Source organism: Gopherus flavomarginatus, chromosome 14 (genome assembly GCF_025201925.1).
Source record: "Gopherus flavomarginatus isolate rGopFla2 chromosome 14, rGopFla2.mat.asm, whole genome shotgun sequence".
Lineage (NCBI taxonomy): Eukaryota > Metazoa > Chordata > Testudines > Testudinidae > Gopherus > Gopherus flavomarginatus.
Window position 1 is genome coordinate 37,267,264 of NC_066630.1, and position 142,010 is coordinate 37,409,273.

Sequence of the window (142,010 nt, forward strand, 5' to 3'; positions counted from 1 at the left end):
TGACTTAAAATCCCGACTCCCTCCCTATCTACACTGAAGCACTGCAGCCGGAGGGGCTCAGGCCCAGATGAGGAGGAAGGGAAAACCACGGGGATGGGGCAGGAGATGTGAGGAGGAGCTGGATGAGGCTGGAGGCAGTGAGGCAGCATCCCCTCCCCCATGGCGGGATGAGTGACCCCAGTGATTCTAGACGAACCCCAGAAATTTTGCCGGTTGCTCTTTGCTTTGGAAGCATCCGAGAGTTCACACCCGTGTCCAAAACCACCTTTGAGGCCTGCTCTGTCCCCAGGCCCCTACTCCTGCAGCAGCAACTTGCCTGCTCAGCTTCAGCCAGCTGCTCTGGCAGATCCCCCCCAGCCACTCGGCTCCCTTCTAGTAGGGGGTGACCTGGTGGCCCAGTGACCCAGGGAAGAGGCCTTTGTGCATTCAAGGAAAGGGGAGGGCTGAACTCTGGCTCCAGCAGGGGGGTAGGGAAAGGTTCACAGTGGTTCAGGGGGCGGATTCATATTTAAACCAAGCTGGTTCAGCCCTAGCTAATTGCTACTGTTGTTAACAGAGGTGGTCTGAGAAATACACAGCGCCGCAGGCAGGCACGGTGCCCACCTGCTCGGTCAAGCCAGACTTTCCTGCTCCACAGGATGGGGCGCAGAGATGAATTTGCCTGGACCCTTGGCTTTCTTCCTGTGGGATTTCACGTTCTAGGCCCCGGCTGCTGCTGCAGTGAGTGGGCTTGCTCTTCTCACCAGCCCTGGCAGGAAGGGCAGCTCCTCACTCCTCTACCCTCAGCCTCTCCCAGCAGGAGGCGCTGTAGGGAGCAGGGGCTGAGTGCTGACGGGCTGTGGGGAACTCACGGCTATGCCACTCCCACCAGGTCCTGTGGGGTGATGTACAATGCAGCCAAAGAGTCTGTTCCTCCTCGGCTTGTTCATCCTGCATCCTGCTCATTGACCTGCAGCAAGACCCAGCCTCCAGTGTGCCCAGACTCCTGACTAATCCAGGGAGCCCTCCCCAGAGTAGCACAAACACCAGCGCCGTCTGAAGCTGTGAGGGTGGAGGCCGGCTCTATCCTCACTCAGCCAAGGACCATGCTGCTGGAATACTCTGGGGGGCAGATGCACCCGCTGAGCATTCCCAGCCTAGAGGGAAGGAAGACTAGGGAGGGGGCAGAGTTAAGGTTGATGTTGGAATCTGAGTTGTATATTCCTGCTAAGAGTAGGGCTGCCCAGAACAGGGGGCAAGTGCAGCAATTTGCCCCAGGTCCCGGGCCCCACGGGGCCCCCACGAGAGTTTTTCGTGGCTCCTGGAGTGGGATCCTTCACCTGCTCCGGGGGCCCTGGAAAACTCTCATGGGGCCCAGGCCCCCGGAGCTTCTTCCGCTCCTGGTCTTCGGTGGCAATTCAGTGTCGGGGGGTCCTTCCACCCCAAGACCTGCTGCCGAAGTGCCCCAAAGACCCATGACAGGGGTTCCTTCCGCCCCAGGACCTGCCGCCGAAGTGCAGGGTCTTCAGCGGCATTTCGGTGGCAGGGACCCCCTGCCACCAAAGACCCCAGGGCCCCTGAATCCTCTGGGTGGCCCTGGCTAAGAAGCTTCAGAGATGTTAGTAGGTTACGAAGAAGACAGGAACCCATTGCTCCCCGTGGCCACTGAAGGTAGGCCAGCAGGTCATTGGTCTAACCGGCAGCACAGGAGCTTTAGGCTAGGGATTAGAAAAGCTTTCCATCGGCTAGTTAATAGGATTCCCAGAGAGGTGGTGGAGGATTGCCCATCACTGGAGGTTTCTAAGAACGGGCTGGACAATCCTCGGTCAGGGATGGCCTAGGGAGGCATTGCTGGTTTGCCTGGGTATGGGGGGCTGGACAAGGTGACCTTTCCAGTCCCTTCCAGCCCTCGCCTGCACCAATACTCTGAGATTGTGACAGGGAGGGAACCACTGTTTCAAAGGGCGATGGAGTCTCAGCCTGAACTCTGCCACCGCTTCCGTGAGGAGCAATTTGGGTTTCTCAGACCCACTCCCACCCTTTCCCCGGCTCTGCTCTCCCATCTCCAGGTGACAAGCGGGATTCCTGAGCGCTGAGCTGGCCCTCTGCAAACAGGGGCTGCAGGAAGACCCAGGCGCTGTAATTACCCGTTTGCACAGACACTATCTTGTTTTAGGTGCCAATGAGTCTGGAGCGAACTACCCTCGCATTCTGACTGTGTCTGCTGTGTGTCTGAGAAGGGCCCGGCTGAGGAGGGGAGTCGCCTGAATGCAGGATGGTGGTGCAGGGGCTTTGAAGATTATGGGCTAGATTAATCCTGGAGGGACTGCAGCTAGATCCAGTGGGCTTAGCATGTCCTGGAGCGGAGGGAGAAAACCTGGGGCAACCCGCAAAAGGCAGCGAGGCTTGTCTTCTCACCAGCTTCAACTTCCTCTTTGGAATCCAGCGGGGGTAGAATTTCTAGGAGAGCCCCCGAACTGGAGCTGCTGCCCCCCTCCCGGAGCAGCCCCTGCTGGGAGACGTTGGGAGTTGCCCCGCACCAGGCGCTCCTGCAGCGTTCCCTCCGGGGATTCCTGGAAGCAGCTGACTCTGGAGGAAGTGAACTCCTTGCCGTTACCTCACACTGTTATGGGGGCAATAAACCCCAGGCTCCCTATAAAATTGTTATCACAGGCCATTATAGTTTAGGGTTTTTTTTACTAGTGTTTTAGGCCCCTAGCCAAGGCCCTTTTCAGCTGTCCTGTCGGCTCTGCCTGAGCCTCACGGGAACAGTGAGAGCAGTGGTTCATTCATGGGCTGATCCAAAGGGAAAACAACATGGTTCTGCCAGCGCCTGTTTATAGTGATGTCCCCCACCACATGCCACAGGTGTGTGTGTGGGGGGATAACTCAGCCCTCCAGTCATATCCCTCTAGCATCCCACCATCACCTGTGTTAAGAGACACAGGTAGCAAGCCAAGAAGTCTTCTGCCCCACCCAGCCTCTCACTTCAGGGCCAGGCTCTTCAGCAAATAGCATCCAACAATGCCACCACCTTGCTCCCGCTCCTAGGAGTCTGAGATGCCAGTCTCTCTTCCCATCCCCCTACTCTCTTCCCATTCCCATCAGGACACCGACCCACAGGGCCACGTCCCTCAATTCCTCACCCCTCCCTAGGCGCCACCAGAGGAGTGAAACCTGGCTCCTGCAGCTTCATCTCTCTTCCCCTTATGGCTGGGTTGGTCTTCAGCCTGACCATGCTACTTTCCTCGCCCGCCTTATGGAAACCATCCCAGCTCGGCCTGCTCCTGAACTGAGTCTGACATGCCCTCCAAGTGCAATAGGCTCTCAGGCACCCATTAACCCCTTATGAGCCTGTGGCGGGTTCACACTTCCCATCTAGGCAGGCTCCCCCACTGGGCATCCCAGCAGATAACTCCTCTAGTCACACACTTGCAGTGCTGTAATGAGGGCAAGGCGAGTGAGGCACCTGCCTCGGGCACGGAAGGTGAGGGGTGCAGAAAGTCTCTCATTCGGCAGCAATTCAGCAGCAAGTTCTTCCCTCCGAGAGAGACTGAGGGACCCACCATCGAATTGCTGCCGGTTGTCAGCAAGGGAGAGGGGCGGCACGTCCGGCTCTTTGGCGGAAATTCGGTGGCAGGTCCCCCTTGGAGGGAGGGACCTGCCGCTGAATCACCGCTGAAGAATGGGGGCAATTCAGCGGCAGGTCCTTCCGTCTGAGAGGAACCCGTTGCTGAAGAGCCGGACGTGCTGCCCCTGTCCCTAGCCTCAGGCGCAAAAATCCCTAGTTATGGTTCTGCACACTTGAGTTTATCATAAATTCAATTCATTACAACCCCCTCCGGCCCCCGCCAGCTGTCAGACGCTGTCTGTAAACCTTCCCTGTCGAAGAAGCCACCTGCTTCCTGATCTCCTGTCTCCATCAGCCTCCGTTTCCACACTGCGGCCGGCACAGCAACAGAGTGCCAGGCCAGCCCCAGCAGACGGGCGCAGTACAGAATAGCGCAGAGCGTTAACATCACAGGGGCTAGGTGTGGGGGGAAAGGACTGCACCATACCAACCACGGGGATTGCCTGGGCCCAAAGCTCTATATTTATAATATAAAACATATACAAATACATACATATATATAAAATCCATATATAAAATAGAAGGGTTTGCTCTGGTGTACTTGGCTCCTGCTGTCAGTGCTCCAGGGGCTGGGCTCATCCGGGTTAGCTCCGCCTGCTTTCTGCCTTGGATGCCCTCTGGCGTATTGTTGCAATGTCCGCTCACGCTGTGAGGTGCATGTGTTCAAACGGGAGTGAGGGAGAGTGGCTGCTGGTGGACAGGGCACATGGGGAGGAGGCAGGGCCTAGAGCCCCAGGTGCAGGCCTTCGAGGTCCATGATCCTGGGCAAGTCACTGCTCTGCTCGGTGCCTCAGTCTCCCCATCAGTAAAAGAGAGGTCATTAGTTTGGAGGCTCAGTTCATTCGTGTGTGATGCTGATATGCAAACGGTTCCCAGGCTAAGATGGAACCGAGGCGGGGGTGGGTGGCCTCAGAGATGGGACCTGTCAAGTGAAAGCCATGTGCCAGGAAAGAGCTGGGGAGGGAGGGACTGGGCAGGAGGCTGGAACTGCAGAGGGCATTCAGGGCAGGGATGGCGAGGTGGAGCTGCAGGGGTAGAGACTGCACTGCGTACCATCCAATGCACAGACTCAGTCACTGCAGTGGCCTCCACAACACCTCAGCTGCTGGCATCATTTCTACAGTATCGACACCAATGCCATTGCTCTGCCCAGGGCAGCTAATTCATGCTCTGCAGCCTGACCCCTCCCTACTCCTCTTGTCATCATCTGGTTACAGCCCCCTGGGGATTTCTCTTCAACCCACTCTTTGGTGCTTTATCTCCCTGTGTCTACGAATCCACTGGGGTAGAACCGATCCTGCCCCCTGGGATGGACACTTGGCCACGGGGTTTCTCTCCAGGACCCTCCTCATGACTGGCGGTGACACAGGCCAGCAGGGCCAGAGGCTGTATCCCCACACGTCCTCTTCTGGCTCTTGGCTTGTCTGGCTGCCCTCGGTGAGGCCTGTGAAAGGGACCAGGCTCCTGCAGGTATTCTCCTCCCCAAGCGTCCAGCCTGCCACTTCCTTCTCTCTCCTCCAGCCACGGTCTCATTGGCCCTGTGCACTGGGCACTAAGGAACCTGGATCTGTAGATCTTCATCTTCATCCAGATCACTGGTCCCATCGTCGGGGTCGTCGGGGCCAAATCGGGAGCTCCGGATCTTCCCAAAGAGCGGTGTGTTCTGCTGCCTGCGCAGCCTGGGCCGAGAAAAAACAGAGCAAAGGCAAACGTATTGGAGAGGGGAACAGAGACTCCGCGAGTGCCCTGCCATGCTGTGTCTGTCTAGCCCCAGATGTACATACCTCTCTAGACATCTGTCACCACATGTTCCCCTTGCCCTCTGTCATGCTCCCCTCTCTGGTCAGTTAGGCTCTTGTAAGACATACATCAACATGGCATTGGGGTACCCCCCCGCAACCTTTCTATCTTCCCCTCTCCATACCCCTCACGCCTGCCAGGGCCCGAGGGCGACACAGAGCTCTGGGGCTGTGTACAGAACCGACAGCACATCGAGATCTAAACGCCACGGGCTTTGCCCTGCCGCTCTGGGGTGGGGACTGCTGTCTGCAATTGGTCTTTGCTTTGCTGTTTCTCCCACGCTGGGATGAAAGCCAGGCACCACATGGGTGGTGTGGGGCAGACATGGGGCTGATAGGAGTGGCACTGGGCAGGCAGGTCCCTTTGGTCTCACCCTCATTACAGACCCGAACTCCCCCAATCCCACAAAGACCTGCCAGAGTTGCCCTTCTACAGACTCGCTCTCGGCCCCACCTTTCCTGGGCAGATTCCCCAGGCAGCCCAGGCCCCAGCAATCTGGCAACTGAGTGAAACCTAGCAAGAAGCAGTGGCACTGGAGGTCAGTGCCCGTCCGGAATGGATGCCAAGGCACAGGCCCTGGGGGAAGACCTGGCACTGGATTTCAGTGCCTGCAGTTTGATCCTGCAACTTCAGCCCCGAGGTCCCGGATTTGCAGATAGCTGTTACAAGCAGCTGGAACCTGGCCATTCCCAGGGAGGGCTGGGCCTGGGAGAACAGAGAGCTGTCTTCTCTCTCTGCTAAGTGGGTGTTACCTGCTGATAAAGCCAAATCCGAACAGCCTTTCCCTCAATGGCTCCAAGCAACACTTAATGGACTTTTGATTAAAGCAACCAAGTTCACTTAAAGCCTTTTTCAGATCCCGGGTACTTAACAGCAGCACATTATTGTCTGGAGCCATTTATCACAGGGGAGTGAGCAGCAGACTCAACTCAAAGCTGTCATGACCTCCGCCTGCCTCCCCCAGATTAACATCACCCAGCCTGGGCAGCACAGCAGTCTGGGTGTCGCTAAGAGCGGAACGGAGCCCGCATTGACACTGCTGGGAAGGCATCTCCCAGTGCTTCCCTGATCAACTGGGATGTCTCCTTACAGCTCCTGAGTTGGATCCCTTCACCCCAGCCCCTGCCAGTCCCAGGGGAAACTCATATCCAGCCCCCGATTCCACAAGCCCAGGGCCCATCTCTAGGGCACAATTCCAGATGGGAGGAAGGGTCTCCGGCTCCTTGGGGGTGGGCTTGCATTTGGTTCTGACATTGGTTCGGCAGCGCTGCACCCAGAGCAGTCGCAGTTTGGCTATTTTCTGAGATTTTTGTTTCTCTTTAAAACAAACAACCCCCACCTCTACCCCCCCGTGCATCAACTCCTCAGCAGCCTCCAGCATCTCCTGATTCTAGGGCCAGTTCTCTGCAGGCTCCAGCCCCAGCAGAGAGCGCAACTCAGGGCTGATGGAAGCTAGACTAGCTGGCTACTGCCCCAACCTGGCTGGGGATTACAGCCGTCTCCTCCTGGCCTGGGGAATCCCTGTCTGGGTGGGGAGATCTAGGGGCTTTACACCCCTTCTAGCTGCCTGAGCAGAGCAGATCACAGCAGGGACTCAGGCCCATTACCATGAAAAACAGAGACTTTTTGGAGGAGAATCTCTTGGATTTCTCCACCCCCAGGCCAGGCATCAGGGCGAGCCCTGGAACGCTGCTCCAGGCCAGGCAGTGAGGCCAGGTGATCCCTGCTGTGCCTCCACAGATGCCCTCTCAGCCTAGGGAGCCAGTGACTGAGCCCCATCCCAAACTGGATCTCCCAGGTCTCTACCTACCTCGACCCACCCACAGGAAGTTTCCAATGTCCCCCGGGCAGCAGTACGTGGGCCCCTAAGAGGTTTCTAATCCCTTCCTGGGTGGCAATAAAATATCCCTGGCTGGGCAGCGCCAATGGGGCAGGTCTTCCTGCAGAGTTAGCCCAGGGAGTCAGCCCCTGGGCTAGGCTAGCCCGAGAGTGAGCAGCCACACTGCAGAACCCTGCCTGAGTTACTGGGTCCTCATGGGTGCTGCACCTACCCATGTGGGGCACATCCCAGAGGTCTGTGTGCTGCGGTGCGCTGAGCCGCTCTGTGAGCCTTTCCCAGTGAATTGGGGGAGAACTTCTCTCTCCTTCAGGACCCCCGGGGGGAAGGCACTAGAGGTCTATCGGCACGCGAAAGCTTTGCCCTGTGTCCTCCCTGCAAAGCAGGTGAGTTACCAGCCCAAGGGACAGTTGTACCCAGGCTCTGGCCTCTATCCCCAGCTGGGCCAGTGAACCTGGGTTGAAAGCACCATCAAACCTGGGTGAGAGGGTTTTGTGTGCGGATGGGAAGGGGGCAGGGCATTGCTGGGTAAGAGTCTGGGTTAACTCTGGTGAAGAGACAACCCCTCATCACCGCCATGATGGCACAGGGGGGTCAAAGACCAGGAGGGGAGGAGCTGAAGGTTCCCCACAAGGCAGCCCAAGGAAGCTAGAGGTTTGAACTGCATGGCACTTTTTTGACAAGAACCTTCTTTTCCCTAATAAAAATAGGTTTTAACCCAAACTGGCTATTTTTTGGCAGGGAAATAAATCAGCTCTTCTTGGGAGAGAGGCTTCAGAGAAGCACGTGAGGGCGATGGTGCCTTCTGAACCATCTCAATGCACCTGTAGGGGAGAGAGGGGCACACCCAGGACTGAGGGAGTGCGGGGGTTGGGGGGGGTAATGCCGAGGTCTGTTACTGGAGAACCCAGTCTCATTGTCTGGCCTCCCACAGTATGGCCTAGTAGACAGAGCTTTGGATGGGGACGCTGGAAATCTGCATTATATCCTAGTTCTGCCAGCAGGATTATATTACCGCTGTGTCTGTTTCCCCATCTGTAAAATGGGGATAATGCTACTGCCCTCCTTTGTAAAGTGCCTTGAGATCTACTGATGAAAAAGCACTGGGTAAGATCTAGGGCCCATCACCACAGCCTGATAGCAGAACAGCGTGTGGGAAGCCCACGACTGTGCTCACTGGTGACTCTCCAGGAGAAAGGAGCAAGGGGGCCTGTACTCAGGACTGCTCCTCATACATGGTTTCAGTGCCCACTGAGGTCAAGGGGAGGCTGCCCAGAGGCATCAGGGGGCTTCAGATGGGGCCCGTGTTCTCCTTGTCAATGGGAAGCTTTTAGTATTTGTAGCTGCTCACTTTCCGGAGCATTCAACTTCATCAGCTAAATTTATGAGACAAATTCCAAACCCAAGCCCCGAGAATGTGATGGAAGCAGTTCTCCCATCATCCTCTGGGTAAAAAGCACGACTTTGCTGCATTTTACTGGAAAGCATGAATTATTTAAAGAGGGGGCGGGAGAGGCGGGAGGAGATGAAGTCTCCATTATTCCTGTATGATTTAATGGACATGTCCCAGTAAAATAAAATCAGATTAAAAAAAAGCCCAGCTGCCTCTCCCAGGCACTTTGGATGGTGCAGAATCGATTTGTCGTGCGTCCATTTCAGCATTTTATTGCTGGAGAAACGTACCAAAAAAAAAAAAAAACATTTAAGAGCAATAAAACCACAACATCTTTAAGAGGACAAAGCATTTCTCCGGCCCTGTCCTCCCCCCCTCCCCTGGTGTCATATCATGCCCAGCGCTCTCCCTCGAGCGCCCCTGCTCATACGGAGCTTGGTTTGTTTTCTGCTGCGTGCTCCTGTGTCTTAGTGTGGAATCCTCTTCCAGCAGCAGAGTCTGGGGCGACTCCAAGGATCTTTGCATGGAAGGAGGGTGAAGGGGCCGAAACATTGGGAGCTGGTTGCCTGGCTGGGCAAGGATGGGGTGGGTCCTGTTAGATGGACCCTTTCAAGCCAACTGAGTAAGGGTTGCTCTCTAGACTGGAACATCCTCCTGTGCTGAGAGCTAAAAGCATGATCTAGTGAAGGTTCTTCCAGCCTTGGCAGATTATAATCAGGTTAAAATAATAATTGTGAGCACTTCCATTGCTTAGTGCAGCCACAGACCCCACACGGATTTGCACAGCAGGGTCAGTATAATTATCCTCATTCTTCCGGGGGGGGGAGGGGGAGATGAACAGAGAGTCATGCCTCGAAGCAGAACTGAGCCAATGCCACGATTTTCCACTGGGACTCACAATTTTGGGGGCCTGTCCCGCTAGAAAGGAGCCTGGTTTCCAGAGGGCAGGTGCTCAGCTCCTTTAATGTGTCTCACGTTGGGCCCCAATAAGTGAGGCACCCAAAAGCACTAGCACTTCCCCCAGGTCTGCCTCCACTGGCTGCACACGGCTCTGGAGCCAGAAAGCTCCACTCCGCCCAGGCGCTGGGCAGGGCTCTCTACTACCTCCGCAGCCCTCTGGCCTCGGAGGGGTTTGATATCTGAACCCAGCTCTGAACACCACAAAATCTTCCCCGTGGGCCAGGCCCAAACCCCAGAGCTGAACAAGCCAAAGCTAGGGCCACGCTGGATCCATAGTTCTGATTTGGGCCAGTGTAAGGACAGGAGCCGTTTGTGAAACACTCCTCCAGGCCTGATTCTCAGTTCACGGCTCTCGTTGCATAAAGGGGCCTTAGAGGGGGTGCAAATAATAGTTTATGCCCCTTTGAAGGCCCCTTTAAGGTGCAAGAAAGGTGAGAAACAGGCCCATCACGTCCACTGAATTACCATCCTCCTGAGCGATTCCCATGGGCCTGTGTCTTGCTCCTGTTACCTAAGCACAGTCCTTTCCATGCAGAAAACAAGTGCAGTTTAATGGATCATGCACCTGGCGGAGCTCATACCACAAGCTGGCCAACACACCTGCTGTGGTGTCCTATTTTCCTGCTCCCCCTAAGAGCAAGCCAGCATAGCCCTGCCCTCAGCTCTAAGCCTGGGCCAAGAACCAGGCTTGTCTGAGTATCGGTGCTCATCCTTGCCATGTTCCATCCAGGTGTCAAACCGAGGAAGTACTCCAGGAACATAAGGACTCGCTGGACCCCTGGAAGTGATCCCAGGCAGGTTATGGCAATGGGGAAGATTGCTCATCAGGGACCAGGGAGCAGCCTCGCTCATTACATTTCTTCCTCGGGCACGGTGCATCTATCCCAGGAATGCCAGATCAATGGAGGAAGTACCCATGTGCTTTATATCATAATCACTTGCATTTCCATCTGGCCAAACCTTCTGGTGGCTGGCACCTTCCAAATGCCAGTGATTGATTAGATACTATGTCCTCTCAAAACATGTAGCCTAAAATCCAAGACCTGCCCTTGCAACGCTGCCTCTTCTGGGTGCAAATATGCAGCTGTTGAAAAGTGCACAACCTACCCAACGGCTCAGGGCAGGAACTGAGGAGCAAACAGACCCATGGATGCAGTAGGGGAAATTTAGGCTAAATCTAACTCCCACAGGTTGACTTTGGCCAGGACACTGGGGCTAGCAGCTCAGGAATCTCTCTTGACTACTCATTAGCAAGGCCTCATTTTGACATGTCCGTAAGACAGCATCTCCAGCAGCAGAGTAACCCCATGCTGGGGTGCAGCTGGGTTCAGAGGGAAGAGCGCCCCCTGCTGACGCCCCAGTGCTACTTCCCATCACCCCAGGGTGCTCCTTGGAAGTCTCCCAGCTCATTCCGACCCTGCTGAACTCAGGGGTGCTGATGGGATCACAACCCAGGTGGATACAGTTGTACATCACACGGGTAGTTCTCGGGGTTTAGGCAAGAGACTCCTTTTTCTCCTTGGCTCGTGCTATTCACTGGAGCTTGCTCCCAAGAGCACAATGGAGAGTCTGCTCAGGGTGACCCAGGCAGCTGCTCTTGTGAAGCCAGAAAACCTGCCTGATGGAGGGGAGAAGCGGCTTCTGCTTCAGAAAAGCCTTGCGAGAGGGTGGCCGTCCGCAGCGCCTCCTCCAGCGACGAACAGAGGCACCCTTTCCCCTCGGGAAGGTACCAAACTCCAGGCATTGGTAGCTGAGGGGTGATCAGTGCCTTTCAGAGAGAAGGGAATCCGGGGCCTAGGAACCAAACCCAGACTGAATACAACTGGAGCCTCACCTCCACTCAGGGGTCAGGCCTGGGGCAGCTATACTACACAGGTGTAGACAAGGCCTGTTCTCATCTTGCCTAGACTAGGTGGTGTTGGTTAACACTCCCCTGGGCTGCTAACTGCATTCAGCCCACGGGCGGTGGCAGCAGAGAGAGGGTGCTGGGGTCTGCATTCCATGACCCAGCCTGTGGGGTTAGACTCAACTTGCTGCAGCATCAGGAGGGGCTTGGCAGAGGAGCAGCAGCCAGAGACTAGTGGAAGTGTCACACTCACCTTGCTGGCCCCAACTTCAGGTCAAATGCTGCTCCTCGTGGTGCCAGACACATGCAGCCCCTGGGGCAGTGGGGAGCCACCGGGGGATGAGCATCCCCGCAACCTGCTCAGTACAGCTGCAGGGCTCATGCCTTTTCATCCCACCAATTTGTTGCACGTGGCTTCACCTCTGCAGCTGCAGGAATATCCTGAAGCAAGTGAGCAAGGACCGTCCCTGTGCTCCTCCCCATCCCCAGCTATAACCTAGCATCTACCATATAACCTCTCTGCACTGTGACAAGGTGTCAGCTGGCCTGTGTGAACTGTGGCCAAACCATCTAAGGGAACCTTGATCTAACCTGGAGGCAGATCCTCTGCTGATGGAAACTGTCCTTCAGTGGAGCTAGGACAAGTGACAGCAGTTGGGGGATCTTCCCGCCAGCCTGTAACAGGGATTAGAACACGTCTGAGCCCCTGCTGTGTTTAACCCGGTGCTTGAAGGGGGAACTGCGGAGCAAAAACAAACCCAAGGCTGGCCTGGCTTCTTTGTGCAGCACAATCAGCCTCAACCTTCTTCCCCACCAAGCTTCTCCTTGCTTGTTTCTACAAGAGAAAAACCAGGTCCTCACGTCTCAATCTTCGCTGAGGGCTTGCAGCAAATCTTGGGAGCAGCTGGATAATGACGGCACAGCGGGCTTTGACCTGAGCTGCAGCCCTCTCCCTGCCTCCTAGACCTTGAAAGGAGCAGCACCCCTTAGACACTCAGATGTGGGTAGGGAGAGCTGAGGCTCAGCCACATGTGACATCATGATTGGGGTCCTCCAGAGATTCGGGCCAAGGTCCCCCAGCAGAGGGAGAGCAGGGAGGGTCCTGTTCCCAGTATAAAAATTGGAAGTAAAATGGTTTGCAAAACCCTGGGACATTCTCTGCAGAGGACAGTGCAGCGTGGTCTGACACTGCCAGGGCAGCAGGAGGAAGCCGGAAGGTGTGTAGGTACTGCTGCTCTTGGCTTTCCAAGCTCCACGATTGAGGGAGGCTTCCCCTGGTTTTTAGCTTCCAGGCCTCTCTTGAATGAAAGTGACAGAGAGAGGGGGCGAGCGCTGCCCTTGTGGATCCGTCACTACATATGCTCACCTTACTGCAGCACTGGGCCCGGATTCCCATCATGACCCTCCCATCAGGAGCTGATAGGCAGCCCCTGAGGGGACACTAAATGGATTAGCCCACTTTGGAAAGTCCTCTTGCTGCACAGCAGCAATTTATCACTGGCAGAAGAATTCTCTCCTGCTTCACTTGATAAATAATTCACAGCAGATTCTGCCTCCATCTACATACCCTGCCCTTCTTTGGTACAATCCTCCTCCTTGTCCCCCTGACATTTCCAGCAGAAGGGCTCAGACAAGCAGGAGTCCAGGGCGATGTGAACAGCTCCCTCAGGAGTTTGTCCAGAGTCCCAATTAACCCTCCCTTAGCAGCACTTGGTTATAGAATCTGTGCTGTGCCCATCTGTGGTCTACGCCATCCTAAGCGACTACGGGGAACGTGAGGCAGGTAGGGGGAATGAACGCTCCGGCCAAGCACCATGGAAAACAGAGGCAGAAGCCCTGACTTGGCAGCTGTTCTCCTGAGCCTCCATCCCTCCTGCATAACAGTTTAGCTGGGCAAGCCTGAGCGCTTCCCAGTTTGGGATTTCTGACAATGCAAGTATCAGTCATCCTGCTATTAGGGGTTTTGTAATATATACGCAAATATAACCTCCCCTCCCCCTGAAAAAAAAAAGCATGAAAAATCGAGACACTCTTGCTATCCTGTACCTTGCTATCCTCGGTGCAAGGTACAGGATCACACCCAGTGACTGTGGTGTGAAAGAAAACTCAAACCAAATCTGTCTCTCAATGGCATCCCTTAGTAAAGGGCAGCGGCAGTATACTACTGTCTAGCTGAAATAAGAAGAGCCGCACTGGGTCAAACCAAAGGTCCATCCAGCCCAGTATCCTGTCTACCAACAGTGGCCAATGCCAGGTGCCCCAGAGGGAGTGAACCTAACAGGCAATGATCAAGTGATCTCTCTCCTGCCATCCATCTTCACTCTCTGACGAACAGAGGCTAGGGACACCATTCCTTACTCATCCTGGCTAATAGCCATTAATGGACTTAACCTCCATAAATTTACCCAGCTCTCTCTTAAACCCTGTTATAGTCCTGGCCTTCACAACCTCCTCAGGCAAGGAGTTCCACAGGTTGACTGTGCGCTGTGTGAAGAACTTCCTTTTATTTGTTTTAAACCTGCTGCCCATTAATTTCATTTGGTGGCCCCTAGTTCTTATATTATGGGAACACGTAAATAACTTTTCCTTATTCACTGTCTCCACACCACTTGTGATTTTCTATACCTCTATCATATCCCCCCTTCGTCTCCTCTTTTCCAAGCTGAAGAGTCCTAGCCTCTTTAAATCTCTCCTCATATGGGACCCGTTCCCAACCCCTAATCATTTTAGTTGCCCTTCCCTGAACCTTTTCTAGTGCCAGTATAGCTTTTTGGAGATGAGGAGACCACATCTGTATGCAGTATTCAAGATGTGGGCGTACCATGGATTTATACAAGGGCAATAAGATATCCTCCATCTTATTCTCTATCCCTTTTTTAATGATTGCATATATAATCCTGTTCTTTTTTGACCGCCTCTGCACATCGCGTGGACACCTTCAGAGAACGATCCACGATGACTCCAAGATCTCTTTCCTGATTAGTTGTAGCTACAGTAGGCCCCATCATATTGTATGTATAGTTGGAGTTATTTTTTCCAATGTGCATTACTTTACATTAAATTTCATTTGCCATTTTGTTGCCCAATCACTTAGTTTTGTGAGATCTTTTTGAAGTTCTTCACAGTCTGCTTTGGTCTTAACTATCTTGAGCAGTTTAGTACCATCTACAAACTTTGCCACCTCACTGTTTTCCCCTTTCTCCAGATCATTTACGAATAAGTTGAATAGGATTGGTTCTAGGACTGACCCTTAGGGAACACCACTAGTTATCCCTCATCATTCTGAAAATTTACCATTTATTCCTATCCTTTGTTCCCTGTCTTTTGACCAGTTCTCAATCCATGAACAGATCTTCCCTCTTATCCCATATCAACTTACTTTACGTAAGAGCCTCTGGTGAGGGACCTTGTCAAAAGCTTTCTGGAAATCTAAGTACACTATGTCCACTGGATCCCCCTTTTCCACATGTTTGTTGACCCCTTCAAAGAACTCTAATACATTAGTAAAACACGATTTCCCTTTACAGAAACCATATTGACTTTTGCCTAACAATTTATGTTCTTCTATGTGTCTGATAATTTTATTATTTACTATTGTTTCAACTAATTTGCCCAGTACTGACGTTAGACTTATTGATCTGTAAATGTCGGGATCACCTCTAGAGCTCTTTTTAAATATTGGCTTTACATTACCTCACCTTCCAGTCATTGGGTACAGAAGCTGATTTAAAGGACAGGTTACAAACCATAGTTAGTAGTTCTGCAATTTCACATTTGAGTTTTCAGAACTCTTGGGTGAATGCCATCTGGTCCTGGTGACTTGATACTATTACATGTATCAATTAATTTCAAAATCTCCTCTAGTGACACTTCAATCTGTGACAGTTCCTCAGATTTGTCACCTACAAAGGACAGCTCAGGTTTGGGAATCTCCCTAACATCCTCAGCCGTGAAGACTGAAGCAAAGAATTCATTTAGTTTCTCTGCAATGATTTTATTGTCTTTAAGCGCTCCTTTTGTAACTCGATCGTCCAGGAGCCCCACTGGTTGTTTAATAAGCTTCCTGCTTCTGATGTACTTAAAAAAAAATTTGTTATTACCTGCAATGTGGCACCGATTTAACGAGAGGCGTGATTTTAGTTAAACTGGTGCAAAAGGCTATGTGGACACTCTTATTTCGGTTTAGTTTAAATCGATTAGGAATAGGGTTATTCTGAACCGAAATAAGCCCCTTAAACTGAAATAACAGTGTCCACAGAAAGGTTTAACTAACCTCGGCACATTTGTATGCAAACACAGTCCTCACTAAATTGGCGCAAGTCCTTGTGTAGCCCTCCCTGAATCTGCCATTTAGAGTAATGGCTGGTAATCCCAGCTCCTGCTCCCTCACCATAGCCCAGAACTCTGGCCTTTCCTCCCTTCCCGCACATCCTCTTGTCTTGTTCCTTCCTTTCTGCTACTTCCATTCATCCACCCACGTCATACCTTTGTGACACTGGCAAACCAGGTGCCAGCTCATGGTAAGGCCACTCAACTGAACACTGACAAATACAGAGCAGGAACCAGTCTGGCTCCCCCGTGGGTTAGTATTGTTAACATAGGTATTAAGGGAATTCTGAAGTGTTTGCTCTGTAACTGTAAGTCACCAGAGGAGAGAAGCATTAGCAGGTGTGAAATACTAGTTTCCAACAGGAGATGTCTTCTGCCTAACAAAGGAGGCCTATCAACATCAGACCAACTATTGTGGAACATTAGAGGACAAAATAGACTTTGTTGATTTCAACTTCCACCGCCACCTCCCCACACACACCCCATGAAGAGATGTGCAAATGAATTGCTCCCCACAGCTGAATTTGCAGAAGCAGAGCGGGGGGCGGGGGGGCGGGAATAAAAAGCCTGAACAAGGAGGAACTGTGTATCTTTCATGCTGCTTGGACTCTGAGCGCAAGGGGTTACTAAGAATAAGCAAAAGCTTCCCTGTGCTTGGCCTGGGTTAGCCCTAAAGGACATATAGAGCTTGCTTATTATAGAAGCTTCTGTTCCTTTTGGAAACTTAATATTGGAACGTGCGTGAGTGTTTACTTGCATTAACCTTGGAAATAACTCATTTCCTTTTCCTAGTTAATAAAACTTTAGATGCAGCAAAGAGTCCTGTGGTACTTTATAGACTAACAGATGTATTGGAACATGAGCTTTCGTGGGTGAATACCCACTTCATCAGATGCATTCGTCTGATGCAAATCTTTAGATGGTTTATTATAGGATTGGCTAGAAGGGTTGTCTTTGGTGTGAGATCTAAGGTGCAGTCAGCCTGGGGTAAGTGACTAGCCCTTTGGGATGGGGATCAACTTGAATATTACCGTGATTTTTGGTGTAAGTGACCACCCATCACAAAGGCAAGCTCAGCTGGGCAGCAAGACAGACCGCAGTGCCCACAGGGACTGTCTGTGACTCCATGTTACGGCTGTTACAGTGCTTGAGGAGTTTACACTTGAGAATTGGTTGGTGTACAAAACTCAGCCAATTTGGGGTTTGTGCCCTGCTTCCTAACAGTCTGCCCTGAGGTTAGTAACCGTGCTCTTGAGACACTGCAGGTCAGTTTGGCAGCCTCACCTGCCAGTCTTTCCACCCCAGCTTCCAACCTCATCTTGCCCATCTTTATTTCTGTCCTTCCTGCCCTCCCATGTTCCAATATCTGTCCCTCCTCAGGTCTTGCCAACAGGAACTCCATCCTCCCCAGCCCTGCTTCTCCTCACCTGGACTGCAGGTGCTCCAGTTGCACTTGGAGGTTCTCGCTTTGCTCCGTCTGCTCATCCAGGGACCTCTGCAGTTTCCGTGCCTGGTTATGGGCTTCATCAAGCTGCAAGGCAAACAAACACAGCTGTCTTCGCCAAGGGCAGCAGCTAGTGACAGCCGTGTGCAGTATCCATCGTCCCCAGGCACTGCCACCCACATGGCTCGTAGGACAGCCCACTGATCGGAGACGAGAGGATCAGGTGTAGGGCATAACTGAACACGATGGAGGCAGCTCTGAATTTCCTGGATTCTGTGGGTTGGTGTCTCAACGTAGTCTGAGCGTATATTTCTTTTCTGCCATTCTCTTGTTACTGTCATGGCAGCGCTGACATAAGATTGGCCATGAGCACAGACCACCTCAAGGTGGCTGGTTCAAATCTGACCCAAACTCAAAGCCATTACTCTTTGATGGTGGCCGGTGACACGCTCATGTAACAAATTCCCTAATGGAAGATACAGCTGTCCATAGGGACCCTGGGCAGCATGGGGCCCAGCAGCCCGGAGCCCCTGGACTTCCAAGAGCTAAGCCGATCAAAGCAAGCATCTCTATCATACGGAGGAGATTTAAACTTCAAGACTCCTCATAAGAAACAGAAAGGCAGGTGGATATTTTTTGCTGTTTTTAAAATTAAACAGGCAGCTAGTATTGTTTTTTAAATTATTACAAAGGACAAGGTTAAGCTTTGCTGTAACGTGCGTTGTTTGCCTGGACTGCTCAAGACCTGAATGCTTGTGTAGGACGAACTCTGAGTTGGCTTCTTAAATCCCTTCCTGCTGTTTCATATCTGATACTTCTTGATGAAACATAGGAGCCTTGTCGTGTAACAGGCTTATTCAAAGTGACAAGCTACAAGAAAGTGAGATCTCGGAAGAGGGTTGCGGTTCTCATAATGTGATAAAAATACTGTAATGATAAATAATAAATAAATAGTGTGTAACAAGCATGTCATAAAAACAAATTTTATATTTCCAAGATCACTGCTTTGATAATTTATACTCAGGTAAAGGAGAAAATCCCTGGAAACATTCATTTTTAGGAGGGGGTTTGCGAGACTTGATATTTTAGTGACAGGGGTTCACAGGTTGTTAAAGTTTGGGAACCACTGGCCTACACCATGTCAGCAGAAAAACCAAGCTACCCTCTCACTCCTAGAAGTGGCCACTCTAGGCCAGCACTGAGGTGCATTGGCCGTTCAGCCACAGAACAGGTGCAGTATGGCCAGTGACATGAGATACTTGCCCCACAATGTGCCACACCTGGCCTGGAGGGGACTGCTCTGGGGGCGAGCAGGGAATTAATTCTTTACGCCTATCCAGCTCTTGCTAGTAAGAGAGGCGGGTAGTGACATGGACACCGATTTATTCACTAAGAACTGGGCTGAGCCCCATTCATACTCGTTCCACACAAGGCCGTCCTCTATCAGACAGTAACTTGCAGTCACTGCTGACCTAGGCAGGAGATAGGCTACCAACGTAAAGAGCCTTTCCCACCTCTGGTGCCAGCCTATATCCTGAGACACTCAGTCCATCACGTTAATACTTAATCACCATTTCTGGTTCCATCTTAGCACCTTTGAAAGGTTGCCAGAGCATGACTAAGTGCTTGGCCTGCTCTTTCAGCAGGCCAGGAAGTTCTCTGCAGTGTGCTTAGATGCCCCTGATCTTACTTGCTGTGACAGTGCTAATAGGAATGGATTCCTCTCACTGGGAAAAGGGAATGTTGACAGTTTGAGAGGTTCTTATTGTTAGAGACATATAGAAGCCCATGTGGGAGGCAGTGTTGCCTAGTGGATAAAGCACTGGACTGAGATTTAGGAGACCTGGGACTCTATTCACAGGTCTGCCTCTGGCCTGCTGGGTGATGTTGGGCAAGTCTCCGTGCCTCGATTTCCCCATCTGTAAAATAGGGATAATGCTCCTGACCTCCCTTGTAAAGCACTTCGAGAGCGACTCGTGAAATGCACTCAATAACAACTAAGTGTTATTCTATCTACCTGTGGTTTCATAGAACCCTCTTGCTGCAGCAGCTGAGCATCTCCCAGACATTATGAATTTTATCCTCCCAGCCCCTCTGTGCTGTGACTGACTATCAATATCCCCATCACAGGTCAGGGGATGCAAGAAATTAAGTGCCGTGCTCAAGGTGCCCCAGGAACTCAGATCTCCCCGAGGGAAGCAGTGATTCTGCATCTCCAGACTGGCTGCCTTTCTGGAAGAGACACTTTAGCTACGTGCCAGTTGCTGAGCTCCACACAGGGGTAGTGAAGTGAAATTGAATTGCCTGTGATATACAGGTCAGACTAGATGGTTGTATAGTCCTTCCTTAACCTCTCTGAAACGATGATTCTCCTGAGTCCCAGCTCAGTGACTTTGTGCTGCGAGAGGATGGCTTTGGATGTTTAACTGCAGGTGTTGCCATGACTAAGTCCCCATGTGCCAGCAATGCCTCGCCATATTACCTGGGCTGCCACTCCATTTCCCTCTGCTCCGAGCAAGGAGCTGCCTGCAGCATCTGCTGGTCAGTGGTGACATTTCAGCAGCTGCACTCCCGGGTGCTGAAAACCCTCCTCCTGTCCCCGAGGCCATGGAGTGATAGGCCAGGGTATGTGGCCCAGACTTGCCTCATCCTCCGCCTGGGCCAATTCCTTCTTCAGCTCCTCCACCCGCAGACGCAGCTTCTTCACCTCTGCCTCATGCTGCTCCACCCGGCGGTTGGCGTGCGCCAGCTCGGCCGTCTTCTCCTGGTACTGCTTTTTCAGCTTGCTGTGGATGTGCTTCAGGTCGGCCAGCTCCTGGAGGGCAGTGGGAAGGTTTAGGGTACAGGTAGTGCCAGGGTCTGCAGGCTGGGGCACAGGACACTCAGGATGGGCGAAGCCAGCCATTGTATTAATAATCTGCACTCCTCTGGCCTCTTTATCCAAGGATCTGAAAGCACTGAACAAATACTAGTGCATGAAGGCTCCTATCAGCCCTAGTAGAGAGCTAAGTATCGTCTCCCCTCTTTTACAGATGGGGAAGTGAGGCAGAGAGAGGGGAAGTGACTTACTCAGGTCACACAGCACGGAATAGAACCCAGGAGTCCTGCCTCTCAGTCCCCTACCTGCCTCTCCTCCATACTTTCTCTGAAAAACTTATTACCCCAGGTAGGCGGTAAGAACAGATTTCGGGGGAGGGGGGAAGGGTCGCAAGCACTAGGGAGAGAGGTTATTAGAGAGACACAGAGCATCATTAATAGAAGAGCTTTCTTTATGGCTAGAGGAGAGGGGCACCCCAAAACTCTGTCTGGAAGAGGCCCAAGCCCAAAGTTCTCTAGTAATGGGTACAGATAGGAATGAAGTATCAGAGGGGTAGCCATGTTAGTCTGGATCTGTAAAAGCAGCAAAGAATCCTGTGGCACCTTATAGACTAACAGACGTTTTGGAGCATGAGCTTTCGTGGATGAATACCCACTTCGTCAGATGCATATCTGCTTTTACAGATAGGAATGAGTGAGCAGAGCTCCCAGAGGTGCTACTGTGGGTGATTGAGCTACTGCTGCTTTATACTGAGGGGTTAGACTGAACCTTCACCCACATCTCAAACCAACTCAAACACTGATTTTTGAGATTCCTAAGTTCAAGAGACTTCCCCTCCCCCAAGCTCTCGTGTCTCTGCATTTCCCAATTGCTCTCCAAATACCAGCATAGCACAACCTCCAGGAGTTCCAGCCCAGCTGATATCCAGTCCCTTATCTCCACCAGAAAGGTTTAGGAGAATGGCCGTTCCAGGGGAATTGCTAGTGGGGTGTCACAGCTACACCTGGACAAAGCCACCTTTGTCCTTTTCCCCATCTGCCCACCCACACGGCTGGAAACATGATGGATTTTCCAGGTGAGGAAGCACCTGATGACGGCTGAACCTCAAACAGGGGATTTTGCTTCAGACATGCAGCCCGAAAGGTGCATCCAGAGCTTATCTGAGTCACTGCTTATAAACCTCTCTGGCTGGAAACCTCAGGACTGGATTGTCTCGTATTTCAGCAGCTCCTCTCCAGAGGCAGCCAGGACCAGGTCATGGAGAAACACGTGGGCCTTGACCACTAATGGGGAAAAGGTTAACTGAGCTGTCTCACACCTCACAGCAGCAGCAAAAGCTGGGGTGGGTTTTATTTAATTGGATCTATTTCTTCCATCCCTAAAACCATGTGAGTTTTACGTCCAAGGTAGCAGCCTCCTTTCCTCCCTCCCCCTGCAATGACACTGGGTGCCCGAGCCCAAGACACAAAGCAACCCCCAGAAACCCTCCATGATCACTGTGTCTAACCTAGCCTGACTCTGGGCATTATTCATGTGATGACTGGAGGTATCACGGCTTCTCTCCCTGGATGAAGGTGGCTGGCTTCCTCTGATCCCCTTTCCAGCTCTCCCCATTGTCCTCTCGGTGAGATCCCAAAGGAGCAGAGGAGAAGCCCACAAACACGGTTTAGCCTCTTGAGCTTGAATCCTGGCCTGAGGTCTCTCAGGAGGACACTGAGGTGGGGTGGAGCATGGAGATGAGTTTTAATGGCTAGGAGCCTAGAGCCAACTGGGGTGTTACTAGGAGCGTTCCTGGCTCCAGATGCTCTCTAATATCAAAGGGCCCAATTCATCCTTGATCAATGGAGTTTCCTGAGGCAGGAATTCCCCCCCTCCCCAGGCTGTGACAGCAAAGGCTGACCATGGGTGCTTGCTTTGCCCCCGCTGTTACTGACGTTCTGCCCAACAGCCTCACCTTGTTCTTCTCAAAGAGCTCGGCCTGGATGGTTTTGAGGTCAGTGTCCAGCGCGCTGGCTGTCTGCCGGCGCTTCCGGGCCAGTACCTCCTCCAGGTCCTCAATCTGAGCCCGCAGCTTCTTGTTCTCTCTCTCCAGGTTCAGCTTCTCCGTCTCCAGGCGCTCGCGCTTCCCCCACTCCGCAGCGTTCTCCGCTTGCAGCCGCTCCATCTGGGTGATGGGGAGGGGACACACACCATGTCAGACCAGGCAGTCATCATGTGTTAGTTACCAACGACCATCCTGGGGAGCCCTTAGCTATCCCATCTGAGAGTGAGGCCCCCCGACGAGTCATCAGCAAGGTTAGATCCAGGGCCTGCAACTCACTCCTTAGCTGAAGTGGAAGAGGCCTGACTCCCTTGGCTGGTGGCAGTAGTAGATTCTTTCCTCTGTGGGCCAGTCAGTACAGGGAGATATGCCCACACCTCTTAGCCAGTGGTTAAAGTAACATCCTGCATGGAGTAGCACAACTCCAGCCAGAGCTGGCCTTGGGGAAGCTCCCCAGGGGCTCACCGCTGAACTGGGTGTGTGGGCGAGAGTGAGTAGACCCAGCCGGCTGTTGGTCCACTGGGTACTGGTGTCAGTACCTACAGGATGGATGTGACTCAAGACATCTCAGTTTGGACACGAACACAGATGAAGCTCCTTGTCTCCACCCTGCTGCACTGCAGCATACGAGGCAGTCCCACAGCAAAGTCCCCTTTCTCCCAGTGCTGAACTCCTCCATGCAGTTCTGCCAGGGGTCCTCATTCCTGACTTGCCGTACCCTCAATCGCTGTGGGTCCAAGCCTCCCCACCCAGCTCTCTCACAGCCCTCTCTGCTAGTCCTACGCAGCTCTGCTGATGGATCCAGTCCTGACCTGCAGCGCCCCCTGCTGTTCCAGCCTTGGGCCTGCACATTACCCTGCCAGCGCCCCAGAGTCCTGGCTACACCAACCCTCATGGCTCTGCCAATGCAGCTCAGTCTTGACCTGCTGCACCCCCTGCTGGCCCAGTGCTCTGCCTCTTTCAGAAAGATACGGCCAACTAATCTATTCAATGGTGGCTTTGTGATATGCAGACTAGGGTGGGGATCAGCCCTCTCCTCCTTCCACTAGCCCCTTTTGTTCCCTAAATTCAGCCAAGCTTCGCTCCTCACTGCCCTGTGTCTCCCTCCCTCAGCTCTGTGCCTTTCTCCCTGCTCCTCAAATGCCTGGAATCCTTTCTGCCATACGCCAAGCACCCTCTGTCTCTTCCAAGAAACCATCAAAGCATTCGAGCTCCATTGGAGAGATCCTGCTCCAAGCAGCTTGCCCTTGTCTTGTCCTGTTGGTGTTCATTGGTGTCTTTACATCACGCAGCCGTTGGGGCGGGGGCCTAGGCCTGAACTGGCACTGAGCTGCTACTGCCCAATGCATATAGGAGGCTCTAAAAACGATTGGTAGGAAGAGACCCAGAGCAGGAAGAAAGGATGCCCTAGTGGCTGGGCACTCAATGGGCACTCAGGTGATCCAAGTTCAAGACCCTGCTCTGCCATTCTTGTGTCTCTTAGTCGTTCTGTACAATGGGGTAACAGCCTTGCCCTATATTAAATGCTGTGGGGTGCTCAGACAATGGAGGGCTGTATAAGTATTCGGGTATTTGACCAGTCCCAAAATAATTGGTCCATTGAGCAGCCAAACAACGTAAAAAATGGTCAAGTATTTTAGAGCACTGATTTATTAGAACAGAAACAACAGTAATGAAAAAGAGTAAGGCTTTATGGCCTCCATCAGGCTTCAACTTAGATCACTACTGATGCCTAATTACAAAATATAAAAGTTACTGAACCGAGTTACTTTAACTCAGAAAAATGCAAAACAATGATACAAAAAGTGTTAAAGAATGAAAGCACGGCACCACCTTTCTGGGGCACTCTTCCTTCGGGGCACTCTTGCTGCAGGGCCTAACAATATTTGACTGTGGTCAAATACCAGGCAATCAGCTGACCACTCGACTGACATTACTTGACTGGCTTGCCAAGCCTACCCTGTACAATAGATAATCATCCCCCTATCATCAGGATTTGTGTGGGGCTTCCCAGAAGCTCATGCTTTAGTCAATCGCAGGCTGAGATGCCGCTTTGGCATTAAGGCTCATATTCTTCATAGTAATATTATGATGATATGATTATAGCATAATGATGTGTTTTATGCAAGATAAGGCATGTGAGAGGTCATTGGAAAGGTTATGATTTGCTGAATATGGTTATCCAGTTTGTAGGCATGTATCATTTTGGTATCTGAAGTTCAGAATATTGTCTATGCATCTATTACAAATGTGTTTGCATTCTCCCTAGTGGCTATTCCCCGGTGGAATCGGTCTGGATGGCTCACTGGGAAGGGCCATTAGGGAGAACAATAGGTCTTAGAAGATGCTAATCTCCCACCACAGAGCCTTCCTGAGGACACAACAAACAGGTTCTGACTCATGGCTGCTATTGCCCTACAGAGACATGTGACCAGGTCACCTGGTACTGGACTCCATCATAGAATTTCCATTGAAAGGCATGGGAACTAAAGGGGAAACAAAGGATTCTCGCCATTTGCAAAAGCTACTTTAGGGGAGTGACATCATCATGGTTCTCCTTCACTGACACCTCCCCCTCCCCACCACCATCCAAGATGACTGCTGGAAAAACCTGAGAAACAAGGACTGAACTGCAGGAGAAGGGCTGAACCCAGGTTACAGGGATTTTTAATCTGTGAAAGGAATACCTGGGGTTTTAAGCTGCAAGCAAGTGGAGCTCACCCTCAAGAATCTCTGCAAACTGCCTAAACCAACAGTTAGGGTAAGAATTTGCTAGTTATATTCAATTTCTTAGTATATTAAGCTTAGATTGTGTCTTTGTTTTATTTGCTAGGTAATCTGCTTTGATCTGTTTGCTATCCCTTACAATCACTTAACCCTGATCTTTTGTAGTTAATAAACTTGTTTTTATTTTGTCTAAAACCAGTGTGTAGAAATCATAACTTGGGGCAGAAAGCTGCGTATATCCCTCTTCACACTAAAGGAGGGGGCGAATTTCATGAGCTTGCACTGTCCAGTTCTCTGTGCAGTGCAAGATGGTATAATTTTGGGTTTACCCTTCAAAGGGGGGGGCGTGCACCTGAATAACTGGGCAGTTCTTTAACTGAGCCTTCCCATGCAGAGCTGATCTCACCATGTGTGGTTAACGCTGCAGCTGGTGCGCCCTACCTGTATGTATGCTGGTAAAGTGCAGTCTGAAGCCTGGAAAGGGCTTGGCAGGTTTGCCACAGCAGTACAGTTTAGAGCAGGGTTTCTCAAACAGGGGTTGCCGCTTGTGTAGGGAAAGCCCCTGGCAGGCCAGTCTGTTTACCTGCCCCGTCCGCAGGTCTGGCCGATCGTGGCTCCCAGTGGCCGCAGTTTGCTGCTCCGGGCCAATAGGAGCTGCTGGAAGCAGCGCGGGCCGAGGGACGTACTGGCCGCCTCTTCCAGCAGCCCCCATTGGCCCGGAGCAGCGATCCGCGGCCACTAGGAGCCGTGATTGGCCAGACCTGCGGACGAGGCAGGTAAACGAACCAGCCCAGCCCACCAGGGGCTTTCCCTACACAAGTAGTGATGCCTGTTTGAGAAACCCTGGTTTATAGGGAGCCCAGACTGGTGGGTCAGGAGGGCTCAGTGGTACCCCAGTTCCAGGTGGCACCCTGGGGGGGGAACCCATCACAGCTACGGGATGTGGCTGCCTGTGACAGAATGCTGGGAATCAGCAACTGAACCAGCACTCTGGCCACTGTTAATCAATGAGGACCTCAGGAGGGAAAAATTAAGGAGAAGGGTTCCTGATTACCAGATCAAATTGAGGCTAGGTCACTAGTGAGCTATTAGCTAGAACTTTTTAAAACTTCCCTTTGTTTGTGTGTTGTCTCTCTCTGGGAAAAAGGGGAACAGAGGGCAGCAGGAATGCTGTGTAAGGCTTGAACCAGATATAAAAATTCATCTTCCTCACTGAGAAGAAATTATTGGACACGGCATGTTTAAATAGACACAATTAGATTTTTTTTTTATTTTGGCTTGTGGATCTCCTCTGTGCTAACCCCAGATGCTTCTGTTTGCTTGTAACCTTTAAGCTGAACTCCAAGAAAGCTAGTTTGGGTGTTTAATTTTTTGTAATTGTTTCTTTTAAGATCTAGCAAAAAGCCTAAGTTCCAGATGTATTTTTTTTCCCTTTTTTTAAAATAAAATTTATCTTTAAGAACAGGATTGGATTTTTGGTGTCCTAAGAGTTTTGTGCATATTCTTTAATTAGCTGGTGGCAACAGCTCATTTCCTTTGTTTTCTTTCTCAGCTCTTCCCCAGAGGGGTGGTGAAAGGGCTTCAGGGTACCCTACAGGGAGGAATTCCCAAGTGCTCCTTCCTGGGCCCAAGGGTTGGGTTTTTTTGCATTTGGGTGATGGCAGCATTTACCAAGCCAAGGTCAGAGAGAAGCTGTATCCTTGGGAGTGTAATACAAGTGGCCAGTATTAATTTTTAGAATCCTTGCAGGCCCCCACCGTCTGCACTCCATGTGCCAGAGTGGGGATTCAGCCTTGACAGAGACCCTGTAAATAAACTGTATGGTGGTATCTGCACGAGGAAAGATCTCAGAGCGCTCAGTGCAGAGCCAAGAAGACGAGAGCCATGGGTACCCAGTCACAATGCCCAGTTTTCATTCATCTTCCTGCAAACTGGGCTTCCAGGCATCTTCCGGAGGCTTTGAAAATCTCAGCCATATCCGGGAGATGCTGCAAGCCTTCCGCACACCTCGCTCACTCTCACCTCCGTGCGCAGCTCTGCCAGCTTCTTGTCCATGCTTGAGCGAGCCCCCAGTTCGTCCTCCAGGTCCTCTGAAATCCGCCCTAGTTCATCCTGGTGGAGCTCCTTGAGGATGTTCAGCTGTGGGGAGACAGATGCAGAGTGGTCACCAGAGAACCAAACTGGCACCAAGACCTGGGCTCAAACAGAGAGGGAAACAGGAAGCAGCTTGGGACTGATTTAGACCCAGAAGGGGGCCAGAGGTTAGTTGTACCCAAGGGCACTCAAACTCACTTCTCAGCTGGACCCACCTGAGATGTCACAACCTGTGCTGGCAACCCTCCCTCTCCCACAGACCTGCTATGGCCTTGTGCAAATAGCACATGCTGGGCCACTGGCACCCCAGAGTGGGCTCAGAGTTACTGCACATGGCATAAGGAACATCCTCTGCACTAACACCGCCTGTCCCTTGCAGCTCAGATACTATGGGCATGGCCGGCTACATACCTAGCCAGATTGATGGTGAGAATTCACAAGAGTAGAGCATCTGTGCAGCACCAGGAGGTTTCCCTGGAGCAGGGGTTCCCCCTAGTGGACATTAAGTACTAATGGTCTCAGGGCATGCAGGATGGAATGAAGGGTGTGATGGAAGCAGCCCCCCCTCCACCTCCCCATCCCGCAGTCCGGGCTGAGTTTTCGGCCCCCTCAACTGGGCAGGCTTACGTGAGCACAAGTGAGATCGCTACACACGAGCGCCCTTCAGGGCGTGAGGGGCCCCTGCTCCTCTCCAGGGCCACAGAGACGAGCTCGCCCACCTGCTTCAGCACTTCCTGTTTGTTTTTGTTCAGCTCCTCGTACTTGATCTTCCACTGGCTGAGCTCGCCCTCCAGCTTCTCGATGCTCTTGCTGAGCGACAGCTTGTCCCTGGAAGAGACAACGGGGAGCAGGCTCTAGCAGGGTTGAGGCAAGGAAGGGCTCCAGTCCATTCCAAGAGGGGAGGGACGCATCTTTTGGAGGACACCTTAAAACCACAGCTCTGGCCTCCCGCAGCCACGAAAGGCTGCAGTCACCACCATGGAGTGAGTCCACTGCTGCTCTGTGACTGGGGGTTGGGGCAGAGACTATTTTCTCCCACGGGCCCTAGAGTGCTCCCAGCTACATGGGCTGAGTGCTGGAGAAATCCTTTGGCCCTTAAAGCATTCAGGTAAAATCCTCAGCTGGCCTAAAATCAGCCAAACACCACTGACCTGAGTTCTGAAACCGAGCTGGGGCGTCAGAATGGCAGGGGAGCGGGGCAGGGCCTCATCACTTTTAAAAATGGGAGGGCCATTAGGACGAGCAACCGGGAAGGGGAGAGAGGAGTGAGTGGGGGGGCGGGGTCTTGGAGGGAAGATGTGGTGCAGGAGCAGGGCATTTGGGGAGAGAGACGGCACGGGGCGAAGCCTTGAGGGGAAGCGAAGGGGTGGCATGGGGGCAGGGCCGTGGTTCTGGCGCTGGTGATCCCCCGACACTTTTAGGGAGCTTCCACCGCTCCAGATACGGAGTGCACTGCATTTTTCCCCCAGACGCCTGCTTCGCTGCTGGGTTTGGTTTGCACAAACCTGCCCTTTCGGTTGATCCATGTGGATTCACACCCGTTGAGTTTTGGGTGCAAAGGGCTTCCCCAATTCAAAGCGAGACTCTGGAAAGCACAAGCATCCCCTGATCTCAGGTTGAGACCATGAACTGGGAGACCAGGCCACGTGAGGATGGTTTGAAGCTGGATTCAGATCCTCTAGAGAGGTTTGCAAACCAAAGGGAACCTGAGGCAGGTTTCAAGTCCAGCTCTTAGCTGCCAAGACTAAATATGAGCCCCCTGGTCTTCCCTGGGCGTCATGTGAGCGGCAGGAGTGATGCAACAGGAAGCACTCACTCCCGCTCCTTGAGCAACACTTTCTGGGACTCATCCAGCCTCAGCTTCAGTGCAGTCACTTTGGTGGCATCTTCCTCGAGGACGCTCATGTCCTCCCAGAGCAGCCGGTTCCTCTCCGGGCGAGTGAAGGACGTCCGGACGCTGACTGAGCTCCGCTGATCCCAGCACTCGGGCCCTTCTTGTTTGCTCTTGAGGATGTTTTCCATCAGCTCAAACTCCTGGAACGACACGGAGAGACAAGGAGGATTGTCAACAGCATGACCACGCTCCGGAGCCATTGGGCTTTTCAAACATCCAGGACAGATCCTGCGACAGACGCAGCCATCCAGTCACATCCTTCCCATCTCCCCAACAGCCTGTCTCCTCGGGCACCACCTTAGCCCTGCTCCTACCAGTCTGGCCCTGGCAAGCCCCTTTTCTGAAAGAATTGGCCCACCAAGGTCCTTGCTCAACTCAGTCAATGCCTCTTGCAGCATAGGAAACCCAAGGTCAAAGGAATACGGGCACCAGGCTGCAGGGGGAGGTGTGGGCTGTGCTAATACCAGGGGTATTAACAGTGCTTTGGGACTGGATCCTCAGCAGGTGGAAATGGGGGCAGCTCCACTGAAATCAGTTCAGCAATATCTGTTTACACCAGCTGAGGATCTGGCTCCATATCTTCAAAACACCAGTTAACGCATGAATCCTCCCAACCACCCTGGCCAGGTAAGTCCCCTCCCTGGCTCGCAGCTGGGGCACGGAGGTGTCACCTTTGGGACTTACCCAAGGCCAATGAGGGAGTTAAGTGCCCAAGAAGGGGTCAGCACTCAGGAGTTCCAGCTCCAGCTCCTACACTCTGGCAACTGGGCCACACCATGGGTGGGTGAGGATACGCTTTCATCCTTGCCTGCTATACATAGTGGCCTATAACCCTCCTCCCCCTCTCCCCCCCAATCTTTTGGGCTGACATTTTGTCATGCTTCCCCAGTCCCTTTCTTCTTAGAAAGGTTAAAAAAATAGCTTTTTAAATATCTGACTATGAAACATGAGATTTCTTCAGCAATCAAGAGACATCTCAGAAGCATTTTTTGTGCTCAGGTAACCCGCAGGGGTTGGAGTGAACGCTTCAGCCGTGGCATGTGTGTAGCCTTTAGCTAATGAACAAAGACCTGGTCTATGCACAAAGCTGCCCCGATATACCGAAAAGGGGTGATTTTGTATGTTGTTAAAATGGGGCAGCTGAGTGGACATGCCACTGTCAGCTTGAACCTTCTGGCTTCTATTGGTTGTGACAGATGTGGAGCTGCTCTGTAATAGGTTACGAACATTGTACACGGTGTTGCCAATCTCAAAGGAGCAAAAACCAGGAGTCAGATCCCCCCGAATCATGAGATTGGCCCCACAAATCATTAGACTTAAATATCATCAAACCATGTGTTTTCAGTCTGTCTTTTGACTGTCTAATTCTCCTCTATTCTGCTGGGTACGTGTGTCAGGTAATATCAGGCTGAAAAGGCAACGCACACCTCTCCCTGCCTGCTCACTTACCCTCTCCTCACCCGAGCTAGGGGAACTGCCATTCATTTCCTAGTACTGTCTTTACTCCCCTGTGGTTTATCCCCTTCCCCAGACCCAGCAGCACCACCTCCCTGTCTCTCCCTCTCCCCTCCTCCCACTGCCCCCCAGGCTTCTCCTCTGTCCAGATCCCAAGTCAAGCAGAAGATAGGGACATGTTGTGACTGGGACCCAGGCCCTGGACCCAGCAGCAGCTTTTTCCCCCCATGCCCTCCCGCAACTGCCTCCTGCTGCCCCAGGACCCATTCTCTGCTTTAGGGTCACGCATGAAGACAGGGCAGGTCTGCGTCCTCAGCACCAGGCTCTCTGAGGCTGAGCCCTGACAATCGGAGGAGCTTTTTGTGCCTTCACAACAGCTCCCCCTGCAGGCACCAAACACCTGTGAGTCTCAACACTTGCAATACTGGAACACTGCCTCCTCCTGGCTGCTCGAAGAGACACCCCTTCCCCACTGCTCCCCCAGCCTGGGGGAGTGGCTATCTTATCTCCTCCATCTCCCACTCCAGTCCTCCACCCCCCTACCTCCCTTCTGCCCCCCACATCCCTCTCAGCCTTCGTCCTTGTCCTCCCACATCCTCCTGCCTCCCTGTGCCCCGAGCCTCCTTCTTGGCCCTACATTGCCCTGCCCCCAGCCTCAGAAGGGACTGTTCTTCTTCGAGTGATTGCTCATATCCATTCCAGGTAGGTGTGCACGTTCGTCGGAAACTTTTTACCCTAGCAACTCCAGTGGGCCGGCAGGTCGCCCCCTAGAGTGGCGCCACCATGGCGCCTGATATATACCCCTGCCGGCCCACCCGCTCCTCAGTTCCTTCTTACCGCCGTGTCGGTCGTTGGAACTGTGGAGCGCGGCATAGCTGTCCTCCACGTCCCTAGCTCTCCTTGTTGTACTGTTTATAGATGTAGTTAGTAGTTAAGTGTAGTTAGTTAAGTAGTAATCTAGTAAATAGTGTAAATAATACTTGTAAATATTTGTTAGCCGGTTTGGGCCGTAGCTCTTCCCGGCACCGGGCCCATGCCTGGTTCGCCAGGCTTCAAGCAATGTGCGGCCTGTAAGAAGCCGATGCCAACCAGCGACCCCCACGACGCGTGCCTAAAGTGCCTGGGGGAATCGCACATCTCGGACAAGTGCCACATTTGTAAGGCTTTTAAGCCTAGAACAAAGAAGGAGAGAGAGACCAGAGACTTAGGACTCTCTTCATGGAAGCGGCACTCGACCCGGCAGCTTCGCAGACCGTCACCTCGACACCGGCACCGGACCGCACCGGCACCGGGAAGACTCCCCGGCACCGACCTTCCCCGGCACCGGGTCCAGAAGCAAGGCCCTCGAAGTCTGCAACTCCATCCAGGCAGACTCGAGTGGAGCGCCCGGCACCTGCATCTGCCGCGGCGCTACCGACAGGGATCCCGTCGACTCCGGGCCCGGAGGGTCCGTCGAGTCCGGTCCCGCCGAGCTCCCCCATAAGATCTGGGGTTGAGCTATTGGTCCCATCGACGCCGGAGACCTTCGCCTCGGCACGGGACCTAATTGCCCTGACTGAGCCAACTCAGCCTCCACCCCCGGTACCTCCGGTGCGGGTGGTGTCCAGAGGCAAACCGATGATGAGAGCGCCGTCTCGGGACTCGCGCTCGCTGTCGAGGTCCCGGCACCGTGGTCGCTCCAGATCCAGCCGCCGCTTGCAGTCCCGGCACCGCTCAACTCGGCGGTACCGGTCGCACTTGCGGCACCGATCGGCCTCCAGACAGTCCCGGTCTGGTTCCAGCCACCGATACCGGCACCGGGACTCTAGGAGCCGTTCCCGCCGATCGGCTCCCCGGTCGACCTCCCGGCACCGCGTCGGCGGCCGGTCCCGGTCCCGATCCCGGCACCGAGTCAGCGGCCGGTCCCGGTCCCGATCCCGGCACCGAGTCAGCGGCCGGTCCCGGTCCCGATCCCGGCACCGAGTCCAAGACAGACCCCGGTCCCGATTCCGGCACCGGTATGACTCCTGGTACCGGTCCCCGGCACCGAGAACATCTTCAGCGCCAGGACGCGGAGATTCTTACCAGCCGCGGTCGGCCCCTCCATGGCCTTCCAGACAGCCGTCGGTGTCGTCGCAGGCGGACAGTGTGTATGCGCTGGGCACAGACAGGCAGGCAGGCGGCCCTTTTCCAAGACCCTCCGCAACAGGACCAGGGACCGCAGCAGTGGGGGTTCTGGACACCCTGGGCGTATCACCAAGCCCAGGGCCCCCAACAGCTTCCTCCTAGGCCTGCGACGACGGAGCACAGGGCGCCGGAGGCGTCGTTGTCTCGCCCCACCCCCTCCCCGGACGGGGAGGACGGGTCAAAACAACAAGACCCTGAGCTCCCCCCCGGAGTCAGAGGCGAGGGCTCAGGCAGACCCCTCGCTGGACACACTCTTGCCAGGGGTCTCCTCATCGTCTTCTCCCAATGAGACGGTGGCAGGCACCTCTTCCAATAGCCGTCCTCCGCTAGATCTCAGGGCACATCAGGACCTCCTCAGGCGCGTAGCGCAGAACTTGAGCCTGCAAGCTGAGGAGGTCTCCGAGATCGACGATCCCGTCGTCAGCATCCTCTCCTCTGATGCTCCCACTAGGGTCGCCCTGCCCTTTATTCGGACGATCCAGGCCAACACCAATATGATCTGGCAATCGCCGGCCTCCATCCCCCCTACTGCACGGGGCGTCGAAAGGAAGTACATGGCCCCCTCCAAGGGCTATGAGTACCTCCATGTTCACCCGACACCGTGCTCCCTCGTAGTGCAGTCGGTGAACGAGAGGGAGTGTCATGGACAAGAAGCCCCAGTTCCCAAATCCAAGGAGGCCAGGCGTATGGACCTCCTCGGCCGCAAGGTCTATCCGGCGGGGGCCCTTCAGCTCAGGGTTTCCAACCAGCAAGCCCCTCTTAGCCGCTACGCCTTTAACTCTTGGGTGGCAGCGGATAAGTTTAAAGAGCTGTTGCCACAGGAGGTGCGTCAAGAATTTGCGGCAATTCTTGACGAGGGCAAGAAGGTCGCAAGAACCTCGTTGCAGGCCTCCTTGGACGCTGCGGACTCGGCTGCCCATACCTTCGCCTCGGGGGTGACGATGCGCCGCATCTCCTGGCTTCAGGTTTCTGGCCTTCCACCGGAGCTCCAATACACCATCCAGGACCTCCCGTTCGAAGGCCAGGGCCTGTTCTTGGAGAAAACAGACCCCAGACTAAAAAGTCTGAAGGACAATCGGGTCATTATGCGCTCCCTTGGGATGCACACGCCCGCGACGCAACGCAGACCCTTCCAGCCGCAACAACAGCAGCAGCACCGGCCGTACCCCCAGTTCCGCCAGCGGCAGGACCTCAATAGGCGCCGCGGCAGAAATGGCAGGCACAGGCAGTCGGGGAATCAAGGGGGGCAGAACCAAAGCTCCTCTAAAGCCCCACCTGGACTCAAAACTTCGTTTTGAAGGTGCGCCCGAGGGAGTAGTACCAGTGTCCCCCATGGATCCTTCCCCCCCGTTTTCCAACCGCCTTTCGTTTTTCCTCCAGGCGTGGACCCAAACAACATCCGACCGCTGGGTCTTACGCACGGTGCAGACGGGATACCGTCTGCAGTTTATATCTTTTCCTCCCTCCCACCCCCCACCCTCGTCCCTCTTCAGGGACCCCTCTCACGAGCAATTCCTCCGCCAGGAGGTGCAGACGCTCCTCGATATAGGAGCTATAGAGGCGGTTCCGGAGAACGAGAAGGGCAAGGGGTTTTATTCCCGCTACTTTCTGATCCCCAAGGCCAAGGGAGGCCTCAGGCCTATCCTCGACCTGCGAGAGCTCAACAAATATCTAGTGAAGTTGAAGTTCCGCATGGTATCCCTGGGGACCATTATCCCATCCCTGGATCCTGGAGACTGGTATGCCACCCTCGACATGCAGGACGCTTATTTTCATATTGCCATATGGCCACACCACAGACGTTTCCTGCGGTTCGTGGTCGACCGCCATCACTACCAATTCGCGGTCCTCCCGTTTGGCCTCTCTACGGCCCCGAGGGTATTTACCAAATGCATGGCTGTCGTTGTGGCACATCTTCGACGCAGTCGCATTCACGTGTTCCCTTACCTCGACGATTGGCTAATTTGGGGCATGCCAGAGCTGCAGGTCCGCAGCCAAGTCCTCAGGATCACTGGCCTGTTTGCTACCTTGGGCCTCATGATCAACGTGGACAAGTCCACTCTGCTTCCCTTGCAGAGGGTGGAGTTCATTGGGGCCGTCCTGGACTCCACCTTGGCCAGGGCCCTTCTACCGTTGCCCAGGTTCCAGTCGCTGTCGACGATCATTCAGCGCTTGCTGGCAGCCCCCTTGACCTCGATAAGGACATGCCTATCCCTGTTAGGCCACATGGCGGCCTGCACGTTTGTGACAGGGTATGCACGGCTCCGCATGAGGCCCCTCCAATTTTGGCTCATCGCACAATACCGGCCGGCCAGACAGTCACTAGACACGCTTGTTACAATCCCCCAGGGGATGTTGGATTCCCTCGGTTGGTGGCTAGACCAGTCCGTCGTGTGTGCGGGGCTCCCATTCCACCTACCCCAGCTCTCGGTGTCCCTAATGACGGACGCCTCAGATCTCGGCTGGGGGGCCCACCTGGGAACCATGAGAACACAGAGCCTGTGGTCCCCGCAGGAGGTGGAGCTACACATCAACATGCGGGAGCTGAGAGCGGTCCGCCTTGCTTGTCAAACGTTCTGTCACCAGCTTCGAGATCGTTGTGTCGCGGTATTTACCGACAACACGACCATGTACTATATCAACAAGCAGGGCGGCACCAGATCCTCTCCCCTATGTCACGAGGCGATGCGACTCTGGGACTTTTGTATAGCCCACTCCATTCACCTCACGGCTTCCTTCCTCCCCGGAGTACGGAAGATGCTGGCGGACCGCCTGAGCAGATCCTTCCTCGCGCACGAGTGGTCCCTCCGCCCGGACGTCGCCCTCTCGATCTTCCAGAGGTGGGGTTGTCCCCGCGTGGACCTCTTCGCGTCCAGGGGGAACAGGAAATGCCAGGTGTTCTGCTCCTTTCAGGGCCGGGAACCCGGGTCTATAGCGGACGCCTTCCTTATTCCGTGGACGACCCACTTGTTCTACGCGTTCCTCCCGTTCCCGCTGATCCACAAGGTCCTTCTGAAGGTGCGCAGGGACAGGGCCCGCGTGATCATGGTAGCCCCAGCGTGGCCCAGGCAACATTGGTACCCCATGTTGCTGGACCTGGCCATAGCCAACCCAGTTCCCCTGCCCCTTCACCAGGACCTGATCACCCAGGACCACGGTACTCTCTGTCACCCGGACCTCCAGTCGCTGCACCTAGCAGCGTGGCTCCTGCGTGGCTGACCAGATCCGAGTTACGCTGCTCCACCCCGGTACGTGAGGTACTCTTGGGCAGCAGGAAGCCTTCCACCAGAGCGACGTACTCGGCCAAGTGGAAGCATTTCTCCTGTTGGTGCACGGAGAGGGATCTCCTCCCGATGGAAGTTTCGGTAGCCAATATTTTGGACTATATTTGGTCCCTCAAACAACAGGGCCTGGCGATATCGTCCCTTCGGGTCCACCTGGCAGCTATCTCCACCTTTCACCTGGGTGGGGATGGCCGCTCTGTTTTCTCTCACCCGACGGTGACTAGATTCCTTAAGGGGCTGGAACGTCTATACCCTAACGTCCGACCCCCTGCCCCTACCTGGGATCTTAACCTGGTTTTGACTCGGCTCATGGGGCCCCCCTTTGAGCCGTTAGCAACTTGCTCCCTGCTCTTAGCAACTTGCTCCCTGCTCTATCTTTCTTGGAAGACTGCCTTTTTAGTAGCTATTACCTCAGCTAGACGGGTGTCGGAACTCCGGGCTCTCATGGTAGATCCCCCGTATACGGTCTTCCATAAAGATAAGGTGCAGCTGAGACCACAACCTGCCTTTCGCCCCAAGGTGGTCTCAGCCTTTCACGTCAACCAGGAGATCTTCCTCCCAGTTTTTTTCCCGAAGCCTCATTCTTCGTGCAGGGAGCAACAGCTCCACTCGCTTGATGTCCGTCGGGCTCTCGCGTTTTATGTGGAGAGGACCAAACCATTCCGCAAATCCCCCCAGCTTTTCGTGGCAGTAGCGGACCACATTAAGGGGCTTCCCATCTCCTCGCAGAGGTTATCCTCATGGGTAACGTCTTGTATCAGGACCTGCTATGACTTGGCCCACGTTCCTACGGGCCGTGTGACTGCGCACTCTACCAGGGCGCAGGCGTCGTCGCTGGCTTTCCTCGCCCGTGTGCCCATCCAGGAAATCTGTCGGGCAGTGACCTGGTCATCGGTCCACACCTTTGCTTCCCACTACGCCCTGGTCCAGCAGTCCAGAGAGGACACGGCCTTGGGATCTGCAGTGCTCCATGCCGCTACTTCTCACTCCGACCCCACCGCCTAGGTATGGCTTGGGATTCACCTAACTGGAATGGATATGAGCAATCACTCGAAGAAGAAAAGACGGTTACTCACCTTTGTAACTGTTGTTCTTCGAGATGTGTTGCTCACATCCATTCCACACCCGCCCTCCTTCCCCACTGTCGGAGTAGCCGGCAAGAAGGAACTGAGGAGCGGGCAGGCAGGCAGGGGTATATATCAGGCGCCATGGCGGCGCCACTCTAGGGGGCGACCTGCCGGCCCACTGGAGTTGCTAGGGTAAAAAGTTTCCAACGAACGTGCACGCACGGCGCGCACACCTAACTGGAATGGATGTGAGCAACACATCTCGAAGAACAACAGTTACAAAGGTGAGTAACCGTCTTTTTATGATCATCTAGTCTGAGCTCTTTTACCAGCTTCTCCTTGCAAGCTGCCCCTATTGAATCTCACCTCAACCCATCTTAATAATGGCACCGGAAGGGGCCCAGGCTGCAGGCACCATCCACTGCTTTCAGGTGGCATGACAGACACCCAAAGCAGCTCTGGCAGCCACGCCGCTGGCTTCCAGCCCTGCACGCTCAATGGAGCGCCACTGTTCTTTGAGCTCACAGCCCCAGCGCCTGGGAAACCTGACTGGACAGTACCCAAACACGGGCGTTTATTTAATAAAGCCATCCCTGCCTAAGCCCGTCTGTAGCCCTTTTTGTCAGTAGAGCTCAGAGCGCTTTACAAAGGAGGTCAGGTTCATTATCCCCGTTTTACAGATGGGAAAACTGGGGCACAGGAAGGGGAAATGACTTGCCCAAAGTGGCCAAGCAGAGAGTAGAATCTTGATCTCCTGACTCTCAGCCCAGTGCTCTAGCCACTAGGCCAGTGGTTTTTAAAAAAATTTTCTGGTGACCCAGTTGAAGAAAATTGTTGATGTCCATGACCCAACAGAGAGAGTTGGGATGTGGGGGGGGAAGAGGGCTGCAGGAGGGGACTCTGGGCTGGGGGTGCAGGCTGAGGTGGGGAGGGGGATGAGGAGTTTGGAGTGCAGGAGGGGGCTCTGGGTATGGGGGGCTCAGGGCTGTGGGTGCAGACTCTGGGGGGGCTGGTGATGAGGAGTCTGGGGTGCAGGAAGTTGCTCTGGGTATGAGGGGGGGGCTCAGGGCTGCAGCAGGGGATTGGGGCACAGGCTTACCTCTGGCAGCTCCTGGTCAGCAGTGCAGCCAAGGTTCAGAGGCAGGCTTCCTGCCTGTCCTGGCACCACGGCCTGGGTTGTGCCCTGGAAGTGGCCAGCAGCAGGTCTGGCTCCTAGGCGAAGGCCCACAAGCAGCTATGCACAGCTCTCACTTGCAGGGACTGCCCCCTGCCACCATTGGCCAGGAAAAGACGGTTACTCACCTTTGTAACTGTTGTTCTTCGAGATGTGTTGCTCACATCCATTCCAGTTAGGTGTGCGCGCCGCGCGTGCACGTTCGTCGGAAACTTTTTTACCCTAGCAACTCCAGTGGGCCGGCAGGTCGCCCCCTGGAGTGGCGCCGCCATGGCGCCCAATATATATCCCTGCCGGCCCACCCGCTCCTCGGTTCCTTCTTGCCGGCGACTCCGACAGTGGGGAAGGAGGGCGGGTGTGGAATGGATGTGAGCAACACATCTCGAAGAACAACAGTTACAAAGGTGAGTAACCGTCTTTTCTTCTTCGAGTGATTGCTCACATCCATTCCAGTTAGGTGAATCCCAAGCCATACCTAGGCGGTGGGGTCGGAGCGAGAAGTCGCGGCATGGAGCACAGCAGATCCGAAGGCCGCATCCTCTCTAGACTGCTGGACCAGGGCGTAGTGGGAAGCAAAGGTGTGGACCGATGACCAGGTCGCTGCCCGACAGATTTCCTGGATGGGCACACGGGCAAGGAAAGCCAGCGACGACGCCTGCGCCCTGGTAGAATGCGCAGTCACACGGCCCGTAGGGACGTGGGCCAAGTCATAGCAGGTCCTGATACAGGACGTTACCCATGAGGATAACCTCTGGGAGGAGATAGGAAGCCCTTTCATGCGGTCCGCTACCGCCACGAAAAGCTGGGGGGATTTGCGGAAGGGCTTAGTCCTCTCCACGTAAAACGCGAGAGCCCTACGGACATCAAGCGAGTGGAGCTGCTGCTCCCTGCCTGAGGAGTGAGGTTTCGGGAAAAAAACCGGGAGGAATATCTCTTGGTTGACGTGGAAGGCTGAGACCACCTTGGGGAGAAAAGCAGGGTGTGGTCTCAGCTGCACCTTGTCCTTGTGGAAGACCGTATATGGGGGGTCTACCACAAGAGCCCGGAGTTCCGACACCCGTCTAGCTGAGGTGATAGCTACTAGAAAGGCCGTCTTCCAAGAGAGGTAAAGCAGGGAGCAAGTAGCTAACGGCTCAAAGGGAGGCCCCATGAGCCGGGACAACACCAGGTTAAGATCCCAGGTTGGAGCAGGGGGACGGACGTTAGGGTATAAACGTTCCAGCCCCTTAAGGAATCTAGACACCGTCGGGTGGGAAAAAACAGAGCGACCATCCGCACCCGGGTGAAAGGTGGAGATAGCTGCTAGGTGGACTCGTAACGACGATATGGCCAGACCTTGCCCTTTGAGGGACCAAATGTAGTCTAAGATGTCGGCTACTGAAACTTCCATAGGGCGGAGATTTCTCTCCACGCACCAATAGGAGAAGCGCTTCCATTTGGCCAAATATGTCGCTCTTGTGGACGGCTTCCTGCTACCCAAGAGCACCTCCCTCACCGGCGTGGAACAGCGCAGCTCAGAGCCAGTCAGCCACGCAGGAGCCACGCCGCTAGGTGCAGCGACTGCAGGTCCGGGTGACAGAGGGTCCCGTGCTCCTGGGTAATCAGGTCCGGATGAAGGGGCAGGGGAACTGGGTCGGCTATGGTCAGGTCCAGCAGCATGGGGTACCAGTGCTGTCTGGGCCATGCCGGGGCTACCATGATCACGTGAGCCCTGTCCCTGCGCACCTTCAGAAGGACCCTGTGGACCAACGGGAATGGGGGAAACGCATAGTACAGGTGGGTCGACCACTGGATGAGGAAGGCATCCGCTATCGACCCGGGCTCCCTGCCCTGAAAGGAGCAGAACGCTTGGCACTTCCTGTTCCCCTTGGACGCGAAGAGGTCCACCCGGGGATAACCCCACCTCCGGAAGATGGAGAGGGCGACGTCTGGGCGAAGGGACCACTCGTGTGACAGGAAGGATCTGCTCAATCGATCCGCCAGCGTGTTCCGTACTCCGGGGAGGAAGGAAGCCATGAGGTGAATGGAGTGGGCTACACAAAAGTCCCAGAGTCGTATCGCCTCGTGGCACAGGGAGGAGGATCTGGTGCCGCCCTGCTTGTTGATATAATACATGGTCGTCGTGTTGTCGGTGAACACCGCGACACAACGACCCTGGAGCTGATGACAGAACGTTTGACAAGCAAGACGGACCGCTCTCAACTCCCGCATGTTGATGTGTAGCCCCACCTCCTCCTGGGACCACAGGCCCTGCGTCCTCAGGGTCCCTGCGTGGGCCCCCCAGCCGAGATCTGAGGCATCTGTTGTTAGGGACACCGAGGGCTGAGATGGGTGGAAGGGAAGACCCGCACACAACACTGACTGGTCCAGCCACCAGCCGAGAGAATCTAAGACCCTCTGGGGGATCGTGATTAACATATCTAGTGGCTGTCTTGTCGGTCTGTAATGACTGATGAGCCACAACTGGAGTGGCCTCATGCGGAGCCGAGCGTAATTGGTCACGAAAGTACAGGCCGCCATGTGGCCTAACAGGGTTAGACACGTCCTCACTGACGTCAAGGGGGCTGTCTGTAGTCGTTGCACGATTGCCGACAAGGCCTGGAACCGCTGCAATGGCAGCAAGGCCCTGCCCACAGTGGCGTCCAGGACGGCCCCGATGAATTCCACCCTTTGTGTGGGGGACAGGGTGGACTTGTCTGTGTTCACCAAGAGGCCCAGAGTGGCGAACATGTCGGTGATCACACGGACATGGCTGCAGACTTGTTGTTCCGACGTGCCCCGAATCAACCAATCGTCCAGATACGGGAACACGTGGATACGACTGCGCCGAAGCTGCGCCACAACAACTGCCATGCATTTCGTAAACACTCTCGGGGCCGTGGACAAGCCAAATGGGAGGACTGCAAATTGGTAATGCAGAGACCCCACAACGAAGCGAAGGAAACGTCTGTGGGGTGGCCAGATAGCAATGTGAAAATACGCGTCCTGCATGTCGAGGGCGGCGTACCAGTCTCCCGGATCCAGGGATGGGATAATGGTCCCCAAGGAAACCATGCGGAACTTCAACTTCACCAGGTACTTGTTGAGCTCTCGCAGGTCGAGGATAGGCCTGAGGCCTCCCTTGGCCTTGGGGATCAGAAAGTAGCGGGAATAAAACCCCTTGCCTTTCTCGTTCTCCGGCACCGCCTCTATAGCTCCTTTGCCGAGGAGCGTCTGCACCTCCTGCCGAAGGAATTGCTCGTGAGAGGGGTCCCTGAAGAGGGACGAGGAAGGGGGGCGGGGAGGAGGAAATGAAACAAACTGCAGGCGGTATCCCGACTGCACCGTGCGTAAGACCCAGCGGTCTGATGTTATTAGGGACCACGCTGGGAGGAAAAACGAAAGGCGGTTGGAAAACGGGGGGAAAGGATCCATTGGGGAAACTGTTACTGCGCCCTCGGGCGCACCTTCAAAATGAAGGCTTGGGTCCAGGCGGGGGCTTAGAGGAGCCTTGGTTTTGCCCCCCTTGGTTCCCCGAGTGCCTGCGCCTTCCGTTCCTGCCGCGGCGCCTGTTAAGGTCCTGCCGCTGGCGGAACTGGGAATACGGCCTGCGCTGTTGTTGTTGTTGCTGCGGCCGGAAGGGTCTGCGTTGCGTCACTGGTGTGTGCATCCCAAGTGACCGCATGATGACTCGGTTGTCTTTCAGACTCTTGAGTCTGGGGTCTGTCTTGTCCGAGAATAATCCTTGGCCTTCGAAAGGAAGGTCCTGTATAGTGTGCTGGAGCTCCGGCGGAAGGCCGGAAACCTGCAGCCAGGAGAGGCGACGCATTGTTACACCCGACGCAAGGGTACGGGCAGCCGAATCCGCAGCGTCCAAAGAGGCTTGCAAGGACGTGCGTGCGACCTTCTTGCCTTCCTCTAAGATGGCCGTAAACTCCTGACGAGCATCTTGTGGCAGCAGCTCCTTGAATTTATCTGCTGCCACCCAGGAGTTGAAGGCGTATCTGCTTAACAGGGCCTGCTGGTTGGAGACCCTGAGCTGCAGCGCCCCAGCCGAGTACACCTTACGGCCGAGGAGATCCATCCGCCTGGCCTCCCTGGATTTGGGGGCTGGAGCCTCCTGGCCGTGACGCTCTTTATCGTTGACGGATTGGACCACCAGGGAACACGGAGTCGGGTGTACGTGGAGGTACTCGTATCCCTTAGAAGGAGCCATGTACTTCCTCTCGACGCCCTTCGCAGTGGGAGGAATGGAGGCCGGAGACTGCCAGATGGTGTTGGCGTTGGCCTGGATGGTTCGTATGAACGGCAGGGCGACCCTGGTGGGAGCGTCTGCCGAGAGGATGGTCACAATAGGGTCCTCTACCTCCGAGACCTCCTCGGCTTGCAGACTCAGATTTTGGGCTACTCGCCTGAGGAGGTCCTGGTGCGCCCTGAGGTCCAGCGGGGGGGGGCTGTTGGAGGAGGTCCCAGCCACCGCTTCATCAGGGGAGGAGGATGAGGAGACCCCCGGCAAGAGAGTGTCTAATGGGGGGTCTCCCTCGGCCCTCGCCTCTGCCTCAGGAGCCAAAGCGGAGTCTTGATGCTTGGACCCTTCCTCCCCATCCGGGGAGGGAGGGGGGCGAGACAACGAGGCTTCAGGTGCCCTGCGCTCCGCAGTCGCCGGCCTAGCAGGGAGCTGTTGGGGGCCCTGGGCCTGATGATATGCCCAGGGTGTCCAGAAACCCCATTGCTGCGGGCCTTGGTCCTGCTGTGGAGGCTCACTGAACAGCGCCGCCTGCCGGTCGGTGCCCAGCGCGTACCCACTGTCCGTTAATGAAGACACGGACGGCTGTCTAGAGGGCCATGGCGGGGCGGACCCTGGATGGTAAGGGTCCGCGCGGGCCGGCACGGGCGATCGTCTCGGTGCCGGGGACCGGTGCCGGGAGTCGTATCGGTGCCGGGACCGGGTTCTGTCACGGTGCCGGGATCTGGACCGGTACCGGGCGCCGCTTCGGTGCCGGGATCGGGACCTGCCACCGGTTCGGTGCCGGGAGGTCGACCGGGACCGGGACCTGCCACCAGCTCGGCGCCGGGAGGTCGACCGGTGCGGCGAATGTCTGGATCGGCTCCTGGAATCGCGGTGCCGGTAACGGCGGCTGGAGTCTGACCGCGATCGTCTCGATGTCGACCGGCGCCGCGAGTGCGACCGGTACCGCTGAGGGGAGCGGTGCCGGGACTGCGAGCGGCGGCGGGATCTGGAGCGACCGTGACGTCGGGACCTGGATCGAGAACGTGAGTCCCGAGACGGTGCCGACATCATAGGCTTGCCTCTGGACACGACCCGCACCGGAGGTACCGGGGGTGGTAGCTGAGTGGGCTCGGTCATGGCTATGAGGTCCCGTGCCGAGGCGAAGGTCTCTGGTGTGGATGGCACCACTATCTCGACCCCAGATGTCATGGGGGAGCTTGGCGGCACCGGACTCGACGGACCCGCCGGGCCCGGAGTCGACGGTGCCGGCGGCGCCGCGGCCGATGTTGAGGCCGGGCGCTCCACTCGGGTCTGCCTGGCCGGAGTAATGGACTTCGACGGCCTAGGCTCTGTCCCCGGTGCCGGAGAAGGTCGGTGCCGGGGAGTCTTCTCGGTGCCGGTGCGATCCAGTGCCGGCGCCGACATCCCGGCCTGCGAAGCCGCCGGGTCAAGTGCCGCCTCCATAAGGAGAGTCCGGAGCCTTTGATCCCTCTCCTTCTTAGTCCTTGGCTTAAAAGCCTTGCAGATGCGGCACTTGTCGGATCTGTGCGATTCCCCCAGGCACTTCAGGCACGCGTCGTGGGGATCGCTGGTAGGCATGGGCTTCTTGCAGGCCGCACACTGCTTGAAGCCCGGCGAACCAGGCATGAGCCCGGTGCCGGGTGCCGGGAAGGGCTAAGCCCCCGGCGAAGAACTATTTACAAACTACTTATCACTTAACTACCACTATCTACACTTAACAATCTAATTAACAACTACAATAGAGATAACGATAGAGAACAAGGAGAGCTAGGGACGTGGAGGACAGCTATGCCGCGCTCCACAGTTCCAACGACCGACACGGCGGTAAGAAGGAACTGAGGAGCGGGTGGGCCGGCAGGGATATATATTGGGCGCCATGGCGGCGCCACTCCAGGGGGCGACCTGCCGGCCCACTGGAGTTGCTAGGGTAAAAAAGTTTCCGACGAACGTGCACGCGCGGCGCGCACACCTAACTGGAATGGATGTGAGCAATCACTCGAAGAAGAACCAGCCAAACGGAGTGCAGAGCCAGTGCTCGGAGCGGGAGCAGCGCACGGAGCCCTGTGGCCCCCCTGTCTAGGAGCTGGACCTGCTGCTGGCCACTTCTGACAGTGTGCTGCACCCCGGAACAGGTAGGGACTAGCCTGCCTTAGCTGGGCAGCACTGCCAATGGAACTTTTAATGGCCCAGTCATGGAGCTGACCAGACCTGCCATAACCCAGTCCCTTACATGACAGTACTGGGTCGCGACCCACAGTTTGAAAAACACTGCACTGGGCCACATTGCCTAAAATCCATTTTTGTGGATTCTGCACTGTTTGACTGTACAGAGTCCAATCAACATATTGGCATCACACTGTTTGAACATAAGGAAATTAAATGCAAAAACCTTCATTAACCGCATGTCATGCTTGAGATTTTCCATACCCAGGTGTAGGGCGATTCTAAGTTACGGTCGCCACAACCTCTGCAACTGTCACATTACTCAGATCTAGAAAGGCATTCAAATGAACACCTCACCCCATATAGAACCAGATGGGGAAACACCACGGCAAGTTTCAACGATACAGTTCCCACAGCAACTGTATCGTTGAATGTTCTGATTTTTGAGCCTGTACAATTATCAGCTCAATGATCCATTCAAACAGGCCTTTGCTTCTAATTCACAGCACCATGCAAGTGCATTTCTTTTGATGCAGACCAGCTGGCCCTTTGAAGAGGGACAATCTCTATTAATTTTCTTGAGCAAAATATCTATTATTTTTCATTCTGCTCCTGCAGGAAACAATCCCCATTGAGTGCATTTCAGTGGAGCGGTAACAATTTTGTTTTTCCCCCCAGATAGCACTATGAATAGCTTGAATATGAATATGTTGGCCCAACGATGGAAGAGATGAACAACCAGAATCTGTTTTGCAGAGGCACAAAACTCCAGTCCCCTGGCTGCCTTTCCAGATCTCAGACACGGTGTCCGTTTGCGTCAGCCTCCAGCTGGGAGAGGCCTCCCTTATGGCCTACGGGTTATGAGGATGAAGGGGAATAGTCTGGATCAGGTGTCACCCCCCTCCCCCCCCACAGGCTCAGGATACAGCCCCTGCCCTGGCAGGAGGAGAACCCAGAGTGGAGTTCTTGCTCATTTGGGAAGGGTCTCTGGGCACAGCGTTGCCTCTGGGAGAACTTCATTTCTACCCCCACCTGGAATGGGCTTTACATTTCAGGGCTGAGACATCAGTGCCAGGTGTGACGGAAAATGCTCGGTACACCTGCCTTGGTGCAGAAGAAGCTGGAGCAGGCTCTGGGTACAAACACTAGGAGACTAGCCAAAACAGATTTCCTCACTGTACGTGAGTGGACTCAGGATAATCCCCAGCCAGTGAAGATCCTGAATTTGGTCTCTCTGGCCATATGGGTCGAGAGGACAATCTCAGCTGGGTCTTCTTAGTATAGATTTGGGGCACAGGCATCAAACCACTGGCTCGTCTAGCAGGGACAGGGGTGTTCTCTAATGACCACAATGCAAATACATTTGCTCCTCGACTGGAAATGTTACAGCTTGTAAAATCGCTGCTGGTCCCACCCCAGAGCCCCTCAGCTGGCCAGGGAGGAGAGGGTCCTAGCATTGGGCTGAGCAAGGGGAAAGACAGAGGGGAAACGGGACAGAACCACTAGGGCGCGTCTGAGTCTAGCCTGCTTTGAAAAAACCCATGCCCTGTTCTGAGAACGAATGTCACTCCCAAGGCCTGTGGAAGCTGTTCTGGAGGGGTTAGGAGCCAAGGAGAAGGGGCTGGTTAACTGATTGGCAATGCTGTTCCACACCCCATCGCTGGCAAGGCAAAGCTTGTACACAGCTCTGTCCACAGACCTCAGGGAGCTTTATCCACAGGCTGATCATATGGACCGTCCTAGTCACAGATGGGGAAACCAAGGCATGGAGTGGGAACTGGATTGTCCAAGATCACCCAGCTGGCCAGGGGCTGAGCCTGGAACAGAGCCCTGGTTCCCAGTCCAGTGCTTTGTCCACTGGATCATGCCGTCTACCTGCAGGTGCATCCATTTCCACACAAAGGTGAAGTGCATGAGTTGGGGGTGATGGAAACCTGTCCTCTTCTCCCCCCCTCACCTTATTTTTACTCAGCTTATCCGAGCCCACATCCCGCACGGGTTCCTGCTCCTGGAAGCCCTCTTTCTCCTTCTCCAAGGCCACCCTGTTGTCCAGTTCCTTCTCCTGCTCCTCCTCGCCCTCCCCTTTCAGCCGCGCCACCTCCTTGCCAAGCTGCTCGTTCTCGTTCAGCACCTCCTGCCGCTCCCGCTTGAGGCTGGTCAGCTCCTTGGTCAGGGTCTCCAGCTTCTGCCGCAGCTGGCGCACCTCCTCTCGGGCCTTGTTGCGCTCCGCCCGGACCTTGCTCCACTTCTCCCGCCAGTTGGCGGTGCAGTCCGACCACCAGCGCATGGTCTTCTCCATCTGGGCCGCTCGGGCCCGGGCCTCCTCCAGCTCCCGCAGCCGGAGCTCCTCCCGGCTCTCCCAGTCCCCGTCCAGACACACGGCTCCCAGGGGAAGCTGGGACGGCCCCGGCGAGGGCGTGCCACTCTTCGGGGTGGGGGACATGGAGTCCGGCAGGCTCATCGTCTCGGGCTGAGGGCTGCCGAGGATGTTGAGGAGGCTGGTCCTGGAGAGCTGGGGCGAGTCTGCCAGGCGAGAGCTGGTGCTTTGACTCATGGCGGCCTAGAGGCAAATCTACTTCTCAGATTTTAGGTTACAGCAAGTTCTCTCTCATCTACCCCCACTGGGCAAGCGGTGGGGAATGCTGGACCCAGACATACAACAGGGAGCAGTTACAGCGTTAGATCAAGGGGAGCCCTATCTATCCCAGGTCAGAAACAGGCCAGGCATGATGGGCTGAGCAGCCAGACCCACTCCAAAAGGTGCCTCAGGCAAAGAAGGGCAGACATGATCCAGCCTCTGCTGCCTAGCCCCTGAGAGGCACAGCAGATGGCATCCCAGTGGAAGGGAAACGGCCTGCTACCTCCTCGCTGGGAGACAGGTGGTGGCGGAGGACCGTCATGCTCTTGCTTTTGTGCGTGGGAGACACTTTTCTTGCTGGGCTAGTTTTTCAGGCGACGAGATGATCCTGGAGCCCTGAAAGGAGGAGGAAAAAGATGAGATGTACGAACAGCTGCTTGTTCCTCAACCCAACCCAGGACTCTGCACTTCTCATCTCACACCTCAAGCTCCGGTAGCAACACCATAGTGCACAGCTTTGGACTGACTGAAGTGGGGCCTGTCAAGGGGAAGGGCAGGAGGCCACCGAGCACCAAACTGGGCATCATGGGAGAGAGGATAACTGGGAAGGGACATACTGGTGCTCTCCTGCTTCTGTAGTTGACACCTGGAAATGCTGCAGCTATTGACAGCAACTAGTCACTGGTTTGTTCACTAAGGCCCCAGGCCAAAAGTAACCAGTGATTTTGGTGGCCTCAGGTTTTTGGAGGCCCAACTTGAGACATCTTGAAGGGGGCTGATTTCCAGACAGCGGGTGCTCAGCGCTTTCTGAAATCATGCCCCTTTCAGGCATCTCAAACCGGGCATCCCTGATTGCTGGTCATGGTTGAAAATCTTGGTCACATTTTCAAGTGGTCACTAAATTTGGATACGCAAAACGAGATAGCTCGGGCGTCACTGCTAGGAAGTGCTGAGCAACCGCAACTCTGGTGGAAGCCAGTGGGAGTTGTGGGGACTCCGCTCCTCTGAAAACCAGCCCCCAGGTGTCTCCAGCTGGACTCCAAAGAGCAGCCCCCCAAATTGGGAGCCCCCTTGTGAGTGTGTTAATCTAAACTTTCCTGGGGTTCTAATATTATGGGATGGAATTTGGTTGCATCTCACTCTTTTCACCCCAAAGGTCTCTGGCAGCAATTTCCATAGGGATGATATCATGGTCTAGGTAAACTGTTGCCTCAGCACTGGGGCTGGACTAGCTGACCCCCGGAAGGCTCTTTGCCCGATGCTTCTATACAGGACAATGTGACAGTATTAACATTTGCTCTCTCAGGAATTTCCAGGGTACAAGCTAAAACATGCCAGCCCTGCCCACTCTGCCTGGAATCTAGAAATCCAACTACAACCTTTCTACCTCTTCCACTACCAAGGGAAAAGATTCTCCGGTCAGAACTGAGCCTGCAATTCTACTGATGTGCAAACCCACTCTCCCAGGCTAAGAAGAGTAAAAATGTGTTATGCCAATAGAGTAGACACAAAGAGCTGATCAGTCAGATTTCAATGCAGGAAGGGACCATTTTGATGATCTATCCTAGTCTGATCTCCTGCATTGCGCAGGCCAGAGAATTACTCCCAGGGATTCCGACAATGGAGGGAATTATTCTTCTCCAGCAACTTGTGGTTAAGCTAGAACATGTCTTGTTGAGAAGTACCCCATCTTGATTTAAAGACTCAAGTGATGGAGCATCTACCCCATCCCTTGGCGAGCTCTCCCAGCGGTTAATTACATTGCATCTTATTTCCAATTCAAATAATTGTCCCTGTTCCAGCCGCTGGATCTTGTTTTTCCTTTATCTGGTCCCTAATATCACAGATTGTTATAGACCACCATCAAGTCACATCTTGGCCTTCTTTTTGTTAAGCTGCTGCCTAAAGAGTTGTCTTTTCTGCACAGTCCCCTTTTCTGACCCTAGCTGGAATCTCAGTCTGCACCCATCTGCTGCAGCTTGGGGTTTCTTGGAAACGCCTTCACAGAGCATCCAGCGGCACATGTGCTCAAGTGCAGTCGTACTGCATTCCCCTGTGCAGCCAAGACTAGGGAGCTCAGGCCGGGAGCTGAATCAAGCTCCAGGGGGCGCAGAGAAAGTGGTGCTTGGGGGAAGGATTCTCAGCACACACACAGGAAGCAGCCCAGCAAGTGGGGCGAGCAAATGCAGAGGGATATAAATGGAGCAAGTGAGAGAAGCACACACATACGGGAGGAATTGGCAACGCCAAGGTGCCATTTGCGGCTAGCGAGCCTGCCAAGAGCCTGTCATTAGAGGCAGCCTCGCAGAATCTCTGCTGGCAGGGGTGAGACAGGGACAGAGAGCGGGCTCTGTAAGGCAAGGTGGGCTGCAGCTGGTTGGCTGGGATGTGTCTCTGGAGGGTTGGGTAGCCTAGCCCATCTGGAGGTGAAAGCCTCAGCTAACATTCTGGAAAGCTGATTGCTACAGGGGGCCAGGGCCATCCTTAGGCGGACGCAGCATGCATGGTGCATATGTGGCAGCACCAGCCCCCGCACGGGCTGCACCCACTGCAAGGGCCAGGGCTGTCCTTCGGGGGGTGCGGGGCCCCGGACAACTCCCTCCACCCCACCTCTTACCCTCCCCCCCACTCTGCCCCCATTCCACCTCCTCCCCCAGCAACCCCGCACTTACTGGCAGCAGCGGGAAGTGGAGCAGCCCAGCCCCAGCCAGCTCTACTCCGCCAGCTCCCAGCCGCGGCACTCCGCGTCCCGCTACCGAGTGAGCGCGAGGAGGTTGGGGAAAGGACGCGCCCCCTGCACTTGCCGGCATCGGAGCGATCCCAGCCCATTCCCCTTCCCTTGCCCTAGCCGTGTCACTGGGGTGGGGGGGGTTAGGGAAAGGTTCTCCTCCCCCCCCCCCACCCGCCCACACACACTCACCGGCAGCGGGAAGTGGAGCAACACAGCTGGGAGCTGGCGGAGTAGAGTGGGCTTGGGTCAGGCTGCTCCACTTCCTGCCGCTGCCAGTGAGTGGGGGGATCCCTTCCCCCAAGCGACACAGCCGGGGTGAGGGAAACGGAGCAGGCTGCATCCGGCCCCACTAATCTCCCAGGCCACTCTGGGTCTGTGCAGTCCCCAAAAGTGCCCCCTCCTCACAGCTCCTGCCTCCCAGATGAGGAGTGGAGGAAGGCGGGGAACTGCATAGGGCACCCAAATGGCTAGGGATGACCCTGCAGGGGGCTCTCGACACACACACCAAAAGCAAAGGGTCCTAAATGCGGCTGGGCTCCAGGACCAGTGCGTGCAAGCACGTGTGACGGGGAAAGGGGACAGGCTAAACACAGAGAATTGAGGGGCCTTTGGAAATGGGAGTCAGGGAAGGAGGCTGGATTCATGGCCAGTTTGGAAGCGTCACTCCAGCCAAATGCCAGGATCTGCCCTGCCCTGGAGTGGAAGGAAGTGGTTCAACTTGCACAAGTGAAGTGGGCAGGGGAAGGTGCTTTGATCATGAACTCTTGCCTTCCCTCCCTCTTCCCCCCTCCAAGCTGATCACAGCCATAGGCCAGCATTGCTCTGTTTCACTGCAACCAGGCCACTGATGAAAGCAACCTTTTTCCATGGGGGTAGGGTGACCAGATGTCCCGATTTTATAGGGACAGTCCTGGTATTTGGGGCTTTGTCTTATATAGGCACCTATTACCCCCCGTCCCTGCCTCAATTTTTTTACACTTGCTGTCTGATCACCATTGTAACATGCCCCAGAGAGGTAGTGCTGTCGCCTTAGGTACGGGAGCTTTAGCGCCAACTTTCCCATACCAGGATTGGGGCTTGCTCCCAGCACGGACGCTGCAATGCAGTAGTTGCGGGGTGGGCCTGCAGCTGTTCAACGAGATGTTATATCAAGGTTCCTGCTCCCCATCTCCGGTGGCTGACCAGGTCCAAGTTGAAAAGCTTATGGCTTCAAAGGGCCCAGAGGCCATAAAACATCCCATCCCAGCACTATTCAGTGCCGATGCAGGAATCGTGATCACACGTTTGTCCCACCACAGAGTTGTGCAGTGGTGTCTCCTTAGGGGTCGTCCTGCTGTGATGAGGAGTCAGGTGGCTTCTCCACAGGCAGACCCCAGTGTGCTGAGCAACGGCTCCCATGCAGTGCATCTTCACATGCCTGAGGGGCCATTTCTGCACTGCAAACCTAGCGGTAAGTGATGGGGATAGTGGTGGCGTTGTGAGCCTGCTACAAAGAGAAACAAGGATACAAATTCCCCACTACAACAGTCAACAGGCCTCACCCCTGCTTGGCCTGGTCATCCCCAGCCCTACCAGGACTGCTCCACCCATGTCACCCACTGAAGAGCTGGTGACAGCCTGGTGACCCAGCAGCCTGCTCCAGAGAACTGGGGTCTCTCCTCATGGCTCCACCACCAAGATTCCTCATGGGAGACACAGTCACTGCGCAAACCTGCCCTTCTTCACACTGCTCCTCACGCCTAGTTCTCCACCCTGTGCAACTCCTCAGCAAACCCCAAGCCATGTGGGATGGTCACCCGTCCCACTGAGCCCTTGACCAAGCCCTGAGGATGCCACCCAGCAGCCATATTTGCTGCCTTTTCTGTGTCCCCCCCCCACAAATGTGCCCGCCAAAAGCACAGGATGGGACCCCAAAGAAGTCACTAGTCAGTAATGCCTAGTGCTGCCCCCATCAGTGTCTTTAGGCCGGAGAGCTCCATCTCCATAGCACCCCAGCCCTGGCCCACCCTTTATAAGGAGCAGAGTCCTCAGAGCCCCCAGGGCCACATGCTCTCTGCCCTTCCCTTAACCACCACCACTGTCCCCTGAGTTCCCAGTTCAGCACAACCATCCCCCTGGCTGAGGAGAGCCAGGAGCAAGCATCTATGCCAGCCAGGGGATGGGGTGGGATCCAGGCTCCCCCACCCAGGCATTGAGAGAGACGTAGTATTTATGTAGCTCTCTCAAACCCCCAGGGAAGCCTCTCTTATTCTCCAGCTCCACCGTCCCCAGCCGCCAGTTACAAATGCCATCGAGGAAATCCAACAGCAACCTCACACCCCCTAGGGGCAGCTGAAGGGAGCAGAGGAAGCTCCTTGCCCTCCCTGGACAGCACTTTCTGACCCAGAGACCCCCCATGCCACCAGGACCGGGCTCTTCCAGACCGGAAGCAGGGGAGGAGGGCTTCGTAGAGAATCCCATCCTAGTGTCAGCACCCTCGCTGACCTCAGTGTGCTGGAGTAATGAACAGCCTCTCAAGGATGGAGACCTAAGCCTCAGAGCACTCTCCAGGTCAGAGCCAACACCTGGTGCCACCCAGAAGCCAAGAGGCAGAGCAGGTCACAGAGCACTGGTCTACGTGCTGGCGGCAGGACAGTGCTTACCACGTGGGCAGCGGCACTCTGCGCTAGCTTTAGCCACTCGCTGGCTTCAAGGCGCAGGCCCAGGCAGAGCACGTGACTGGAGCACAGCCTCCAGGTGCCAGACACAGAAGCAAGGAACGGTTCCAGCCTTCTAACCAGCTGGAGAATCGCCGTTTCTCTTGGCCACAGCTCCTGGCACATGATCTCTTTGATCCCTGAAGCCACTTCCACTGGCTCCTCACCCCCTGCTTCCCAAGGCTGAGAAAACCACAGCTGCTTCCTGTTGCCCTCAGGAATTCTGCTTTGCATTTACAGCCAGGCCCGGAGACCAACACGCTGGAGTTTGCTGCCAAGTCCCTGGCTCCTCATCCCCACCCCATAGCTCACTGCATAGGCTACTGCTGCAGCAACATGAGGACAGGCCGAGTCAGAGCTTCGCAGCCTGGCTCCGTCAGCCAGGGTCCCTCTGCTCACAGGCGGCTGGCTGTGCATATGCTCTCAGCTTGCCCTACAGCATTTTCTGGGCCAAATCCTGGTCCCAACAGAGTCGGTGGGAATCTTGCCGTTGACTGCGGTGGATGTCCATGGCATTTCCTCCACACGAGCTCGCTCCTGTTCTAGCCCCACCTCCACAACTTGTCTCCATGCCCTAGCAACACCTCACCTCCAAGACAGCCACCCCTTACTCCCTGTGATCTATCCAAACCACAGCTGACCAGATCCACTCTCCCCAGGTCAGCCCAGGGAATATCTGCACTGGCTTCCCTTCCTCACGCAGGACAAGCTCTGCGCCTTGGAAAGGCTTCAGGGCTCTGCTTTCAGGTCCCCCTTTGTAACCTCCCCCTCTCTAGGCCCCAGCCACGCCCCTCTCCTTGCTGCTCCCAGCGTCTCCTTCTCCCATGCTCAATTTCACGCCTCCACCGCAAGGTCAGATCCTCAGCCCGTCTACATTGGATTGGCCCCAGTGAAGTCTACAGAGGGAAGTGAGGTCAGTAGGTTCACACCAGCTGAGGGCCTGCATCGATGGTCTGGGCTGGATATCTATGCTCCCTTGCCTGCAGCACCCAGATGAGTAGCGACCATCGGCTTTCCTCAGCATCTTCTTTCCTTTACCTCCCTTTCTCCCCAGTTTGCTCTTCCCCCTCTATTCCTCTCTCTCTCTCTCTTCCCCTTCATCTGTTCTTCATACTGCCCCATCACCATGGCATCTGAGCCCCTTTCCACTTTCACCATCTCTTTGCTCACGCTTTGGCCATAAAGTTTTTACAGAGTTCAGCTGAACCAGGCTCCTCTATGTGGCTTTCACCCTGCCCCCTGCTCAGTCTCTCCCACTCCCTGTCTTCCACCGCTCCCAGGATGCCATGGGAGGGGCTGCTAGGGAAGGGTACGCTTGTTAAGTCTGGGGGCATAAATCACTGGAGGTAATACAGCCGGAGGGTGAACAGGCCTCATTCAGAGTGTGGAGATCGCAGCAGATGGCTGCCGAGACAATCACAGTAAAAACCGAAGCAATATATTCTCCCTAACAGGAACGTGCCCAAGGAACATCAAAGCCAGAGCAGAGAGCACCCAGGGTGCTCATGCGGGGAATGACAAGGGGAGTCAATCTGGGCTTACTAGCCTGCGGGTTCAGAGGCTCGGAGAGTGATTTCTGGCACGAGTGGATCTATGCTCAGATTCTGGGAGCATGGATCCAGACACTAGAGCCTGAGAGTGAGGCTCTTGCTGTGCTCGGGGGCTGAGTGCAAATCCTGACACTAGCAGCCCGGGGATGGAGACTCCTGCTCGCAGCGGCTGGATACTGGTGCTCCAGCGTGGGTCCCTCACCAGGCACTTACAAACCAGGCTCTCGCTGACCTGCCCCAAGCGGCTCTAGCTGGCGGTTATACAGCGATGGTCGGAGCAGTCAAAGGTTCATCTGTTTCCACCTCTCCCCTTGCTGCCTCCAGCAGGGCCTATGATCTCTGCCATCCCTAGACAGAGCAGGCAGCACTCCCCTGCCAGCCCAGAAGCCATGCACACCAAGCACCCACAATGTCTGGCTGTGCCCACACCGCAGAGCTGCTCCCAGGCCGGGGCCTGGTGAGCTGTTTGAGTGGTGAGACACCCACAGGACACCCCAAATCCTGGCTGCAGTGCCTCACCCAGGGAGAGGAACCCCCAAATTACCTGCAGGAGCTCTGCCCCAGCATGCCCCCTCTCCTCTTCTCACTCACTTCAAATGCTGCAGCTCCAGTAAGTTACTAATTCATTCATTAACTCCTCTGTCTCCCCAGCTCTCGAGAACAGCTGTCACAGCACTGTCTGCCTTTGTCCAAATAACAAACCCAGATAAACTCTCCCAACCTCTGACCCCCGCTTTTGCCACCCCATTAAACTCGGGCATCTGACCATTCCCACAGCAACCCTCCCCATACTGACTCTGCCCTCATGTCTGACTCATGCAATGAGCGTGCGGGTTCTCTGCTCAACTTCTCCCCAAAGGTCCTGTCCTGCTCAGCCTGGGAGAATGGGATCAAAGCCCAAAGGCAGGGCCACAAGGATAAGGCTTTTCTTTATTTATAACAGATACACTGCCCAGCTCTAGGCTTTTCATCCAAGGATCTCAAAGTGCTCTGCACATCCCCTGAAGGACAGCTGAAGTCACCAAGCCCCACGAGGTTTAGGGAGATTATCTGCCTAGTGCTTCTTGATTATCGGACCTCCAGATTGCCCCACCATCCTTGGTGTTGCCCAGGCAGCTCACACAAGCCGATGCTCCATCATTATCCCTGTTATACAGTTGGGGAAGCAGAGGGTGAGGATGATTGGCCCAGGATGACACAGCAGGTGAGTGGCAGAGCCAGGAGCTATGATCATACAGCACCTGTCACTGCAGCATTTGAGCGCATCTCACAGAATGTAGGCCAAGAGCCTCGCACCCCCCCAGACTAGGAAGAGAACCCAGGAGTTCAGTCTCCTGGGGCCTGCTTTGTGATTGATGATGGAGCAGGAAATAATGATCTTGGAAACATGTACAGCCCCATTCCCCCCCACCCCCAAGGAGCTCAAAGCCCAGTACAGACGATAATGAACCAAGTTTCCCCACCCTCTGCTGCACTGGGGATTATTATCCCCATCGTATTGGGGAGGAAAGAGAGGCACAGAAGGGGGAAAATGACAGCCGAGGGTGACGTGAAGATACCACGCAGCTTGTGCAGGGAGAGGATATGGGGCTTAAATCAAAACATCCCATTTCCTGCCCTGCGTCAGCATAAACATTCAGCTCGCTAACTGAATCCAACAAGTCAGCAGCACATGGGAGTTTGCACTGAGGGTAACGCCCTAGGAAGGGACAAGCATGTGTGGTAGATGAATGGTTAGGACTGTACTCAGAGAATGGAGGGCGCAGGAGGTAAACACGTGTGTCTGTGGCATATTCTCCTGATTGTACAGTGGGGGAAACAGCCACAAAAAGGCAAAAAACGGGCCCAGGGTGAGGCAGGGAGTTGGTGGCAGAGTCAGGAAAAGAACACAGGTCTCGTGAATCTTGGCCACAGCTGTATCCCCGCCAAGACAGTGCAGCCTGTCTCACGAAGGCATGCAAGTGAGCATGCTTTGCATGGCTGAGGAGAGAAGACGAATCCTCCAGGAGGAAGCCAGGCAGGAGAGGGAGCTGGTGAAGCTCTGCGGTGAAGCTGAGATTGGGAGACAGCAGAGCTTTAGGGACAATGGGGAAGATTTCCAAAGGTAGTTCGGCACCTTGCTCCTATTGAAAGTCAGTGGGCATTAGGCACCTACCTTCCATTGGGGCTGCTGAATCTCTCCCCAACACAATTTTCTTGATTCTAACAGAGCTCCTTGTTCAGTGCCAGAAGAAAGCGACTCTCCGGGAAATCTGCCAGTGCCATACGGTAGGCAGTGAACCACTTTTTGGCTCAGTGGACAAGGAAAAGAGACGGGCATGTTGGAACAAGCTGTAGCTACTACAGAGGGGCTACGGCAAAGGTTAGTGGGACCATCAGAGGAGCTGCGATTTCCACCACAGAGAGCAAGCCAGATGTTTTAACACCTGCAAGCTTCACTTCACAGCTGGAAATTAACACTTCTTGTATAGTCAGGACCTATTTAGATTGGAAGCTGTTTGGGGCAGGGACTCTTCATTGTGTAGTCAGAAAAGGGCCTAGTACAATGTGGTCGGGATCTCTGCTTGAAGCCTATAGGCATGACCATAATAAATAGCAATAATTCACAATGTCCCCTGGCAAGACACACTGCTGTTGCCAACTCTCAGGGAGCTAATTTTTAAAGGCCCAGCTCCTGGAGTCAGTGGGAATCTCAGCTTTCTATTTATAAAAGACAGAGGTTCAGTGCTCATGGCTGCAGAAATGACACAAAGGGATGAGATGGAAAGCCCCGGAATGGGGCAGCTTCTCTGTTGGGCTGCAGTGCCAGCATACAAGCCCAGGGAGAGAAGGGAGGGAGAAAGGCAGAAGGTGTGTGGGGGGGGGGGAGGAAGACAAGGACACATGTGTGTATAAGGGGATGAGTGCAGAGGAGGGGGAAGGAAGCCCATTGGAAGCCTCTCTTGGAATGGTTCTGCTGTGGATCAAAGCCCAAAACCACAACATAGTTTCCTCCTTGATACTCGACTTGGGGCAGAGGGCGCTCTTCCAGCGTTTCCACTAGAGCCGTTAATCCCATCGCTAAAGCCGGTGTGGGGCTGGGGGAGGAGGGCAGGCAGTCAGGCTGGCTCTGGCTCTTGGCTCCATCCCTGCACGGAGGGGGAAGTGAGCTACCCGCAACTCACACTAATTAGTTGCAGATCTGCCCATTTCCAAGGAGTTTTGCCCACATGAAAGGACAGTGCCACGAGCAGCCAGACAGCACGCAGACATGGGGGAGGGGGGCGCCTGGCCTGGGATGGAAAGGGGGTTGTGCCAATTTTCCACATTGCTTCAGCCAACTGCCACAACACAAGCGCCCCCCCCCTCGCCCCACTCCCTCCCAGAGAGAAGGGAAGAGAAGAGAACAGAGGCCTGGTGTTGCTCTTGCCTTCCTGCCTGCTATACAACCCTTGACACTCTTTCCCCAGCACAGCTCATCTCCCCAGCACAACACGTGCTCCCCGTCACTCCCGAAGCCTGATCGCCAGAGACAGCTTCCAGGCTACAGAGCAGGATGCTTGTCCCATTCTGTGCACTTAGAACATAGAGCAAAGTGCTCAGCTGGCACGGAGCAGTGTAGCTCCACAGACTCAAAAAGCTGTACGCTAGCTGAGAATCTGGCTCCCTGGTGGATTGGGGCGGGGAAACAGAGGAAACTCAAGGTGCAATGGACATGAAGAATGAATTCTTTGGTCCCATTTGTCTTCCTGAAGCGTGGCCTCCTGTAGCCCACCAGCATCCCCCATGCAGAAGAGAAGTGATGGCTTCTCATAGCCTGCTCCCTTTCCTCCCACTAAAGAGACATACAAAAGTGGAGGAGGATCAGGCCAGGGGATGCTGCCTCTTTCCCCTGTGAATGCAAACTGCAGGAAGAGGGAGATCTCATTCCTTTTCCTCTTCCCCTGTAGGCGTGACAGAGCCCTATTCTGAATGGAGCAGATGCAGAACAGAGACTGAGCTGGCATGCAGTGCTTCGCTCCCACCAGCACGGCCCTGCTGGCCCCACCACTTTTGCAGAACTGGTGTGTTGGTTCTTTAAAAAGCACAATCACATTCCTAGCTTTTATGGACACAAAGGAAACCTTCCAACTCTGGCCTGACCAAGCACCGTTTGCCTGAGTCTGCAGACAGGCAGCATGAAACAGCTCTGAGCTGGGATTGGCCCATTGAGGTATATCCCCGAAACCTACTCGGCACAACCTAACCATCAGTACTCTAAACCAGTGCTCCTCAAAGTGGTGGTCCGCGGACCGGTGCTGGTCCGTGGCGAGTTTCCTCATAAAAGCATTGAATAGGATAATATGGCACCGGTCCCTGGCACATTGGGAAAAAATTGCCGGTCCCCCACATCAGATAGCTTGAGAAGCACTGCTCTGAACGATCTCCCTGCCAATGCAGCAGAAATATCCAGCTACTCAGGCATCACGGGCAGAGCTTGCAATTGCGGGTAGAGTGCCCGACTCAAGAGCACAAGGGCAAAGGAAAGAAAGCACTTTAAACACCATATTTTTGTCCTCATTTTGAGGGACTACTTTTGCAGCATAGGTGGAAGAATACCAAAATAAAAATACAATGTGCATGGGCTCTGCCTCTGCCACCCCAGAGCCAGAAGATAGGTCACCTGCCACACGCAGTGATCCCTGCGAGAACTCCGATAGCGCCGACCCCTTCGATGCCTCCACCCCCGCGGTCTTTGCCCATTCTGCACAATCTGCCCTGCTACGCCAAGACCTTGCTTCAGAGCCGGACGGTAACATGGCCAGGGTCCTGCCTGCTGCCCCAGGAGCCAAACGGATTTCTCAGTCCAAGAACCTGTGACCACAGCCCTGTGGCTCTGCCAAGCTGGTAAACCACTCCAGGAAACCCCAATGGGAGGGTGCTGGAGAGTCCTAATTGGATAAGTACAGAGTCCAGAGGACAGTCAGCCCACAGCTGTCACTGTCCCTAATCACTTAAAGCTGCTTAACTGCACTGGGCAGCCCAGAAGCAGATGGACCCGGCAGCCAGCTACAGGTCTCAGTCCTCCATATGAATGCCAGATGCAGGGATGGGGCACTGAGATCTAGCTACGCTCAACCCCCAATATACACCAGCCTGCACCTGCTAGAGGGCCCTGCTCCACCCTGCAGAAGGAGGCCAGGCCTGCCGACGGGCCAGGCAAAGGGGGCAATTGCTCAGGGGCCTGGGCGATTTAAAAGGGTCTGCAGCAGCCAGGAGCCCTGGGCCCTTTTAAATCACTCTGGTAGCTACAGGGCTCCTAGGTGTGCGTGTCTGCTTTGGGCCCAATACTTTGGGCAGGGGGGCCCATGGGCCAGTGGGATTGGTTTCGGAAGTGACAGGTCAGTCCTGGAAATGACTGATTCATCACTTCCGCCCCAGGCCCCGCAACCCCCTAGGGACAGCTCTGGCTCTGGGGCCCAGAATTGCTGTCGGCAGGCCCGAAGGACACAGAGATTAAGGCCAGAAGGTATTATTATATCACCTAGTCTGACCTCCTGCACATCACAGGCCACTAAGTTTCACCCAGATACCCCCACACGGAGCCCAAGGACTTTGGTTAGACTAAAGCATTTCAGTCCTCAGGAGACAAAACTGCTGTGGGCCACAAGCAGACAGCAGGTGAGACCAAGGTGCCAGCAAAGCCCGAGGCCCCTGCATCAGCAGAGGATTAAGTCAGCTATGCCCAGATGATCCCAGCAGGAGAATCGTGTCCCATGCTGCAGAGGAAGGTGACCCCATCCCATGTGATCCCTGCCAATCTGAGCTGGGGAAAAATACCTTCCAGACCCCCCCTCTGGTGGCTGGTTTACCCTGAGCAAGACACACTAGCCAGGTGTGTGAGAAAGGATACTCTGAGCCCCCTCAGAACACTGGTCCACCCTGCCCAGTGGCCCCTCTCCAACACGGGCTCTGCCAGACAGCCCTTGGAGGGGAGAATTCCCATCTGGCTGCATAGCTGGGGCCAGTCTGCAGAGACCCTTGCTCACATTGGCAAGCACTTACTCATGCAAGGGGTCCCACTGGTTTCAATGGGGCAACCTGTGGAGTAAGGGGCTATTCAGTATGTCTAGCCCCGGTGATCAGTTTAGCCATGTGCAGGTGAGCAAGAATAATCCGCATCCAGCTCCATTTACAACCTCAGATTCTTTCAGTCTCCCAAGTCATTAACCCTTTGTTTCATGAATCCTAGTGTCTGCAGGGGCAGAGAAGGAAGAACAGCAGGATCCTGGTCAGGTTACTAAAGGAAGTATGCACACACTGTTGGGACAACACCCCCCCTCCCCCCGGGAGAGAAATCAGGATTGATACAGGATCCCCAGGCATATGGCACATGAGGTATCAATGGAGAATCCTCACTGAGGAGATGAGAGACTGCTCCCAGATACCTCAGCCACTGTTCTGTGTGAATGAAGGGCTGGTAATGTAGGACTGGGGGTACCAAGTCAGACCACTGGTCCATACAGTCTGGTACCCTGCCTCCAGTAGGGGCTGGGATGAGGGCTAGAGTTAAGAGAAAGTTGAGAAAACGTCCTACATCGGGGTAGGCAACCTATGGTACGCGTGCTGAATGTGGCATGTGAGCTGATTTTCAGTGGCACTCACACTGCCTAGGTCCTGGCCACCGGTCCGGGGGGCTCTGCATTTTAAATTATAAATGAAGCTTCTTAAACATTTTAAAAACCTTGTTTACTTTACATACAATAGTTTAGTTCTATATTATAGTCTTCTAGAAAGTTTAAAAACATTAAAATGTATTATGGCAAGCAAAACCTTAAATTAGTGTGACTAAATGAAGACTTGGCACAGCACTTCTGAAAGGTTGCCGACCCCTCTCCTACATCATAACGCACTCAACCAGTTGTGCAACACTGAACCCAGGAGGAAATTTTCCTTCAGAACTCTCCAGCCCAGGGCATTAGTTTACTCCCTGCAGCATGAAATTAAAGGATTTGGTATAGTGGACTGGTGCACTAGCCTGCCACCTCTGGACAGCCACCTGGAGATCCTACACTGGATCTTGGTTCTAATCCAAACATCCCTAAATGCCATGGAAGCTCAGGGCCATCTATAAGAGATGCAAGTGGAATGAGTTTGTTAGGACTCAGCCCAGCCCCCATCCATTCACATCACAAACTCGCCTTCCCTCAGAGCAGGGTTGGCCATGGGATGCTGATAGCTTTGAGTGGTTGTAGCATGGAACCATGAGATAATGCCATGTACCTGAGAACTCTAAATCCAGCTCTGGCATTACTCCTTATGTTACCTTTGGCACTACCTCCAGGCACCTCAGTTTGCCCATCTGTAAAATGGGGTGATAATACTTCCCAGATCTACCGTGGCAATTAACTGGTTACTGTCTGCGTAGTGCTTTGAAGAGGTAGGTTCTCTATAAGGACAAAATACAACCCTATGTGAGGCCAGTCCCAGATTGGAACAGGAGGAGGTGGTGTGGGTCAGAGCTGAGGTTAATTGGCAGAACTGTGATTGGCCTGGCAAATGATGCTTTGGGTAAGGACAAGTGCAATGACAGAGCTGCCATAGCAGGGGTGACGCAGGCCAGAGATGAGGTGCAGCAGAAGAGCTGTGTGGGGCTCTAGGACTGGAATAGTGGGAGGAGAGAAGGGCTGCAAGTCACAGTTCGGGTGCATTGGCAGAGTGGTGTGGGAATCAAAAAGACTGGTAATGCAGATTAGAGCTGACGTGCTGTGTTTGGGTGCACTGGCAGAGCTGGGTGAGGATCAAGACCTCGAATAGCCGGGTTGACTGTGCGTTGTGTGAAGAAATACTTCCTTGTGTTTGTTTTAAGCCTGCTACCTATCAATTTCAATTAGTGACCCCTAGTTCTTGTGTTACGAGGTGTAAAACACTTTCTTATTCCCTTTCTCCACACCGGTCATGATTTTATAGACCTCTATCCATATCCCTCCCCCAGTCACCTCTTTTCCAAGCTGAAGAGTCCCAATCTAATTAGTCCCTCCTCATATGGCAGCCGTTTCATACCCCTCATCATTTTTGTTGCCCTTTTCTGAACCTTTTCCAATATATCTTTGAAATGGGGTAACCACATCTGCACACAGCATTCAAGATGTGGGCGTATCATGAGTTATAGAGAGGCAAAATGATTTGTCTTATTATCTATCCCTTTCTTAATGATTCCCAACATTCTGTTTGCTTTTTTGGCTGCCGCAGCACATTGAGTGGATGTTTCCAGAGAACTATCCACAATGACTAAGATAGGGCTGGCGGGGAGGGGGGTGGGGAAGGAGGAGGAAGTGGGGCAATTTGCCCCAGGCCCCACAGGGGCCCCCCACAAGAATATAGTATTCTGTAATATTGCAACTTTTTATGGAAGGGGCCCCCAAAATTGCTTTGCCCCAGGCCCCCCCGACTCCTCTAGGCAGCCCTGCTCAGAGATCTCTTTCCTGATTTCTATGTATATTCCAAGCCTAGTAATGCAGAGCATGCTGCAGGTCAGAGCTGAGGTGCATTGGCAGAGCAGTATGGGGATCAAGGCCTCAAACAGCCAGGGGTGCTGTGGGTCTGGATTCAGGTTCATTGGCAAAAGTGGCTAGGATTCAAAGCCTAGTAACGTAGAGTGCTGCAGTCAGACCTGAGGCATGCTGGCGGCAGTGGAAGAGGAAGCTTGCAGTCAGCCCTCCTACACTATGTCTTGTTCTGGCCAGCCTTATGCCCAAGCACCACATCCTACTAGACAAACTGGGGCTGGAAATACAAACTCAGTCAGGAGCTTTTTCCATTACCTGCAGCCAATCAATAAATACCAACCACTGTAGCTTCCAAACAGGAGAGAGCTGGCAGAGCCACCAGGCTCTCAAGTTTAATGCCATTCCTTCCACTTAAGAGCAGATGTGTCTCAGGCCAGCTCCCAGGTCCCCAGACAGTGCAGTTCACAGGCTGACTCAGCACGTTTCTGCACATGGGGATTTGCATGGAGTGCAGAGCATGAGGCATGGCTGGCAACCCCAAGACTAGCTTGGAGGTGTTCTGAGCAACATCCCTGGCTCCCAAACACCGCTGCCTACTGTACAGCTTGCTGCCAAATGGAGCCCATTCTTGGCTCTGACTTCCTGCTTCTGTGCCCACTCAGGATGCCATAAACATGGCATGGTTCCAGATGTTTCCCTCTCCTTTCCTAATTAAATAAGGAGCTTATGGAAGGTTTTTCCACACTGTACTAGATGTTGCTAGCAGGAGCATTTATCATTCAGATTGCAGTAAAATGCACAATTTGCTGGGTGCTTTCCAAGACAAGAGGAAGATGCGGCATGAGACCCAAAGAAGGAATTATCAAGGGGCTGATTTTCAGTGGTAAGATCCAAATTTTCCAGGGGTGCTGTGTTGGTTTGAGCACGTCTCTAAAAATAGAGGAGATGAATTTAACATGGTGATAGAAATATGCAGACAAAGTGTAGCAGAGATAGGACAGACATAGGGCAAAATCCTCAGCTCCACTCCGAACTCTGTATACCACATGTAAGGGCACGGTATGCACCGGGGAGGATTCTCCCACAGTGGAAGATACCTGTCAAACCATCTTCCAAGGACCCCCTGCAAGCTCCTTGCTATTCCTGGAGGAATTCTGCAGCAAAAAATTGAAAACTCTGCACATATTTTAAAATTCTGCAAACTTCTGTATTTTTGGTCAAAATAATGCAATATCAAATTGGTTTCAATATTGTGGTCATTTATTAAAGCTACAATACAATGGATGGAGAATGGGAGTGAGAGGCCTTGGAGAAGTCACCAAACCCCCTCTCTCTAATAGTAATGAAGCTAGTAATGACGCTTTCCTTCTAGCTATTTATTAGTCAAATACATGCAGCCATATGCTCAGTGTTGCATCACAAGCAACTGAGGGGCAAGTGAAGGCTGGGGACTCAAACTTACGATTTATACTGGCTACTGAGCTTCTCCAAAAAGGTCAGTTGCAAATAGTTCATGGAGAAATTATTGATGGGAAATTCAGCCCAAAAATGTAGACCAGTTGTATCAGTAGAGCACCATAAGCTTTATAAGGCCATACTGTCCTTTACAAGAAGGCTCCTTTATACCACTCTGGCAATGGAAAAGCCTTAAAATGTTTACCTGTTTTATACTCCTAGGGGAATTCACTAAGAATGGGAACAGGCAGAATGTGGCAGTGCCTGCTTAGTGAACAGAGCCTGCCCCACACCTGCCTCCTTAGAAACACCCCAAAGCCCTTTCCCTCTACACCAAGTGTGCTGCAATAGCAAATGAGAGGGACAGAGTGTCTCTCCTTTCACGTGCATAACTGCCACCCTCCGCCCCATGACTTATGTCTATCAGCTGCTTTGGGTGCCCAAACCAGCCTGCCTGCATTGCCGGGGAGGGGGTGCATGATCGCTCTTGCAGCTTCCCCATCAGAAGTCATTTTTCTGCAGGGAAGCAAAGAAATCTGCAGGGGCCTTGAATTCTGCACAAGTGCAGTGATGCAGAATTCCCCCAGGAGTACTTTGGGAAGGACATGCTAGGGCATGCGGAAGAGATTCCAGGGGATGTTCACCCAGGGTCCTTTTCAACCCCTGAAGTATCCCAGAATCAGGATGGCGCAAAGGTGGGTTAATGTCTTAGCCCCCTCTCCCACTGGGCTCTCAGTTCTTTGCTGTGCCTCTTGGAGGGGCAGTAGAGAATCTCACTCTGAGAAATTCTTTACCCGTTCCCTTGCTCAACTTCCTATTTAATCCCAGTATGTCCAGTACATACAAAACCCAATATGAACAGAATATTAATGTTGCCAAGTCAAGCTCTCAAAAGTTAGGAAATGCACACAAGGCTCTGGGCAGCCTTAATTCTGGCATGCATTATACTACAGCTTTGAATTACAGGATCCCATGCTATTTTTCCCACAGGACCGCTGCCTCATTTAGTGCACAGGCTGGATGATGCTCACTGTGGGGGCAGCTATTCACTCTCTCTTTTTTTTTATCATCCTTCAAAGAGTGGCCGCAGGACTCATTTAGTGCATACCATCCATACCCTGCACTAAAAACAGAATGATTAATTTCTTAATTAGCTTAAAGTTGCAACCTTAACATTCTGTTAACGTAGTTTTGTGCAAGTAATTTCCTAGGTTTGCTTTTTTTCAGAACTGAAACAAAACAAATTCCCTCACATGGAACTATCAGCAGGAGTCACACTGTCAAACAGATAAGAAAAGTTAATAGCACAGAAGTACTTTATATCTCTTTGACTGTAAAGGGTTGACAAGTTCAGTAAGCCTGGCTGTCACCTGACCAGAGGACCAATCAGGGGGCAGGATACTTTCAAATCTTGAGGGAGGGAAGTTTGTGTGTGCTGTTAGAATTTGGTTGATGTTCACTCTGGGGGCTCAGAGGGACCAGACATGCAACCAGGTTTCTCTCCAATCTCCCTGATACAGTGTCTTATAGATCCAGAATAGTGAGTACGAGGTAGATAAAGCGAGTTAGGCTTATGTTTGTTTTCTTTATTTGCCAATGTGTATTTGGCTGAAAGGAGTTCAAATTGGTATTTTGCTGAAAAGATTTTAATTTGTACCTGTATACTTAGGCTGGGAGAGTATTCCCAGTGTCTATAGCTGAAAAACCCTGTACCTATTCCATCTTAAATTTAGAAGATCATTTTTACTGTTTTTCTCTCTTTAATTAAAAGTTTCTTGTTTAAGAACCTGATTGTTTTTTTATTCTGGTGAGACCCCAGGGGACTGGGTCTGGATTCACCAGGGAATTGGTGGGGAGAAAGGAGGGAAGGGGGAGAGAGGCTGATTTCTCTCTGTGCCAGGATTACTTTCTCTCAGGAAGAGTCTAGGAGGGGGAAGAGAAGGAGGAAGGTGAATTGTCCTCTGTTTTGAGATTCAAGGAGTTTGAATCACAGTGATCTTCCAGGGTAACCCAGGGAGGGGAAGCCTGGGAGAGGCAACGGTGGGGGAAAGGGTTTACTTTCCTTGTGTTGAGATCCAGAGGGTCTGGGTCTTGGGGGTCCCCGGGCAAGGTTTTGGAGGGGGGACCAGAGTGTACCAGGCACTGGAATTCCTGGTTGGTGGCAGCGCTACAGGTTCTAAGCTGGTAATTGAGCTTAGAGGAATTCATGCTGGTACCCCATCTTTTGGATGCTAAGGTTCAGAGTGGGGAATTGTACCATGACACACACCTTGAGCGCCACAGCACAGCCTGCGACCACTTGAACCTATGCTGTAGTAGTATAGTAGACTGTTATTCTGTCATGGGGAAAGAGAAAAATTATAGCTTTTGCCACTGGGTGTCACAGCTATTTGCTGACAGAAATGGAATGGGAAGCCTCAGAATCCAGGGTTCAATTCCCAATTCTGGAGGGAAATGTTCTCTGGTGGTTATAGATCCTTCTTTCCTAGTCCCACATTCCTGCACCATCCCATAGCATATGCCCTGCCCACCCATCTCTGCTCCCTTACTCTAGCCACCCCCCCTCCCCAACCTCTCTGCTTGCTCCCTCCCTCAGCATGTCTCCCCCCTCCCCCCACCCTCAGTCACTCCATTTTCTCTTTGTGCCTCTGCATCCCAGCCAGGCAGCTTCTTTCTCATCCCCACTGCCTGGGAGTAGCAATGGGAGCTTTGAGAGAACACACGAGTATGGTGCCATGGTTGCCACTGGCTGCTTACCCCTAGTGGCCCTAGGCTTCAGCCTGCTCAGCACAGATGGAATTCTTGAGAATTTAGCTGCCAAACTACCAAGTCTCCATTGGATGAACTGCGATTTTTCAGAGGCTTATAACTTGGCCAAATTTGGGCCAGTTTTCACAGGGAAAGCAGAAGGCACATCCCTGGCATGAGGGTGACCTCACCCTGCTAAATTTCAAGTTCTTGCCACAAAACATAGGGGAGGTGGAGGGAGGTAGGGCTTCTCAATGAAAGAGTAGCAATAATTGTTTAACTATTAGCTAATAGTGTATTTTTTCCCCTCTAACTTCACTCTCAGAAACAGCTGAAACTTTCCAAAAAAGTTTCAGTCCCAAGCAGGCACCTGGTATGGAAAATTTCAGCCTGAATGGTTAGAGTTGAGGAACATTTTGTGCAACTGAGAACAGGGTCTTATGTGTGTCAGGCAACCTTAAGGCAGTGCTACCTGTTCCTCCTACAGTTTACTTTTTTCATCTATCATAATAATGCCTAGCTCTTATACCAGTATTTTCCATCCCTAGATCTCAAAGTGCTTTACCAAGGTCAGTATCATTATCCTCATTTTACCAGGAGGGGAAATGGAGGCACCTCCCCACAGTCTAGACAGTGACTCTGGACAGACAGAGGTGGGTATTCCCCAACATTAAAGTACAAATTACAACTATAAACACAATCACGCATTCTCTTCTCTTTCTTCAGGAGTTAAACCCCTGAATATAGATCATTTAAGCTGAACTTTAACTTTCTTCAACAGTGACCAACATTGTTTGTTTTGATGAGGAGGGGAGGGGAAAACTGCTGGTTTGTGTTCTTCAAAAATTTTTCCGGGTTAAGGCCAGAAGAGTCCACCTAGGGTGCCAACTTTCTAATTGCACAAAACAGAACACCTCCAGCCCAACCCTGAAGCCCCACCCCTTCTCTGAAGTCCCACACCCCCCATTGCTCACTCTTTCCCACCTCACTCAGTTTCACCAGGCTGGAGCAGGGAGCTGGAGCACAGGTGAGGGCTCCGGGGTGGGGGCAGGGGGTTGGGGTGCAGGGTCCCAGCAGCACCTACTGCAGCTCCCATTGGTCAGATCCCAGCCAGTGGGAGCTGCGGAGCCAGCCTCAGGGGCAATGCACAGAGCCTCCCTAGTTGCCCATGCATCTAGGGGCCACCAGTACCTGTTGGCCACTTCTGGGAGCCACACAAAGCTAGGGCAGGCAGGGAGCCTACCTTAGCCCTGGGCCCCTGCTGCGGCACCGACCGGACTTTTAACAGCCCAGTCAGCGGTGCCAACCAGAGCCACCAGGCTCCCTTTTTGACTGGGTGTTCTGGTGGAAAAACCAGCTGCCAGGCAATCAGATCCATCAGCTCTTCTAGTCTGGTCTCTGGTATAGGACAAGCCACTGTTACCAGATGGCAAATGTGAAAGGTCAGGACAGAGGGCGGAGGGGTAATCGTGCCTAGATAAGAAAAAGCTTCAAATAATGGGACTGTCCTGACTGGTCACCCTACAAGCCACCAGAGCCACCCAAAACCCAAGTGCTAAACCCAACAACCAAAATGAGCCCCCATTAGCCACACAGAGAGCTGGTTAATACTTAGCAAAGGAGCTCCGCAGCAGCTGGGGGGGACACGTGCTCTCCCCCCGAAACCTCCCGCAGCTCCCAGCGCTGCTGGCTCCTGTGAGCTCCAAACCCCGCGCCCCTCCCGAGCCCGGCGCTGCACACGCCCGCAGCTCGCGCCCGGCGGGTGAATGAGATTTCTGCCAGCGCCGTCAATGGGCGCAGGACCATCCAGCCCATCCCAGAGCCCGCCCCCGCGGTGCTCCCATTGGCTCCTGCTCCGCTCACATCCCCTTCCCCATTGGCCAGCCGCGCTCGCCAATCCTCCAGTCACCATGGTAACTCCCCCCCCGGGAGAGCTTCGAATTCCTCTGCACACCCTCCCCGTCCCCAGCCCCCCTCGCTAGTGTAACCGCGGCCCCCACCCCCGCAGAACTGGGTTATCCCGGGCTGGGGGCAGCTCCCGACCCCCCCGGCTGCAGGCACCGATTCCTCCCCCCCCGCGGCTGCAACAACCACGTCCCTGCCCCCCCGCATGCAGCGGGGGAAGTTCGGTTAACTCTGCAGCCAGGACCAGTTCCCGGCCCGCCCTTCACCCGCACCGCATGGAGCTCCTGCCACAGGCTGCAGGCCACAGCCGGGGAAACTTTTCCCGGGGCTGATCCGCTGGGGTGACCCTGCCTTTGGGGCTGCCTCCAAGGGGTTTCCCGCACATCCAGATGTTACAGTTCGGTTCAGTGGCTCTCCGCTCCCCCACTCCGCTTCGGTCACTCAGCGGCCCCAGTCGGGATCCGAGGCTGTGTCCCAAGTGTGGTCCCCACAGCTAGGCAGCAACAGTGCCTGTCCCACAGAGGCGGGGGGGACCCAGTAAGCCCCGAAACGCTCCCACCGAGCCCAAGCGGCACTCACCCCCTTCGCAGCGGGACCGAGCTGGCGGGGAACCAGCCAGCCCAAACAGCTCAGATCGCTGTGCTGGTGGTGACCTAGTAGAGCGGCATAAGAGAATTTAGTCTCCTCCTCCTCCCAGCTGGTTACAGAGCTGGGGCGGGGGCGGGGGCGGGGGAAGGGAAGTGGGAAAGGACTGGCACAGCCCGGACAGAGAGGGGAGGTGGAAGGGCACAAGTTACACACCCGTTCCCCAGGGTGAGTGGGGGCCGGAGAGCAGGGAACGTTGGAAAGGGAGTGATCTGAACTTGGAAAGCAGTCCTGGAGGAGAATGGAAATATGCACACAGCTTGGATCAGTTTCTCAGCTGCTGCTTGCTGCAGGGGCAGAAAAGGGGGCTCTGTGCTGGACTTGGCACTGCAGCCTGTTTGCACTGGCAGCAGTGAGTGCAGGACACTAGTGAGCATCAAAGCACAGGAATGGGAGCCACAAAGACCCATCCAAGGCCCCTGGATTTGCTCTGAGACTCTGGTCAGTCACCTCTCTTCTCCTCAGGCCGCCCCCTGTGCAGAGCAAAGGGCTCTGCACTCAGCCAGATACTACTGAAAACAGGCTGAGGGCAGCAGCAATTCCCCTACAGCAGAACTGAACCAGGCCAATCAATCAAAAAGCCACACAAGTAAAACTGCAAACCCCAAAGATTTTGGCGTGAGTGCCCAGATTCTGACCACTCAAGATTTTCTGTGCAGGTGTATTTGTGTGCGCACATCTCAAATCTTGGGTTTGGTCTTGGTCTCTTAAAAATAATAGTACCTAGCTCTTACTTTCATCAGTAGATCTCAAAGCACTTGATAAAGCAAGTTGCTGTTATCACCATTATGAATATTAGGGCCATTTGCTAAATTCAGATCTGGACCTTTATTCAGATTTTAGGCACCCCTAAAACTCATGTGTTTGCATGAGTGGAAATTTGCCCACAACATCAGAGCAAACACCCTATGCTCTAGAAAATCATGGGCTCATCAGTGGCTACAAGTGGTTAGGACAGGGCTGGGCAAGCTTTTTGGCCTGAGGGCCACATTTGAGTATGGGAATTGTACAGCGGGCCATGAATGCTCACAAAATTGGGGGTTGGGGTGGGGAAGGGGGTGAGGGCTCCAGCTGGGGCCAGAAATGAGGCACTCAGGGTGCAGGAGGGGGCTCTGGTCTCAGGTGCAGGGGAGGTAAGGACTCCAGTTGGGGGTACAGCTGGGGATGAGGGGTTTGGGGTGCAGGAAGGGGCTCCAGGCTGAGACCAAGGGCAGGAGGGGGATCAGGGCTGCAGCAGGGGGATGGGGCACAGGAGGAGGTCAGAGGTGCAGGCTCCAGCAGCTCTTCTCAAGCAGCTCCTGGAAGCAGCAGCAGCAGCATGTCCCCCCTTGGCTGCAGGAGCTGCTGAGCTGGCACTTGGGGCAGGGGCAGCACATGGAACCCCCTGGCTGCCCCCAAATGTGGGAGCCAGAGGAGGGACATGCCACTGCTTCCAGGAACCAGGGCAGGGGCAGAGCAGGACAAGTCCCAGATCCTACTCCCTGCTGGCAGCTCAAGGGCCAGATTAAAAGGTCTGACAGGCCAGATGCAGCCCCCAGGCCATAGTCTGTCCACCCCTGGGTTAGGACCCTAGTTTTCCATCTCCTCAGAAAGAGGTCACCCCCAGAACTCTCTTATGCCACATGGGACTATTGGTTCAGGGCTACTAGGGGAACATACTACCTACTCCCTCAAGAAACCAAGACAACTTCTTACTTCACTGTGGGTTCTACTGAAGGCCAGCCCATTCGACACTAGCCAAGCATAGCCTCTGATGCAGGCATGGCACATACCTCTCACAAGCTCCCCCTTCTGCTCAGGGGTGGGCGCACTCTCAGTTAATGGCAACCCCTCAGTGGTTTCTCAGGCAGTTTTTCTGTGACTCAGCCCTCCAGCCAAGTCACATTCAATGTCTGAATGTGAAACAGAGCAAACCCATTCTGGGGTATGCAGTCTGTAACTTGTCCCAGTCCTGCTAAGGGCCACACCCCCAGAGCTTCCTCTCTGAACTCAGCACTTACTCAATCCCAGCAGCCAGCCAGAAACACCTTCTTAGCACCCCCAGTCCTCCCAGGGTTGCTGCTGCTGCTGCTGCTGCTGCTGCTGCTGCTGCTGCTAGGAACACAGCCCTCTCTCCTCCAACTCCAGTAGCAACTGACTGCTGCTTTACTCTGCGGCTCCCTTTATATGGCCCTGCTGGGCCCTGATTGGCTGCTTCTTGCAGCCTCTCTCATTGACTGCTTCTCTGCAACCACGATAGTTCACTTGGATGACTTCTCTTCTACTCCTCTCTGAGGCCTCGAGCAGGGGACCTTTGGGCCTAGTCCACTCCATCACAGCCGCTGAGAGATTTGATGAAATCACAGCCTCAGGTAGTAGGGCCGGTTTCAGTACTAGACCCTGGGGAGCTCCAAACACATCCCCAAAGGCTGCCGAGGAAACACGATCCCAGCTCCTGCACTATGTGTTTAAGATTACCTTGTTTGACTCACCAGCCTCACAGATCAGTGCCTGGAGGGCTAGGAGGCACAGCGCTATCAAAGTGACCAAAGTGCAGCATTTGCTGCTGAGATCACACTGCTAACACCATCTCATTCATGTATACCCCTCTGGCTCTGACTCTGCACCCAGGGGATTTGCTGGATTGTCTTCACCTCACCACTGCTCTGTCATTGCCAGCACCCACTGCTTATTCACGATGGACAGCGGGAAGGTTAGAGCGAACCTTGATGTAGGTTCTTGGGCATCATCTACCATCGAGATGTAGTAATGGTTGGATTAAGAAAGTGACTAGTAATGGGATAAGGAGCCTTTAATTTCTGAGTTGCTGGTTGGACCCTTGGTCCAATCCAAGAGTGACAGGAAGTTGGAGAGGCTGGAAATCAGACATTGTAGAGCAGTGGTTCTCAACCTATTTCCCATTGTGAGCAGCATATGCAACTCTCTGTGTGTTATGTGGGCCGCACCCACACAATATATATACTACCGGTATGGCTCTGAGGATGTCACATGGACTGCAGCTGTGTGCTGATTGCACAGACACCAACTTCCTCTCTCCCCGGGGGGTGCTTGACCCCCCACTTCACCCCTTTCCCCAAGGCTGCACCCCGCCCTGCCTCTTCCCCGCTGGGGGGAGGGAGGAACTGGCTGCCGGTGGGTGCTAAGCACCCACTAATTTTTTTCCATGGGTGCTCCAGCCCTCAAGCACCCACAGAGTCAGCACCTATGGCTGATTGGGCTGCAAGCGGCCCGCAGGCTGAGAACCACTGGTGTAGAGGGACAGGAAAGGCCAGGGAGACATTCAGAATCGAAGCCTCTGTGAGCAGCCTTTGTGGAAGCCCTAGTGAAGAGCAGCTTCCAGCTTTACTGAGCTCCTCCAGGTAGGGAGAGCCAGGGCTGGCAGCTGGGCACTCACAGGGGCAAAGAGGGGCTCTGTGGCATGATGGTAAGGTCATAAAGTAACTTTCTCCCACTGAAAACAAATTCCAAATAAAAGTAGAAAACCAGCAGCTTTGACTATATCAACCCCCACAAGAGCAGTTTACCACATGGCCCCAAGTGAATTATGTATGAAAACAAAGGAGACAGATTCCTATAGTGGAAGCAGAGACCACTAAAGCAATCTGCTCTTCTGAGGGTCAGGATTCTCCGAGCCAATGCTGCTGAGAGCCTGGACTGGTCAGTGCTGGGACTGGTGTCAGTAGCATGCCGGCTCCCCAGCACTGTGGGAGGGGCCACTTGGCTGCTGGATGAGACCCTGAGGTCAGTAAAAATCCCCTGGTCCTGGCTGAAAGAGCCAGAGTATCAGCCTAGCCAAATTCCCACCCCCGCATCCCCCAATTATGTCACGTCCCTAAATGTCCCTGTTGGTTCTAAAGGGATAATGTATTCTTCATCTCCTTTCCAGCTGTGGTCACGCTCCTGAGCCGTCCAGGTGAGTGGGTAAACGCACCAGCGTGCTCGTGTCAGAATTCCCACTGCCAGTCCCTAGGTGCGTGCACCAAGTTTCACTCTCAGCCTCCAAGCACAGCAGGATTTACACACTCCAAGATTCACACGCCAGGTACAGAAGGATACCCAGCAATGCACCAGCGCCATGATGCAAAACCCCAGTCTTGGTGCGCAGGGGTTCTGTGCTTTCGTGCCAGGATTCCAAAGCCCTGGCTCCACGTGCAAGTGGATCTTTCCACAGAGGCTGCTTTTACAGAGCTCGAGAGGAGGGAGCTGAGGTTTTGGGGAACTGTCAGCAACTTCCGACAGTGTGGGCAGAGAGTATAGCAAAACAGCTTTTAAATGTAGTGCAGCGTGGGCCCCACCCCACTGGCAACCCAGGGCTATAGTCTCAGCATCAGACTAAAGGAGACCCACGTGCTCAGCACTAGCCAGCCCTCTATTTATGGAATGCGCGAGCCAGAGATGGAGGGAATGCAGAAACCAGAAGCCGCTTGAAATCTCTAATTTAACGTCTTGTGTTTCAGAACGTTCGCCCTCCCGCTCCAGACGTGGGAACGCAAGGCTCGACTGAAAGCGCGTTTGCTGCCCTGGTTTTATAGGTTTCTTTATTACGTTTTTGATTTTTGGGGACCCCTTCAGTGTGGGGCACACAGGGATCCCAGAGCTGCAATTCCCCAGGGCCGGGAGGGGCCTGTCTAGGCTCTGCAACACAAACATTGCCTAGTTCAACCCCACGGCACTCCTGCTGGTTTGGGATGGAGGGCTTGTCCAGGAAAGAGAATTAAGGGCTAGTTTTTCCGCAGGCCTCCTTACCCTAGTGTGCACAATTTGGGAGGGACCCTGTTATGCTTGCACACACAACTTATATTCACATATGCAAAGGCTGGAAGTACATGTGCAAAACACCAGTTTGTGCACACAATGACCCATTCTGTACGTGTAAGCCAGTTGCACTGGGAAATCTCTGCAGGTGCAGGTATAGAGGCTACAGACAACATGGCTCTGAAAATGTGACGTCTGGCTCCTCAAAGCTCCGTGCAGCTTCAGTTCACCCAGCATGCCTGGGTCAGCAAGAGATCCCCAGCAGTACCATTGTCAGAGAAAACCTGCACCTAGGAAAGTTCCCAGGTGGAAAACTGGGGAGTTGGGCTCTTCTAGGTCCATGACAGGAGCAGTGTGTGTCCAAGCCTAAGAATGACTGGATATGGACTGTCTCACTTCCTCTCTCAGAAAAAGAGGAGATAGTTTTTCCAGACTAGAAATAAGGGCATGCTGCACTGGGGTTCCCTGCTCTGGGGTTCCCTGCTCCGAGGTTCCCTGCTCTCGGGTTCCCTGCACCGGGGTTCCCTGCTCCGGGGTGGAATCGGGACACGCTGCTCCGGGTTCCCTGCTCTGGGGTTCCCTGCTCCAAGTACCCTGCTCCGGGATGGAATCGGGGCACGCTGCTCTAGGTTTCCCTGCTCCAGGGTGGAATCAGGGCACGCTGCTCCGGGTTCCCTGCTCTGGGGCGGAATCGGGGCGCGCTGCTCCGGGTTCCCTGCTCCGGGGCAGAATCGGTGCACGCTGCTCTAGGGTTCCCTGCTCTGGGGCGGAATCGGGGCGCACTGCTGCAGGTTCCCTGCTCTGGGGCAGAATCGGGGCACGCTGCTCTAGGGTTCCCTGCTCCGGGGAGGAATAGGGGCACACTGCTCCAGGGCGGAATCAGGGCATGCTGCTCTGGGGTACCCTGCTCCAGGGCGGAATCAGGGCGCACTGCTCTGGGTTCCCTGCTCTGGGGCAGAATAGGGGCGCGCTGCTATGGGTACCCTGCTCTGGGGTGGAATCAGGGCACCCTGCTCTGGGTTTCCTGCTCCGGGGCGGAATAGGGGCGCGCTGCTATGGGTACCCTGCTCCGGGGTGGAAGCGGGACACTCTGCTCTGGGATTCCCTGCTCCGGGTACCCTGCTCCAGGGCAGAATCGGGACACGTTCCAAAGCAGCACTGGGTCAGCCCTCAGCTCTCTCTCTACTTGCTTTTTCCAAAGACAGAAGAGCAGGGCCGTATCTAAACCCTGCCAGTTCCTGACCCTTTCAGAAGGAAAACAGGTTTATTGCGGGAGACGTTAAAGTCAAACATTTGTGCCTCATTTAGCAGGACTCCCTGAAACGTGCAGGATGAGATCACTCTTGGAGTGTGAATTTAGAACAGTGTCTCCTCCTAACCCCAGCCTCCCCTCTTGGGGGCCAGCTCCTCACGTGCTGTCTCTCTCTTCCACCCAGAACCACCAACGATGCCTTCTGGCAGGGCGCCAGGGTGATAATCCACCTCCACCCCCACTTCACCCACCACCTCACTGCATTCAATCAGGATGTATATGTAGAGAGATACAGCGAGCGATTCGTGCAGCGCTGGAGTCCAACCAGAAGGATGCACAGCAGGGGAGGAGAAGGGGAGTGTCTAATACTGGACTTCCCTGCTCTGGGCTGAGCTACCCCCCTCGGACATGGACTGAAGCTTTGTGTGGCCCAGATATACTAATGCAGGGCCCCAGCCTTGGGAGCATGGGGCTCAGTCCTGTTTTCACCTGGGTTCCAGCAGGATTTATCCAGTGACAGCTCAGGGCATTTGGGAGATCATTTCCCCTCCCCTCCCCTCAGCACAGGACACCCCCAGGAGGCTGTGGGACCCAGGCCAGCCAGCCCTTGGGCTGCCGCTTTGCTGTGTCAGATTATTGTCCTCCCCCAGGCCTCCAGCTTCAGCAAACTCCCTGGCCTCTGCCCCCAGGTGTGCCCCATCCTCCCAGCTCAGCGGGTTTCTGCTCTTCCATTCTGCCTCTCCTGTGTGCCCAGGGCTGTCCCTGGGGATGGGGGACTAGGGTGACCAGACAGCAAGTGTGAAAAATCAGGACGGTAGTGAGGGGGGACGGGGAGTAATAGGAGCCTATATAAGAAAGACCCAAAAATCAGGACTGTCCCTATAAAATCGGGACATCTGATCACCCTACGGAGGACATAGCACCACCCTGCAGATAGAAACTCGGTGCCTCCTCCCTGGCTCTGCCCAGGCCCCCACTCCACCCCTTCCCCTAACTCCACCCAGTTCCAGCCCCTCTCCCAAGCATGTTGTGCCCTTGCTCCTCTTCCTCCCCCCAGCACTCCAGGTGAAACAGCTGATCGGTGGTAGGCGCTGGGAGGGAGAGGGAAGCACTGACTGGCAGGGCAGGCCGGTGGATAGGAGGAGCTGAGGGGAGGGGGAGGTTGGTGGGGGGCTCCTCTTCACCCCCCCATCCGCTTCTTCATGAAGTCCCCAAAAGCACAGGGCCCAAGGCGGTCGCCCCGGTTGGCAGAAGGCTCCATGTGTGCCCCTCCTCCATAGGGGAGAAAGAAAAGGAGAGGCACACCTGGCTACTCCCTCATTGTCAGTGATCCCCAAGGTCGAGGATGACCTTCTATGGGTTTTATTTTTCATGGGTCCTTTAGTGACTGAGGAGTCTGATCCTTGAGCCACAGGCTCGTTGGCAGACATTGCAGGTGGTTTTGGAAGACAGGGTTGGGCTGAGGTTGCTGCGTGACCGTTGTCGTCCCTTTCGTTTCTGGGGTTTTTCTGCGACCAGGGCAAGGAGATTTTCTTCAACAGCAGACGCTCCGTCTGACAAGTCTTCGCCAGTTCTCCCTATCCTGGGCTGCTGTCTCCCAGTGCGTGGTGTCGATGCCACATCTCTTTGTGTTTATCTTGAGGGTGTCTTTAAAGCGTTTCTTTTGAGACAAAGACACTGGCTCTCCTAGCACACCACTGGAATGGCTCTGTGCTCCAGGTAAGGGCAGCACCTAGGGACTGAACTGTGAGACAGCTCTGTGCCTGCCCCCTGCACGGCCGCCCTTGCTCTGTGGGGCAGTAGGGTGCTCTGGCTGGCATGTCTGGGGGGCAGGGCACCCTCCTGCATAGTAGGATAAATAGACTAGGGATCCTGTGTTGTCTCCGCTCCCCCCCATGCTGTGCCCCTTGCTGTGGGGAGCCCATACAGAGGAATCGGGGGTGGGTGGCCCGTGAGCTCCCAATCCCCTGCACATCAGGCAGCTCGTCAGGGAGCCCTTCCTGCACATTCAGGGCTTGGGATTTTTGCACTCACCTTTGGGGGAAGAAGCAGATTCGATATAATCAGCCCACGCATGTGAATTTCCTGCCGGCGGAGCTGCACAGGAACCGGAAGTAGGTTAGACTGGAACTCTGTGCCATCTCTAGGAAGACTCCAGCTGGCCTGCCAGGTGAGTGTTCCTCAGGTAAATCGACACTGAGGTGTGGTCCAAACTCCACCAGCAGTGAGGACTGAACCTGAGACCCCTGGGTCTAAACACATGGACCTCTACTGCCAAAGCTAAAAGACTTAGTTCTTGTAGGCCACGGGCTGTACAGATGCAAATCTCCTTATGTGCCAAGCCTCTAAGAGGAGGCAGCCGCCACACTGGGTAAGCAGGGGTTACACACGATAAGCTCTGAAATTGTATGAACTTCCAAAGAGCAAGAATTCAGAGCCAGGTTAATTTGCAACACCAGGTGAGGACTGGAAGTGAGTAAGATGCTTGTAACCAAAGGGATACAAAATAATACAGACTATCTCATACTGACGGCATATCCCCACCCCTCACCCCTGTGGAGCACTGTGTTCAGTTTTGGTTGCCACACGATAAAATGATATGTTACACTGAAAAGGCCCAGAGAACACCAAAGCTGGTTAGAGGCTTGGGTGGACTTTACCTCAAACAAGGGATTGCAAGAGAGGATGGTGCAGAGAAGATGCGATTGAGGGATCCATGATTATGAGGCGCACACTGAAAAGTGATCAGTCCTCTTTATCTTGCCCCAGAATATAATAGGAGACCAAACGGACAATCAGTGGCAGGCCCATTTAGAGCCAATGTAAAGAAAGTCTTCATCTAGGCAGTGGCAATCCGGCCACCGGAGGTCATCAAATCAAATACTATGGCTGGGTTTTAAATCTAGCAACATCCCCAGCCGCGCAGGAGGCCCAGGTTCAATGCCTGGCCCCTGCAGTTTTAACGGCGAGCGTGATTAAGCACTGCAACAAGTTATCAAGGGCTGTGGTGGATTCTCCAACCCTGGCAATGTTTAAATCAAGCTTAGAGTTTAAGAAAAGAAACGCTCAGTTCAGAGGTTCCCAAGATTTTTGGCTGCACCCCTGCATGCCCATGGGGATCACACAGCCGCCAGCTCCAGCCAATCCTGGGCAGACAGTGACTCGCTGAGGGGAGCGGGTGGCTCTCACCCGAGGCACCGACAGGACCCAGTTGAGTCCATGGCATCATGGTGTGGAGGGGACCAAGGCTCCTCACCCTCCCTCCCACCTGCCCAGCACCTCTCGCTTCCACAGGCTCTGGGGGGTTTAAAATACATGGGGCCATGGCTGGCTGGGTGTCCAGGCCAAGGCAGCAGTGGGGAGAGCACTCATAGACTCTCCAGCAGTCAGGGAGAGGAGAGAGGGGAGAACAGCAGGCTGCTGGGCTGGGGCAGGGCAGGGCAGGGCAGAGCAGGGCCTACCTTCCTAACCACTGGCAAACTCCCAGTGTGCTCTGTGTCCCTGCTGCCAGGGCCGCCCAGAGGGGAGGGGGCAAGTGGGGCAATTTGCCCCGGGCCCTTCAAGGGCCCCGCGAGCCCTGGCCTGGCGGTGGTCCGGGTCTTCGGTGTCATTTTGGCAGTGGGAGGCCCTTCAGTCACTCTGGGACTTCAGCGGCATTTCAGCAGTGGGGGGCCCTTCAGTGCTGCTGAAGATGTGGAGCAACTGAAGCTCCCACCCCCCCACCGAAATGCCACCAAAGACCTGGACCACCACCGGGTGAGTACAAGTGCCGCAGCTTCCCAGCTTTGTCCCAGGCTCCCTAAATCCTCTGGGCGGCCCTGCCTGCTGCTGCCACCCTGTCCTGCTCCAGCCCAGACACCTGAGCAGCTATAACCGGGTGCCTGCCAATAGCCTCATCACACCCCAAGCGTAGGGGTCCAGTTCTGGTGTCCACAAAGTATGCTGATAAGTTGGAAAGCTTTGAGAGAAGGGAGTGAGTGAGGGATCAGAAAGCATCCCTTTAGCTGACAGGCTCCAGGAGCTCCATCTACTGATCTTAACAAAGAGAAGGTTAAGGGGTGACTCAATTACTGTCTATAAGTACCTACGTGGGGAACAACTATCTCCAGTCTATCAGAGAAAGGTGAAACATGATCCAGCAGCTGGAAGTTGAAGCTAGAGATGGTCACACTGGAAATAAGGTGTACATTTTCAACAGTGCGAGTACTCAGCCTCTGGGACAATCTACCAAGGGCTGCCCGTGGTGAGTTTTCTATCACACACATACTTGTAAACCATGACTGGACGTTCTTCTAAAGGATTTGCTCACAGCGTTTGTCGAGGCTGATTCCCCACTCTGGCACTTCGACTGCAGAAGGTGGGAGGCCCGCAAGGATTCTCAAAATTAATACTGGCCACTCCGGGCTTGTATAAAACTCCCAAGGTTACAGCTTTTCTCTGACCTTGGCTTGGTAAACGCTGCCACCACCCAAATGCAAAAACATCCCTTGGACCCAGGAAGGAGCACTTGGGAATTCCTCCCTGGGGGGTACCGTCAAGCCCTTACACACACACATGCACACACGCACGCACACACACGGGAAGAGCTGAGAAAGAAAACAAAGGAAATTAGCTGTTGCTACCAGTTAATCAAACAACATATGTGCAAACCTCTTAGGACACAAAAACCCAATGCTGTTCTTAAAAAAAGGTAAATTTTATTAAAAACAGAAAGAAGGAAAATACATCTGGAACTTAGGCTTTTGCTATTTTAAAAGAGCAATTGCAAAAATTAAGGACCAAAACTAGCTTTCTTGGGGGTTCAGCTTAAAGGTGACAAGCAAACAAAAGCATCTGGGGTTAGCACAGAGGAGATCCACAAGCCAAAATAAGAAATAAACCTGATCGCATCTAACTAAACATTCCCTATCCCAATGATTCTTCTAGGTATGGAAGATAATTTCATACCTGGTTCAAACCTTACACAGCATTGCTGCTCCGTCCCTGCAGCCCAGAGAACAACAGACAAAGGGAAAGTTTCTTTCCCCGCTGTAAAAGTTCTAGCCTTCCCGTGGCTCTTTTAGTCAGGTGCCCACTTTTTCTTTCTTTACCTGGGGTCCTTTTAACCCTTTACAGGTAAAGCAAGTAGAGGGATTTTACAGCTAACTGGCTGGCTGGGTGTCCATCAAAGGGAGCTACCCTCTCCCTCCCCCTTCATTTATCACAGCATTATTTTGGGGCAGGTCTCTGGCCTATGCTGTACCAGAGGTCAGGCTAGATGATCGCAATGGTCCCACCTGGCCTTGAAATCTCTGACTCTCTGAAACCAACAGGCAGTTGGGATCCAGATAACTGTGTTTACACAACATGCAAGGCTTGGATACATATACACACAGCTGCTCTGCCTGGCTTTTAACATACAGGGCACAATGCACCATTAGAGGGCTTGCCAACTATTTAAAGGGATACCACCCATTCCTGTACACAACAGCATAGACGCAGCCGCAGCATATTCTTCTTAAGCCTAATTTTTATGCACACTATACACAGAGTTCTTGTTGTCGTTGGACGAAGACAAACAGTAAGGAAAGCAGCAGCGGCAAAGCTTACAGACAAGTGGCTGCACTCTAAGAGCTTCCGATAAATACAGCTGTAGCATGTGCCAATGCCAAAAAATGTCCTGCTGGCTCCTGCCCTCATCTCAAATATGCTAAAGAACTTGGGCCACTTCTATGCCGGTGCAACGCCACTGCGATCAATAGAGCAGTGGATCACAGATGCTCAGGATGAGCATCCCATGGCAGAGGAAGTCTGTTGCACAGCATGTGTTGAGTCCCAGTCTAGTGGCCGATCCACCAAAGGATAATAGCTTACTACTGCTAGTAGATAATGCAATTATTCCCTTATCTCAAATGATGGAGACGGGTGCTGAAGGTTCCAAGTTCAAGCATCTGTGGTGACCCATGCAAAGAGAGCATTACATGAGCAGCACCATCCCTATGGATTGTACAGCATGCTTTCTACCTCCACACGCTGGTGTTGGGGAGAGGGAAAAGGCCATGCCCGGGCTCTATCAGGATGGTATCATCCCCAGGAGGAGAGAAGGGCACAGGTCCTTGAATTCAGGGATGGTGGTTGTGCCCTGTCCCTGTGAAGGAATGGGGCAAGGATTGTCCCTGCGGCAAGAAGGAGCTGGGGGAGGTATTGAGGACCTGGCATGTTCTATTGTGTGAGATAGCACTCTTCTGGGCGACTGCCCCAAGGAACTGCTGGTGAATCCAGCCAGACACAAGCAAGGCTGGGTGGGGATGGTTTTCCCTTCGTGGGAGAACTGTCAAGATTTCCAAACATTTCCCATCTCTAGTCGGGAAGAACACGGACAATCGCAAAAACTTTTGCCAACAGACAAACCAAGAACATTTCCGATTCAGTCAATAGAGACGTTTCATGTGGTGGTTTCGACACATTTCATTTCTGACCCTTTTTTGGGCCCCTTTGTTTTTAGTGTAAATTGTTACATTTCAAGAGAAAAAGTTACTTTGAATTTGAAAAATGAAATTTCCCATTTCAACTACGTCAGAATGGGACTTTTTGACAATTTCAAAACGTCACAGGGGGAACGAGTGTCAGGAAATTCATCGACACTGATTCTTTCCCGTGGACAGTTTCACTTTTGACAAATTGGCATTTTTCATCCAGAAATGTTTCACTGAAAAATCCCTGATGGGTTCTAATTAGCAGCCTCCAGAAGCAGGGGGAGGAAGGGAAAGGACAGCAGGAAGGGTCTCCTGCCCTGCTCTGTGCCCAGGGTACATATTCCTTTAGTCCTCAGGGCAGCAGTACCTGTAGCAGGTCTGCAATAGGCCTCCACACTGGAGTTTGGGGGTGCGGTGAATGGGAACAGTGCCGAGGTGGAGCGATGGAAGGCTGCAATGAGAAGGGGGATATGTGAATAATTGCAAAGGGGAGTGGGGAGAAGAACAATGCTGGAACCAGCACAATGACGAGAGAGTATCAGAGGGGTAGCCGTGTTAGTCTGGATCTGTAAAATCAGCAAAGAGTCCTGTGGCACCTTATAGACTAACAGACGTTTTGGAGCATGAGCTTTCGTGGGTGAATACCCACTTCGTCAGCTGCATGATGAGAGAGGCAGTTCAAGAGACAGAGCACAAGCTCTTTTTGGATTCCAGTCTGATTACGTCACAGCTATGGATCCTGCAGCTGGAGCTGTGCTGAGCGCCCAGCCCTCAGCATGTTAAGCAGAGCACCTAGTGGGATCAAACCAGCAGTGGGCAGGGGTTTCCTTCCAACCGGTTGCCCTTTGCCACTAGATATGCAGGGCTCTCTCCTCCACTCACACGCACTCATCCCTACAGAACACCTGCTCAACCCAGCATAGCCCAGACAGCTCTTGTCAGCAGCACAGCGCTTGGAGAGGCAAGACATCAGCACCTCTGGGCAGGAACACTCTCTCATCCTTCTCAGCAATGCAATGAGCTTCTCGGAGGGCAAGGGGCTGGAATGGACTTGAGGGAGAGAGATCTCTCCCTGATCTCTCCCTCCCCAAAAGCCAGTGGCAACCCTCCCCCGCTAATTCCTGCAGCTGATCCTAAGGGGTTTCATGGCACTTGGACTGGGCAAAGTGCTCTTTACATTTGTCCCAGGGATGGCCAAGTGTCAGGTGCCCAATAGCAATAGGGTGTTGAAATGGGAGTTACTCAGATACAGGGTGTGCTACTCTGCCATTGCAGATCTGCACAGCAGAGGGTGCTGGAGTGATTCTACGGATTTGGCCGCAGAGTTAATATTTAGCAATACACCGGTGGGATGAGTACGGGCTGTCTTGTAAATGGCCATTGGCTCAAGCACACAGATTGAATCACTTTCCTTTTCCTTTGCTGACGACAAAGAAAAAACAGATGTGATTTTACTTACCCATCAGGAAAAACTGCTGCTAATGGGAATGCTGCAAAGCCAAGCTAAAGAGTAAGGAAGGAATAATGAAGATCCTGTCTGACCGTTCATGGAGGCTGTCTCCCTTTGGAGTGATTTGGAAGCTCAAGTTGACCCTTGCAATAGCCCTAAAGAGAAAATGGCATATTGTGGGCACTGCAGGGTTAGAATCACAGCCTCAGTGATCGAAAGGACTTCAGGCAATCACCTAGAGTCCATCCTGCCCCCTCCCTACCATGCTGGTTTGAGCATTGGCCTGCTAAACCCAGGGTTGTGAGTTCAGCCCTTGACAGGGGACATTTAGGGAACTGGGGTTAAAAAAAAAAAGTCTGGGAATTGGTCCTGCTTTGAGCAGAGGGTTGGACTAGATGATCTCCTAAGGTCTCTTCCAACCCTGATATTCTATGATTCTATGCTGAGGCAGAATTAAGTAAACCTACATTTCCCCAATGGAAGTTTGTCTAATTTGTTCTTACAAACAAACCTCCACTGACGGGGACTCCATGATACCCATATGTAACCTCTCCCAGTGCTGAACCATACGTAGAGTGAGAAAGATTTTCCTGTTAACTTTAAAATCATTAGCTGCAAATAGTTTGCCTGGCTCTAAACTTGTCTGTGAATGAACACTGACAAAAATACTCCATTCAGAAACCTGAAGAGGATGGTTTCCCCCTAGTTGATGATATGAACAAGGGGCAACCACATATGGGAGTGATACTCAGGGAACGTAGTAGGTTGGGTCATTGGTCGAGACCTCGGTTCCAATCCTGACCCTCTGGGTATATGTGAAAATGATTTTGGGGGGTCTCTTCACCTGCACATTCCCACGTGCCCTAACAGTCAGCCTCTGCTGTTTCTAGTGGCAACTGATAGCCTGTTTGTCAGAGTAGATACATTCAGATCCTGAGCATTGAGGGAGGCTTAGACCATGTCTACGCTGCGAGCGTACAGCTGTACCAATGCAGACAGCTTTTCATCCTGATTTACACCCCGTTGTGAGATCACAATCAGCCCTAAATCTCTCTGCATTACATTTGAGCAATAAGAGCTCATCCGATCAGAATTCCCGTTGCTCTCCTTCAAGAATACAATTTGTTTCCAAGTTCGGTTTAGTTAATATGCAAGTTTCCAAATGCTTTGCTGCAGCTATAGAGCTGGTCATAACTAGGGCTGTCAAGGGATTACAAATATTTATCACAATTAATCGCACTGTTAAACAATAACAGAATACCATTTATTTAACTATTTTGGGATGTTTTCTCCTTTTTCAAATATATTGATTTCAATTACAACACAGAATATGAAGTTTACAGTGTCACTTATTTATTTTTTATTACAAGCATTTGCACTGTAAAAAACCAAAAGAAATAGTATTTTTCAATGCCCCCATTATATATACTGTAGTGCAATCTCTTTATCATGAAAGTTGAACCTGCAAATGTAGAATTATGTACAAATAAAACTGCATTCAAAAATAAAGCAGTGAAAAATTTCAGAACCTGCAAGTTCACTCAGTCCTACTTCTTGTTCAGCCAATCACTAAGACAAACAAGTTTGTTTACATTTGCAAGAGATAAGGCCTCCCGCCTCTTGTTTACAATGGCACCTGTAAGTGAGAACAGATGTTCTCATGGCTCTGTTGTAGCTGGTGTTGCAAGATATTTACATGCCAGTTGTGCTAAAGATTCATATGTCTCCTCATGCTTCAACTACCATTCAAAAGGACCTGCGTCCATGCTGATGACGGGTTCTGCTCGATAACAATCCAAAGCAGTGCAGACCAACACATGTTCATTTTCATTATCTGAGTCAAATGTCACCAGCAGAAGTTTGAGTTTCTTTTTTGGTGGTTTGGGTTCTGTAGTTTCCACATCAGAGTGTTGCTCTTTTAAGACTTCTGAAAGCATGCTCTGCACCTCATCCCTCTCAGATTTTGGAAGACACTTCGGATTCTTAAACCTTGAGTCGAGTGCTGTAGTTATTTTTAGAAATCTGACATTGGTACCTTCTTTGTGTTTTGTAAAACCTGCAGTGATAATGTCCTTAAAATGTACAACATGTGCTGGGTCATCATTCGAGACTGCTATAACATGAAATATATGGCAGAATGCAGGTAAAATGGAGCAGGGTACATACAATTCTCCCCCAAGTAGTTCAGTCACCTATTTAATTAATGCACTTGTGATCAATGTAGGGCAGCGGTAGCTCCCTTTAATGGACACCCAGCCATCCAGTAGCTATAAAATCCTTGTTAGCAGCTGTTCTCTACTTGCTTTACCTGTAAAGGGTTAAAAAAAGTCCATAGATAAAAGGAAGGGAGTGGGCACCTGACCAAAAGAACCAATGGGAAGGCTAGAACTTTTTAAAATTGGGGAAAAACTCCCCCTTTGTCTGTCTGTGGTTGTTCTCCTGGGAAAAGGGGGACAGAGCGGCGATGCTGCAAAAAGCTTTGGGCCAGGTATAACAATTATCAGTACATACCTAGAAACTCCTCATTTGAAACCCAAGATATGTAAGTAGATCATGAAATGTCTAGGAAGATGCGATTAGGTTTATCTCATTTATTTCTTTATGGCTTGTGGACTCTTCTGTGCTAACCCAAGTGCTTTTGTTTTGCTTGTAACCTTTAAGCTGGACCTTAAGAAGCTATCTTGATGCTTAATCCTTGTCACTGTTTATTTTTTAAACCTAGCAAAAAGCCTAAGTTCCGGATGTATTTTCTTTCTTTTTGTTTTCAATAAACTTTGCCTTTTTAAAGAAAGAATTGGGGTTTTCTGTGTCCTAAGAGATTTGTGCATATGTTGTTTAATTAGCTGGTGGCAACAGCTGATTTCCTTTGTTTTCTCTCTCAGCTCTTCCCTGGAAGGGGAGTGAAAGGGCTTGAGGGTACCCTACAGGGAGGAACTCTTAAGTGTGCCTTCTTGGGTTCTCAGAGGAGTTTTTGCACTTGGGTGGTGGCAGCATTTACCCATTCAAGGTCAGAGAAAAGCTGTAACCTTGGGAGTTTACTACAAGCCTAGAGTGGCCAGTATTGACTTTTAGAATCCTTGCGGACCCCCAACTTCTGCACTCGACGTGCCAGAGTGGGGAATCAGCCCTGACAGCATTATTTTTTTAACAAGCTACATCAGCATGGAAGCATGTCCTCTGGAATGGTGACTGAAGCATGTAGGGGCATACAAATATTTAGCACATATGGCATATAAATACCTTGCAATGCCAGTTACAAAAACGCCATGCAAATGCCTGTTCTCACTTTCTGATAACATTGGAAATAAGAAGAGGGCAGCATAATCTTTAGTAAATGTAAACAAATTCGTTTGTCTTCATGATTGGCTGAACAAGAAGTAGGACTGAGTGGACTTGTAGGCTCTGAAGTTTTACATTGTTTTGTTTTTGAGTGCAGCTATGTAACCAAACAAACTCACAACATTTGTAAGTCGCACTTTCACAACAATGGTTGCACCACTGAACATGTATGAGGAGAACTGAAAAATACACTCGCTTTTGTTTAGCATTTTTAAAGTGCAAATATTTGTAATAAAAATATACACTTTGATTTCAGTTACAACACAGAATACAATATATATGAAAATGTAGAAAAAATCCAAAATATTTAAGACATTTCAATTGGTATTCGATTGTCTAACAGTGCAATTAAACCTGTGATGAATTGCAATTAATTTTTTGGAATTTATCGCATGAGTTAACTGATGAATCGACAGCCCTAGTAAGAACATTTTGATTGACACTGCCTCTTCAATCACGACAAAAATTTCCAGTAACATTTTGCCCCCTTGGTTTGAAATTTCTTAACACAAAAATTGGAAAAGCAAAATTTCAGTTTTTTAAACGTTTTTGGTTTGGTTTGATTGGGGACAAACCACTTTATCTTGGTTTTAACACTCCCCTTCTCCCCCCTTCTTCCACTGGAAAAAAAATAAAAAGTGAGAAAAAGCCCATTTTCTCTCATTTGTTCACCAGTGGAAAAAGCATGTCTTTTCCCTTCAGCCCAATGAATTTTTTTGAAAAATTTCACAAGGTGGTTGTTCGGAATTTTTCATTGAAAAAAAAACAAAAAACTTTACATTTCTTTTGATTTTTACTCCTGAAAACTTTGACAAGCTCTAATTACAAACAATGGGCCTGATCCTGAAATCGGTTCTTCAGGGAGAGCTTTGCTTAAATAAGAGCTGAGTGAAAGTTGGGTAAGGCCATCGGTATCTGGCTGTGTGTGTACACAGACAGGTCATTTGCACACGGCCAGCATAGGACATGGCAACTACATAATGGTGCTATATTCAGAAAAGACTGGTTGGGTCTTTAGTTCACAAACTTAAGGGCCAAACACCCAGCAGATATAAATGTGTCCAGCTCCACTGAAATCAACGAATGAGACACAACCATTTACACTGGCTAGGGACTAGACCCGACTTTCAGCAGGACTCAGGCTCTGACCCATTCCCCAGCAGGGCCCGAAGGCCCTGATCCTGAGTGCTTGCTGACCTGAGTCAGACTGATTTGCAATGTAGACAGAAGCAGGGGCTTGGGCTCAAACCTGAGTCAGATTCTGGGCTTATTGTGCAGTGTAGACATACCCACAGTCTCTTCCTTGAGACTCAAAATAAAAAAGTCTCTCTGGCATGTTGTCTCTCCCGTCAGGTTCAGGGGCTACCCCAGCCCTCCTCCTTAGGGCCCATGTTTCTGGGCTCTCAGCAGCTCCCCTAGCTGATTCCTTCAGGAATCCTTGCAGCAGCTCTCTCTGTCATTCTTTCCTTTACCTCCCTGGGCTGAGGGAGGTCCATAAGTAGCCCTCCTTCCCTTGCTGCTGGCTCCCATTATCAGACCCAAGTGCCTTCTGTGATGGATTTGGTCACAGAGACCCCCTTTCTGACTGTCACCTGACGTGCTGAAATTACCTCTGAGCCCATTTCCCCTGCCAGCTTGGGACTCCAGAACCCTGCCTTGTTGAGCCAGACATGCTAGCCTGCTGCAACACAGACCCAGGTCTGGTCCACGCTCCCAAAGCTGCAGATTTTAACCAAAAACTGCTCAGCAGGTCACCCATCTCCAGCACCCAGACCCCAATGGGATCCAAACCTCAAATAAATTCGTTTTACTCTGTATAAAGCTTATATGGAGTAAACTCATAAATTGTCCACCATCTATAACATTGATAGAGAGATATGCACAGCTATTTGTCCCCCCACCCCCGTCCCTGGTATTACTTACTTACTCTGGGTTAATTAATAAACAAAAGTGATTTTATTAAGTATAAAAAGTAGGATGTAAGTGGTTCCAAGTAATAACAGACAGAACAAAGTAAGTCACCAAGGAAAATAAAGCAAACACACAAATCTAAGACTAATACATTAAGAAACTGATTACAGGTAATATCACCCTCAGAGATGTTCCAATAAGTTTCTTTCACAGACTAGACTCCTTCCTAGTCTGAGCCCAATCCTTTCCCCTGGTACAGCCCTTGTTAGTTCCAGCAGACATCTTAGGTGGTAGCTAGGGTTTTTCTCATGATTGGCAGCCCCTTTTGTTCTGTTCCACCCCCTTTTATAGCTTTGTCTCTCTGGGTCCCCACCCCTCCTTCTAAATGGAAAAAATACCAGATTTAAGATGGATTCCAGTATCATGAGACATGGTCACATGTCCTGTGAGACCTCATTCTTCATTACCCATGGGCTGGCCCATGCATACAAAGGAGGACTTGCAAGTAAATAAACCCATTCACAACCAATTGTCCTAGTCCATGGGAGCCATCAAGATTCTAAACCACAATTAATGGCCACACACTTTGCATAGTTACCATAGGACCACAGAGTTATATTTTACATTTCTAGCTTCAGATACAAGGGTGACACATGCATACAAATAGGGTGACCCACACTCAGTAGATTATAAGCTTTGTAATGATACCTTACAAGAGACCTTTTTCATGAAGTATATTCCAGTTACATTATATTTACATTCATAAGCATATTTTCATAAAGCATATGGAGTGCAATGTCACACCTTCCCTTAAGCCCAACTGGGCCACAGGTAATCAGTCACAGGTGCGCTGGATCCGACTCCCTCGCAAAGGGGCCAGTCACCCTGTGACAGGCAGTCAATGGCTGGGAGCATTTAGAGCAGGGCTGCGCAAACTTTTTGGCCCCGAGGGCCATATCTGGGTATGGAAATTGTATGGTGGGCTGTGAATGCTCACAAAATGGGGTTGGGCTGCAGGAGGGGGTGAGGGCTCTGGCTGGGGGTGTGGGCCAGAAATGAGGAGTTCAGGATGTGGGAGGGGGCTCTGGGCTGCGGCGGGGTGCTGGGTCAGGGTGAGGTCTCCAGCTGGGGGTGTGGCACTGGGCTGGGGGTTCAGGGTGCAGGAGGGGGCTCTGGTCTTGGCAGGGGTTTGGGTGGGTGAGGGCTCTGGCTGTGGGTGCAGGCTCTGGGGTAGGGCTGGGGATGAGGGGTTTGGGGTGCAGGAGGGTGCTCCAGGCTGGGACCAAGGGATGTGGAGGGTGGGCGGTTGGGATATGGGAGGGGGTCAGAGGTGCTGGCTCCGGGCGGCGCTTACCTCAAGCAGCTCCCAGAAGCAGCAGCATGTGCCCCTCTTACTCTTATGTGGAGGCGTGGCCAGGCGGCTCTGTGTGCTGACCCATCGGCAGGCGCCACCCCTGCTGCTTCTATTGGCTGCAGTTTCTGACCAATGGGAGCTGCAGGGGCAATGTGAGGAGCCCCATGGCTGTCCCTACACATAGGAGCTGGAGAGGGGACATGCTGCTGCTTCTGGGAGCTGTGCAGAGCCACAGCATGTGTGGAGTGGGGCAAGCCCCAGACCTTGCTCCCCAGTGGGAGCTCAAGGGCTGGATTAAAACACCCAATGGGCCAGATGGGGCCCATGGGCCGTAGTTTTCCCACCCCTGATTTGGAGCCTTGCAGACAAGGAACCAGGCTGGGATCTTCAAAGGCCCCTAAAGGAGTTAGGTACCCAACACCTATTGAAATTAAGAGGGATTTAGGTGCCTAATTCCCTTGGTCTCCCTTGAAACCCCCAGCCCCAGATTTTAAACTCAGCATGATATTCTGTGACGAGCCAGTGGAAATGAGTGAGGCACGATTGTGATATGCTCTCAATAGCCCATCTCCCTGAGGAGAACTGCTGCGTTCTGTACCTGGCATAGCTTTCTCATAGCACATGCTTTCAAGGGTAAGAAAACTGCATCACCAAGGAGATGAAGGAGGTACATTGAGGCTAGGTCAGCAGTGACAGGGTGCTCTCTCTCCAAGCAGGTTGGAGATTCGTTGTCACATCTCTAAGGGTTTGTCTAGACATGGAGTTATTCCAGAAGTGGATTAACCTAAACCAGAAAAAGACCATTCTTATTCGGTAGTAAGAGCGTCCATGCATGGAGTTAGTCCAGAATAGCTATTCCACTTTAAATTCACACCCTATCTTATTCCAGAATCACAGTCATGTCTAGGCAAGTCCACCATTCGTTGTCTTCCCTTACACTACACCTATATAACAGACGAGCCTGTTGTGTGATGCATTACTGCATGCTCTGTTGGATCACTGATAGGGCCGTTCCAAATTCATGTTACATTTTGTCAATTTCACAGTCATAAGATTTTAAAAATCATACATTTCATGATTTCAGCTATTTAAATCTGAACTGGCACAGTGTTGTAATGGTAGGGGTCCTGATCCAAAAAGGAGTGGCGGGAGGGATCACAAGGTTATTGTAGGAGGTTGTATTGTAGTGATTGTGCTACTGCTACCCTTACTTCTGTGCTGTTGCTGGCGGCGGTGCTGCCTTCAGAGCTGAGCAGCTGGAGAGTGGCAGCTGCAGGCCAGGAGCCCAGTTCAGAAGGCAGAGCCACCACCAGCAGCAGCGCAGCAGTAAGGGTGGCATGGTATGGTATTTCCGCTCTTAATTCTGCACTGTAGCTGGCGGGGCACTGCCTTCAGGGCTGGGTGTCTGGCCAACAGTCGCTGCTCTCCGGTCGCTGAGTTCTGAAGGCAGTGCAGAAGTAAGGGTAGCAATACTGTGACCTCCCCTAAAATAACATTGTGGCCCACCCTGCAACTCCCTTTTCGGCAGGACCCCCAATCTGAGAAACGCTGGTCTCCCCCATGAAATCTGTATGGTATAGGATAAAAGCACACAAAAGACCAGATTTCATGGTCCATGCCATGTTTTTCATGGCTGTGAATTTGGTAGGGCCCTAATTATTGATCTCAACACCATGATTACAGCATAGATGTCCGTGGAGCTACCCTTGATTTACTTTAGTGCTGGGGAGACAGGAAGTGGAACTGCTAGTCTCAGGGTGCATACACCCCAGCAGAAATTAGTATGATTTTTAAATAACATAAGTCATCTCTGACATATCTTGCAATTGCAAGGCAATTATAAAAGGCAGAACAGCTGTCAGCGGGGACTGGGTGAGACAATTAGCTATTGGGTTGTTCATATGATAATTCTTGGTCTTGTGATAGACTAGTGTGTCCTGTAACTGCTGAAGGGGAATGGTGGTTTTTTGACCTTCTTATAAATCTATTAACCAAAATCTGTCCTAGATTTCCCAGTAAAATGTACTGAGCCATTTCCTAGCTCCATATGAGCCAGCTTACATTTTTGTGTTTCGGCCCATTTTGCTCATGGCTACAGGAGAATAGTTTGAGTTTCATCATCAGCTTATCTTTAACCAAGGCCAGGATCTTTTGAAAACTACTTGGGCCAGTTCCTCAGTTGGAGTAAATCAGAAAGTCAATATAGCTATAGATGAGTTGCACCCACAGAGGGTCTGGTCCATAACAGTAAGGAACTAGCTAAGATGTTCTCACAGATGAAGCAGTGAGCTCCAATGTGCCTGGGCGGCAGGGTGACATTTGGGTGGCTTGTTCCTGGTGTGACAAAGCTCCGACCTTGTCTCAGTGGGTCTCGCACTTCCTCATGGTTTATACTAGCCTCAGAGGCTCACTGTGACCTTCCACGTAGCCTTCTCTCTCTAGAGGCGAGGGTCACAGCCTACTGAGCCATTTTCATCATAAGTCAGTAAGGGAGGTGGGAAGAAGCAATCCTCCCTCACACAGTCTCTGTTGTCTCTGTGATTAATCGGGGAGAGTGGAGGGGGGAGCCCAGGGCTGCCCTCTACTCAAGGCTGCAGCCTAGGGACCTTAATAGTAGTAGCTATCGGTAGCAGACTTTTTAAAACAGGACAAGTACAATTCTTTGGGCCACTTCCTCACGGCAGCCCCCTACTTATAGATTTATAGACTCTACGACTGGAAGGGATCTCGAGAGGTCATCATGTCCAGTTCCCTGCACTCATGGCAGGACCAAGTACTGTCTAGACCATGATAGACATTTATCTAACCTACTCTTAAATATCTCCAGAGATGGAGATTCCGCAACCTCCCTAAGCAATTTATTCCAATGTTTAACCACCCTGACAGTTCAGAACTTTTTCCTAATGTCCAGCCTAAATCTCCCTTGCTGCAGTTTAAGCCCATTGCTTCTTGTTCTATCCTTAGGGGCTAAGATGAACAAGTTTTCTCCCTCCTCCTGATGACACCCTTTTAGATACCTGAAAACTGTTATCATGTCCCCTCTCAGTCTTCTCTTTTCCAAACAAAACTAACCCAATTCCTTCAGCCTTCCTTCGTAGGTCATGTTCTACAGACCTTTAATCATTCTTGTTGCTCTTCTCTGGACCCTCTCCAATTTCTCCACATCTTTCTTGAAATGCGGTGCCCAGAACTGGACATAATACTCCAGTTGAGGCCTAACCAGCACAGAGTAGAGCAGAAGAATGACTTCTCGTGTCTTGCTCACAACACACCTGTTATTGCATCCCAGAATCACGTTTGCTTTTTTTGCAACAGCATCACACTGTTGACTCATATTTAGCTTGTGGTCCACTATAACCCCTAGATCTCTTTCTGCCATACTCCTTCCTAGACAGTCTCTTCCCATTCTGTATGTGTGAAACTGATTGTTCCTTCCTAAGTGGACCACTTTGCATTTATCTTTGTTAAACTTCATCCTGTTTACCTCAGACCCTTCCTCCAATTTGTCCAGATCATTTTGAATTATGACCCCATCCTCCAAAGCAGTTGCAATCCCTCCCAGTTTGGTATCATCTGCAAACTTAATAAGCATACTTTCTATGCCAACATCTAAGTTGTTGATGAAGATATTGAACAGAGCCAGTCCCAAAACAGACCCCTGCAGAACCCCACTTCCTCAACATCTACTTCATCGTTACCTCAGGGCCTCCTTCCTTGTGCCCGATAGGATTTGTACTACCCCATTTCTCCAGCAGTGCAGCTTCCTCCTACAGCTCCCCCCCCGACTAACTGGGAGGCTTTTAACTAGTTTCAGCCAGTCTTGATTGGCTTCAGGTGTCCCCATCAACCTAGCTGTCTCCACTGCCTTCTAGAAGGATCTAATTGGCCCCAGGTGTCTTAATTGACCTGGAGCAACTGCCATTTGGTTACCATGGTACCAGGGATTTGTTTAGCCTGGGGCTAATATACCTGTTTCTTACTACTTTACTGTAGCCATCTGGCCTTGCCCCATCACACCAGCCAGAGTTCAGCTCTGGGATGCAAAGGCAAACCACAGTGTTTGCAAAGAGCTGGGCAGCAAATGTGGTCTCTTTCTCCTTATGTCAGAGCTGATACAAAAACAGTTGTGGGAACATATGATGAGGAAGCAAAGAGCACTATCTGGAGTAAAGTTAAATGTGGCAGCATTGTGGCCCTTTTTTTAACCTACACCGAGGAAGATAACGCACAAGCAAACTCTCCTGTGCAAATAACACAGGTGGTAGATTAAAGCAGGAGCCAACCGACTGGCTACTCTGGGTCTTACACTTTGAAGGGGACCCTAAATTTTGCAAATTCACCTTCCATAAGGCAGGATTGGTGTCCACATTTCTGAATAATCATAGAAATGTACTGTAGGGCTGGATGTGACCTCAAGAGGTCATCAAATCAGCACCCTGCACTGAGTCTGGACCAAGTAAATCTAGATCATATCTGACAGGTGTTTGTCCAACTTGTTCTTAAAAACCTCCAACGATGGGGATTCCACAGCCTTCCTTGGAAGCCTGTTCCAGAGCTTAACTACCCTTCTAGTTAGAGAGGTTTTCCTAATATCTAGCCTAAATCTCCCTTGCTGCACAGTAAGTCCATTATTTCTTGTCCGACCTTCAGAGAACATCGAGAACATCAATCACCATTGATTTTATACCAGCCCGTAACATACTGGAAGGATATTATCAGGTTCCCCCCTCAGCCCCCAAGACTAAACATGGCAAGATGTTTTTAACTGTTCCTCATAGGTCAGGTTTTCTAAACCTTTAATCATTTTTGTTGCTCTTCTCTGCACTCTCTCCAATCTGTCCACATCCTTCCTAAAGTGTGTTCCCCAGGACTGGACACCGTACTTCAGCTGGGGCCTAACTAATGCCGAGTAGAACGGGGACAGTTACAGCCTGTATCTGACTTGTGACACTCCTGTTAGTGCACCCTAGAAGATTAGCCTTTTTCGCAGCTGCATCACATTGTTGACTCATTCAATTTGTGATCTGCTATAACCCCCAGATCTTTGTCAGCAGACTGACCACCTAGCCAGTGACTCCCCATTTTGTAGTTGTACATTTGATTTTTTCTGCCTATGTGAAGCACTTTGCATTTATCTTTTACTGAATTTCATCTTGTTGATTTCAGACTATTTCTCCAATTTATCCAGGTCATTTTGAATTCTAATCCTGTCCTCCAAAGGGCTTGGACACATCCCATCTTGATGTCATCTGAAAATTTTATAAGCACAATCTCCAATCCATTAGCAAGTCATTAATACAAATATTGACTAGTACCAGACCCAGGACTGATACCTGGAGGACCCCACTAGATACACTCTCCCAGTTTGACAGCAACCCATTGATAACTATGTGACTATGGGCTTGGCTACACTGGAGAGTTGCAGCGCTGGTGGTGGGTTTACAGCACTGCAACTTACTCACCGTCCACATTTGCAAGGCATATACAGCGCTGCATCTCCCTGGCTGCAGTGCTGGCTGTACTCCTGCTCTGCCTGGGGTATAAGGATTGCAGCGTGCAGCACTGCTCCGCAAGTGTGGCCACCAAAAGCGCTGTAATTGGCCTCGGAGGTATTCAGAGGTATCCCAGAATGCCTGTTCAGCCACTCTGCTGTTTTGTTGTGAACTCCGGGCTCCCGGAGCTGCTTATCTAAAAAACAAACACAGCTCCTGTTTGCTCGAGCAGAGGCAGGCAGGAGGATTCTTTTGGAAATGTTCACAGCTAATGTTTGCTTGAGGAGAGAAGCAACATGGCGGGGGGGGGAGGGGAGTCCATTTTGGAGCAGCTGCTTATCTGGTCTGAAGGCTATTTGCATTTAGTGAATAAGAGAGGGGTGGGGGAAGGGGTCGAAACTTTTAAAATGATTGAAGGTTGGTGCTGTGTATCTTCCAGTCCTTAGAACTTGCAAGGCAGAGAGCTCACACAGTGTCGGCTCCAAAAATCCACTCACTCTGTCTCCTCCACGCTCCCTGTCACACTCCACCCCACCCCCCTCTTTTAAAAAGCACGTTGCAGCCACTTGAAAGCTGGGATAGCTGCCCATAATGCACCACTCCCAACAGCACTGCAAATGTGGCCACACTGCAACGCTGGTAGCTGTCAGTGTGGCCACACTGCAGTGCTTTCCGTACAGAGCTGTACGAAGACAGCTGTAACTCACAGCGCTGCAGACCTGCAAGTGTAGCCAAGGCCTATGTATCCCATAATGCTTTATGGGAATATGACATAACTGGGGTATGTTTTGTGATACATGTCCCACGTAACATATCTCTGTAAAGGTTATGGTTTACTGAATCTATTCATCCTATTTGTATGCATGTATCATTTTTGTACTTTAAGTTATGAATATTGACTGCATACATGCTTCATTTCTAAGGGTATGGCTACATTTGGAATTTCAAAGCGCTGCCCCAGCAGCGCTGCGGGAGCGCTGCCGCGGCAGCGCTTTGAAGTGTGAGTGTAGTCGAAGTGGCAGCGCTGGGAGAGAGCTCTCCCAGCGCTGCATGTAAACCACATCCTTTAGGGGTGTAGCGTGCAGCGCTGGGAGCCGCGCTCCCAGCGCTGCCGCCCTGATTACACTGACGCTTTACAGCGCTGTATCTTGCAGCGCTCAGGGGGGTGTTTTTTCACACCTCTGAGTGCGAAAGTTGCAGCGCTGTAAAGTGTGAGTGTAGCCATGGGCTAAGTAAGCTTTGTGAGGCATTTGATCAGCTTCTTTAGGAAGGAATTCGCAAGATTAAGTACTGGCGGGACAGTTTGTGTGTGTGTGTGTGTGTGTGTGTGTGATTGAATGCATATGCTAATTGTTGTATGTTCAGTAAACATGGAGTATTGCCTTTTCCCCTGAAAAAGAGCCCATGTGCTTCTTATAAGCATAATGCTCCTAATGTACTTAAAGAATCTCTGTTTATTGACTCATGTCCCTTGCTTGATGTAATTCATTTTGTGATGTAGCCTTTTTGATTTTGTTCCTACATACTCGTGCTATTTTTTTGTACTCTTCCTTAGCAATTTGTCCATGTTTCCATCTTTTTTAAGATTCCTCTTCAATTTTCAAGTCATTAAATAGCTACTGATGAAGCCATACTGGCCTCTTGCTATTCTTCCTATCTGTTCTTTGCATCAGGATAGTTTGCAGTTGGGCATTTAATATTGTTTCATTGAGAAAGCGCCAGCTCTCCTGAACTCCTATTTCCCTTAGATTTTCTTCTCATAGGACCTTACCTACCAGTTCTCTGAGTTTGTTAAAGGCTGCTTTTTTAAGGAAGATGCAATTACGTTTATCCCTTTTATTTTGTTATGGCTTGTGGATTTCTCTGTACTAACACTGGTGTTTTTGTTTTGCTTGTAACCTTTAAGCTGGACCTCAAGAAAGCTATTCTTGACACTTAATCCTTGTAGTTGCTGTTTCAATAGCCTGAGTTCCAGGATGTATTTTCCATATCTGGGGTTTAAATGAGTTTCTGGGTATGATACTGATGATTTTTTCATACCTGCCCCAAGCTTCTTACAGCATGCTGCTGCCCTGTCTGCCTCTCCTCTGGAGAACAACACCAAACAGACAAAAGGGGGGTCTTTTTTTGATTTTAAAAAGTTCTAGCCTTCCCATTGGCTCTTTTGGCCAGGTGCCTTTTCACTTCCTTATACCTATGCATAGCTGTGAGACTTTTTAACCCTTTACAGGTAGAATTTAGAAGACAGCTACTAAGAGAGATTTTATAGCTACTGGTTGGGTGGGTGTCCAGAAAAAGAAGCTACCCTCCGTCCCTTCATTTATCACAACCATCTTGTCTTTTAGGCCTAAGGCCCAGGCATATTTGGATAGAATGTCTATCATGGTTAAGATGTATTTAAAACCGCTGTTGTGTTTGGAGAACCGGTGCATAGCCACCAAATCTGCCTGCCATTGCACATCCACATCTGAAACTACGGTCTTGTTTCTTTTAAAACATATTGGAGTCGGTTTGTGTAAAGCGTAAGCGTCCTGGTCTGAAAGCCAAGCTGTTACCTGTCTTCTATTCAAAGTTTTACTATGCTTTTTGGCCGCTTGAAAAAGAGCGTTCACCCCCACTGAAGCTCCCAACTTCCCTAGGGTGTAATATATTTTCTTTAACAAAGCCGTCTGTGTAGACATGACTGTTACTTGTATCGTCTTTTACTAACACAAGTATGGAGAGGACACATTTAAACAAGTTTTATTAATTGCCTGGTTTAACATGCCCTTTTACAGCTGCCTGAAAATGCATGTCATGACCCCTACCATTAGGGAGTCTGAGCTGGTTCGTTCTTCCATTTTGTCCTTTTCCAGATTTTCCTCTTGAGATCTGTGTCTCAGACATGAGCAAAAACATCTGATTACTCCTCCAGGGCTACTGATGTGTAAGTTCTCAAAGGCCTCTAGAAAGGCACTCCGTGCTCACTTGGGGACTGTTGAGAGATTTTCAAAAAAGAAACAGTGTAGGCCCCTTATACTAATGACAGTCCCAGCACTGCAGAGCTATAACCTGATATACCCATTTTACAGAGAGAAACAGAACTGCCTGTTGTCACTCAGGGAGTCCGCAGCTGAGATGGGAATTGAATCTAGGTGTCTGAGCGCTACCCCTGCATTTTAACCACAAGCCTGTTCGAAATGGGACGTAAATGTGCCTTGTGCAAACCCTCCCTGCCCCCAAGTGAGCACAGAGAGCCTAGGAGCTACCCAAGTGCTGACGACAGCACCAGTGGGCCAAACGCAGCTCTCACCTGTGAAAGGCCGAGCCGTGCAGCGGAGTTCAGTGCAGTCACACTGAATTGGAGGGCTGCAGAGCCACTCACAGGAAGAGCTAGCAGAGAAGTCAGCCAAATGACTGTGGCTAGAGCCCTCTAGAGAGCAAGGGAGGAAATCCATTGGTCTTCCACTGACGGCACATGTAGCCCTTAGTGTAATAAACCCCGTTTCCCACACCCTATTTCTAATGCTGGACATGACTTTAGTCATAATGGAAAGTGACAGTGTTCACCGCAGCATGGGTATAGCACAGGCAGCTTCTCCCCCTTACCCTACTCACGTGTCTGCACTTCCAGCTCTAGGGACCAGAGCCTACGGCCATTTACTCCTGCGATGGCTAACAGGGGTATCAGTTAACATCCATTGTTGCACTGCTGGTTTTGCAAGGAGGGCACACCAAGCTAAATTCAGCCCCAGTGAGCAGGTGCAATCCAGTGAAGTTACCAGGGGCATGGATTTACGCCAGGGCTGCATTTGACCTGTCGTCATTAAGAAGACCCCCACCTCATTCCACAGAGCCATCAGACGGCGGTGAATTTCACTGCCTACCAGCCAGTGACCTCGTGATGAAATGCTCCATTTTCCACTGCCAGTCCCCTGAGCAATTCTGTTCCTCTGTAAATATGACATAACTGGAATAGGCTTTGTGCTAGATATGCCATGTAACAGATCTTTGCAAAGGTTATGATTTAGTGAATATATTCATCCTATTTGTAGACATGTGTCATTTTTATATCTGAAGTTATGAGAGTTGGCTCTATGCTTGTATTTGAAGTGTTGCTGTAGGGACACATAAGGGAGGTTTGGCCAATATATTGTGAAGGGGCTATTCAAGTAATGGGGAGCGCTTACCTAACAATGGACTTTGGGAGACGCCAATCCACATCTGAGCTTTCCTGGGAACGTTCAAACTAACATGCAAACAATGGCCTCAGCCTGCAAAAAGCTGAATCATTCATGGACATGTGACTTGCCCAGGTGGCTATGAAATCCATCTTGGTGCTGTGATTTTGCACAGGAGAACAAAGGGGTTTCCACCCACAAGAGAGATACTATAAAAGGCCTTGGAAGCCCCTTCAGTCTTCAGCTGGCTCAAGAGATGGCCTCTCTGCGCCAAAGAGATGCCTGAAAGAAAATGGAACAAAGGACTGTAACTTCGAGGGTGTGAGTGATTGCTGGACCCAGGCCATAAACTACAACGTTGGTCTGAAAAGGATTATACCTGAGATAACGTCTAGGGTGCAAATTTAGTATTTGTAACTAGATCCTTAGTGTATTAAGTTAGCCTTGTGTGTTTTGTTTTATTTTGCTTGGTAACTTGCTTTGTTCTGCCTGTTATTACTTGAAACCACTTAATAAAATCACTTTGTTTATTAATTAACCCAGAGTAAGTGATTAATACCTGGGGGAGCAAACTGCTGTGCATATCTCTCTGTCAGTGTTATAGAGAGCGGACAATTTATGAGTTTACCTTGTATAAGCTTTATACAGAGTAAAACAGATGTACTCGCGGTTTAGGCTCCCAGACAGACTGAATACTGGATGCTGGGAAAGTCCTTGTTGACTGAGAACCCCTGGGCTAAGTGAATCTTAGTTTCTGTGAACTGCAGGGGGGGCATGGCACAACCTCTTGGTCTGTGCTGGAGCCGACTGGTGCATCCAGCTGAGCAAGAGGGGAGTGGAGGGAAGCCTTTTCTGGCAGGGGTTTTCTTCTCAGTGGTATCCCACCACATCCAGTGACAGTCTTGAGAGAGTTTCTGTTACCCAACCCGTCACACTCTGACAAACCTGAATGCAAAACAATTCCTGCCAATGCAAATTAGCCAACAGTACTAAAGTCATTTGTATCCAAAACTGGCCAAAGTTGATCCTTTGACACAGCTATAAATGATGAATATGTAAAACCAGCACAGGAGCAAACTGCATTTACATAAACACATGTGCTTTAAGGCTTATTCAGAGCATTAACGATAGCTGCTTTGCCTCCCTACAGAAACTTGTGCCCTGAAAATGTGGCAAAAGAAATGGGAAAGGGAACATATTGTAATTGGTTCACTAGGGCCTATGATCTAAACTGGACTGGCGCTCTCCCAGAATCAAGGACTGATGGATGCTAGCAGACCAGTTACTCAAGACTTGTAGGAATACTAGCTAGGCAGTTTAGACTTGTAATCTTATTCTGCTTCTGCTTTTGGGCTCAGTAACGTGTAGCCCTAATCCAAAACTCATGATTGTAGGCAAGGCTGTTGTACAAATTGGTCTCTCTAAGACTTGCTGATATCCAGTCCATATAGCAAGTCTTTGCTCTTCCCCTTGGTTGTCTTCCAACCATGATCATGGTCATGGCCATCCTACCACTATAACTCTTTGGTCTTTCTCCACTGAACATGTCCCTACCAATGTAGCCTAACCTCCCTCAACTTGTCTTCAATTGGAGCAACCTGCCTGTCTCAGTCTGGACACACAAACAGGGAGGCACCCCCAAATCAATGCATCCACCCACCCACCCACCCCAGCAGACTCATCATAAGATCCAAGTACCTGATTCGTGGTCACTTGTGAATGTTTTGGCCAAAACAGCTTCTCTGGCAGCAAGACGGCTTTCTCCACCAAGAGACCCTAAAATACCCATTATCAGGAACTGTAAACTCACATTACGATTTATTCCTGGCAAGGACTGTTGCTTACCACACCAATTTGCACAGTGAGCATACTGAGCATGGTTTTTAATAATGCATCAGTATTTAAACTGGACTTTGAAAACAACACTGCATGTCAGGGGCGTAATTCACACTCCTGTTGCTGCTGGGGAAGTAAGAACTTTCTGCGAGGGTGGGTTTGGCAGGGCAGCAGTTGCAGTGGGCAGGCTCCTGGCATGCTGTCAATGAGCTCAACTGTGAACTGTTTAGGGCAAGGAGTATTTCTTTACTATGTGTTTGTACAATGTCAGATCGAAGAAGGCCCTGAGCCCTGAATAGAGCCTCTAGGCTTTCCTGTGTGATAATAATAGTAATCTGTAAACATTATTCCTTGTACAATGCATCTCTGCTCTGAAAAATGACCCTAACAATGGCCTCCTGGAACTCTGTCAATTATTTTTCAGTGATCACAGGACAAATTTGCTCTGTATACAAGTAAAACTATGTGGGTTTTTCCCTATTCGCCATCCCCATGCACTCTTGATTAAAACAGGGCTCATAACCGCTTTGGATCATCACCAGTAAGGGTCTGCAGAGCAAAATAGCCCCTGCCTGACATGTGTGCAGCTCCCCTGGTCTTCAGTGGAAGCTGCCTGGGTGTAATATAAACAACCTAGAATTTAGTACGCATTTCTAATCTGAATCCAGTTCGTTCTCCCCGCAGTGTTGGCTTCTTCTGGACTAATGGGGTAAAATGCAGCAACAACTCGGTTATGTCAGTCCAGTCAGCAGATGTAAGTGCATGCAGGAAGCAGCAGAAGTGAGGGGGGGAAATGTGCACTAGTTCCTCTTCAGAGCAGAGCTGCACTTGAAAGCCATGTTTCTGAGAATGCTGAAGGAACCAAAAAAAACCCCAAACCAAACATAATCGCAGAATCCAGGATTTTATAGAGCCCACAAATTTCCACTGGTTTTAGTAATAGCATTGGCAGCTCCGCTAATGTGGTTCAACCCTGACCTGCTCACCCAGTCCTAGTTCTCTGCACAGCTCTGCTGATACATCTGGTCTTGCTGTGCAGCACCGCACTGCTCTTCCTGTCCTGGGTCCCTCAGCCGATCAGAGATTCCCAACCTTGCCATCCCTTATACTGGGTTTGTGATGTGGGAACTACACTCCAGGAGCCATAATGTTCCACGTGCCCCGCACAAAGCGAGGGAAGTACAGGCACTCAGTGCCAGGCTGGGGAATTTCCCCTGCAGGGTAGATGGCATAGTCAGCCTGTGGAAGGCAATCAAACTCATTGTCGGTTGCAATCTGAGCCAGCACTTGAATTCCCCTCTCCACAGCCGAGAAGCTGATGCCTTAACCTGGCCGCTTCTCTACAAACTGAGAAAACAGTGAACCAAACCTGGAGAGGAGAGGGTTAGGATAAAATTGCAGAAGAGGTGTCAGCTCAGCTCCTTCACCTCTTCAGTGGCTCTCTGCCTCTGCTCTAGGGTTCCGCACTGAACACTACACCTGGAGTTACAATGTAATGCAGAAAAGGGAAGAGATTCTTTTGGTCTGACTTGTTCTCAGCCCACGGCCGTGAGAAGTAGGTGATGTCCCATACTAGGTAGGTCCCCACGATGAGCTCCTCCACCATAAAACTTCCTCCCCTAGAGCCAGCTCCTCCGCTGCCATTCACTTCAATGGAGTCATTGCCCCTTGTGCACCAACTGAGGACTCAACCTCTAGCATTTCCTATTTTAAAAACCTCTGTTGGTTTAATCTCTACATCTGCATGAGGTGGAGCTGCATGAGAGCACTTCCTTTTCTGCTGCACAATGCTGTCTGTGCAGCTCTGGGACTCGAAGCTGCTGTCAGACACACATGCTTTGGGCAGCGATCTAGGCACAGAGTGAGGGACAGGAGACCATATGCACTAAGGGCAAAGGGAGAAACGAACCTGCTTGAGGAAGTCACCATCCTGCAGGAGGCTTCAAGTAAGTCCTTTGGTTTGAACGGTGTTGGCCCAATTCTGATCTTGCATGCAGCAGAGTAAATCAGGAGTAGCTCCAGTGCAGTGACACTGTGTAAAAGTGGTATGAGAGGAGATCAGGCCCATTTATATTGTGATTGGTGGTCCCCTCAAAGGCTCTCCTGGAGCCAGAGGAGGCAAATGGGGTTGTCAGCCTCTTGGATGCAGCCTATGAAATGCCCAGTCTATTAAAGGAAACAGAAAAAAGTGTCACACCCTAGAACTGATCTGAGTTGGGGTGTGCGGTGACTAAAGTAGGAGTGAGCACTACAGAGAGATGATTGGGCTCTCACATTAACTCTCCGTCTTAGGGATTCCAGTCCCACCTATTGCTGGGCTGTCTAAGGGTATGTCTAGGAAGCTGGTCCATGCCAGCTGACTCAGCCTCGTGGGGCTTGGACTAAGGGACTATTTAACAGGGGTGTAGACATTTGGGCTCTGGCTGCACCCCGAGCTCTGGGACCATCCCACCTTGCAGGGTCCTAGAGCCTGGGCCCCAGCCTGAGCCCAAATGTCTACACCACAATGAAACAGCCCGTTGGTCTGAGTCCTGCGAGCCTGAGTCAGCTGGCAGGGGCCAGCCGTGGGTTCTAATTGCAGCGTAGACAGACTCTAAGTGCTCAACAGGTTATTTCTAACTGCCCATAGTGGATCCAGCTGTTTGCCTCTCCCAGGGGAGCTTCCAGTTCTTTCTTCTTATTGTCTCGCCCCATGTCTGCTGGGGTGCAAAGGGATTTCTTAATCTTTTTCCAGTTTTTCCCTCCCTTTAAGCTGTTTCACGGGGGGAAGAAGGGAGGTGCAGCATATGAACCCCAGCGGGAGCAGGGTCACAAACATGCTTCAGGGGGCTTCAATCACTTTCCCTTTTTTCTGGCTATTGGGTAGTGGATGCTGGAACTGTGTTCTGCTGTAACATGTAAACCTAGGAGAAGAAGAAGGTGATAAGCACCAGGGCCGCCCAGAGTGGGGGGCAAGTGGGGCAATTCACCCCAGGCCTCACAGGAGCCCCCACAAGAAATATAGTATTCTATAGTATTGCAACATTTTTTATGGAAGGGGCCCCAAAAATTGCTTTCCTCAGGCCCTCTGAATCCTCTGGGTGGCCCTGTGAAGCACTGATCTGTTTCTTTCTTTAGCAAGCTGCATCTTTCTCTCCTTGCTGAAGTGAAACGATAAGAGGAGGGTACGTGGGTGGGTCTGGCTACCTTGGAGTTGGAGATGTAATTTCCAGCGCAGTGAGACGTACACCCGCTACCTCTGATGGCACTATCATAGTAGACAAGACAACAGCAGTGCAGCAGCCATGGCGGCACAGGCTGTCTGTCTCAGTACGATCCCACCCAAGCCCCTCGGCGTGTATTCAGGGGACTAGTCACTTATGTAGCAGCAGCTACACTCCTATTTCTAGCACAGGAACTCAGATCTGGTGGGCATACAGTACATCTACCCGAGCCAGAAGTTACACTCCCAGCTGCAGCCTGGACGGCCCCTTTGTGTCTGGCTGTAGGAGAGGCAGAGTTCATGCTCTGCTGGGAAAGCCTCAGCCCCGGTTCCCTGGGAGCACTGGCCAGCTCCTGGGACAAGCTCTGTGCTGGAGAGCATGCTAGACCACAGAGCATGTGAGTTGTCCCAGTTAAGGCTGGTCTACACTGGGTGGGGGTATCGATCTAAGATACGCAACTTCAACTACATGAATACCGTAGCTGAAGTCGAAGTATCTTAGATCGAGTTACCTCGGGTCCTCACGGCGCGGCATCGACGTCCGCGGCTCCCTGTGTCGACTCCGCTACCGCCGCTCACTCCGGTGGCGTTCTGGAGTCGACGGGAGCGTGTTCGGGGATCGACATATCGCATCTAGATGAGACGCGATATATCAATTCCTGAAAAATCGATGGCTACCCGCCGATAGGGCGGGTATTCTGGACGTACCCCTAGAGGAGCCTTGGCTCTTGAGTTGAAGCAGTAGCAGCTCTTGCTTTGAGCTTTGGAGGTCCCTGGTTCCAGCCCCAGTGCATCAGCCAAGATAGCAACTGCCACATGAGAGCACCCGATGAGCAGCGCTCCATGCCCAGCTTCTGCTCCCACTCAGCTGTAGGCGAGAATTGCCACAGTGAGGAGCGTCTGCCCCATGCAAAACCCCTCCTCCACTCCATCGATGGAAAGATCTTTTCCATTGGTTTATGTGTGTACAGTGAAAATTACATTTACCAACAAAAATCGAATCCTTCCAAGCCTACTTGTTGGGGTTGGGTAGCTTTAATCTCTGCCTAGGCTCTATAGCTGCCTCACCAGCACAGGCTGTCAGGAAGACGTGTGGAATCAGCACATCTCCCTTTCCAGTCCGGGCCAGGTTGTTCCAGGGCTTCAGGATGGAAATGGAACTGACAGCAACTTGTGCCATTGCGTTCATGCCCTTAGTGGACTTTCTGCCGCTGTACCCAATGGGCCCAATTCTCCTCTCACTCGATGTAACTCCACCAGCTTCAGTGGGGTTACTTCTGATTTCCACCAGTGACAGAGTTAGAGTCTGAAACTCACTATGAAAATGAAAAACTGTAAGCGGACACTTACTATTATTGACCGTAATAAAACGACTCCACCGATTTAAAATCCAAAACCACTGCACTGAAGCTCAAAACAACTGACAACGTCACTTTATTGCATAGAAATAGTGCTCAGACTAGCATAGCAAAGTACCACTTTTCTCTATTTGATTCTTACCTATTTTCAGATGTGCTTACTAGCCAGTTGTATTTCTAAATATTGCTGCATACCAATATGCTCCTGTCTATTTCCTTTCCATGGCCTAATAAGGTAAAGGCAAAAGTTAATTAAAGTGCCTGGATCAAAGTTGTGCTCTCCTGCCAAAAGAGGTTATAAGTGGGTGTCTGTGTCCACTTTTCTGTTACATTGGAATGACTGTTAATTGCATTACATGGATATATTGCTGTTTTGTATTAGTTTAATATTTTTGACAGTGCTTTTGGGACTAGTCTACCTGTGCCCTGAAGATGCCACTCAAAGTGGCAAAAATTAATTTATTTTCCCCTTAGCTTGTACATTAACATAACACAGATGAGCTGTCCAATGACAAATGGATTTGTGGACTGGCTGGCTCAGAGGAAAGGTACGGGGACAATGCAGCCTTTCACCCCTAGGTTGCCCATTCTAATCTGCCCCAGGCTGCAAACCACTATCAGCTGGTGCCTCTGGGAAATGAAGGGCTGGTCTCAGTCCAGTTCTTAGTGAACACATATCCATATCATTACAGCTGTTCTCCTAATTGCTAGGCCTGTGGCATCCTTCTTAGGACTCTCACTAATGAAGACTAAAGGGCCATGGTGACTGAACTATCATCTCTGGGCTGTTGAGAGAGGATCCCGGCAGCTTTAAGCTGCAGTGGGAGGCAAGTGGGGATACTTGCACTGCTCCCAGTTACGCTGGTATGCCCTGAATATGAGATTTGGACATTGGACTATAACCTATGAACTATTTCTAAAATAATTCTTTGCAACTACAAAGCTCACCGTCTCTGCTATGAATCTGCGCCTAAGTGGACTGAACTTGTATCTGAATGTTAGGGCTGTCAAGCAATTAAAAAAATTAATCGTGATTAATCAGACTGTTAAACATTAATAGAATACCATTTATTTAAATATTTTTGGATTTTTTCTACATTTTCAAATATATTGATTTCAATTACAACACAGAATACAAAGTGTACAGTGTTCACTTTATATTTATTTTTTATTACAAGTATTTATACTGTAAAAAAAAAAGAAATAGTATTTTTCAATTCACCTAATACAAATACTGTAATGCAATCTCTTTATCATGAAAGTTGAACTTATGAATGTAGCATTATGTACAAAAACACCTGAATCAAAAAATAAAACCATGTAAAATTTTAGAGCCTGCAAGTCCACTCAGTCCTACTTCTTGTTCAGCCAATCGCTCAGACAAACAAGTTTGTTTACATTTGCAGGAGATAATGCTGCCCGCCTCTTGTTTACAATGTTACCTGAAAGTGAGAACAGGTGTTCTGATGGCACTGTTGTAGCCGGTGTCACAAGATATTTACGAGCTAAAGATTCATATGTCCCTTCACGCTTCAACCGCCCTTCCAGTGGACATGCATCCATGCTGATGATGGGTTCTGCTCAATAACCATCCAAAGCAGTGTGGATCAACGCATGCTCATTTTCATTATCTGAGTCAAATGCCACAAGCAGAAGGTTGATTTTCTGTTTTGGTAGTTCAGGTCTTTAGTTTCCACATCAGAGTGTTGCTCTTTTAAGACTTCTGAAAGTATGCTCCACACCTCGTCCCTCTCAGATTTTGGAAGGTCCTTCAGATTCTTAAACCTTGGGCCGAGTGCTGTAGCTTTAGAAATCTCACCCTGGTACCCTCTTTGTGTTTTGTGAAATCTGCAGTGAAAATGTCCTTAAAATGAACATGTGCTGGGTCATCATCTGAGACTCCTATAACAAGAAGGTGTGAGTAACTGGGAGTAATAGTTGGGGATTGGTCCTGCTTTGAGCAGGGGATTGGACTAGATGACCTCCTGAGGGCCCTTCCAACCCTGATTTTCTATGATCTATGAACATGAAATATATGGCGAAATGTAGGTAAAACAGAGAACAGGACTGTGCTGTGGTGGCTGCCCCATCCCCATGCTACATGGGGCTGCAGCAGGCCAGTGGGCCTGCGCAGATGAACAGCCAATAGGAAGAGGGCTTATTGAGAGCCAATCAGGGCCCAGATTGGAGACAGCCAATCAGGGCCAGGCTCAGCCCTATAAGAAGGGTGCTCATGGAGAGAGCAGTCAGCAGTGCTTCTATATCCTGGGAAATTTCCCAAAATCTGGGAATTTTTGAGTAAAATATTTCAACTTGGGAAATTGGGAATTTTCATTCAAAACCTAAATAATCCTGAGAAAATTTCATAAAAAGTAAAAGACTTTCCAAATCTGAAAAATCCTGGGAAGTTTTCATAAAAAGTAAAATATTTGCACTTTCATAGATTCATAGACTCTAGGACTGGAAGGGACCTCGAGACCTTCTTTCAAATTTCCCTCAAAATGCATTCTTCCATTGGTGAACATTTGTCACGTGATTTTCATAATCGGGCTGTGCTGCTCTCCTATTGGTGGTGCTTCAAAGTACTATATCATGATGACACAAGTGAAGTGACAAGTGCACATATGCACTCACAACAAACCAACCTCAGGAACAGCTGGCTGGCAGGTAATGAGGAGATGGTTATCAAATTTATCTTCTAGGTAAGGTTTCTTCCAAGAATTAAATATATTGCAATACTTACTGATTATGATTAGTTTCTTGATCTGTCATTAAAGCTCTACAATTTTGTCTTTTGTGCTTGCAGTTGCACAGAGAATGTGGACCAGAGCATTCAGCTGTTCATAAGTTTGTAACAGCACCTTCCTCCAGGCAAATATTAAATATCTTTGCCTACTGTATTAGGTAATAATATATAATAAGTTTGTTCTTTCTGTTTGCTTTTTTATCTTATTTTATAATCATATGTTTACTTTTTATTTTTTCAAAGTAACTTTGATGTACAGTACACAGTACACTGCAGGGCACATGCTGTACTTATTAAAACTTTTGTATTAATACTTTTGTATTGTAATACTTTAGTGAAATTTGTGTAAAATACATTGTTTTCTATAATTTCAATCCTACTCCTCATGTGTTAAATATTTTATTTACTGTATAAGTAACAAATTTAAAATTGAAAAACATGTCTATACGTATAAAAATTTTAATAAATGTGAAATATCTCGAACAAATAAGAATAATTTGGATATAATATATATTATATAGTTATTAAAAACACACATTACGTTCCCTTGAAATTTTGAAATAAAAAACTTTATTGGGAATTTTTCATCAGATTTGGGAAATTGTTAGCGCTAAGTTGGGAAAAGTTGGCATCACGATATAGAAGCACTGGCAGTCAGTCTGTCCCAGACCTTCATGCGGGAAGATCTGTCTTCAGAGCAGGAGACCAGCACCTCAGACAGAGCAGCGCTGGGCAGGCTCAGGGGGAGCACAGTAGGGATCCGGCCCAATACCTGCCAGACTGCAGGCCCTGAAAGAAAGGGCCTAGAGGGTGCAAGGGGCCAGAGGGGAAGTGGCCCAGGGACAGGTGGACAAGGAGAGAGAAGGAGGGCAGGGAGGCTGCCACTAGAGGGTCCCTGGGTCAGGATCCAGAGTAGTGGGTGGGCCTGGGTCCCCCACCCTTCTCCCTTGTACTGCACCTGGCCATGCAGTAGGGTGGCTGAGACAAACTGCAACCGGCCCTTGAGATAAGGGGCTAGATTTTAGAGGTTGCAGTTGGCCACTGAGGCCAGTGCCAGAGTTGCTGAACAACGCTCCCCAGAAGGGGGTGAGGATTGACTAGGGGGTGCCGCCGGAGAGCAGTGTCCTGAAAAGGACACCGCCGAGCAGGGAGCAACGTGGGTCCAGACCACAACTGAGGAGCAGAGGATGTACAGGACATCACCAGCAGAGGGTACTCCCCATGGACTGAGCTAATTCCCAGAACAACCAGTGGGAGGCGTCACGGTGATGAGTCTCAACCCTGTCACACGGACATATAATTCTCTCCCAAGGAGTTCAATCATAAATTTAATTAAACATTATTTTTTTAACAAGCATCATCAGCATGGAAGCATGTCCCCTGGAATGGTGGCAGAAGCAGGAAGAGGTATACAAATGTATAGCATATCTGGCACGTAAATGCATTGCAATGCTGGCTACAAAAGTGCCATGCAAATGCCTGTTCTCACTTTCAGGTGACATTGTAAATAAGAAGAGGGTAGCATTATCTCCTGTAAATGTAAACAAACGTGTTTTGTCTTAGCAATTGGCTGAACAAGAAGTAGGACTGAGTGGGCTTGTAGGCTCTGAAGTTTTGCATTGTTTTGTTTTTGAGAGCAGTTATGTAACAAAAAAAGTCTACATCACTAAATTTCACTTTCACAACAAAGAGATTGCACTACAGTACTTGTATGAGGTGAATTGAAAAATACTATTTTTTGTTTATCATTTTAGCAGTGCAAATATTTGTATTAAAAATAATATACAATTTGATTTCAATTACAACACAGAATACAATGTATGTGAGAATGTAGAAAAACATTCAAAATATTTAATAAATTTCAATTGGTATTCTATTGTTTAACAGTATGGTTAAAACTGCAATTAATTGCGATTAATTTTTTTAATCGTGATTTATTTTTGTGAGTTAATTGCATGAGTTAACTGTGATTAATTGACAGCCCTACTGTATGTATATTGATCTTTAAACCTTACTCTGTCTCTTTTTTTTAAATAAATTTTAGTTTAGTTAATAAGAATTGGCTGTAGCATGTATTTGTGTAAGGTCTGACACATTCAATAGCCTGGGAGGTGTTGTGTCCGATCCTTTGGGATTGGTAGAACCTTTTCTTTTATATGATGAAATACGATTTACAGAAATCACCATATTTGACTTAGGTACCTGGATGGAGGCCTGAGGCTGGATCACTTTAAGGGAACTGTGGTGTTTGGACATCTGAGTAACCAGTGAGATAATAAAGAAACTGTTTTATGCTGGCTTGGTAAATCTAAGTATTGGAATATCCACCAGCTTTTTGGGGATTGTCTGTCCCCTATTGTGCAGTTCACCCTAACTGAGTGACCACAGCTGGCCCCCACTGGGACCCCAGTCACAAAAACATTAACTCTCGGCTTCTTGCAGCTGCAGCTCATTGAATCTGCTCTTGTCTTGCTGTATATCAGGAATAACACTAATATACACTGGAGTGCACTTATAATAAAGGGCTCCGGCTGTTGTCAGAAACATTCCTTCTTTCCTCTAGTCTAATCCTAAATGGAGCAGCTCCCTGTTATGGAAGGAGATCCAGTCCTTGAGTTGTCTTTGGAACTAAGCAGCAAGAGTTAGGGAGAGACAGGGTGTGACAGACACACAGTTCAGGGCTTCCTGAATGTGGTTACCACCACTAAGGTTATCATCAGAATCCAAATCCTCTGTTTACTGTCGTCTGATAAACCACCACACTGGTTACAGTGAGGACGATATCAGAGAGTTTAAAAATGCCCTGCGATAGGCCTCCCTTGGGTTTTAGATCATCTATTTAGATTGTAAGATGCACAGAGCAGAGATTACATCTCCTACTGGCTTGTGTAGCACTGTCTGTGCATGTTGTCAGCACTTTAACAACAGTGGTAATTGAAACCAGAAAGCAGAGCCTGTATGTCTCTTGCAGGAAATGAGCAACATTTGGAGCACCATGCGGAGGGACTCACCCTTGTGGACCTGCCTCTTCTTGTATCTTGCTGCTCTTCTGCTCCAACAGGCAGGTATGGATAGTTCTTTATTCAGAGTTCTGACATCTCTGCTATCGTTTCGCTTAGCAGGCCACCCTGACATCTGCCGACAGTGATTATACCAACCTGAGGACAAGTCTGGCATCCCGGTCAGGACCCCCCACATCTGCTCTCACGGGAGTCGCTGAGTGATTGCAGTCACTGACACCTTCCTGACAAAAGTTTTGTTTTTGACAAAGTGGCCTTTTCCAGCAAAAAAATGGGTTGCACAAAACACACACACACACACACACACTCACGTGTAACTGCAGCAGCAGAAGATTTCTGTGGATCCAGGGGCACATGGGGAGCTGTGGTGAGAATCAGTCTCCATGAAAGCAGCAGTGTGCAGGGCTCAGCTCAAACCCCTCTTTCATCTCCCCAAAGGCCTTTGCGACTCTCTTCCCTGCCCTGGTGGCAGGCCACTTGTTCCAGGTACAAATTCATTCACGAGGTGCAGCTGTGAGAAGATTGCAATGGCAGGACAGAGCCCTCACGGCTCTAGCCCAGGATGGGGAGGGGGTGCTGTTTATCTAAGCCATGGAAAGGTGGGGGGAGCTCTCCCTCTGCTTTCCTCATACTCTCCTGCATACCTTTACTCTAACCCCCAAGATCTGTCAGGTGATGGCATGTCACGGGATGGCACAGGGATCAAACCTTCTTCACACGGTGCTGCCACTCCACGCATCCCGACACGGCTCGTTTCCCTTCCAGACCCCATAGAGGCCCAGGAACGCTGTCAAGTACCCACACAAAAGGGAATGAAGGAGGAGGTGAACATGGTGGCTGACATGGACAACCGCATGGAAAAAGGAGGCTATGTACAGAGTGGGAAGCTGGACAGGTGAGTGGGGAGCACACACAGGGGGCTTTTCCAGATTACACTCTGGGGCCAGCTCTCTGAGTCCATCTCCTGCAGCTAGGGCTGCGAGGGAAATTTACAGAGAGGCATTTTGAAGTAGAAGATGGCATTTTGATCAAATGGAAATCTGAGTGAAAAAACCTGTTTTTGTCAAAAATTGGAAGTGGGAGGTGTCAAAAAACTAAAGACATAGAGATAAAACAAATCAGGTTCAATAAAAAGCCAAAAAAAATTTTTTTCACAGAACGTTTGCCAAAAATGAAGATTTTTCTCTTTTCCTGAAATGTTTGAAAGGGGAGAACAATTTATTTCTAGCTGCATCCACAGCCTCCCTCCATGTCTAAAGCAGGTTACAAACATTGCTCCCACCTCATAACTCCTCAGGGAAGTGGCTCAGTATCATCATCCCCATTTTACAGACGGGAAAAGTAAGACTGTGTCTACCCTGCAAAGAAAAACCCAAGGCACCGAGTCTCAGTGCCAGGATCGCTTGATATGGGCTCGCAGGGCTCAGCCTGCAGGACTAACAATAGCAGCCTAGCTCTTTGGATTCGCACTGGGGCCCAGGCTCCAAGCCCCTTCCCCTCTTGCCAGGTTTCCGTGCCCAGAAGGTCCCAGTGGCATTGTAGGGCTGCTCCGAGCACTCAGAGGTTAATTGTGTCAGAGGAATGGCTAAGCTCAGAGGAGGAATTAAGCCCCTGTGTAAGCAGCTTCTCCCAGACTGCTCTACAGTCCATAGACTCAATGCAGACAGCCCAGAGTCAGCCCCCTGCCCCAGACCAGAGAGGGGGGGAGAGACAGGATTTGCTGAAGGTTTTTAGGGCTAGCACAGGGGAAGGGGAGAGTCAGGGTTAGCGTAGGGGGCAGAGAGATGAAGGGGAGGAGGTGGAAAGGGCTGAGGTTCACTCACCAGGGTAGCTGTGTGGCATCAGGCAGACAGCAGGCAAGCGAAGCTGAGACACCCTTGTTCTCCAGGGCATCTCAGCTGAAGGGGAGCAAGTGAGGAGGGATTGATGAAGAAAAGCCAGGCCCTCTGTCCCAGTCCTGGTCAGCACTGCCCATATCAACTTTGCATCCAGATTTGGAAAGAAACCAAAATTTCTAACCATTGGAATTTTCTGTGGGATGGCTCATCTGTTTTTTGACCAGAACTAGTTATTTCTAAGTATAATTCTAAAGTCAGACACCCAATATAATACAGACTCGGATCAGCCACACCAGCCCCTACAGACAGGAAGCCTCATGGACAGGCTTGGCACAGTCTCCCAAATGAGGCAAGCCCAAAAAAAACCCATTCTGTCATTTGTGTGAGGAACGTTTAAAGCTGACGGTGACAAGGTCTGATGTTTGAATCTGTCTCCAATTTTAGTGCCCCTAGTCTGAAGGCAACCTCTAACGCATGATGATACCTTCTGGAGATGATCTTAAATACACATCTTCAGTGTCTCTGTCTCTTATCTTCATTCAGTCCCTTGTTCTTTTCTCCCTCCTCATACTGTCTGCCCCAGCACTGGCCTCTCTGGCCTTCTCCGCCCCTCTGAGCGCCGATTCTTGTTTCTCCATTCTAGATTAAAACAGTTAGAACAGATGCTGTTGAAAGTCAGTTTCCAAGAGGACAACTTCACTGTCATATGCCCCAACATTCAGACTTTCGTATTCAAGATTAAGCCAATGAATTTCCGATGGCTGAATCTCAGCAGCAAGTCAATACCGGTCAGTATCCCCCTTGCTCTAATGCCGGGCTTTGCTTTCTAATCACTCTTCCCAGCGTAGGGCCTCTCATACGGACAGTGTTCTGGTGCATGGAGCGATAGCATGAGCTTTTGTTTCCATAGGAGTCTGATCTTATCTCCATTACCTCCTTTCTCTGTCTCCCCTGCTCCATTACACCTGCCTCTTCCTCTTTTTTGGCTGAGTGCCTAAAGTAGATCTACAAAGGAGCAATTTCCAGAGGAGATGAGATTAGTTTAGTTCCTTCCAGCTTGGTTCCCTCCTTGCTCAGCTGGCAGAGCTGCTGCCCACTGACCACAAGAAACCCTATTTGCATCCTGGCTGAAGTAGTGTGAACACTTGAGGTGTGCCGAAACTCCAGGCCCAAGGACTAAATGGGGCTTCATTGACTGCTGAGGTCTGACTCCAGTATGTCTGAGCCAGCAGATATAAACACAACATAGGTAGGCTGGATGGATAGACAAGGTGAGGTGGGATGCTGAAATCTGCCCTGCCCCACAGAGGATGGCTCAGCAGGGTCCTTAAACCTTATCTCACCCTCCTTTTCTAAACCAAGAAGGAGTGGCATCCTTTCCCTGCTGTCTCCAGCCACCTGCAGCACTGTTGGCTTGGATAGGTTTTCTTTTCTACGTTAGCCCCTCCCACAGCAAGACTATGGTAATTAGGGGCAGAGTTGGGATCCTGGCCAAGACTGAGTATTTACATTTGGGGAGCCCAACCTAAGTCTCCTTGAAGGGTCCCGAATTGCAGAAGGTGCTGAGCCCCTCACCTCTGGAAACCAGGCTGTTTGGACACATCTCAAGAATCACAAGCCACTTGTGAAAAACTCTGGGCCTCTCAGCACACTCTGGTCAGGGGCATCATTTCAGAAAAATTCTGGTGGGGAGGACAAAGCTGTGTTAGTATATAGACCAGTCTTTGTGGTCATATTATTTCCTTCAATGTCTGCAGGTGGGCGGAAGCAGAGCACAGAAACTTATGAAAAGTTGAGGAGGAGAAGGAAACCAATGTTGGGGGAGCAACTGCCCCTCTTGCTCATGTTTTTACCCTGTACATGTCAGCCCTTGGCCCTGGGCTTTTTTCTCAGGCAGCCTGGAGGTGTCTTCCCAGCCAGCCAGCAGAGCCAGTTGGAGGTGAGAGCCATGCACTCACCCTTCCCACAACCCAAAGCTTCAGACGCCTGAGAACAGTCTCCAGTGGCCAGCTGGGGTTTCAGTCTCCACATCTGCCCAGAGTGCTTTGTGCCGGGAATGTGATATGCTGACGCTTCCATCCAGGGAAGAACTTTTGCCAGAAGGCAGAGGGGACAAGGGAGAGATTTCAGCTTTATCTTCTTTGACTGAAAGCCATGTAATAGTGCAGCAGTGGGAACAGAAAATCGTCTACATGGCCTCTAAAGCATCTGGGGGACTTCCTCAGTGTTAGTCCCTGAATAGATCAGACCGCGGGTTTCCTGTATCTCTGCTCTAATAATACTTTGAGTTGAATTTCCTTCTCTTTTTAGAGTAACCTTTCTGCAGTGAAAGTGAGCACTTACATTATTATCACGAGAAAGTGTAACAGGGGATTGAACTGGGGACCTCCAGAACTAAAAGCATGAGCCACACTCCCAAGGGGGCTGTAACAGACTCAGAGTCATTGCTGATTGCACCTAGAGTGGGAACACGCACTCACAATTCCAGAGTTTTCACAAACACACATGGCCACACCTCCGCCCATCTCTAATCTCGACTGCCCCTGGAACCCGTTGTGTCCACACGTATATTGTGTGTTCAAAGCCCACACGCAAATGTGCCATTTACTACACAAAGCAAAATACAGATTTTCAGTCTAAAATGATCTGTCTCACATTAACTAAGGGAAAACAAGACCAAAGTCTCCAGGGTTCAGCTTCATCAAGGTATGTGTGCACCTATTGAAATCCATTGATCTTAGACGCCTAAATATCTTGGTGGAGCTGGGCCCAAGATTTTAGAGAAGGATATGCCAATGGTTAGGGCACTGATTTAGGCTTCCTGGGTTCAAGACTCCCTGTGCCACGTTGGGCAAGTCACAGTCTGTCGGTACCTCAGCTCCCCATCTGTGAACTGGGGATAAAAGCGCTTCCGTACTGCCCAGGTGTTGTGTGCGATGCTCAGATGCCAAAGGAATGGAGGCCATATACGTTATAGCAGATGGACAGGAGAGAGCTCAATGCGTGTATCTCTGCTGCAGCCATTTCTGGGAGCAAACTGGTTACTGAACTCTGCACCCAGGGAGTGTTCTCAGAGATTTAAAAGGGCATGTGAGCGTGGCTTTGAAATGCAGGATCTGACTATCAGGTTACAGACAAGGGTGCATGAGGTAATACCTTAGGGCATTTAGGGGTAGGAGTGTGCAGCCCACAAGAATCAAAATCCAGCATCTGGAAAGCATCATGCAAAGGTGCAAAAGGAACCAATTTTATTTTACCACCATTCTACTATTAAGAAAATAAAGGGTAATTTGGGGCACTTCAATGGCAGGGGCACAGTTTGAGACACCTTAAAGGGATTGATTTCCAGAGGGACGAGCTCCAAATTTTCTGAAAGTCAGTTCCCTTTAAGGTCTCCAGCTCGGCTCCTAAAGATTGACGCATTCAGAATCACTAGTCACTTTTGAAGACCTTGGTAAAGCCTAATTTAGGGACTGGCCTGAACCAAACCCTTTGATCCAACAGCACCCCTGCAGGGCGTGGCTCTAAACTTTGCAAACTGGGCCTGACCTCTAAAGCAAATGGTAAGTCACGGACCCAAGAGAACCATTCAAATGTTTCTGTAAATGAAGGTCTGAAGGAGGGAGCCTGTAGCTTCCATCTGCCCTGTCACTTCTACCATAAGGTGACCTAGAAAATGGTGAGCCTCAGTCACAATCTCAGTCACAATATTTGTTGCCACCATACAAAATCCTAAACTTATCATGGAGCAATAGGACATTCAGGGCTTCCAAATCCTCTTGCTCCAGCTTCTCAACCTTTCCTCTTTTTGACCCAGGTGGCAAGACAGAGATTCCCAGACACTATTTCACCCAAAACTCTGAGAAAAAGCTTCTACTAGTCATTTATACCACACCCATCACCATGGTATTCTCATATCTGACTTGCCGGAGCCCTGCCTCACAAACCTCACCTCTCTTCATTTCCCACTCTTCTGCTCATCTAATACTGGTCTCCTCGCTATACCTCCATGCAACTGCACCACCTTCTCCCCCACAGCTCCTGCTGTGATCGTCAGTCATCTATATTACTGTAGCATCCAAAGCACCAGTTAGGATCAGGCCCCCATTGTGCTGGGGAGCGTACAGACATAGATGAGGAGACATCATGGAGAATGGAGGTGTTTGTTGCCCCTCCAGTAGCTGGTCCATAAAAAAGGTTTAGGAATCAGCTACAGGGCTTCACTTAGTTCTTTAGCAATTCATGCTTATAGTGCAGAAGGTCCTGGGTTCAAACCACACTGTTAGCCCAGATGGGTTCAAGTACATGAATAAGTCTCTCTCCCTCCAGCTACAAGCACATCCGACCCAAGCACTGCTCTTTTCATCCTTGCCTCATTTCTCTTCTCCCTCCCTCCGCTATCATTTATCTCACGCTGACACTGTGCTTCGCTCTTTCCAGCATGCTGGCACACAGGGTATTTGAAAGATGCTACAGTTATTGAGTTGCACTGCAGCCCCCTGCGATCGCTCTTTCAGCACTTGCTTCTTGTCTTTAAATCATAACCTGACATTTGTCAGTTTGCACCTGGGAATGTTTCTGCTTCAACCTCAGCAGTCCAAGTCCAGAACCCAACACTCCATGCATTTCCCAGCTGAACTGATGAAGAAAAGCCGGAGTGGAGTGGCAGAAATGAAACTTGTCTGCATTTATCTCAACACTCCTGGCCTGTTCCAGGTTAGACACTCTGAAGTTTTACCAGTGCGGGTGGGTTGGGGAAACAGAAAAGACATTAGTTTGCACATACGCAGCCCCCTTTCTTTTGAAGAGCTGTCTAGACTAATGCACCAGACCATATGTACGGGGCCCTTCCCCAACACCGAGATGCAGATGAAGCAGGGCAGCTGCTTAACAGCATGCAGCAGCCCTGCACGACGGTTTCCTTATTTATGGCACAGAAGTCGAGAGGAATGCTATATGTGGGGGGAGGGATAGCTCAGTGGTTTGAGCATTGGCCTGCTAAACCCAGGGTTGTGAGTTCAATCCCTAAGGGGGCCATTTGGGGATTGGCCCTGCTTTGAGCAGGGGGTTGGACTAGATGATCTCCTGAGGTCCCTTCCAACACTAATAATCTATATCCAATTGGAAGTGCAGGGGAATTTAGAGAAGGCAAGGGCCCCAGATATATAGGAATTGTCTCAGGGGAACACTTATCTTCTGGTAATTTAAGCCCCAGGAAGCTGTAAAGATGTGGTTAGCCCATGGTCAAGCAACAGCAAGACTTGTCTGGCCTTGCTCATTAATTGGCTGCTGCAGCCCCCTATGATCAATGCTAAGAAAATAGCTTCCACTGGTGTTTCAATGAGATGAGCAGGACGTTGTCTCTAACCCATCTGTCTATCTAGCTGGGTCCTTTCATTAACAACATACTACATGCAGGTGCCCACAACACCCACACATGTAGTGTAGAGGACTCTTAGGTATAACATGGGAAGCAGCAATGCAATCTTCTCGGTGCAACCTCAGTAAGATGTGTTGTGAAGGGACACCTCTTGGAGCGGAAGGGTAGTTTGGCCTCTCTGACCATTCTGTCCATGGCCTCCCTGATGAAATGGTTAAGCATTGTGGTGTGGGAGGTTTGCAATGTGATGCACCGGCCTGCAAGGAACTGGATTGAGACCAACAAACTCATTGCACATAGGCCATCAGATTGCCCATGGATAGGAGCAGCGTTGGTCATCTGCAGATGAAAGGCTCCCTATCTCAGTGACCTGCCCACTCCTGGTAATAGTCTTTATGGGTCTGTGCATTGTTTCTTCTGCTCTGGCTTTGCAGGATGGGAAGAATAGCTCCCTACTGAACAATGACATCTTAGGGGCCACCCTTGCAAACACCCGCGTCACCAACCTCACTGAGCCTGTGGAGATCCGGTTCTGGCATAACCAAACACTGGTGAGCTGGTGATCATGGCCCACAAAGGCATTTAACAGCAGCTATCACTCTGGGCAAGAGATGGCAAATAGCTCTCCAGGGCACCGGAGAGGGGAGGTCAGTGTAGCTGAAGTCTCAGGAACAGCCAGGGCTCTTGAAACCCAGTGGGAATTCAACCTGCTGCTTGAAGGGTGGATTTGGGCCAGTATCTCTCTGCCTCGGTGTGCAAAGAGGTGGGAGTGAGCACATAAGGACCTCCCCCTCCCTGAGCCCTGACACCATTAACTGCCTGGGATCCCAAAGGGGAAAGCGATCCTGCTCCCTGCTAGCAGTGTGCTCAGGTGCTAGGGGCCTGGCAGGGAATGGCAGGCTAAGAGCAAGATCTCCCCTGGTCTGTACCACCCAGTAGAACTAGCTTGGCACGGAGGAGGGAGCATGCCACTTCCTCGAAGGGAATGCAGCGGGCATGCCCATGTGTGCTCCCTGGGAGGAGTTCTAGCTGAGGCAGAAGCTGTAGCAGAAAACAGAGTAGCTGCTGCAGGGATGGAGTGGGGCTTTTGAAATGCTTCTCTCCTTCTCTGACTTCACCTGGAGCTACGGGAGAGAGGCGGGAGGTCCTGGATCATTGCAACTAATAAGGTGTGTGGTGGTTGGTTGGTTTTTAACCACAAACCCAGTGCAGCCCCACTGACCCCTGCCAACTCTTTGTGAAATGTTGCTGAGACTCTGGGGGTCAGCCCACATGCAAGTTGTCTTTGTCCGGACTGGGGGGCAGGTGGGAATTTTTAGCTGGGAGAGACGTGCCCCCAAAGTGGGCACCATGCAATGTAACCAAACTGTGCAGACGTAGGAGGAAGCATTTGACCTTTGTGCTCTCGGGTATATTGGAGACACGTCGGAGAGCAGCAGTGAACTGATTACAGGGATTTAGAGGAAAAGATTGCAAAGCAGAATGTCCAAATGACAGAGCTCTAAGACAGCTGCTTGATAAGTATGTAGGGCCAGATCCTCACCTGGTGTAAATCTGCTTCAGGGAAGCTACGCTAATTTACACCAGCTGAAAATCTAGGTGTAAGCAGGGAGAAAGAAAAGAGCATAGGGTACTCCATAGGGGTATTATTACTCCAAAGGGTTATTATTACGAACTCAGAGTAACAGGATAAAACTGATTAACTATCAAATATTTCCTCACTACACTGCAGTATAGTCTCCCAAGTGATGCAGTCGATTCCTGTGATGGGGCTTCATGTTAATAGTGGGAAGGAAAAAGTGCTGGGAAATTTGCTGTAGGGAACAACGCTGCATAGGCAGGAGGGACCAGTCACAAAACTTTTCTCTAATGAGCCCAGGTTATGTACATTGCTTGGAACTAAGGGAACACAGACATCTCACCATATGCCTCATGTTTTCTCCCCCTGCCCCCCAACTAGGATAACTCAAATGCGAGCTGTGTCTTTTGGGTGGAAGGAACAGGTAATTATGACACTCACGGCATCACGCGGTACCTGTACATGCATGCAAGGAAGGAGGAAGTGGCAAAACAGAGATGGTGGGAGTCGTTCAATGGAGAGCACATTGCCTTAGACACCAGGGGGACCTAAGGACCAATCATGCAGCTGCAATTTACCAGACTGACTCTGGGGTTTCATGCTATGACCATCCCTGTCTGCTGCCAGACTATACTCACCCCAGCCACCTTGCCAGGAGAACCTGGGAACCCCGACCTCCCTTGGCTCCCAGCAACAAACATCCTCCTGCCATCCCAGAGCAGCTAAAAGCTGCCAAACCCTCCTCCGCTCCGTGCTGCTTACAGAGAAGCCCCCTCTGTGCACAGAGCCTTGCTGAGCGTAGGGCTATATGGAGACCCACACTGGCACCTTTTGGAGGACTAAACCCCACACCTCTCAGGGGTTTCCTGAGTGAGTGCCATTGTCATGCATGAATTGGGTGGAAAGCAGGCCCAGGTCAGCCAGAGCCATCTGCAAACAGCCAAGCAGGGCACAGGCACTTCCCACAGGCTTGTAAAAGCAACTCCCATTTTTATGCCCTGCTTCCAAGGAAGGAGTCATATAGACACCCAGGGCCATAGAATTTAAGGCCACAAAGGACCCCCAGATCCTCTAGACTGGCCTCATGGATCATCGGCCACTAAAAACACAACCAAGCACCAAACCACCACCCACCGAGCGGAACGTTACAGCCCTCAGAGACTGAACAATTGTGTGCCACAGGCAGAGAACAGGGACTCAGGTTCCCCCAGTGCCTGGGGCCCCTGCAATGACTTGGAATTAAGTGAGATGCACCCAGATAAACCTGGCAAGTGACCTGCCCCCCACGCTGCAGAAGGCAGCACAAAAACTGCTCCAAGGTCCTTGGCCCTGAGAACTGGAGGCTTCCTGCTCTTAGAGGGCCTGAAGGTGCCCAGGGCTGGATCTTAGGGGATGGCAGGGGAGGGTGCAGGGAGAGGGGGGGAGGGGACGCAAGCTGTCCCTCTGGTGCAGGATTTGGGAGCAGCGTGGGAGACATTTTGTCCTGCTAGCTTTATTCCTTCCCTCCACTATATGCATGAGAACAGCTCTCCAGGGTTGGGCACCAACCCACGTGAGTCCTAGTGCTGTGTAGCCTTGAACCACAACTAGCCCAAACCCAGTCCCAATGCCGGCCTACGTCTAATGTCAACACTCCCTGCTGCAGTAGCAACACGAGATCACATCTTGCCCCACACTCTGATTGTTTTTGCTGTTGAAGATACAGGGTAACATTTTCAAAAGTGCCGAAGCCCCACTGAAAATCAATGGGCTTTGGGCTCCTAAGTGAGTTGGTGCTTTGGAAAATGTTGCCTATGGGCTTTCCCGAGGCTCTGCCTCACTGTTCAGTGGCTGTGGGCTGCTTTCCTTAAGGACGTTTCTCCCTCTTGCAGAAAACAACAGCCTGGGGAACTGGAGCAGCGTTGGCTGTGAGACCATCCACTGGAAAGACGTAGTGCTGTGCCAGTGTAAACACCTCACCTACTTCGCTGTGCTGCTGGTAGGAAGGCTGTTTCTCCCCCACTGCTCTTGCTCTGTTTGGGGATGTATGAGGCTCTCTCCCCCGCCCCCAGCCACCAGCCACAGTCTTTGCTCCCTCTCAGTCCCTGTCTCTCAGGTGCTCTAGTGCAATGGTTTTCAAACTTTTTTTCTGGCAACCCAGTTGAAGAAAATTGTTGATGCCCATGACCCAATGGAGCTGGAGATGAGGGGTTTGGGGTGTGGGAGGGGATCAGGGTTGGGGAAGAGGGTTGGGGTGCAGGGCTGAGAGCTGCGGGGTGGGGCTGGGAATGAGGGGTTCAGGGTATGGGAGGGGCTCTGGGCTGGAGCAGGAGGTTGGGGTATTGGAGGGGGTCAGGGCTCTGCTCTGGGCTGGGAGTGCAGGCTCTGGACTGGAGCCGGGGATGAAGGGTTTGGGGTGCAGGAAGGGGATCTGAGTTTTGGGGGGCTCAGGGCTGAGGCAGGGGATTGGGATACAGGGTTGGGGCTTGCTTCAGCCAGCTCCTGGTCAGCAGCGCAGCAGGGGTGCTAAGTCAGGTTTCCTACCTATCTTGGCACTGTGGACCACGCTGTGCCCCGGAAGCAGGTCTGGCTCCTAGGCAGAGGCGCACAAACGGCTACATGTGGCTCTTGCCTGCAGGCACTTCCCCCCAGCTTGGTTCCCAGCCAATGGGAGTGCTAGGCCGGTGCTCAGAGCAGGAGGAGCGCGTGGCACCCCAGAGCCCCCCCTGCCTATGAGCTGGACCTGCTGCTGGCTGCTTCCGGTGTGCAGCGCGGTGTCAGAACAGATAGAGATTAGCCTGCCTCAGCCAGGCAGCACCGCCGATGGGACTTCTAATGGCCCAGTTAGCGGTGCTGACCAGAGCCGCCGCAACCCCAGTGCCTTCCATTGAAACCCACTGCTCTAAAGCACTCATCCCTCTCCCAGGGCTGTTTCCTGTTTGTCTTCTCCCTGACTCATTCCCCGCCAGCCTCTCTCAGTGCTCTGAGCAGCTCATTTCCCCGCAGCTGAGCTCCACCATGAGGCCTGCTTCCGTTTCCTTTTCCTCTTTCACACCTGCCCTGCAGGGGCTGAGAGACGCGCAGCACCATCCTCTGGGGCCGCCTCACTCCAGCACCCCAGTTACATTGGGGGGATGGCTGCACATGCGCGTACCCCCACAAGGGTTACACTAGGACCCACTCTGCCCTGCCCCCCCACCTTCTCACCCCTCCTCTTGGACCTGCTGACCAACCTCTCTCACGGGGTCAGAACAGGGGGCTGAGCTTTGAGGCAGTTCCCCCATTCCCCTCTGAGCTCTGGAAGAAGGGAGGAGACAGGACAGAGGCCAGTGACATCCAGCAGCCTCAGGGATGGGTGCCAAGCTCGGGGGGGTGGAATAGGCTCCAGGCCTGAAGAAGCTGGAGGGGGTTGAGGGGAGAATGAAAGGCCAGAGCAGCCATGAAGGCCGAGTACTAGTGCAAAGGGCTGCATTCATTCCTCACCTCTTCCCCTCCTCATCCCATGCAGAAAATCTCCTCAGCGCCCATAAACAAGGCCATCCTGGCTCCTCTCACCTACATCTCCATGGTGGGCTGCAGTGTCTCGGCTGCTGCCTCGCTTCTCACCGTCCTCCACTACCTCGCCTCCAGGTAACCCCGTTGCTGTGCAGAGCGGCTCCTGCCCCTGGTGCCTAGCTGAGCTGAACCAACAGGGGCTCCCTCAAGAGAGATGCTAAACCAAATTCATCCTCGATGGGGACGTCCTCCTGAGGCCCCTGGGGTTACACCCGGGATAAGTTTGGCCCTTTTTGGAGAGTTACACTTGCCATTCCCACCCCACAAGTCGTCAAGTTCCTGCTTGAATTTCTGCAACGTTCTCCATCTGCTCCCAGGAGGGATCCAGTTATCCCTGGCCACATCCCTCGCAGCAGAGATGAGACAGGGGCCAAAGCAGCAGCAGGTGTCAAGCAGCCGAGTTCCATTGAAATATATGGAACAATGCCGGCCCACAGCAGCAGAGGATCTGGCCCAGGGCTTGGCTGTCATGAATTCTTCACTGAGGCTGCGGGACACAGACAGATCTTGTGGTTTTCTGGCTTTTTAGCTCCCAGCCTCACTCAAGCCTTGTCTACACTAGAAAGGGTTTGCTGGCACAATTATGCGCACCAACCTTCCTAGGGCAGGCTCGGCCAGGGCCAGATTAATTCTCCTGTGGGACTGGGGCTACTAGATTTTGTGGGGCCTCTGTATACAAGTCTTTTTCCTGGGAGGGAGCTTGGTGCAGGAGGGGCTGGAGAAGGATTCTGACCTGGGGCAGGGGCTTGGGGTGGAGGAGGGGGTGCAGGGTCTGGGAGGGAGTTTGGTGCAGGAGGGGGCTCCGGGCTAGGGCAGAGTGTTGGGGTGCAGGAGGGGGTGCAAGGTGTAGGCTCCAGCCAGGAGGCGCTTACCACAGGTGGCTCCCAGCTAGCAGTGCAACAGGGCTCAGGCAGGCTACCTGCATGGGTCCTGGCCACAGGGAGCTGCGGGGATGGTGCTGGGGGCAGGGGCAGTGTGCGGAGCCACCTCCCGCCCTACCAGGGACCGGAGAGATGTGCCAGCAGCCAGCCACTTCTGGGAGCGGCTTGGGGCCAGGGCAGGCCGCCTGAACTCCCTGGAGATTGCTGCCTGTGATTTATTTTTCCAGGAGCCCCCTTGAGCCAGGGCTCCGGGCTGCAGTCCCTAAAGCCCCTACCTTAATCCAGTCCTGGGCTCGGCTGTACTGCAACTGGTATCGTTTATACCTGCTGTCCGACGCACTTTGAACGGCATCTACACTAGGGCTTTGGCCTGTAAAGAAAGAGAATAAAAGTCACACCCCTAACAGAACAGCTGGAGTCACCAGTGGTTCTAATACAGACCTGGCCTCGCTCAGTGTGCACTGCCTGTGTATCACCACATGGTCTTATGGACTCAGCCCCCAAGGAAGGGACAGGACATTTCCACACACTCCCCAATGTGGGCCTTATCGAGATGAGACAGCTCTGGCGTTCTCCTGTAGCACACGCTGACTGGAGGGGATGTCCCAGGTGGAGGGGCTGGGGGGCATGGGCGGGCAGGAGTGGATTGTGTTGCATGCTTTGCACCCCCCCCGTCCCCATTTCGAGGGCAGTCAGAAGGAACTGAGTTCTATTCGCGGTGTTCATTTTAGGAAAAAGAGCAGAGATTATACAAACAGAATCCACATGAACCTGCTGGGTGCCCTCTTCTTGCTGAATGTCTTCTTCCTGCTCAGTGGGACCCTGGCATCCGTTCATTCCACATGGCTCTGCAGAGGCGCTGCTGCCTTCCTCCAATACTCCCTGCTCTGTTGCTTGACCTGGATGGCCATTGAGGGCTTCCACCTCTACCTGCTCTTGATCAAAGTCTACAACGTGTACATCAGGAGATACGTCCTCAAGCTGTGTGCCGTTGGCTGGGGTAAGTGCAGGTTCTCTACCCAGAAAGATGCCTCCCTCACAGCCCACGAGGAGCTTTGTTCCTCCTGCCAATACCACAGCCCTACCGCTGCACTCTCTGTAGTGTCACCAGATTCTAGTGAGAGATGTATCCACATTTCAATCACTCAAGATCTGGGGGGTGGTCAGACCCAGGCATTGGCCTGTGGGAGGGAGGCTGTCCACTGCTGATCAAAGTGCTCTTTTAGCTGCATTCTCAGAGCCAGAGGACAACGGCTCTAGAATTATATAGTAATTGTCTGTTTGCAATGCATGAGCTTGTTGCATAGTAAAGAAGTAGGGGCTGGTTGCAGAATTTATATCCAGATTTGGTTTCCAATCCTTCCTCAAATGCTCAGGGGTTTTGATGGGGCCCACCTCTCATGTCTACGTTTTCCATATTTGACAGGGGTGTGGGGGAGGGAATCTACAGTGCCCTACCAACGTCTAATATTAGACAACCTGGTTTACCTGGAGTGTGCTGGGACAGCAGAAACTTCTTTGAGGGACAGAACTGCATCCTGCTCACACAGCCACGACCTGCTTTTGTGTTTCTGCTCTCAAAAATGGCCCCATATTCCATCACCACTTGTCCCATCTGCCTTACTGGATTCTTCCTTCCTCCAGTGTACTTCTCTTCCTACCTATGTCCAAGGGCCAGCTCCTTTGTATGCTACCCAGTTTCCTACCCTCCAATTACTTGGGTCCTTCTTATGTATTTCCATCATGTTCTATCATAGCTTAGTCAGTGTGTATCTCTCGCCCCCGCAGGATTGCCAGCCTTAACTGTGGTTAGCATTCTCATCTTCAAGGAAGAGGCATACGGGCTGCACATAATTGAAACTGACACGGGCTACAACAATACAACTATGTAAGTGTTAGACATGGGTTTGATGGTCCACACACAATCGTGTTCTGCCATAATGGGGTTAAGCAGGGGTTGAGGCTGGCTTCCCAGTGGTACGGTAGGTCTCCTAATCATTAAAAGCTTCTGTGCTCCCCAGTCCTTCCTGGTTCTTTTCCACATGGTCCTATCTTCTGCAGAATGCAGGATAAAAAATGTGGTTCTATTCTCCTAAGCCTTGTATCCTACCTCCAAGCAATGTGCCATCCATGAAGTGCTCTGATCAGATTCATGGGCAATGAAGATTAAGGCTCTGGCTATGCTATAGAGCTTACGGAGGTGCAGAAGCTCTCCTGCCAACATAGCACTGTCCACTCCAGTGCTTAGGTCATTATAACTTACATCACTCAGGGATGGCTTAGTCACACCCCTCAGTAACATAACTTATACCAACATACGCTGTCATGTGTACATAGCCTAAGTCCAACTCTCCAAAACATGGCGACTTTCCCGGCTGCATGATGCTGGTTTAGAACAATTGCACCATTTAGCCAGCATTGTCCTCTTTCAGCCTGTCCCAGGATTGTGGGATGCTTTGAAAACTACAGTGCCATTCACACATCACTAGACCATTTCTGGTGGATGGTGCTGTCCTCTACTTGGAGTATGGAGCTATCCTCTGCCCAAGACATGCTCGGACTCCCCAGAGGCAATGCAATTTTGCAAGTATGTTGCCCTTCCCAAAGAACAGGGCAGGTCTCCAAAGCATGGTTCCAGCCCAAAACTGTGGTCCCATTTCCCCACAGATGGTTCCGCTCCCTTTCCATTGGCACTGAAATCCCATCTCAGCTATGGCGCGATAGGCTTCCTGCAACACGACACCCTTCTCATGCACCACTGTGGTCCCCCCTTTCCAAGGTGTGCGGGGATTTATTAAGGCAAATTAGAGCCTGAACTCACCAGCAACACTAAGCAGCCCCAAAAGCCTTTCCACTCCATCCGAGACAGATGTCCCTTCTGTCCTCCTCATAGGGAATCCCGTTTGCTGGCACGCAAAGCAGCTGGCTCCCCAGCAGCCTTGCACGGATGTCTGCTACCCTATCTGGGCTCTGACCACAAGGCTTGGATCCCCGGGGCCCTGCTGGAATGGTGTAATTCTCATGGCGTGGTGTCATTCCCAAAGCATGACATCCCTCCCCAGCCACAGGGTCAATCCCCACAGTGTGGCATCATCGTCATTAGCATACAAGAGTCTCCTCCTCTTCTCCCTCAGGTGTTGGATCACAGACAAGGCCCAGGCTGTTCATTACATCCTCAACGTGGGCTACGCTGGAATCACCGTACTCTTCAACATGGTCATCTTAGTCACCGTCATGAGGATGCTGAGGAAATTGAGATCCAACATGAACAGTCAGAAAGAACAAGTGAAGAAGGATCTGGTGACAGTGCTGGGACTGACCTGCCTGCTAGGAACGACCTGGGCACTGGCCTTCCTCAGTTTCGGTGTCTTCTTGATTCCTCAGCTCATCCTCTTCACTATCATCAATTCCCTCCTGGGTCAGTGAGGCTGCAGGGCCCGTGTTCAGGCAGTGAGATGAATGGGATGGAACCAGAAGTAGTTTAAGACCTGAAGCAAAGCCCTGTCAAGGGAGATTCTGCAGAAGGAGGCTCAGAAGGCAGGGCTGGATTAGCTCCAGGGTTCTATTATCACTGTTTTAGGAGCAGCAGAATCCCTTCGAGCTTTCTGCTAGTTCCTGGTCATTGTGGTTATAAGTAGCATGGTTCTCAGCCACCACCAGGTCAGTGTGCTTCTGCTGCTGCTGCCCCCACCTCTGAATCCAGGCGTGGGGAGGGGAAAGGACATAGAGGTTGCTGTGAGGTCAGATGGCCCTGCTGCTATGTTACTCACTTATTGACATGGGCACCATGGAGCAACCCTAGTTACCGAAGGCTTACAATGTGCTTTCCACCTGCAGGGTTCTTCATCTGCCTCTGGTACTGCACCGTCTGCCGCCAGCCGGACCCCAGCCCCTCCACCGGGAGTTCTCAGATGACAAAATAACCAGGCCAGCCAGCTGGACTATGCTCCCAAAAGGGCACAGCTCACCCCCCCAGGAGCAGACTCACTTGCTGGAACTGGCCTGCCCCAGTTGCCCTAGGCAAGTCTGCGCTTCCGATGGAGGATTTAGCAAGGAAAGAGACACACTCCTCAGTGCCTTCACACACGTGGCAGCAAACAGTGCGACAATGAGCCTTCAAAGCAGCTTATGCAGAGTTGTCGAGAAGGTGAACAGGACCTGGGTGAGACTGAGGGGTCACAGAACAGTCACTCTCACAACACAGGGAATTGCTGTTCCCTAGGAGGCTATAGGCAGACAATGCTTGGGGCATTGATTCCCGCTGCATTGCGCCTTGTGTCTTTATTTACACCTGTGAGTGCAGAGAAGGTGCACATCGCTACCAAACCAGACCTCCCCACCCACTCACACCAGAGGTAATGTCGTACAATTACTTCACACACACCACAAGGGGCAAAGCAAGGAGAATCAGAGCCTCTGTGCCTGTCCCCTCCAGGAAGCTATAAACATCCCGGTTTGGTACATTTCCTTTTCAAATCATGCGATGATTCTCCTGTCCCGGTCACGTCACCATGGAGAGAGATTCTATACTCAGCTAACTGCCTGGCACAGGCCCCTACCATTCAAGCTAAATGAGAGGATCCGTTAGCAGTACGGGACTAATGACGTACATTGGAGCAGTTCTGATTCCATTCAGTAGAGGGTAATGGTGTATGCAAGTTCGTACACACACCGACCTGCTCACCCCAACACCAACTCATTACGAACAAATCAGAGGTACCTTGACTTTTGAGGAGGTTGAAACTCAAATCCGAACCCTGCTGCTCAAGCCCATCTCTGATTTAAAGAGGACAGGTGAACAACAGGGGAAGGAGATGGAAGGAAGCTGCAGAAAGGAAAGAACTAGAAATTGGAGAGGAGGAATTACGGAGCAGGGCAATAAAGAAACAGACATGGTGAAACAGGGAGCACAGGGAAAGGAAGTAATAGCAAAGGGGCTGTGAATTCCTGGATGCTGGAGACTGTATGCGGGACATCAGCCACTGCTCACTGGTGAGTGAAGAGATCTTGCCGCAAAGGTAGATGCTGCAGCTCAGTTCTCTCTCTCTCTCTCTCTCTCTCTCACTCACAGACAAGTCCACAGCCTGGATGGACTAAACCTGGAACAAATGTGCTTTCGCTTTTTTAATGATCACGTGGGGAGTTTATTACTCTTTTGAACCTAACCAAAGGCTTCCATTAAACTGCTTTACAATGGGGCATCCACCCCACCCCCACCACTGCCTTCTCTGGCCAAAGCCCATTCCCAGTGTTGGACCTTGTTACATGCAAATGACTGGAGCCAGCCTACTGGAGTAATATAAACAAACAATTACCCTAGTGACTCCTCTTGAAGCCATCCAGTCTGTTATGTATTTGAAGCTGGGCCTGTGTCAAAATTTCTTGCTGAAGGGTCCACCACAGAATAAGTGTGTTTAACTGAGGCCCTGCTACTCATGCCCATTGGAAGGCTCCACAGACATATTATCATAGCTGGGATATGGTCCTGTGATCATAGGAGTCCTTGTGGCACCTTAGAGACTAACAAATTTATTTGAGCATAAGCTTTCGTGGGCGAGAACCCACTTCATCAGATGCATGGAGTAGAAAATACAGGAGCAGGTATAAATACATGAAAAGGTGGGAGCTGCCTTACCAAGTGTGAGGTCAGTCTAACGAGACAATTCACTTAACAGCAAGATACCAGGAGAGGAAAAATAACTGTTCTTTAAGTTTTTGAAGTATTTTTGTTGAAGAATTGCCACTTTTAGGTTTATTATTGAGTGACCAGGGAGACTGAAGTGTTCTCCTACACTTTAATCTCCCTGGTCACTCAATAACAGACCTAAAAGTGGCAATTCTTCAACAAAAAAACCTTCAAAAACAGACTCCAACATGAAACTGCTGAACGGTAATTAATTTGCAAACTGGATACTATCAAATTAGGCCTGAATAAAGACGAGTGGTTGGGTCATTACAAAACGAAAACCTAATTTCCCCCATACTAATTTCCCCCTACTGTTACTCACATCTTTTTTTCAACTGTTTGAAATGAGCCACTCTTATTACCACTACAAAAGTTATTTTTCCTCTCTTGGTATCCTGCTGTTAAGTGAATTGTCTCGTTAGACTGACCTCACACTTGGTAAGGCAACTCCCACCTTTTCATGTGTTTATACCTGCTCCTGTATTTTCCACTCCATGCATCTGATGAAGTGGGTTTTAGCCCACAAAAGCTTATGCCCAAATAAATGTGTTAGTCTCTAAAGTGCCACAAGGACTCCTCATTGTTTTTGCTGATACAGACTAACACGGCTACCACTCTGTGCTTGTAGGGATTCTTTTGCCTCCTTCCCCCTCACCCCACATCTGACAGCCCTTCATACAAGTGATGGGAGCCTAGAACAAATGCCTGGTGCCATGGGGCAGAAGGGTTTTACACCCATCCCTGTGGGCTCATCAGTGTTGAGACTGTTACTGTTACGAGTACGTAGCTACTAAAGCTGGTTGGAAAAAATATATTCCTGTGGAAATTTGATGAAAATGGAAAAAATAATCATTTTCTTATAAATTTAAGTCTCCAGTGACTGACTTGTATGTGGAGCAAGTGAGAACAGCCCCATTGGTTTTGGACACTTGCTTGATGGGGACAGGTGGGTCATGGGTCTCACTAGGTTTAATAGACAAAGACATTGAAATTTTTTTTTTGGCAAAAATTCAAAAAATAGAATACTTTCGTCAACTCCTCAAAATTTCCTTTTGGATGTGTCGCCCAAATGCCGTATGGGAGTCCTGGTGTGTCATGTACTCATTCCCATTAAAGACTGGGGTTCTCCCCAAGGAGAGATGGGGCTGCATCCCAGGAAATGGAGTCCATCCTGGTCCAAAGAAGAGAAGGGGGGACATGAGGCAATTGAACTACAACTCCCATAAGGCACTACGGCAGTAAATCCAAACAGAAATGTTTTGGTTTTCAGTTGAAATATTTCAGTTTTTAGGTGATCAGTTTTTGACAGAAAATTGAAGTTTTCCATGGCAAACAAACACTCTTGTGAAAAACTTCTGTCAAAAACCAGTTCTGATGGGAAATTTTCAACCAGCCCTAGCAGGGATGCAGTCCATATTGACCAGGGACAGCTCCAATCTTGATAGCTATTTTAGCACATCTACCATTTTCTGACTCTGTCTTTGCGGCATGCTCCTCTAGTTACAACTTCGCTTGGGATTTTTATCCCTAAATGTCCTTGGCACCCACCTGCCCTTCCTTTCCCATCTTGCTCATGGCAGTATGCTGCAAAGGGAATCCCGTTAAGGCCTTTCCAGCCAGAAGGCTGCTAGTGAAGTCTTCCAGTCTCTGTCAGGGACCTGAAGTAGAAGATGATGACAAGCTGTAGAGAGAACTTCCCAGGTTTTATAGGCTCATAATTCACCTAAAGAACTACTAGATGTCACTCGCAGTTCAAATGAAAGTCTCCAATACCAAACTTGTACATCTGTGGCAAGAGAGAGCAGCCCCAGGCAGCTGGGACAGCTGCTTGCTGGGGGTGGATGGGTTGCAGGAGGGCTCGCTGGGTTAATGAACAACGCTAGCTGCCTCAGGGGAGTTCAGAGAGGCCAGGGCAGAAAGTGAAGACCGTAAAGGGAAGTGAGAGCCACGACCAGGCTGGGGCCTACTTCTCAGGTGCCATTCCTGTGGCACAAAGCAGCTGGCAACTCTGAGATCAGACCCTCTCAGGATTTCCCCTGGGCAAGGGAGAGCTCCAGGGAGCTAACCAGTCCCTTTACCAGCCCCCAGGAGAGGGGGTGCTTCTGGGGAGAAGGCCTGGCCAGAGCAGCCTTACTCTCTGCTGTCAGAACAACCCCTTGGGTCTGTGGGCTGCTCTACCTTGTGCCAGAGAGCTAGATCCAAACTGCAAAATCACCTGGATCGCCCTTCCTCCCAGATCTGTGCGGAGTCCCAGAGACTCTGGGACCAAGTGCAAGAAGAGAGACTCTTTCCCCCAGGAAACACTGGGGACCTGCCAAGAGACAGGGAGACAGAAGCAACCACATGAAGCCAGTGCTCAGGACAGAGAAGCTCCACCCTAGACATCTACAATATTGCCAACCCTATGCATCAGGTCATGAGTCAGCCCCCTCTTCACCCCCACACTAATCATGGGCTTGGACTTAAAAATCACAAGATTAGAAAAGCCACAATAGTATGGGTTTGTTTATTTATTTATTTATTTATTTATTTGCCCTCCAGTTTCTGAGCCCTTAGGTTACACTCAGACCATGTCTTCAAGATTTCTTCCTCTGCAACCACAAGGATGAGAAACTTTTAAAAAAAAAAAACGAAAGCCAAGATCCTCATAAAACACATGACTCCAGGAGCTGAGGCTTTAAGCAAGATACCAAATACGACGGCACAGTCACTAGAATTGTGAGAGCAACCCTAGATTTACGGCAAGCTGGGGACGGCTGTCTATGGCCTTATTTCACACACGGCAGGGATGCTGCTGGGCTAGAACAGGAAGTCAGCAGGACTTGTGCTCTGGCGTCACATAGGGATTTGAGACTCCCATTCCAACTGCTTACTGACTGAGGATTCCTGCTCTAATACCACCTTCTTTTCATGAGGGCCCCTTATCCCATAAGCCTCCCTGGAGGCAATCAGCCAGTTTCACCTGTATTCTCTCCCATGGCCTGAGAGCATTTCCCTCTGGTCTTGGCGGGAGTGAGGGAGCCCATCCGATTAGGGCAGAGGCCACAGCTGAAGAAGTAGTGTGGGAAAGTCCATGATTAAATATCAGAAGAGGACGACCTCCCTTCTTGTACCAGAGGAACAGGGGCCTCGCAGTGTGACACTGGTGCCCTCTAGTGTAGCAATGTGCGGGAAGCCAGGGCTGAATGTGGGAAATTCCTTTTGCCCCAGGGGTCAGTGAGCGATGAAGGGCTCTCGCCAGGGCACAGCAGGGCATGGCCAGGTCTGTGCAGCTGCAGCGTCCCTTGGCTGTAAGCAGGAGTTTGTTACAGTTCCAGCCGTATATTTCAGCTGCACAAATATCCCCCACCCACCCAACACATGGCCTGAGCAGAGGTAAAACTGGTCCTGGGGCACTCAGATCACATCGCTGATACAGCTAGACACTCAACAGATGGGAGACGCTTGGTGAGCACTGTTACCTCCAGGGGACTAAGGCAACACTTCAAAGGAAAACGTTAGAAATGATAGGGGAGAAATAGGAAAGGAAAGCCCCTTTTCTCAGAAGATACAAACTCGACTCCCTCCTGTATCTATCACCAGTGGATTTAGCCTCCCTTCTTGTGTGGTGTAAATAAAATAAAGACGAGACAACGTGGTTTGGCACAAACAAAGGTAAGTGTAGTCAGGGTAAAGGTACAGAAAACTGGGAGGAATAGGGGAAAATGCAAACTTAATATAATGAAACAGTGACTGGCTTTGGGAGCTTAAAGCTCAGGCCCATAAACCCTCCCTTGGAAACTGGAGAACAATAAATGATGCCCCAGCACAGAACCCTTTTCCCACTGTTCAGGTGCAGTGGATCCCACGTACGGGGTGATGCCAAGGACCTTCCACTCTCCGGCTGATTTAGAGCCGTTGAGGAGGAGCACTGGGGAGTCCAGACGACGGTTGGGTTTCGTCGCTGGCAGGGAGGCCCTCTGGGAGGACACCAGGAATGCAGGACGGCAGGAATGGTGGTGACAGGCCTCCTTTTCCTCAGTCTCAGCGGGACTGAGGGTGTTCACTCTCCAGCTCGGGAGCACTGTGAACTCCCGACCGTGTATGGGCTGTCGTTGGGGTGGACAGCCCCGCACAGGCGCTGAACACGTCCTTATATCACTTTTGTGGCGGGAAAAGTTCTGAGGAGATGGAACGCTGAGGGCTGGTTTTGGTAGGAAAAACTGGTTTTGACTGGTTTGAGCCTGTGTCTTAACGGTAAACAAGCCCACTCTCAGAGATGGATTCCAAGGGTCAATAGCTCATATACTCCATATTGGATCTTATTTTAAAGCCAGTGATTTACTTAACATTACTTCATAAACACCTTATTAAACAACTAATAGAACATATTAAACAGTTTATACTAACAGCGCAGTGCATCCCCCATCCAGTATAAATACTGGATCATATAGGGATTCTCAACCTGTCTATGGATGACTTAAAGAACATCAATGTTCAAACTCAAATTATGCCATGCCATCTGCTGCGATTTCTCCCTAGGTTTGCAGTAAGGCCTGTGATACAAATGATGACTTTGCTGCATTAATAATCTGAGGCTCCACCAGTTCTAAACTGGGTTTATTCCAACTGAGTGTGCCTCCTCCCCGCACCAGGGAGCTCCACTAAGGTGCACATGCACCTATATAGCATTATACATACGAACTCTACTAGGAAGGTGCAGGAGGGAGGCCAGCACAGAGCTTCAGGGAGAAAATTGCTTCAAGGTTCCAAGCAGCGTTCAAGGCTTCAGTCCTGATCTTCAAAGTACCACTTGGAAGAGGCTAAAACTAACCAAGGGGCTTCCTCACACTCTGATCCCAATTTCTCTTTGCAACAATGGACCCATCACGTAAAAGGGAAATGCCAAGTGCTGGAGACACGGCTCTCTCAGCACGACTATGCAACTCAGTCCCAGTGGAGACAAACAGCCACTGGCTGGGCTGCTAGGAGAACATAACATGCTTCCTGTCCCCTCCTCCCCCAACAGCAGCAGACACAAGACTCTCCACACACAGACCAATTGACAAGGGTGTTTATTTTAGAATCCAGCAGGCATTTAGAAGGTGCAGTGGAAAGCTGCTATCCACCTACCATAAATACTTATATACCATCCATCACCTCCCAGTCTGCCACCTCTATCCTCAACACCCCCGAGAGATCGAGCAGAGCAGTTAGCCCCCTTGTCTGCGGGGGGAACCGAGGCACCTAGAAACTAAATGACTTGCCTAAGGGAATCAGTGGCAAAGCAGGGAATTGAGGCCAGGTCTCTTAAGTCCTAAGCTAGTGCCTGAGCTGCTGAGCATCCCTCGTTTCTGCCTCTGAGCCCCAGCCCTGCTGTACATTATTCCTGCATGTGTCTATATCTCGGTTTTTCCTACAGGGTCTTACTGACTTTGTTCCCTTTCAGTGGTAGCTGATGAACAAGCCCAGGGGTTAAGTAATGTTTTAATCCTTCTAGGCTCCAGATCTGTTTCAGAAGCTTCTCCTAGATGCATGTCCAAAGAGCCAGCTATCATTAGCCAGCAGGGGGCACCTCACTTCCCCTGCAGGAGCTCCATCACAGCCTAGTATAGGAGCAAAAGGGCAAAGGGATGGAAAGCCCGTTTTCTGCACCTCAGAAGCAGGCAGCAGCTCATGACCCAGCACAGAGACAAGGCTGGACTTTGGAAGCCCAGCATTGGGGAAAAAAATTAGGGATGTTATGGCTACTTCAATGACGGTTGCACAAGCATTTGGCCACTGCTACATGGTGACTCATTCACTTGTGCAGGACATGGAGGCTCTGCTGGCTGCCGGGGACAGGGGTTCTATCACCTCTCACACTGGGGTGGGGTTCCATCAACTTGTCACAGACATTAGGTTGTAACCAGGCTGGCTTCATTCTCAATGCAAGTGGTGGGTGTTTCTGGTGTGTTACAGAGACACTGAAATGCAGTTGGGTTCAAGATTACTATTGACAGTAACACTCATTTGTTTTCTGCTTTAGATTCAGAGCAGGGGAAACCAGGAGTTCACCTGCTACAGACATCAGTAACATTCACTCAGTTCCTCATGGCAAATCCCAAAAGGATGTGACCTCCTTGCCTATTGAGAGCCAGCCAGGATCGGTAGCTGCCTATGTCCTTAAGGTGGTCTGGCTGGATAATCAGTTCATCTTATCACACCAGGGCTTTCAGCACCCATCCGATCACTGCCGTGCAGTGGATTCCTTGGTGGCTTCACGATTCATTGTTCTCCATTCTAACAATATGTCCATACCAAGAAAGCCGTCAAAACTGAACTAGTGCTGATGCAGGTGGCTACTGCGTTCAGCTTTGGTTATCCTCATTTCTGATCTTGTCCTGCCCATGATGAAGATGAGAATCACGTTGCATTATAGCAATTCCATTAACTTCCCTGCATCTCTGAAAATGGCCGAGAGACTCTAAAGCCAGACCCTGGCCAAGTAGGGGTCATATGACCATCCTTCTCTGTAGTATGTATGGGGGGGGAGTTAGTCATCATTCGTTAGAAGGTGGCTTCTTGATAATGAACATGAAAATTGACTTTCAGATTCCTTGGTTCCCAAAGATCCCTGGTTAGAATGTGCCATTGTCCCAGAAGTAAGAACGGGAACCATAATGGGTGGTAGGAACATAGGAACAGTCATTCTGGAGAGGACCATCTAGGCCTGCATCCTCTCTCCACCAGTAGCCAGCGCTAGTTTCTTGAGATCCAGGTGTAAGAAACCCAGAAGTGGGCAATTATGGAATAACCTGCCAAGAGGAGGAAGTTTCTTTCCCACCCCTCAGTCAGAGGTTGGTTTATGCTCTGAAGCAGTGGGGGGTTCTCTCCTGCTTTTGAACCTTATCCTTGTAAGTGTGGATGTCCTCATTACCCATAAACTCTTCTCTGCGCTTGGCCTCGATGATAACCTGTGGCAGCGAGTTCTAGGGGCCAATCATGCAGTCTGAGACAGCCATTTTCAGTAGTACTGAATGGGAGCATTAGTTTGAAGTGTGCTGCCTTTCATTTTGATCGATTGTCTTCATGTTCTTATGCTATGAGAACGGGCGCTTCTACTCACCTTACCTACCTTCTCGATACAATTCACTTGTCCTTTTCTATCCCGGTCTTCATCTTGTGAAGCTTTATTTGAGCTGATTAAAAAAAATTGGGGAATTTTGAAATTCCAATGAGATTTTGACCTTTGAAATTTCAAAATTAAAAGGAAACATTCATATTTTTCCTGAAAAAAAAATTCTAGAGACAGATGAATGTCAAATGTCACAATATAAAGGAAAAATTTTCATGACTTTTTTCTCTCCCTCTTCTTCACTTCCTCTCCCCCCAAAACTGCTATCATGGTGCCTCTCATGCTTATGTAACCCTTCTGCCCATCAGAGTTGGTAGCAACAAGGGCCGGGTTCAGTATCTAGAGGTTTCTTTTCAATAACACAATGCAAAACTGGCTCGAGCCCCCACCCAGTGACCTGGGACAATTACATACCACCCCCCTGGGCACCTCGAAGAGGCAATACTTCCCCTCTTGCAAGCACAGAGTCTGAGTGTAGCAAAGGCCTTTTAATAAAGGAGGGAAACAATGCAGCATTATGTGGGGAAACACCACAAACATGATTCCAACACAAACCATGAGCAAAAGACACATCCCCAAGTAAGTTTGGCAGTATCCTTTTCCTCTCAGGGTCTTAAGTCCAGCAACCCAACAGTCAACCCACCCCACTTGGTTACTGCAGCCCCCAGAGTTCAGAAATTCATCTGCAGAGTTTACCTCCCAGCCTGGGTGGAAGTGGGGATGTATGGAGGTCCCTTACATGCTCCGCTGCTCGGGTCGACGGCTGCTTACCACGCCTCTCCATGGGGTTCTGCTGCAATCTTCACCGCCAGCTGCGCCTCTCCAGCAGCCACCCAGCTGGCCGCTCCTCTCCACTAGGCGTCCTTGTAGCCGCTCCTCTCCACCAGCCAACCTGCTGGCCACTTCTCTCCGCTAGCCGTTCTGCTAGCCGCTCACCAGTAAGTCTTCAGCCTCTCCCCTCCCCCACATAAACTTAACACAGCGCTCAGTGATTTCAGCTCTTAGTAACTTCAGCTGTCAGTGATTTTGCTGTTAGCAGGGGGGCCCCAGTGCTGGTGCACTCAGAACCACTAGCCCAAAGTAGGTCTAATGCTTAGACCCAGATATCAGTGATTTCAGCTCTGCAGGATGTAACAAGACTCCTACTGGAGTCAAAATTAACTCTGTTATTACACTGTAGTGCAGGGGTAGGCAATCTATGGCACGCGTGCTGAAGGCAGCACACGAGCTGATTTTCAGTGGCACTCACACTGCCTGAGTCCTGGCCACTGGTCCAGGGGGCTCTCTATTTTAGTTTAATTTTAAATGAAGCTTCTTAAACATTTTAAAAACCTTATTTACTTTACATGACAATAATTTAATTATATATTATAGACTTATAGAAAGAGGCCTTCTAAAAACATTAAAATGTAGGGGTTTGGAGAGGGTCCCATATGAGGAGAGATTGAAGAGGCTAGGACTCTTCAGCTTGGAAAAGAGGACACTAAGGTGGGGGGAATATGATAGAGGTATATAAAATCATGAGTAATGTGGAGAAAGTGGATAAGGAAAAGTTATTTACTTATTCCCATAACACAAGAACTAGGAGTCACCAAATGAAATTAATAGGCAGAAGGTTTAAAACAAATAAAAGGAAGTTCTTCTTCACGCAGCGCACTGTCAACTTGTGGAACTCCTTACCTGAGGTGGTTGTGAAGGCTAGGACTATAACAGCGTTTAAAAGTGAACTGGATAAATTCATGGTGAAGTCTATAAATGGCTATTAGCCAGGATGGGTAAGGAATGGTGTCCCTAGCCTCTGTTTGTCAGAGGATGGAGATGGATGGCAGGAGGGAGATCACTTGATCATTGCCTGTTAGGTTCACTCCCTCTAGGGCACCTGGCGTTGGCCACTGTCGGTAGACAGATACTGGGCTAGACGGACCTTTGGTCTGACCCGGTATGGCCGTTCTTATGTTCTTATTACTGGCACGTGAAACCTTAGATCAGAGTGAATAAATGAAGACTTGGCATACCACTCCTGAAAGGCTGCTGACCTCTGCTGTAGAGAGTCAAAGCCTAGGGCACTAACATCTGGGGGGCGACGACCGCAGTGGCCAGATCTTCTGCCGCCCCGGTCATCGGCGGTATTTTGGGGGCGGGACCTTCTACTGCCTAGGGCGCCAAAAAAGCTGGCGGTGCTCCTGTCTAGCGACTTTGTGCTGACAAATATAAAGGGTCAGCCCCAGACAGGCATGCCAGACAAATCTCCCTATACAAGAGCAGCCCTTTCCTGGGGAGGAAAAGCAGGGACTAGGTGGTTGTGAAGGAAGGTGCAGGTAGAAGAGGCTGTCTCTGGGTGTTGTATATCACCACTACATCACACCCTCTCCTCCTAAGGTGAAGCTCTGACCTCATCCTCCCCTTGGAGCATGTGTGTGTGCTGCTCATTCAGATGTCAGCGGTTCTCAAGCTGTCGGTCGAGACCTCAAAGTGGGTTGCAACCCTGTTTTAATGTAGTTGTCAGGGCTAGCTTAGACTTGCTGCGGCCCGGGGCTGAAGCCAAAGCTCATACCTCATTTCCCAGGGTCAAAGCTGAATCCCGAGTGCTCTGCCATGGGCAGCAGGGCTCAGGTTACCGGCCTCCTGCCTGGGGCTGATGCCCTTGGACTTCTGCTTTGGGGCAGTAGGGTCTGGGCTTTGGCCCCCCCAACCCAGGGCAGGAGGGCTCAGACAGGCTCAGGCTTTGGTCCCCCATCCTGGGGTCATGGAGTAATTTTTGTTGCCACAAGGGGGTCATGGTGCAATGAAGTCTGAGAACTCCTCAACTAGCTAAACATTCCAGAAGGGAGGGCAGATTAGTCAAAAGGTTCCTATGGGACAGAGATCCCTTTGGGAGCTGTGTTACCCTGTCATTCCAATCCCCACCAGTATACACCACTTCCGACCTGACTGAAAGTCAGGTAGGTGGCAGAGTGCATCAATTAACTCAGTAGCGACACAGCAGAGGTGCTAACTGGGTGGAAGTAACCCCAGCAGGCACAGCTGGGATTACATAAGCAGACAGGAAGTGCTAGAGAGGAGAGGAGTGAGCCTGAGGCAGGAGTATCTATTGGGTGTCTGGGAAGTGGGCGGGCAAAGCCCGCCCACTGCTAAAGGATCCCCCCTCAGCCTAAAGGGAGGACCCACAGGACCACAGAACCCACTGAGTTCGGGGGACAACTAATAAAAGAACAGGGACAGGAGTGAGGTCAAAGGGTCATAAGAAGGGAACCTGACGGGGACACCGAGCAGAGAACCCCGGACAGCGCCCACTGCTCCTTGAAGGCGTCAAGGGAGCCAGTGGACGCCGCCCAGAGGAACTCCGCCCGGATGCGTGAACGGACCATGGAGCGGAAGCAAGCCCCACAGTCACCGGAGTCTCCATCGGCCAACCTCCCCTCCCTGGTCGCGTGGATGGCCTTTTTTGCCAGGGCAAGGAGGAAGTTGACCAGGAGGTCCCGGGACTTCGTGGGGCCACGGATAGGGAGTGCGTAGAGAAGGAGGTGAGGGGAAAAGTGCAACCAGGAGTAGCAGGACTGGTGACTGCTAATTTTGTCACCTTCCTGAAAAGCAAGTGGGGCATCTCTTGATTGGCACTCCTGGCTGTGGCTTGCTGAAGGGGATGTCAGAAAGCACAGTGGTGTAAGAACACCTGGGTTGTAGTGATCAGTTACTAAGGCTGGAAAAGACTTTCAGGGGACCATCCTGTGACAAACTGTACAAGATATTTCCTGAGATTGAGGGGGGAAGAGGGGGAGCAGATACAGCAAAAATAAATACAGTGGCAAGTGTGAAATTCACTCCTGTGCTGAAGGGCCCGTCTGAAGTCCTGCTGAATCCCCCAGAATGGGGCTGGAAGAGCACATAGGCCGTGGGCCAGCTCACTCTGCAGGGTCACTCTGCTCTCCTGGATACTATGCTCATGAAGAGCAAGAAGAGGTGGTACATAGTGAGCTGCACCAAGTCCCCCCCACTGCCAGTTAGTCATGACAGCTGCCTATGTGAGCTAAGCTTGGGAGAGGGCTGAACAGAGGAGATATAGAAATGGGTCCACACTAGAGCTGGGTGCAACTTTTCAACCAAAATCCCCCCCAACACCCCCCCAAAGAAAAAGGCAGATTCGGGGACATCTAAACTTTTCATGAACTTGCATCAATTCCACCAGTTTGCACATTTTGATTTTTTAGGATACTTTATTCAGAGCCAGCAGGTTTGAAACAATGCCATTCTAAACACATTTCCCTTCCCTCTTATTTATGAAAAAAAATGAGAAGCATTAAAATGCTCAAGATCACAAAGAATATTTTGTTCGACCCACGATGATTTCTCCTCCCAATTTCTCAGAATTTCCTGGGAACAAAACAAAAAAGAAAAACAATAAAAAAAACAACACAACCCTTATTTTCCTACCTCAGGTAATCACTAGATGGCAGCCACTCACCAGGGAGCTGCTGTGGAGATCCCACCCGTCTGTCTGTGTGGTTGATTAAACTGACATCATCAGTGGTTAGTGACTTTTGTTCTGCACAGTGCTTCTGGTTTCCTCCGGGACAGCA

General features: G+C 51.3%; 2 protein-coding genes across 9 annotated transcripts; one reads left to right on the top strand and one right to left on the bottom strand.

Annotated features, from left to right (window-relative positions):
- Nucleotides 1-5,065: 5,065 nt before the first annotated feature.
- On the bottom strand, nt 5,066-69,138 carry CCDC102A (coiled-coil domain containing 102A). Of its 4 annotated transcripts, none has more exons than XM_050923306.1 (9): nt 69,044-69,138; nt 46,465-47,307; nt 28,716-28,933; nt 27,619-27,727; nt 26,828-26,944; nt 21,992-22,201; nt 19,864-20,034; nt 17,203-17,306; nt 5,066-5,289 (listed from the first exon to the last, which is right to left on the bottom strand). In XM_050923306.1, the coding sequence occupies exons 2-9, from the start codon at nt 46,885-46,887 to the stop codon at nt 5,163-5,165; spliced, it is 1,479 nt and encodes a 492-aa protein (XP_050779263.1). In that variant the 5' UTR covers nt 46,888-47,307; nt 69,044-69,138; the 3' UTR covers nt 5,066-5,162. The 4 variants fall into 4 exon arrangements, with proteins under 4 accessions (XP_050779263.1, XP_050779262.1, XP_050779259.1 ...); XM_050923305.1 differs by having other exon boundaries at nt 19,927-20,034; nt 46,291-47,307; XM_050923302.1 differs by having other exon boundaries at nt 46,291-47,307.
- A 33,719-nt stretch (nt 69,139-102,857) lies between these two features.
- Nucleotides 102,858-130,202, top strand: ADGRG5 (adhesion G protein-coupled receptor G5). 5 transcript variants are annotated; one of them, XM_050923299.1, is made up of 14 exons: nt 102,969-103,059; nt 110,618-110,686; nt 111,391-111,484; nt 112,214-112,334; nt 113,921-114,065; nt 117,871-117,993; nt 119,092-119,208; nt 120,618-120,660; nt 122,108-122,214; nt 123,724-123,845; nt 125,383-125,651; nt 126,440-126,539; nt 127,786-128,069; nt 128,489-130,202. In XM_050923299.1, the coding sequence occupies exons 3-14, from the start codon at nt 111,394-111,396 to the stop codon at nt 128,572-128,574; spliced, it is 1,608 nt and encodes a 535-aa protein (XP_050779256.1). In that variant the 5' UTR covers nt 102,969-103,059; nt 110,618-110,686; nt 111,391-111,393; the 3' UTR covers nt 128,575-130,202. The 5 variants fall into 5 exon arrangements, with proteins under 5 accessions (XP_050779254.1, XP_050779255.1, XP_050779257.1 ...); XM_050923300.1 differs by lacking the exon at nt 110,618-110,686 and having other exon boundaries at nt 102,962-103,059; XM_050923297.1 differs by lacking the exons at nt 110,618-110,686; nt 112,214-112,334 and having other exon boundaries at nt 102,858-103,059.
- The last annotated feature ends 11,808 nt before the right edge of the window (nt 130,203-142,010 follow it).

Bases quoted from the DNA above. Each gene is read 5' to 3' on its own strand.
- ADGRG5 (XM_050923297.1), top strand. From the start codon at position 102,858: ATGAGGTGGAGCTGCATGAGAGCACTTCCTTTTCTGCTGCACAATGCT. The intron at 111,485-113,920 runs GTATGGATAGTT...TCTCCATTCTAG, and splicing joins TCTTCTGCTCCAACAGGCAG to ATTAAAACAGTTAGAACAGA. The intron at 128,070-128,488 runs GTCAGTGAGGCT...TTCCACCTGCAG, and splicing joins TATCATCAATTCCCTCCTGG to GGTTCTTCATCTGCCTCTGG.
- CCDC102A (XM_050923302.1), bottom strand. From the start codon at position 46,887: ATGAGTCAAAGCACCAGCTCTCGCCTGGCAGACTCGCCCCAGCTCTCC. The intron at 27,728-28,715 runs GTGAGTGCTTCC...TGTCTCTTCCAG, and splicing joins GTGTTGCTCAAGGAGCGGGA to GGACAAGCTGTCGCTCAGCA. The intron at 22,202-26,827 runs GTGAGAGTGAGC...CCCATCACCCAG, and splicing joins TGGCAGAGCTGCGCACGGAG to ATGGAGCGGCTGCAAGCGGA.